Raw genomic sequence first — 144,179 nt, 5'->3', positions numbered from 1 at the left:
GAAATTGGCGTATGCAAATTTATTTAAATTTATTTAAATTTATTTAAATTTATTTAAATTTATTTAAATTCAATAAATGACCCATTTTTAATCCACAACATGTCTCAGCGTCGTTACTCGGCTTCCGGGGGTAAATGCACGGCTGGCATTTTAGCGCCAGCCGAAATTACCAGCGGGGCCGGAGAGACGCTGCCGGCAGCTCCATGAAGTCCGGACTTCCGGGTTCTTCGTAACCCGGAAGTTCGGCTTTTGGCAGTGCGCCAGGGCGGCACGCTGCCTGTTGGGTAGGGGGAGGTCTCAGATCGCCCTATTTAAGGGCGATCTGGACAAGACCTCCCCCTTGCTTGGCTTTAAAGCGAACACCCGCCCACCCTCCGCTATCACCAGTGTGTCCTCCTGAGGTCGCCTCGGGGCCGAATAGGAATTTTTTGCGGCCTCCCCTTTAGAGGCGGCCGTTTTTTCACCTATTCCACACTGAGGGTACGGACTGGATTGGTTAGGGGGTGCAGCGCACTTAGTGGTATAGGCCTCCCTTTGGTCATTGGGGTTTGGCAGGTTAGGGGCGGAAATGGGCAATTAGAAGCAACTGCGCATGCTCCTTTTGGGCATCCTAAAGGGTGATGGACCGCCTCTCTCCAGGAACTAGAGGTTTAAACAACGTCGGGGATTGGAGAGAGGATGTCCATGGGAATCACCGGATCCAATTCCCACGGGGATTGGAGGGTGGACTCCTGCCACACAACGAAGAGGCGTGGCCTGGACCCAGGTGAAGGTGGTACCTTCACCTGGGTCAGCAGGGAGTTTTTGCCCAAGGTTGCCAAGGAATGTTATGGCAGGAATTTCCGCCCCGTTAGTTTTGGCCTCTGCAGGTCCTTAGTTTGTTCTGAATTTAAATATTGAAATTGGCATATGCAAATATAGGCAAATTTAGGCAAATTTATTTAAATTTATTTAAATTCAATAAATGACCCATTTTTAATCCACAACATGTCTCAGCGTCGTTACTCGGCTTCCGGGGGTAATTGCCCACGCTCCATAGTGATGAAGTTCACCTTACCGGGATCTCAATCTGCTGCTGATATCTGCCAAAGTGAGGTGGCACAACCACTCTGCCATAGAGAAGAGAAGCAGGATGCTGCTCAGAGCTTCATTTCAAAGTGTCCCTTAAATCAAAGTCCCAACAAAGCAAAAGCCTCCCTTTGAACAGCTGCCCAGCCTTATTTCAAGTAAATTGCTGATCGAGATTAAGAACACCAAAGCTCCTGCACAAAAGGCAGGCTTAAAAGAAGTGTTGGGGACTCACTTAAGGTCAGTGTTTCTCCACTGTGGACATCTGGCTGGGGAATTCTAGGAGATGAAGTCCACACATCTCGAAGTTGCTAAGGTTGTGAAACACTTCCATCCCCTCCTCTTTAACATTGAAAAAAAAAGGAGAACCGTTGTAAAATAGCACTTCCCACTCTGACGTACCTCATGACTCAGATCTTTCACCCCTCTTCTTTAACAAGCCCTTCACGGCACCGGACCAGATTACTTCAGGGACCGCCTTCTGCTGCACGAATCCCAGCGACCAGTTAGGTCCCACAGAGTGGGTCTTCTCCAGGTCCCGTCAACCAAACAATGTCGCTTGGCGGGACCCAGGGGAAGAGCCTTCTCTGTGGCAGCCCCGGCCTTCTGGAACCAACTCCCCCCAGAGATTAGAATTGCCCCCACCCTCCTTGCCTTTCGTAAGCTGCTTAAAACCCACCTCGGCCGCTAGGCATGGGGGAATTGAGATACACTTTCCCCTCTTCCCTGTCACTCACGCTTCCTTGGTCATAGGAGGCTTCGTCGGCAGATTCCATCGGGAGCAAAACAGGCCTGCGGCATGTGGATGTTTCCCCCACATCCACCTGCACATTCCTTGGGGCAGGAGCTGAGCCAGAGCTAACCACAACAGGTATGGGCACACATTCACTTTTGGCACCTGAAGAAAAAAGGCATAGAATCTCCTCTTGTGGTTGCGGGTTGGACTTGAAGACCTACAAGGTCCCTTCCAACTCTGTTAGTCTGTTAAATATCTGGTGGATAGTTGTTTGTCAAAGGTTAATACAGAGAATAAAACCATATTAAAATTAAGCTTCTAGTCAAAATTCTGAGATGGTGACACACATGTACAGTAGCTTTTAACTTCAAAGGTTACGCTTAACATACAACTCAGCCATTCATAATGTTAATGAAAAATGGAAGAATGCTGATAAATTATCTGGATCAAGGGTATGGTGATTGATATAATTAGAATATAGTGTGTGCACACTAATTCTTTTCTAAGCTGGATAAATATTTGCTTGATTAAATATCAACTTTTGGAAATCTATAATCAGAACATCATTCTTTTGAAAGTAAAAATGAATTCCTTCTGAGGAAAGTCAAATATACAAAGTTAGTAAGAAAAGCCAGGAAGAATTGGGAGGAGAAACTAGCTAAACGATATTAAAATAATGTTAAAATTAGTCTTAATAAAGCTATATATACATTTTCAATTGTATAATCGCAGCAAGAAAAAATGAGTAAAGTTGTAATAAAAAAGTGGCTGGCATTATGTTATGAATTGCTGTTGTTTTTACTGTATGCTTTATGGCTTTTATGAGATGTAAACTACCTGTAATCTTTGGGCAGATAAGTATATGAATAGGAAATAAACAGTAGCAGTAATTGTATTAGTTGTAATAGTAGTAGAAATAAATTTGAAGGATGGTCAGAAACAAAAATAAAGTACTATTTCATATATTACATTATTCATGAACGAATCTTTTTTTCCCCCCTGAGAAACAATTGCAGGATTTCATTTCTAGGTGCAGTAATTTGACTTGGCAACTCTTTATCCCAAGTTAAGCACTGCTGTAATTTAACTCAGTGTTTTTCAACCAGTGTGCTGTGGCACACTAGTGTGCCGTGAGACATGGTCAGGTGTGCCGCGAAGCTCAGAGAGAGAAAGAAAACGAGAGAGAGAAAGAAAGAGCAAGAGAGGGAAAGCAAGCAAGAGAGAGAGAGAAAGAACAAGAGAGAAAGAAAGAAAGAGAGAGCAAGAGAGAGAGAAAGAAAGAAAGAGAGAAAGAGAGGGAGGGAATGTGGGAGAGAAAGACATAGAGGGAGGGAGGGAGAGAGAAAGAGCAAAAAAGAGGAAATAAGGAAGAGAGAAAGAAAGGGATGGAGAGAGAGAGAAAAAAAGGAAGGGAGAGAAAGAGGGAGGAAGAGGGAAAGAGAGCAAAAGGGAGGGAGGAAGAGAGAGAGATATTTTTTTGTCCAAACTTTTTTTAGCCCCCCCCCCCAATATGCCCCATGGTTTTGTAAATGTAAAAAAATGTGCCGTGGCTCAAAAAAGGTTGAAAATCACTGGTTTAACTTACTGCAAAGCTGGGAGTGACATCCTGAGGCCCCAAAGAGCCAATTGGCTACATAATAGGAAAGTCAATTTTTTTGCTGAATTGGGAAGCAGCTGCAAGGAGAAAGGGCCAAACTACAGAAAATCCTTCAGTCCTGTTTGTGGCTGCAACCTATATGTGATACTATGATAAGCAGCAACAATAATCCTCTTAATGGCTGGAGTTGCTGTTTTTCTCTCAATCCTTCCTATAGTGCCACTAGCATTTCACACAGGAAGCTTCCAAGAGGGAATAAGGAAGAGAAAAGGTGCTGTCATAGAGGACCAATGTGTTTGCATGCTTGTTTGTTTGTTTTCCCTTGGAATACTCCCTACAGCAATGTATTACAGTCTTTGGAAGAGCTTTTCATATGGAAATGCTGGCTTCCAAATAGAGTGCAAGTTCCAATATCAAGCTCACCAATTCCTCAAATTTGTTCCACCTCCTTTTAGCCACTTGCAAATGGGGAAACTGAATGGGGTAGAGGACTGAATACTGGCTTCTGCTAGTGAGGCTAATAGACCAATGATGCGACACATATAAGACAGATTTGTTTCACAGTATTGATATCCACAGCATGGACACTCATTTAGATTAGCCACCAAAGCCACAGCCTGTGAGAATTACAATTGCTTTGGCCTCAGATGTTCTTTCCCCAAGGACTATTCAAATGTGCATTTTTAGAAAAACAAAAAAGCGGCAGTAGAATATTAATGCAGTGGGTTAAAACAAACGTGGTTAACCCCCCCCCCCATTAAACATTCTAAACAATTTAAGGAAAAGCAATCAATGTATATATTCTTGGAATCTCCTTTAAATCTGTCCACACTCCTTCATTTTTCTTTCCTTAAACAAAAGAAGAGCGTAATTGCTAGCAAACCAAAAATATTTTTCCTCCGTTCAACAAACCCTTTTGTGTCCTGAGGATCCCGTTTATCATGCCAACAGCCTCACTGCTTGTGATTTGTATATTAAAAAGATTTTAATTGCTCAGGTAAGTATCTGCACCTGTTAGGACATTGTATATTAGAGCACTTTATTTTAATCTTTTACATTATAGGGCGCAATTCACCCATAAAATTATTCTCTATACAATTATAGCACAGTTTTGCTGAGGTAGAAAGTGCAACTTAACAGTTTGGTTGGTCTCATTATTATTAAAATCATGGAAATTAGGATCATTACATAGCAGTTGTGTAGTTAACTCCTGGTCATGCCTTTCCTTTTACAGTACAAACACTGACAGGGATATAAATGAATTGTTACATTGGCAATATTCAGAATTAGATCTGCTATATCAGGCAGTAAGAAAACAGATGATTTCCGCCAGCTAGGGAATATCTTCTTAAAGCCAAGGCTTTGTTCTTCACGCAGAAGCTGTCATGGCAGATTTCCATGTGACCTAAACAAAGTGCATCTCTCATCTTGTATTGCAACCCCACTAGGTGCATGAAAATCCTTCTTGTTTCTGGGGGACCAAAAAACAACAACACATTCACAAGTTGTTAGTAATACATGGATCAGTGTACTGTTGCTTCAGGGCATGAAAGCATAGTGTTTGAATTTATCAATCTGTCTAATTTATGGAATTTGTCCTTTCATTCCTTGTTCTACCGTCATTTGATGTTCAGTACCTAAACACCAGGTTCTAGTCTATAGTGATATCTCACCATGACAAAGTGACGGGCTGCTGCCAGTGCTGGCCACTCTATAGAGTGGTAGTAAAGAGCTGGGGTGGCGCAGCAGGTAGAGTGCTGTACTGCAGGCCAGCAGTTCAAATCTCATCACCGGCTCAGGGCTGACTCAGCCTTCCATCCTTCCATCTCCGGGACTGCCTTCTGCCGCATGAATCCCAGCAACCAGTTAGGTCCCACAGAGTTGGCCTTCTCCGGGTCCCGTCGACTAAACAATGTCATCTGGCGGGACCCAGGGGAAGAGCCTTCTCTGTGGTGGCCCCAACTCTCTGGAACCAACTCCCCCCAGATATCAGAGTTGCCCCCACCCTCCTTGCCTTTCGCAAGCTCCTTAAAACCCACCTCTGTCGTCAGGCATGGGGGAATTGAAATTTTCCCTCCCCCACTAGACTTATAGAATTTATACATGGTATGTTTGTATGTATGATTGGTTCTATTGGGTTTTTTTAGATTATTTTTAATATTAGATTTGTTTACATTGTCATTTTTATTGTTGTTAGCCACCCTGAGTCTTTGGAGAGGTGCGGCATACAAATCTAATAAATAAAATAAATAAATAAATAAATCCTTACGAGGTGGGTAAAATGAGGACCCGGATTGTGGGGGCAATATGCTGGCTCTGTTAAAAAGTGAGTATGATTACTGTCTTGGTATTGTTTTATGTATTTATATTTGTAAATAAAAATTTATTATAAATTTTTTTAAAAAGTGCTATTGCTAACATGTTGTAAGCTGCCCTGAGTCTAAGGAGAAGGGCAGCATAAAAATCAAGTAAGTAAGTAAGTAAGTAAGTAAGTAAGTAAGTAAGTAAGTAAGTAAGTAAGTAAGTAAGTAAGTAAATAAATTCGAGGATGATGAATGTGACCAGTGCGTGCACGCATGCCCCTGCACATGTGCAGAAAGCCAAATCTCACATAAGGATGCTCATCCGCATGAGATTTCATCAAGTTTCACCATTTTTTGCTCCCGCACATGCTGTGGACCTCACCCCATCTATCTCACCCCATTCTAAGAGGTCTGTAACAGGGCATGCATAAGTGCACCAGTGTAGCTATTGTCCCTGTTCTTTCTACTGTCCCCATTTATTTGTACTCATTTTCCTGTGTGAATGTCAATGTTTATACTTATACCTCTTATGTTGTATGTGATTGACAAACTAAATGAAATAGACAGACAGACAGACAGACAGACAGACAGACAGACAGACAGACAGACAGACAGACAGACAGATAGATAGATAGATAGATAGATAGACAGATGACCTCCAAGGTCTGTTATTCTGTTATTCTCCTGTTTATTCATGGTGACCAATAGAAGTGATGCAAATCACACAATTTGCATCCATGATAACATTTGCCGCCTCCTCTTATGGATGCCACTGATTCCCCTGACAGCAGTATTGTTCCACCACTAGTATGTGTGTTCTTTGCAGATTGTTGCAGAAAAGTAGTTATGTTGGCACATGCAGAAAGAGAGGATTCAGGAAAATCCCGGAGGCAACTTCATTAAGTCTTCCATAAGACAAGGCTTTCACAATGCTCCATGTTACGTTATTTGACAACTTTGAGTGATGTTTTGATAGTTTGTATCTGAACATTTTATGTAAGAAGAGGAGACTTGAAAGGAAGTTTAAGAAGAAATATTAAAAGTTATGAATATGAACCCCCTGAAGAGTTTGAGCATCTTTCAACCATCAGGAATTTTATTAAATGGTAAAAATGTCCATTCAAATAGAACTGTCTAGATAACTACATCCCAGTCAAGACTTTGGAATAAGACAAAGAAGATCAATAACGTTATTGGTTCAATCCAATCCCTGGAGTTATACCTTTAGTTCCCAGCATTCCTCCTTTGGGGTGGATTTGAATCTCTGTTTTAGTAAGAAACATGTGTGCACAAGAAGGCGAATCAGAAACGTCAGGCAAAATGATAAATCTTTTTCTTACAAAGCTGCTGAACCCTCTGAAGCATATTGCTTTAATTATAACTATCGTTTGTGTTTTGAGTTTTGAAAAAAGAAAAGAAATGAAAAGGTTCTTTTTCTTTCTATGTATGTATTTTAGTAAACATGTTCTTTTCCTCAAGCATTGCATGAATTAATGAACAGAAGTAGGAGGGGGAAAAAAACCCTGAGCTTTTCTTTGAAGCTCCATAGTCAAACAAAGAAGGAAAAAACACAGGAGGGTGAATTTAAGGAGAATAACCTTTTGTGTATTGTATATTACAACAGACTTTTTATTTTTATTTTTCAGGAGGTTGATTGAAATGTACCATGCCCCTTCTTTGAATTAATATTTATATTCTACTGGACAGAACATGAATGGAAAAAAAATGTTAAAGCATTACAAAAATCCAGAAAACATGAAAACACCTCCTGAGGCTAACAAGAAAACTTGTCGTAAGTCTTGTAACTCACAATGCAGTTATCAAAACAATACTCAGGGACACTCCAATTCTTTATAGAGGCTCATGTGGGAATAACATTTGCTCAGGGAATAAAAGCAGGACCAATTTTAGACTCAGGTTGAGGAGATACAAGCATAGGGAGGCCAAACATGACCCTTCTTCCAAATCATTCTAAAAATTCAATTTTTTTTTCATCTTTTTCACCCATCATTCCACATGGCTAGAAGCAGCTTATATCTTTGAGCTTTTACTGAGTAAAGTGACATGTGAAATTGAATAATAATTCTTCCAATAATTCAATACTTTTTGCATAGTATAATATTGGGGTCATCCCTGAGGAGCTAAAGGAGATGAAACCAATATAAATATATCCCATCTCATGGTGATGGTTGGTAGCCCACTTCAGGTTTTTTTGTTTATCAGGCCATCTTCTTTTTATTTTAAACATTTTAAGCCCAATCTAAGAATTCCTACAGTGGTGAGAAAGTTGTAACTAACCTTATCAATTATCTCCAAATTAGAATGTTTCATGCAACCCTTGGGTCTCAGCAGCACTCTAAAGCTCCATGTACTTTGGAGTGATCAGTTTAGAACAGGGGTCTCTAACCTTGGCAACTTTAAGCCTGGTGGACTTCAAATTCCAGAATTCCCCAGCCAGCTTTGTTAGCTTAAAGTTGCCAAGGTTGGAGACCCCTAATTTAGAACACCATTTTCTCCCTCAGGGACAAATACAATTATTTGGTTCTTTTCTACAGCCCAGCAAATACGGGTGATTTTCTGGAGTGGAGGAAAGTAACTAAATATTACATGGGACCGGATTTCACATTTTGTCCCTCTAAATTTGTCTGCCCAGTAATGTTTACTAAGGTGTGATGGGACATGACTTCATTTTAATTCTATAAAATTGATCAAAATGACATATGTGGCACCTTTGGGGCAAAAAAACCAAAACAAGATATGTGTAAACCGCAATCAGGTACTCCATTTTCCTGTCAAAAATGACTACCTTGATCTTTGATGCATTAATTTTCAGATCAATGCTTCTTGTTGCATTATGCAATCTGTCTAACATTCACTTCAAATAATTCATATATTCAGACGAAAACATGGCTTTGTCTGCTTGCAGAAGTGTATGTATTTTCTCATCCCCAACTCACACAACACAACATACTTCACTATAAGCACACTTTAGGTATGTCTACATATAAGCATTCAGGGGTGGGCTGCTGCCCAGATGGGGGGGAACGCAGTGGGGTAGCGAAAATGGAGCTCCACCTCAGAGTATCCAATTTGCACTGAAAGATGTTGAAAGAAAATGTCAGCCGTCCTGCATAAACCACACCTGCAGTGTGGTGGTAAATGTTTTGGTAGTCCTTCACTGTAAGCATTATATACGTATGGGGGATACATACATCTCCTCAGACATGGACATTTTATATGTTTAAATGTATTATTTTCTTCCATATTAACGTTCTTGTCCTGCCTTTAACAGTCTGTCTTCAATTTCATATTTGCTTAAAAACATTTTTATAATTCAAGCTGATTCATTTTATCATACATTCTTTCTTTCTTTCTCACATTGATACACTTTTCATTGAACTTCTGAATAGCAAAATCTGATGTAAATTTCCTCTATCTCACATAAACTTTCTAAACTTGGCTCACTATCACTTCTTTGCAATTAAAATTCCCAGGCACTTTTGAGAGACTTATCATCCTATAGAATTTGTATTTATTTGTGTTAGTTTTGCTTACAACTCTTCCAGTTTCATCATACCTAGTTACACCTTTTATACCTGTACCATTTTTCAAGTTTCTCATACCATTTATGATTTCCTTTTCATTTTTTTTCTGGCAATAACATTTACAACACAATTCTATCTTTCAATAGACAAATCTCTAAAAGATTTCTTCCAGCATTTCCTCACTTCAATTTCATCCCAAATTATTTAATCATTTTTATTTTAGAAGTCATCATTTCTGCTGCTGAAGATATAGGTTTAGCTTTCTGTACCCACTTCCAAAACATTTTTATTTCTATCAAAATTGTATTAAAACTGCATATCTTCCTTTTATAAATCCTAAGCATTCCTTGGTCTGTTTGATTATACTTTTTGCAAGTATATTTTGATTAAAAGAATCAGAGAGACCTTTTGGAAAATGGACTCACTTAAATAGGGAAAAAAGATTATTTTGCTAGGTGGCATGAATGGGTTGGTGAGAATGAGATATGAGATTACAGGAAAATTATTGAGCTATGTGAAGATCAAAGAACAAATGAGAGTGACAATGGTATATACCTACTTAAAGAGGGGGTGTTTGTTCTGAATACATAAGGCTATTCATATTAAATAAACAAAGAAATAAAAGTAAATATAAATTAATTATTGATTTTATTATTTAATCAAAAATTGAGAATATTAGAACAAGTTATAAGGCTGATGAAATATTCTCATGATGATGTTGATAATGTTGATGTTCTTATAACAACCCAACATATGTTGTTAAGACACCTTTTTTTAGTGTTAAGAAAAATAAATGTGAAATAAAAAAATAGAGTGAACATTGGAAAGAAAAATATGAGTTTTCTTTGAAGAAATGTTAGAATAATATGATAACAAATGAAGGGAAAATTGATATAAAGGAAGAGTCTGCAAAAGTTGCCTGGGACACAATGAAAAATATAATCCTAAATGCTATAGAAGATGTGGAGTTAATTAGGAAGTATGAAAAGGGACACTTGGTGAAATAAAGTAATGAATGAGGGGAAAATTAAAATAAAATCATGATTACTAAAAAAAAGGGGGTGAATGAAAAGATTCCTACCTTGATATGCATTCACTACTTAGATGACATCAATTCATGTTTTCCAAATAGTATCTTCATAATTAAACTTACAGCTCAAATCCTACATTAATCAGTTTTACTGCAAAAGATTCAATTACTTTCACATCCTTTTTCTTTGTTAGTTTGGAGATACAACTTTTTACTTGTTGATTTGCTCTTTACTAGGCACTCTTCTTAGTTTGCTTGCATTTTTCCACATACAGTATTATTAATGGGCACATGTGTATTATCTTTCATCTAAATCAGGGGTGTCAAACTCATGTCATGTTGGCATCTCATGACATATCGGGACTTTTTTCCTTTTGCTAAACTGGGCAGGGGTGTGGCCAATATATGATGCATCTGGCCAATAGACATGAGTTTGACAACCTAAAGTAGTTTGACTACTTTAGCCATCATAACTTTCATCAATTGATACATGCTTTTTAGTAAAACAAAGAAGATACAGAATAAGTTCTGTCCCAATAATTCTGAGTTGTACCCTCTAGCTGTAAGGCCATTACTACTTGACTTTGGCACATTTTAGCCAATAAATAATAACAATATGCACATCAAAAGGGAAACCAAAACCCAATTTTAGCCCATACATTCTTATGCTATTCTATGCAAGTTAAAATATTTAATCTAGAATCTACCTTGCTTGCCAATTCACTCTTGCCTCTATAAAGAGAAGAATGAGGTATATTACTCAGAATGCAAACTGACTACTGCCAAATATTATTAAAAGGACATGATGAATAATGTGTGGGTATATGTGTCTGTAATTGTCTGATTGGCCAAATTAACTTGCAGCTGCATTTTGTATAATACATCTTTGCCATAAGGGCGGCATATACAAAACAACATTTCAAAGTTTATTGTGCACTTTGCTATTCATTTAAAGAGGAATTAATTTAATTCCCTTCTTTCTCAATTCCGCCTCCCCTAAATTTTCCCTTTAAAATGTGGGATAGGGAGGAAGAGATGAAAACCTAATTCCTTCTCCCCCTTGCCATATCTTTAAGACTCTAAAATTCAATAAGGATTTGGATATCAAGAGACAAACTGTTTTATAGAAGGAGTTTATTAGTGAACACTTAACTACAGGGATCTTAACTACAGATCCTTGGACATGCATGCAGGGTTTTAAAAGTGTAGAGTACTTTTATTTCAGATTGTAGAGCAAGTTTTGTAGGGTACCAGATTAAGGATGGCAGATGCAAATAGCAAATAGCCCCGAGTCTACGGAGAGGGGCGGCATACAAATCAAGTCAAGTCAAGTCAAGTCAAGTCAAGTCAAGTCAAGTCAAGTCAAGTCAAACAAACAAACAAACAAACAAACAAACAAACAAACAAACAAATAAATAAATAAATTTACCCTATTGTTGCTGTTCTTGTAGAAGTTAATTATTTGAGAGCGTAGGACATCTTTCCTGTGTAGGACAATTTCCTACCTGGAAATTGGGTTGCAACAAGTATGCTGGATAATATACTCAACACATCTGGAAGGTCACAAAAGGCTAGGCTAATTCATCTTTGCAGATCTCCCAGTGGGAATAAGAATATACATTTGTTCCCATTTCCATGAGAGTTGGCCCCTTGCCAAACCATTATTTTTCCCAGTCAAAATGGAACCATCCAGGATTGAATATGAGCAATGATCATATATAAAAATGAATTAGTTCCTGAATTGTGAAAGGCATGTTGTTAATGATGTGTCATTAAAAATAGAAAAATATAAACACAATTAATATAGACTTAAGAATATCATCTAGGATGGAAGAATGAGTGCAGCTGACCTGTTTTTCAGGAACATATGGCTGTTGCTCTGAGCCACCACATTCCATGCCTATTATAAGTGTTCAAAAAGTGCAACAAATATTTGTGAATCCACTGCTTGCTTGCATTTAAGTTCAACTAAATAATAAAGAAGGAAGCATCTAATATATTCCTTCACAGTGTTAATTAAAAGAACATAGTCTATTAATACTAGAGCCAAGCATTTGAATTACTAAAGAGAAAAAGGCTTCAAAGAATTCAGTATTATTTATTATTATTATTATTAATTGGATTTGTATGCCGCCCCTCTCCGCAGACTCGGGGCGGCTAACAACAGTGGTAAAACAACATGAACAATCCAATTAATAAAAACAACTAAAAAAACCTTATTATAAAAAAAACCAAACATACACACAAACATACCATGCATAACTTGTAATAGCCTAGGGGGGAAAGGATAACTTAACTTCTCCATGCCTGGCGACAAAGGTGGGTCTTAAGTAATTTGGAAAAGACAAGGAGGGTGGGGGCCATTCTAATATCTGCGGGGAGTTGGTTCCAGAGGGCTGGGGCCGCCACAGAGAAGGCTCTTCCCCTGGGGCCCGCCAAACGACATTGTTTGGTCAATGGGACCGGGAGAAGGCCAACTCTGTGGGACCTTATCGGCCGCTGGAATTCATGCGGTAGAAGGCGGTTCCAGATGTATTCTGGCCCAATGCCATGTAGGGCATGTAGTATCCCCCAGAATAGCAGAATCTCCAAAATATTGTGACTTGCCATGTGGGAAAAAAGACACTGTGATTAATCATAAAGGTTGAGCCTAAGTATAGTCAAAATCATCATCTTTTATCTGTTCTAGAAATGACCTCACAGGAGCTGCATTGCTGTTGCAGTTTCTAGCCGGTGTGGCTGAGGCTGGGAATTGTGGGAATTGTAGTCCCAACACAATTGGATCATGCAAGGTTGGGAACCATTGTTTTAAAAGGACGACAGCAGACGGTACCTTCCCTGGAGGTAACACGGATTTACCATTGTGCAATTGCAAAAGAGACTATAATGTGTGTCCAGTTGCCCAGAGGAAAGGAAAACCATTGACAACTTGCTGCTGCTTCCTTTTTGAACTGCAACACAGTGGCTTAATTGATTTTCTCTTTGTTCTGTGCCAGAGACAGCTGAATGTCAAAGGTCTTTCTTTTGTGAAGTACTAGAAAACCTGTTGTCAGACAACCTCTTCCCATTTAATAATTCATCCCATTTTTAGACGACATTCACTAAATCCAGACTATGTTGAAATGACAGTGTTGAACAAGACTAAGGAGAATAAATAATCTAGCACACTTATTGGGCATTAAACTTATATGAACCTTGTTCTCTGCCACAGCCTTTTCCTTAAAAAATAAAATCACCAAAGGCTATAGTTTCAAAGGCAAGATGGATACATTAAAGCGAATGAGAACACAGAATGGGCTTTTCCAAATGGCAGACAAATTATTTATATTATTTCTTCTATATGCAAGGAATCAAACTAAATGAACAATGGTTAAGTATGTCAGGGTTTCATCAATTTTGTACAAGCCTTCACAAATATCCTGGTGGGGGTAATTGCTTGCAAATACATTTAAACTAATGATATGTTATATCCTTCCTTGATATAAAACTATTAAAAGATACCTTATTGCATCTTACAATGCCATGCAGCTGGGTCAACTCCTAATGACATATTTCAGCATTTGTAAATTAAGATACACACTGCGGGAAGCAAATATTTTGTAAAAACAAAAGCTATACACTACACATGCAGAACCATTTATCTAATGTTTCTATGCAGAGCATATAAGGAATGAACGTATATCGAAAATTGAAATGAAGTGATAAGGATTCACCGATTAGCTTATGAGCCTGCAATATAAGAGGTATAGATTTTATACTACCTTCCATTGATTTAAAATAAAGCAATTGGTTTGGTATATTGTCTCGAAGATCTATCCAAATCAACAAGAGTATTGCTGTAGAAGGTAAACTGGAGAACATAAATAGAGAGTAATGGAGAGTAATTCTTGCTCAGAGAAAGGGCATTTTAAACCAACTAGATTAAAGATAGTGGAAAAATCAGATCATTTGTAAAATGTAGTTATAGAGATGTCCTCATACCTGGAAATAAATTTATTTATTTCTCTTTGTGCTGTGTTTACGAACAACTTTTTCCAAATCTGCTCAGTGACATTTTAAATTCTATTCATTAATGTCCCCTCATTTCTGAATTATAAATAGTAATAATTTTCAGTTATGTTATCTAAACTATTGTTTCTTTTTGTTTGTCATCACTAGTGCTCTCATTCAGTTAGGGAAAATAATGTGAGAAAATATTATTTTACTGAAAGAGTAGTAGATGCTTGGAAAAAACTTCCAGCAGACATGATTGGTAAATCCACAGTAACTGAATTTAAACATGCCTGGGATAAACATATATCCATCCTAAGATAAAATACAGGAAATAATACAAGGGCAGACTAGATGGACCATGAGGTCTTTTTCTGTCATCAATTCTCTATGTTCCTATGTTTCTAATAGCTTTGCTAAGATTACACTGCAGAAGAATTTCATCATAACCGCGTGAGTCATCGGGGGAATGCCTGTAATAAAGTAATATGTGACATCTCGTGCTGAGCTAATACTCTGGTAGAGCTTCTTGGCTCAAACACCTAGACTGTCTACAGTCGACCTCTCCCCATTTCTAAGAGGTCTGTAAAGAGCGTGCATAAGTGCATCACTGTGCATACAGTCCCTGTCCAACTGTTCTCTTGTCCCCTTTTATCATTCCTTTTTATTTATGTTAGGTTTATACAAACTACTACTATCCTATACAAGTTTGACAAATACGTAAATAAATAAATGAACAATGAATGAATGAATGAATGAATGAATGAATAACATACAGTAATCTCTAACAAATTGTCCATGTCATTATATGTGAAAAAGGGTGGAGATGAAATAGTTCTGTATATTTGATTTTCACATGAAAAAGGATCACAATAGATCAGGGTTTTGTACACACGGAAACTGATACTTGCCCAAATCTTATGTGAAAAATTATTCTCCATATAGATATTTATGTTCTCTAGAAGTGGATTTATTTGAGAGTGACCTTGAAGTTCTAGTGGACAATCACTTAGATATTAGCCATTAATGTGCTGCAGCTGTCAAAAACAACAACACAGTTCTTGGCTTTAAAACACAGTTCTAGGCTTTAGCCAGCACAGTTCTAGAGGATAGAATCAAGATCATATGAAGTGTTGATACCACTTTATATGCCTTGGTAAGACCACATTGGAATATTGCATCCAGCTTTGTTTGCCATGACATAAAAAAGGTGTTAAGTCTCTAGAAAGAGTGCATAAAGAGCAACAAAGATGAGTAGGGAATCAGAGACTAAAACATCTGACCATGTGGAAGTAGCTTGACGATCATGTGACCAGGAGGTGGCTTAAAGCTCATGTGACTGGGTTAAAGGTGGCCAACTTTATGTCACTCATGTCAAGGGTTAGGGTTAGGTTGCCTGGCCTTGCCTCGCCTCAAAGAAATACTATCTATTTACTATTACTGAACATCCAAAATATACTGGCTGCAGTGGAGGCTCTCTACTGGATTGTGCTGTTGTGACTTCTCCGCAGCACTAGGCCCCGTAGAGCTCCATGGTTCAACAAGGAGCTCTGGGAGTTGAAACCCCAGAAGAGACGTCTAGAGAAATGATGGAGGAAGAGTAAGTCCGAATCCAATCGAACACTTGTAAGAGCTCACACACACACAGCTCTTCTAAAATTATACACATTCAACCTAATTTACTGTGATAGGAAAAACATATCCAGAGCCCAGAAGGGAAAAAAGGGAAAAGATTCAATTTTTTTCTACCGGTACTGCATACCTGACCATACCTGTAGGAGCCCATCACTATGTATGTGTTTATTTTACCTATTTCTGGATGATAACATTCAATTCACGAAAGAATATCTTTATGAAATGAACCATGGATGGATGGCTTTATTATTGCTAATTTGTATAATAAGGAATCTAAAATTCACATATGATTTCAAGGAAATAATGTTTGGCTTTTTCATTATTATGGTTCATTGCACGGTCAGCCAGATGTTCAGACTGGGTTTGGTGTTTTTGTCTATCTATTGAGTCCTTTCCAAGGATCTAGGATAGGCAGATCTGGATATCACCACAGGATGGAAGTTGTTCCAAGTAAAGCTACCTTTTGCGCCTGACAGTCGTGAATTTGTCAATGCCGATGGTGTTCAAGTGGTGCTCTAGTTGTTTTGGGACTGCACCCAAGTCCCCTATTACTATTGGTACTACTTTTGCTTGCTTTTGCCACAGTCATTCTAGGTCTTTGCATTTTGTTATCTTCTCCAGTTCTTTCTCTTCTATTCTGCTGTCTCAAAGAACTGTCACATCCATCATCCAGACTTTTTTTTCTTTCTTAATGACAATTGTTAAATTTGGGGTGTTATGTGCTTTTACAATTATATCAAGCATCTTCGATATGTTTCTTTTATCTATTTCTGCATGATAAAATTCATTACACAAAAGAACACCTTTATGAAATGAATAAGTTAGGATTGTTATATTATTGATATTATTGATCATTTGTACACTGATGCACATACATACATACACATGCATATGCATATGCATATGGTATACATACACACACACACACACACACGTATATACAGTAATACCTCATCTTACGAACCTAATTGGTTCCCAGGGGAGGTTCGTAAGGCGAAAAGTTTGTAAGGCAAAACATTGTTTCCCATAGGAAACAATGAAAAATGAATTAATGCGTGCAATGAAAAAAAAACTCAAAAAAATGCCGCCGCCCGGCTATTTCAATTGAAACAGCCCGGCGCTTCTCAGCGTTCTCCCAATGCTGAACCTGGACGTTCGGCAAAAGTTCAGGTTCGGGTGGCCGCCTAGAAGCCCTGCCGCCCGACTGTCACCTTTTAAAACAGCTGGGGGGCTTCTCGGCAGCCTCCCGAATGCCAAACCCAGAAGTTCAGGTTTGGCGTTCGGGTTCAGGAGGATGCTGGGAAGCCCCCCGGCTGTTTCAAAAAGTGACAGCTGGGCGGCGGGGCTTCTCGGCAGCCTCCTGAACTCGAACTTTTGCCAAACTTCCGGGTTTGGCATTTGGGAGGCTGCCGAGAAGCCCCGCTGCCCGGCTGTCATCTTTTGAAACAGCCGGGGGGCTTCTCGGCGGCCTCCCGAACACCGAACCCGGAAGTTCGGGTTTGGCGTTCGGGTTCAGGAGGATGCTGGGAAGCACCCCCAGCTGTTTCAAAAGGTGACAGCCGGGGGGGGGGGTGCGGGTTTGTAAGACGGAAAACGTTCGTAAGAAGAGGCAAAAAATATCCAAAGCCCGGGTTCGTATCTTGGGTTGTTCGTATGGCGAGGGGTTCGTATCATGAGGTACCACTGTATATGAAAAGTTACATGTTTAGAAACATTTTCAGAGAAGAGATATTAAAATGATTAATAATATTTGTCTGAATTATTTTTTTAAACATGGAGAAATGGAATAACATATCAAGAAAAATACTAAGGAAATATTCAGAGCCATTCATTTTCAGTTGGCATCTGTGTCAGTTGGCAATGGTTAGGTTGACATATGAAATCTGATTTTCTTTTTTCTTTTAAAGCATTCTTCCACTTTGAAAAGAACAGTAGGTAAGACAAAACTTCAAAGTCCAAGTAGGAAGTGGAATGAGGAAATTTCAATAGGTTCTATAAGCAATAACATTGACAGTCTTCCCACACTCAAATTTTGTGATTTATGCAAGCAATCCTGTTGATGCCTTCTTTTGCAGACATGGTTGCTAATGAGTTTATGAGTTTCCTTTTTTTTTGTCTTCCAAGAGAAGCTTACCCTTTATGAAGGAAGTGCCAAATCCCATCAGAGTTCATTGGAGCAAAGGGTTCAATTATGACCTTGTGAAGGTCTTTAAGGAGGAAAAGTCTTGTCGTGCCTTTTCCCAATCTCATTATGACCTGGTTTGAAAGTGTGAAAAAGAAAGTCTGTGATACTGTTCTCATTTTGGTGCCATACAGTCTCTTAATTGCACTTTTAAACAGAGTGTAATTTTTGTAATTAACACAGTGGTTGCAAAGGGCAGAGGTAGCTTGCTCTATGCTAATTGCAATCCCAAGTTGTGATTGTAGAAATCCAAGGCTTTCTGTGACTGGGCCACGATGTCATCTTTATGAAAGGTTTCAAAGCTTTTTTTTTTCCATGGGTTTTCCAGTTCATTAGTGTTTGGTAGCATGTATGGGTGTATATAACAGATTTCTATGTGAATATTTTTTAACTGGATAACTGGGGGGAGAAATTTTACAAAGGGCTATCATTAGCTCTCTCTTCACATTATTGCCAACAGAAGGACTGCGGCATATTGGACATATTGCTTCCATACAAGCCAATGCTTTGGAGCCAAGAAAATATGCACTTTGTATATATAGATAAAAGCATATAGTCTACGATGAAGGGATTTCACAATAACCTTCAAACAACAAGAAAAGAGATAACGGGGAGGGGATATTGGGAATCCAAATGGTCACATATGAAAGCCATATTTAATTTCAGTCTTTCTTTAAGGGGGTTCAAAGCAGCATCCATTGTTTTCTTCCAGACATATATTTACATGGAACTTGAGATAGAGGTTGCAAGAAGAGATAGAAACAGCATCTTCCAGTAAACTTCATAACTGAGTAGAGTTTTAATTAAGTTACATTTAGAATATTTCGGATTTGGAGCATAAAAAAATAAAAAGTGAAAATGGTTGCAAGCAGCTGGGGGGGGGGGGGGGGCTTATTTCTGATTTTAAAAAAACAATAAGAATCATTTCTTTCAGTTCATTTATATTTTTCTTATATTCAGAAATGTTCAAACTACCAATCCCACACCAACTTTAGTAAAATTGAACACATGTTGCAAGCTAAACTATCTATAAATTGAAAAAAATTCAGAAAAATGGGGGTCTGCCTTTTATAACCAAATTAAAGCAATATGCATAATTTTTTTCAGTTCAATTTTCATATCATTGTGTGCAGAAATGTTCAGACTACTTTCCAAGTGAAAAAAGTTTTCAAATTGACCAAACATAAGCACTTCAAATGAAGAGTTTTTGGTCCGGGTCAGGGTGACCCAGGAACAGAAGAAGTGTGACTTTTTGTTTTTCAGCAAGAAAGAAACCCCCCACCCCCCAAAAAAATTCTCATAGAGAGAACCCCTGAAATGATGAAAAGTCATGAAATTTCAAGTTTCAGATATGCAGGGAAAATTTTTTACAGGGACTCAAACTTGGCTTCGGGTCACATACGACCCGAACAGAACAGCAGGGTTAAAATTGTAAATTTATCACCTAAAAGGATATAAGGAAGGATGGATTCAGCAACAAAAAAAACCAAATGGCATAACAAAACAGAGAGCATAAAGCAGCAATGGTATAATAAATCTAAACTCTTAACTTGAAATGGCAGAAGGAGAAGGAAATTGCTGTCCAGGTCATAAATTTGCCACTTTGTGCCATTTCTATCACTATCATCAAATTCAGTTTGAAAATGATCCACAAATGCCCTCTTCTGTGATGCTGGCAATGATCAGAGAAGCAGTGTCCACAACAACAGCAAGACTTTTATATGCACAACAATGAAAATATTTGATATTACTTACTATGAAGTTGATGGAGTTGGTTGAGATGGCAAAATTGATGGCTTTGATTAAAAGAGAGACATTGATTAATTTTAATGCTGATTGGAAACTCCTTTTGGACTTTTCGTGTGAAACAGAAAATAAATGAAATTGTGATATATGGCTTTGAGAATTTTTAAAAAATAGTAGATATAGAAAAAATGAAAGTAAATCTAAGCCGCCCCGAGTTTGTGGAGAGGGGCGGCATATAAATCCAATAAATCTAATCTAATCTAATCTAATGAAGCTATCTTAAAAAAAGAAAGAAAACCATTGATGAATTGTTTCTGGACCCAAAGAAACTCCTCATAAAGGAGATTTCTTGACAACATTCTCATTTACACATTCATGTTTTTATTTCATATTAAGTCATATCTTTTAAAACAACAATACTGAGTGGTTTCTATGAGAGGAGGCAGAGATCCAACAATCCATCTATTTGGTAAGAGATAGAGTCAGCAGCATAGTTCCCTCTAAGCTGAGCAGTGAGCAATCGCTCACTTAAAAATCATCATCAACTCAGAGTTTTCCGAACCTGCCCAGAAGCCGAGAGGGAAAGAGTGAGAGGGAAGGAGAGAGAGAGGAAGAGAGAGAAACAGATAGAAAAAAGAGAGGAAGGAAAACAGAAAGAAAAAGAATGGAAGTAAGGAAGAGAGAAAGAAAATCAAAATCTAGTTTGAAACTAGCTCAACTATTTAAGTGGCATTTTGATATTGATAGAGTTGCCCTATTATGAGCTCACTGTTATAGACACACAGTACAGTATTTTATTTTGAAATTCTCTGAGCAAAACAGGGTGGGGTTTTTATTTGTTTGTTTTTTTGTTTGTTTATTTATTTAATATTTCTGTGCCGCTCAGTCCCAAAGGGACTGCCGCTCAGACACTATACTTTTCCGCCCACCCCCCAAAAAAATTTGAGGGAACACTGGTCAGCGGTGGGTTGCTTTCGGTTCAGCCCAGTTCTGTGAACCAGTAGTTCCAGCAGTGGGAGGCTCCTCCCACCTGCACATGCATAGAAGCATGCTTGTGAACTGACAGCACCAGGTTTTAGAATCCACTATTGCAGTGTTTTTCAACCAGGGCTCTATGGAACCCAAGGGTTCCGCAAGGGCCAGCCAGGGGTTCCGCGACTTAATTTGAAGGCAAGGCAAGGCAGTTTCCCCCTTCAATCCCACCCGCTTCTGCAGTGGGGCAGCCTCTTCCTCCATCTCATGTCTGGAAGATCAATTATGCTCAGCAGCAGCCGCAGCCGGAAACCAGGAGGAGGAGTAGCAGCAGCAGTGATGTTGGCGCCGACAGCAGCAGCAACCCTCTAGCCCAGTGTTTTTCAACCAGGGTTCCGCAAGGGCCAGCAAAGGGTTCTGCAACTTAATAAGAAGGCAAGGCAAAGCAAGGCAGTTTCCTCCTTCAATCCTGCCTGCTTCTGCAGCGGGGCAGCCTCTTCCTCCATCTTGTGTCTGGCAGATTAATTATGCTCAGCAGCAGCAGCCGCCAAGCAGGAGGAGGAATGGCAGTGGTGGCGGCATTGGTGCCGACAGCAGCAGCAACCCTCTAGCCCCTTGCTGCAGCAGTGGGGTCAAAGCACAGGCTGCAGCGCCAGGAGGAGGAGGAGGAGGGAGTGGTTGCCTCTCCAGCACCTCTGACATGGAGCTTCCCAGTCCAGGGCCGAGGTGCACTAGGAGGCTCAAGGTTCTCTTCATACTTCCTTCATGCACCTGCATACATGCCGCCACTCTCGGACAAGTGATCAACTCGTTATCTCCCTTTTCCCTGTGCAAGGCACTGTAAGAGAGTATGCCCTACTACTCCCTTTAAGCTCGGGGCCTGAGAGGGCAGGAGGAACAGAAGATGGAGCAGAAGGTGTCCACTCAAGCTTTGCCTTCACTTTGACTGTCCCACCAGCCCCCACAGCCACCAAAAAATGGGGAGAGACAGCGGGTGGAATGGAGCGAACTTATTGCCCTGCTCAGGCCCAGGATTCCCAGCGAGGGTACGCGATGGAGCCTCTCTCTCTCTCTCTCTCTCCCCCTCTCTTTGCTACTCCGCAGCCACAGACCCCCACGTGGTAGCAGCACTTGCTGATTCTGCTCCATCCTCTAAGGCTGCATTATTATTACTATTAGTCTTCTCATCATTCCTATCACCGATCTCCCAGTTATGATTATGACTGTAACTTGTTGCTTGTATCCTTATGATTTATAGTGATTGTTTCTTGATTGCTTATTTGACCCCTATGACAATCATTAAGTGTTGTACCTCATGATTCTTGACAAATGTATCTTTTTATGTTCACTGAGAGCCTATGTACCAAAGACAAATTCCTTGTGTGTCCAATCACACTTGGCCAATAAAAGAATTATATTTCAGCTTCAGAATGTACAGCTTAATGCAGTATTTTTCAACCAGGGTTCCGCCAAAAATCTGACGACACCAAAGATTGAAAAACACTGCACTACTGGGTAGAACATAGCACATAGAGCATCGTCCAGCTAGGACATCAGGAGACAAGGAACCAGGAGGAACTATGAGGAAACTGTCTTTCAAGAGGTGAAATATCCTGGCCATAAGTTCCACAATGCTACAGCTTTGTGTGTCTGTGTATACAAATAATCTTTATATACAAGGACCTATTTTCTGTAGCAAGATGGAACAACTATGAAGTAAAAATTTCACATTCATTTAACATAAAACCAGTTAGAGCTTCAATCACACAGATGGAGTTGCTATCTTGAAATTTTTGACCTTGCCTCTCTGGGGATATCTCGGAATGGTGTATACTTTAATCATCAATGTTCCTCTTGTTAAAGTATGGGCTCACCCAAAATGCTAAAGCATGGTTAATTCCTATCTCAATTTCACATGCTTTGCCATCTTGTGGCTTCATTTCGTGACCAAGTTCATATAACATGCTGTGTTCCCAGAACCCATTGAACCGCAAACAAATTGACTGCATTTTAATCTGGTCTCTCATGCTGTGTGAACAAAGCCAAATACTAATACTGTAGTGTAACCCTTTGATTGGGAAAGTTTAGGGAAATGATAGATCAGTGTTTCTCAACCATAGCAACTTTAAGATATGTGGACTTGGATGGGAATTCCTGGTAGATGAATTTCTTGCTTCTTCCTCAAGTTGCCAAAATTAAAAAAAAAACACTGTGTTAGATGATGCAAATACATGACATAACCAACTACAGCATTTTTATAAAAGACATAATAAAAATGTCTAGTAAAAGACGTGTGAGGAAGAACCTTCTTCCGTTTCGTCTTTCTCCGAGACAACATCTTTCTTTTCCACCTGCCCAATTGGTTATGCAACCAGACAGTTTACATATGTGATCCTTCGCATTTAAAAATTAATAGTGTTTTCTGGCTCCAAATCACAGCTTGTGGCACTCTGCAGGCGACAGAAAACTTGGCCAGCATCAACGGCAAACAGCCATTAGAAAATTAACCCTTGGTGGCAGAGGAGCCAAAGGTACTGAAGCAAGGGCCTTGAAAAGCAGCCGCCTGTAGCTTTCAGGTGCACCTACATATGTTAAGCAGTGAAACAGAGAAGATGGGCTTCCCCCTTGAGAGGCTGTATCAGGCATGTTTGTACTTGGATCCTGTGGATAGGGCATGACCATCTCACTTGGCAGCCGGAGCTACCAATATGCCAGCATTTTCATTATAGCAGAAGAGAAATGCTGACAAGTAATTATGAAGCAAAGCAGTTTGGATCTTAACTCTACCTGATTAGGATGCATGTTAGTTGCTCATTTTTTTTGCTTCATTTTTTAAAAAAATATCAGTGACACCTTGCTATTTTATACACACACATCTTTGGCTTACAATTTATTTATTGTTAGAGTTGAAAGGGACCATGAAGGCCATCGAGTTCAACCCCCTGCCCAAGCAGGAACCCTATAGTACACCAGTCAAGTGGCAGTTCAATATTCTCTTAAAAATGTCCAGAGTGTTGGAGTTCACAACGTCCGCTGGTAGGTTGTTCCATTGGTTAATCGCTCTGACCATCAGGAAGTTCCTCCTTATCTCCATGTTGAATCTCTCCTTGGTCAGCTTCCAGCCATTGTTCCTCGTCCGGCCCTCTGGTGCCCTGAAGAATAAAGTGATCCCCTCCTCTCTGTGACATCCCCTCGTATACTTGTAGACTGCTATCATGTCTGCTCTGGCCCTCCTTTTCTCTAGGCTATACATGCCCAGTTCCCTCAGTCTCTCTTCGTAAGTCTTGGTTTCCAATCCCTTATTCATCTTGGTTGCTCTTTTTTGCACCTTCTCCAGAGTTTCAATGTCTCTTTTGAAGTGTGGTGACCAGAACTGAATACAGTACTCCAGGTGTGGTGGGACCAGGGCGTAGTAGAGTGGTATTAAGACTTCCCTGGTCTTGGAGTGTATTCCCCTGTTGATGCAGCTTAGGATTGTGTTGGCTTTTTAAGCTGCTACTGCACATGGTTGGCTCATGTTTAGTTGATTGTCCACCAAGACTCCAAGGTCTCTTTCGCAGTCGCTACTGCTAAGAGGGGTTTCTCCCAGGTTGTATGTGTGTCCAGGGTTTTTTCTGCCTAGGTGAAGGACTTTGCTCTTGCTCTTTCACTTTCATGAAAATATTAAGACAAATATTTCTAAAGTTTCCTATGTGACTATTTACAAAGGTGGGCTTCACATAATGTAACAACCAGTTCACCTAGGACTGAACCAAAAATGTGAGTGTGCACCAGCTCTGACTTCATCCAGTTAGTGCCTTGCCTCTGCCCCTGTTTGCCCATCCAGGATGTGTCACTAGTCACATTCTCCAATGAAGCAATTCTGCGGGTTGTAAAAGTAATTTCCTCTGGCCATTGTGGGTCTCCATGGAGATTGCCTTGACTTCGGGCAGCTAGAACATGTTTTGTTTTGACTGGAGTGTGAATTCCTCAATGCTGCTACAAGGTGCGATTTCCTATCCTCCTGCCTATGACAACTCAAGAACAGGTCAGGAAAGCTTCAGGAGTTGACAATTATCTTATTTTAATACATTTCTATTGTTGAGACGAACCGTTGTACCTACCTGAATGGTCTTCTCAGTGCACTGGAAGGAGAGTCCAACATGGGTATTTCACTAATCCTATTGGTAGAGACTGAGTTAAATTTACATATTAATTGAGCACCGTCCCCTCTGCTCTCCCCATGAGCCAGTTTTAAAAATGAAAAACCATAGTAAGAGGATAACCAAGTTTTATTTAACAACAGGTAATAATGATAACTTCCACTCCGGCGTCCCTGAACTTATAACAATGCCGGGCGGGTTTGGACTCTCCTTCCAGTGTACTGAGAAGACCGTTCAGGTAGGTACAATGGTTCTTCTCCACTGCATCTGGAAGGAGAGTCCAACATGGGATATACCAAAGATTCAAGGCCCATGGGAGGGAAAGGAACTCGCCAGGGACGTTGGGGGAGAGCAAACTCGTTGTAAAACACGTCTCCCAAAGGCAGCGTCTGCGGAAGCAAAGGAATCCAACTTGTAATGTCGTATGAAGGTCGAAGGCGTCGACCACGTTGCAGCCTTGCAAATGTCCTCTATGGACGCCTGCGTAGTCCAGGCCGCTGAAGTGGCCGCGCTCCTAGTCGAATGAGCCGTCAATCCAGCTGGCACAGCTTGGTGACGAGCCTTGTATGCTTCCGTAATACAGTCCCTGATCCAACTACTAATAGAGGTAGATGATATGCCAAGTCCCTTTCTATCCTGTGCAAAGGAAATAAACAGTTGTTCCGTTTTCCTGAAGCTCTCTGTCTGTCTGATGTATATCTTGACCGCACGGCGCACATCAATCTTGTGCCAGCGCAACTCTGACGTGTGTGCAAAAATCAGGAAGAATCAATTCCTGTCATCTGTGAAAGTCCGTATTCACCTTCGGTATAAAGGAAGGGTCTAGTCTCAGCACTACCCTGTCGGGATAGAAGATGCAAAGATCAGGTGTCACCGACAAGGCAGACAACTCCGACACTCTCCTAGCTGACGTAATAGCCACTAGGAAGGCTGTCTTGATGGAAAGTAGTCTCAATGGTATGGACCTCAATGGTTCAAACGGTGGTTTTGTTAATGCTCTGAGGACCAGCGCAAGGTCCCATGACGGAAATCTCCGAACTGGTGGCGAATGCTTATTCGATGCTCCCTTAATAAAATCCTTTATCCAAGGTTGATAGGCCAATGAACGTACTTCGGCCACTTGTATCATGGTCGAAAGAGCCGCCACATGTCTCTTTAAAGTGTTGGGCACCATTCCCCACTCCAGTCCTGCTTGCAGGAATTCCAAGACGGTAATTACTGACGCCCCTCTAGGATTTATTTGTTGCTTATCGCAGAAGCTGCAAAAGGCTGCCCACGTTGTCTGGTAGATCTGAGACGTCGATGGACGCCTTGCCTCCTGCATGGTGTCTATGACCGTTTCTGGTAGTTTCAGGTGTCGTAGCCTGTGCCGCTCAAGTGCCAGATGGTCAGTTGAAGCCACTGGGGATCTGGATGTTGCAAGATCCCCTGGCTGAGCGACACTATCTGGTCTGGGATCCTCCATGGTGGTGACACCGATAGTTCCACCAGGTCGGAGAACCACGGGCGGCATGGCCAATGTGGAGCCAGCATCAATACCTCCGCTCTCTCCTTCAGGATCTTTTCCACCACCCTCGGTAGGAGACTCATCGGTGGGAACGCATAGAGTAGTCCTGGGGGCCAGGAAACTAGGAGGGCGTTGACCTGCTCCGCTCCCGGCTCTGGAAACCTTGAGTAGAACCTCGGGAGCTGGGCATTTTGGGAACTTGCAAAAAGATCCACTAACGGGGACCCAAATCTGGTTACCATCTGCTGGAATAAGGCCGGGTCCAATCTCCATTCTGATGGGTTCAGGGTGGACCGGCTCAACCAGTCCGCCTGTGTATTGCTGACCCCTGCAATATGTTCCGCTGCCAAGGACTTTAGATGCCGTTCGGCCCAATGGAACAGGTTGTTCGTCTCCACCATGAGACGGTGCGACCTCGTACCCCCTTGATGGTTTAAGTGAGCTCTGGTCGCGACATTGTCTGTTAGCACCAACACGTGCCTTCCCTGAACCAGGAGTGCAAATGTCTGTAAGGCCAGGAACACAGCTCTTAGCTCTAGGAAATTTATGTTGACCTCCGCCAGGTCTGTCGTTGTCCAGAGACCTTGAGCCATGTGGGTTCCAATGTGGGCCTCCCATCCGGTAAGGCTGGCATCGGTGGTCAGAATGATCTGCTCCTGTGCTCGAAAGGAGGAGCCTTTGTGTAGTGCCGGAGAAGCCCACCACTTCAGTGACTCTCTGACTTCGTGAGGTAAGCGCACCTGCTTGTGGGAATGGCTTGTCTTGGTTCTCTGAGCCGGAAACAAGAACCACTGCAGTGTCCTGATGTGGTGTCTGGCCCAGGGAACGATTCCAATGGTCGACACTAGGGTTCCCAGTGTCTTTGATAACAGTGACAATGGTACTGGCCTGCTGCGATGTATGCTGGCTACCAGCTGGCGTATGTTGTCCTGTCGTTCCGTGGAAAGGGACACTGAGCCTGCCTGGGTGTCTATAATGGCTCCTAGGTGTAGAAGTCTGGTGGTGGGGGAGAGTTGGCTCTTCTCCACATTGATGGTGAAGCCATGATCCTCTAGCGTGCAAATGGTCATGTGTAAGTCCTTTCTGGCCTTCGTCGGGGACCTGGACAGTATGACTATGTCGTCCAGGTAAGCCATCAGTCTGATGGAACGAGCCCGTAAGCTGGCGGTAAGCACATCCAGGAGTTTTGTAAACATCCGTGGGGCGGACGAAAGACCGAATGGCATGGCCTTGTACTGGTAATGTCTCCCCTCAGTACAAAAGCGGAGAAACCTGCGGTGTGCCAGATGAATGGGGACATGCAAGTATGCCTCTTTCAGGTCTATGGAAGTTAAATAGTCCTGAGCTCGGATGGAAGCCAAAATAGTCTGCAGGGAATGCATCTTGAACCTTCGGTATTTGACAAAAAGGTTCAGTTGCTTCAGGTTGAGGATCAACCTGCATCCCCAGGAGGCCTTGGGAACTATGAAAATCGTTGAATAGAACCCTTTTCCCTCCTCCTGTTGGGGGACTCGCTCTATGGCTTGTATGTCTAATAGGTGCGTGATTTCCCTGCGTAACTGAGATTTCTTTTGAGAATCCCTTATAATAGGGCAGTGTAGAAACCGGTTGGGAGGAGACTGGATGAACTCCAGCTTGAGTCCTTGAGCCACCATGGCCAGAGCCCATTTGTCGGAGGAAGTTGTACGCCAGGCGCTGTGGAAGCCCTGCAACTTCCCTCCCAAGGGTTGTGGTGCCGTCGAGTCATTTCGTACGTTTGAAACCCCTCTGGTTGCCACCACGAAAGGGCCTTCTGGACTGTTGGTAGCCCCTTGGTCTGTCCTGAAAGGAGCCGCGATCACTCCTATAGGGCTATTGACTGTACTGGCCCTGGGAAAAGGGCCGCTGGGTCTGGGTGGATCCGGATGATGAGTCCCAACGAAAGGACTGGCGTCTCGAGTACGGATTGGACCTGCGGTCCTGTCGTCTGTTGGACCTGACGAGCACCTTTCTCTTATCTTTGTCTTCCACAAGGACTTTCTCCAACAAGTCGCCGAAAAGTGATGAGCCCTGGAAGGGGCCGGAGGCCAATCGCCATTTAGATTTGAGGTCCGCCTGCCAGTTTCTTAACCACAAGAGGCGGCGAGAGGACAGCGTGGTCGCCATGCTCCTGGCGGAAAACTTAGCTGCGGTTAGTGTGGCGTCTGCAGAAAATTCTGCCACTGCCAACAGCTTACTCAGGTCCTGGCGAAGACGGCCGTCCTCAGGTCCCAGGCGGGATTGCATTTCTTGAATCCACAACATTGATGCTCTGTTCAGGAATGATGCCGCAGCAGTCGCCCTGAACCCCCAGCCAGACATCTGGTGCGTTTTGCACAGTAAGATCTCCGCCTTCCTATCTTCAGGTTTCAGGCTGTCACCTGTCTCTGAAGGCACCAATGCACTGGAAACCAGTGTTACAACTGGCTGATCGATGGGAGGGAATTCGAGAAGTTTCTCCACCTCCTCATCAAATGTATAAAACTTTCTCTCCAGGTTGGAAGGGCCCTGTGCTGCCGCTGGGTACAGCCAGGGTCTCTTGATCCCTTCCACGAAGATTGATGAGGCAGGAAAATGGTCGATGGATCTGCGCATGCGTCACCCTAGATAGACGCACCGAGAGAAGGCTCCCTCATGTGAAGAAGGAAAAGTAAAAGTTAACCCCTGACAACCCTCTCTAGCTTGGTGAAAATGGATTGAGAGGAAGCGAATTGAACAAAGCTGTTGAAAACCTTATGAGAAGGAGTTAAAAGTTAAAGCAAGCAATAGTTTTTAACGTGTGTAAGTGAAGAAGCGAGAACAAAGGAAAGATGGCGTCTACTACGGAGTTGAAAGGAAAGATGGATTCATTGCTTAAAGCATTTGCTGACATGGGACAGCTGCTCCAAGATATGAAGAAGGAATTATTGATCGTTGGGGCTGGAATGGCAGACTTGAAAGAACAATCCAAAACACAAGATCAAAGAATTGGGAAACTGGAGGTGGGGAAGTCTCGCCAGGAACTCCGCGTCATTAACTTGGAGGACAGACAACGTAGGTCTAATCTTCGTCTGAGGGGTTTTCCTAAAGACTTTGTGGAGAGCAAACATCTTATTCAAGAAATTCTTCAGTGGTTCAATGAAAACAAGGTTAAATGTGATCTACAAGAATTTGAAAGAGCCCATTGGGCTTTTGGATCCCGAAACTGAGGGGATTCAAAAGACATTATCGTAAGGTTTGCCTCAGAAAGGAGAGCGGCAGAAATATTCAAAGAGTTGAAGCAGATTTTAAACTTACGTTACAAAGCTATTCCAATACGCGTTTTAAAAGATCTGTCTGCTGAGACCCTCAGGATGAGAAACCAGATGAGAGAAGTGACCTCCCAACTTTATGAAAATGGAATTAAATTTTCATGGCGTTATCCAGCTACAATATTTGTTTTTAAAGATTCCAAGTCTTTCCAGGCGAGATCGTTGGAAGAGGGAAGAAAGTTACTTTATCAGTTGGGGTTAAATCCGGATGGAGAGTCCCAGGCACAGACGTCGAAAAGCCGGCCAGAAGCAGCAGAGAGTGAGCTGTTTATGCTCCAACCGATCCGGGTAGCAGAACAAAGCAGGGCGGAAAAGATCGCAGCACTCCAGAAGGAACTGGACTCTCTCCAAGAGAAAGAGAAAGAGAAGAGGGACGAGCCAAGGGTCACCCGCCAGAAGAAAAAATAATAAACTGAACTGAGCTGACTTGCTAATATGGTATTATGATTTTCAACTAATTAATCTTTTTTTTGTGTATTTTTTTCTTGGTTTTATTCGCTAACTAATAAAGGGAGAGGAGGGAAGGAGGGGGGAATCTTTTGATACGTTGCAAAATGGGGAGGAAGGGGGGAGCTTTCTGGTGGAATGCAGATCCAGGAGTGCCTCTCGATAACGAAAGTTTTTTTCGTTGCCTCCCCCTGGGGGGGGGGGTTCGGGGGAAGGCACTAGGGTGGGGATTCATGGTAACTAAAAAACATTTTTCCAGTAGGCTCTGTTTTGCAGGAGGGGGAAATGTATTTAAAATTATGTAAATGGGTGATATAGGGTTATTATCGTTGAATGTAAATGGTCCTTCATCACAGAAAAAGCGTTTTAGAATCATGAAGCTAGGTAGGGACAGTAAAGTTGATATTTTACTTTTATCAGAAACTCATAAAGGAAGGGAAAAAACAGATAGATTAGTTACAAATAGTGAGTGGCAGAAAGTTTATGAGTCGAGAGGGACAACCAGTTCAAGAGGAGTCGCCATCTTGTTTAATCGAAGGGTTTATTTTCAATTAATTAATATTAAAAGGGACAAAGATGGCAGAATGTTATTTATTAAGGGGAAAATAAAAAATAAGTTAGTAACCTTAGCGGTAATTTATGATCCTAATGTAAATGCAAAACAATTTATAATAAATGTAAAACGGAAACTAGACAATTTTGCTGAAGGTATAGTGATTTTAGCAGGCGATTTCAACTTGGAATTAACAACAGGGAGGGGGAAAAGAAAAAGTTACACTTAAATAAAATCAATATGACGGATTTACATGGAGACATTGTAAACAGAGATACCTTTTATTCTGCAAGACACAATAAATTTAGTTGTATTGATTATATGTTAATTAATAAGACAGATGAGGCAAAGCTTAAGAAAGTGGAAGTGAAAAGTATCTGGTTATCAGATCACGCACCTCTCCTGGCAGTGATTGAGATAGAGACCTGTAGGAAACAATGGATATGGAGATACAACCCTCTGGTTTCAGCTAATGAGGAGAATAGAATTAAATTACAAAGGGAACTGAATGGATTCTTTTGTACTAATGCAACAGGTGAGATTAAATGAACAATAGTCTGGGATACACATAAGGCTGTTATGAGGGGTAATTGCATTAGTACTGAAGCTTTTATTAGGCAATCCTGGGAAGCTGAGAGGAACAATTTATTAAGAGAAATAGATTTAATCCAAGAAACTTTAAAAATTACAAGAAATAGAGAATGGAATTCATTATTATTACTTAAGAAAAAGAAATTACAATTACTTGACGAAGAAAGATGGAATAAAATGAAGATGATTATAAAACATAGAATTAGGGGATGGGGTAATAAATCAATGAAGCAAATGGTACATTATCTGAAAAAAAGAAAAGAGAAATCCCACATCTCTGCTTTAAAAGATAAGGAAGGCCTAATTAAACGTAGTAATCTAGAAATGGAAAAAATAATGAGAGATTTTTATGGGAATTTATACAAAAAAGAGTATGTTATTTCGCAAACTATAGAGGTTAAAAAGAAATTAAAGGAAGAGGATAGACAAATGCTAAATGCAAAAATTACAAATGATGAGATATCTAGAGTTATTAAAGGGTTGAAACCTGCTAAAGCCCCAGGTCCAGATGGTTTTACTGCTGAATATTATAAAATGTATATGAATCAACTATTACCGCATATGGAAAAATTGTTTAACAATGTAATGGAGACTTTTGAAACTCCACAGACGTGGAAAATGTCAGAAATTATAACGGTCCCAAAACCAGATCATGATTTAACTGACCCAGGTTCTTATCGCCCTATCAGCTTATTAAATCAGGATTATAAAATATTTATGAAAATATTGGCAAACAGGGTGGAAAATATCTTACCGAAAGTAATTAGAGAAGATCAATATGGATTTGTTAAAGGAAGGAAGATTTATGAACCAATAAGGAATGTGGTCAATGTTTTACACCATGCTACCAATACCAAAAGAAAACTAAGTATTCTAAAATTAGATGTCTATAAAGCTTTTGATAAAGTTAACCACGATTACCTATTTCAACTATGTAAAGATTTAAATATGGGAGATTCATTCTGTAGAATTATAGAAGCAATATATAAGGATAATATAGCTCAAATTAGAGTAAATGGTAACAGAACAGAAATTATTAAAATTCAGAATGGAACTAAGCAGGGTTGCCCACTATCCCCAATGTTATTTGCATTAGCAATTGAGACTTTAGCAAACAAAATTAGAAACGAAAAGGAATGGAGAGGTTATCAAATAGGGAAATTTGAATTGAAATTAAATTTGTTTGCAGATGATGCTATAGTGATGTCCGAAACCCCAATAGAAATGATGAAAAGAATAATGATATTGCTCCAGGAATTTAAAGATCAATCTGGACTTAAGGTTAATATAGAGAAATCAGAGATAATATGTTTAAATACTGGCCCTAAAGAGCAAATCGAGATACAAAAAATATCAGGATTGAAATTAGGTTGCAAAAAAATGAAATATTTGGGAATTTGGTTGTTTAAGAATCCAATAAAAATAGTGACGGCTAATTATAATCTAATATGGAAAAAAATCCAGAAGCAGATAAAAAATTGGAAGGGTAAAAAGTTAGGAAGAATTGCTAAGATTAGGGCCCTTAAGATGATGATAATACCAAAAATGATGTATTTGTTTCAGGTTCTACCGGGTAGTTTTCCTGAGGCAAAACTAAGAGAATGGGATAACAAATTAAGTTATTGGATTGAAGGAGACAAAAAACCCAGAATAAGGAAGCATTGGCAGTTTGCACAAGAGAAAGAGGGAGGTTGGGGCAGCCCGTGCCTAGTATTATATAGAAATGTGTTTCAAATGGAAAGGTTAATGGAACTACAGTTATGGGGGGGAAAGAAATGGGTAGAGTTAGAAAAAGAAATCAATAATATAAACAATAAAGAATTATTATTTAAAAATTGGAGTAGAATAGAAACCAGTAAATTAAGTGATCCTTTTAAAGCATGTTTAGAAATATGGTATAAATGGCAGAGGAAAAGTGGAATAAGGGTATCCAGGCTATCAACGTTATATGTATTGAATATAGGGGATGATGTTAACTTAAGTAGAATCATTAAAGTATTAAATAGTAAAGGGATAATGAGAATTGAACAATTATATGAGAAAGATGGAAGAGTCAGCAGAACTCGATTGGAATGGTGGATTGGTAAACAGAAATGGTTGCAGATTAATGCAATAAGTACATATTTAAATAAAAGTGAGAATAAAGAAGCTTTCTTACGAGAAGAAAATTGCTTAGAAAAAATAATAAGAGAAAAGATAAATGAGAGCAAAGCACAAGCCGGCAACATATACAGAATGCTATTGCAGACGGAAGAGGAAGTAACAAAAACTTTGACAAGATGCTGGCAAGATGATTTACAAATAGATGAAAGGGAAATGAAAGAAATAATAGAAAATATATATAAGATTAAAAATACGAGAGTTAGAGAGATGAGAAGGAAAATTTTACATAAATGGTACTATACACCAGTACAAATTGCACACTTCCAGGGGAAAGAGAAGGGTAAATGTTGGCATGGGTGCCAGGAAAAGGGAATTTTTATGCATATGCTCTAGGAGTGTGCAGAAATTCAGAAATTTTGGAATGTAGTGCAGAACGAAATTAACAAAATGTTAAACATTAACTGGATAATCACAAAAGAAATAGCAATTTTAATTAAATATAGGGAACTAGGAGAATTTAAGGAAATCAAAGCCGCAGCATTGGAAAGTGCCCAAGCGGTAATGGTATTAGGTTGGAAAGATTCTACAAAATGGACATTACAAAATTGGTACTGGTACATGGTGGACCACATACATTTTGAAATCATGGAAATAAGATTAAATAATTTCGATGAGAACAAATTGGAGAAGTTGATGGTGCGATGGAATAAGGTAAAAGATTATATGTTAAGTAGAATCTGTGATGTAAATATGAAAAATAAATTGCAATCACTCTTTTAGTAATACTTGATGCAAGGTAGAGCCAAGGAATAACAGATAAATAATTAAATTTTCTTGAATCCTCTTGTATGGGTGGTGGGGGTGATGGGGGGAGTGTTATTGTTAGGTGATGGGCACATGCACTGTGCACTGTTATATGTTTGTTCTATGTAAACTTTTAAAAATCAATAAAACTTTATTAAAAAAAAGAGAAGGAAAATATTAAAAAAAAAAAAGAGGCAGGAAAATGGTCAGACTTGGGCTGAGGTTCTTTGAGCAGTGTGTCAGAGGTCCTGCCCGTCTCTGCAGTCTCCGTAGCCTTTGATGAACCTGGCAGATTCATCACCTGCTTGGCCTTGTACAATAAGGTCCGAAAGAGCGCCGGTTTAAACAAGCCAACAGTAGGAGTCTGTTCTTGCGCCCTCTCACCCTCTGAGAGGTCGTATTCCCGGTCACTGTCTTCAAACTGGGCCGGTTCCTCTGTCAAGGACCCCAAACCCGAGGGGGGCGGTGCCGACCATGAGCCCCTAATTTGGTGTTGCCTGCCATGTTGCTGCATCCCCGTTGCAATGCTCTGCGAGTACGCATTGGCTATCATGTCCTGCAGGTCTGGAGGCAAGTTTTGCCACGCCCCGGGCTGCGATCTTAGGCCAGCCGCCGTGGGAGTAAACGTGGCTGATGGCCCCTGGGTCTCTCTTCCTGAGTATCCCGACCCGGGTCTAGCCCAAGATGTGCTAGGCGAGGCCATGACTTGAGGGGGGGCAGGAATTGCCTGTCCGGGGACCAGTCCCCTTCAGCAGCGACCCCACTGAACCCAAAGGTGGCTGGGGGTGTCGTGGGGTCTGATGGCAGTCTCTGGGTCATAGGCAACCCTGCTGGGGAGGCCTGCAGAGCTGCTTCCAGCTTCCTCTCAAGCGCTTTAATGCGCTTTTCAGCTTCCTTCATGGAAGAGGAGGAGGAGGCAGAAGAGTGGGAGGCCTTTGCTTTCTCCTTGCCCTTCCCCTTAGACTTATCTTTGGGTGGCGCAGGGGATGCAGGCTTGTCTTCCTGTGTTGCCTCCATGCTACTCACGGCACTCAAGGGTTTTTTTATCACTCTTTGATGACCCGGTGAGTATTGATCCTCCAACTGCCTCGTCAGTGCCTTCAAAATGGCGCCACCGTCCTCCCGGCATTGTGCGCCTGCGCACTAGGGCCATCTGGTCCCTTCGCGCCCATTCTCCTCCAAGGGTCGCTCTTCGCGCCCAAACAGGAGGGTTCGCCACGCCCACAATATGGCGGCATCCGCTCTCGCCGTTCCCGGGTCTTTCACCCATGTCCCGCCAGCACCGGGCAATTGCAGCCCGTTCCTCCTCGCCCCGATTGCCTTCCAAGCGCCAGCAGTCGTGGCCGCAGCGGCGATTCCGGCGGCAGTCTTGGCGGCGGCTTCAGCAGCAACTAGCGCTGATCCCCGATCAGCTGTAAGGCGCTCCGCTTCGGCTTGCCAGAGCCGCCTTCGAGCCTCCCGGTGGGGGAGGGCCTCACCGTCAGCTCGCAGCCCTAGTGTGGCCTCAGAGGCCAGGGACCCCGGGCTGGGTGCTCCTCTATGGGGTGTTCCCTCGGAGGGAATACAAGACCCCTAAGGAGAATGGTTGGGGGTGGTGCCCGCAGAGGGCAGAGACCCCATGTCTTCTGTTTCCTCTTCCTTCTGCTCCATCTGAAAGACATAAGGAAAAAATGAGATTAAACAGGTAAAACAAATACATTTTATTCTTAAACTCAAACTCAGTGTGTCTCTACTCTGGGACTGAGTTTTTAAAACTGGCTCATGGGGAGAGCAGAGGGGGCGGTGCTCAATTAATATGTAAATTTAACTCAGTCTCTACCAATAGGATTGGTGAAATACCCATGTTGGACTCTCCTTCCAGATGCAGTGGAGAATTAATGTAGTACAGAGTTAGTTTGAATGATTTCTAGGACAAGTCAGATTATGGAATCCACATTCCCACCGCTTCCAATTGCTATAACTGTTGTCTATCCCATTCTACCACTCTTACTCTCACTCTTCTTCTTATCAACTTTGGCTGCCTTGTCTGAAGGAGCAATTGGGTAAAGGAAGATATAGTGGTTCTATCTATCTATCTATCTATCTATCTATCTATCTATCTATCTATCTATCTATCTATCTATCTATCATCTATTTTTTTGTTGTTTGCCTGTTTATTATTTCCTTCCTCCCTTCCTCCCTTCCTCCCTTCCTCCCTTCCTCCCTTCCTTTCTTCCTCCCTCCCTTCCCTCCCTCCCTCCCTTTTAGATCAGCTCAAGGTAATATATAAAATAGAGAATGAAAAATATTTGAAATTGTAAATTAAAATCATTTCAAATATTAATGAACAGCTAAAAGTCCCACAAAGACCAGGCTACAGCTTCCCAAGAACATTTCACAACTGAAAGCAATGCAGAAGAAAATATTTTGCATACCAGATTGCTAAATCCCTGATAATAGAGATATCTTTGGTAAAGTCTCTTCTGCTGATCTCCATAATCAAACTATTATGTAATGAAAGATACAGCTCTTCAGAGAGCCGGGTTCTGAAAATTAACACCAACTCCCTAACTCTGTATGAAAAGTGATCATCAGCCAGTGAAAAATCTTCCATTACAAACTTCAACAATATTCCTTACACCTTGCATAGGTGAGCAACTTTGCTTCATTTTTCAAAGCTGCCTTTTAAGGACATTTTTGAAGAAAAATATTTGTTGCTATAGTCAAAAGGAATATAATCATGATTAACTCATGCCGGATCCAATACATTCAAGAATAACTGTAAGTTATTTGAGTTTTTGGGTAAAACAACAACTTGTCTTCAAAATGACCAGATCATTTGAGGAAAAATCTGATCCACAATCTCTAGTTTGTAGCCATATTCAGGTAGTCCTAGACTTACAGCCATCCATCTAGTGACCATTCAAAGTTATGTGGGGCAATGCCAAAAAAGTGACTTATGATTGATCCTCACATTTATGGTCATGTGAGCAAAATTCAAGTACTTGGCAACTTACAATGAGAGAATGGAATGATTGTTATGGTTTTGGGTTTTTTTTTTAGATTTTTAATTAGTTAATTGGATTAAGATATTTTGTATTGTATATTTTATATGTTGTGAGCCGCCCCGAGTCCTTGGAGATGGGTGGCATAATAAATGAATAATAACAAAATAAATAAACTAACAAGTATTTACAACAGTTGCAGTGACCTTCATGTGACCCTCCCAGGTGGTTTCTGACCAACCAGGTAAATGTGGGAAGCCGGATTCCCTTAAAAATTACATGATTCCCTTAACAATCACAGTGACTTGCTTAACAGCCATGGAAAAAATTGTAAAATTGGGCATGACTGCTTAACAAAGGTCTTGCTTAGCAACAAACTTGAGCTCATATCTCACATCAATGGCAAACATCTTTGTACCTACAACATAGGGGCTAACATTGCTAATACAATGAACCCTTGAGAATGTCTTAGCCATGCTGGCCTTAGTTTCAAATCCTTAGTTACAGTTTGAAGATAGGAATTATAATAATTACCCAATTTTGGAAAGTCAATTATGATTATTTTAGAGAAATGTATGTTTAAGTACAATAGAAATAGTGCTAGTATATTGAAAAGAAATCCTGTTAAGATCCAAAAAAAGAAGAAGAGAGAAATGAAAAACCAATGGTTATAAATGGGAAGCAATGTGTTGTGTCTGGATCCCGGAAATAATGCTGAGTTGTTTCTAACAAATCAGTGGCTGCAGTGGCAGCTAGAAATGTCCTGAAGGGACATAACACAATGTATTACCAGTTTCTAAGAATAGCAGTATTCAAGCTGAAGTTTCCCCAGCTGTAGTCACCAGTAATCATAAAGGACTTTACTTCACAAATCTCATGCACCCATGTTGCTAACTCCTTAAACAATTATGCATCACATGCTGTACAACTGCAAAATATGAAAGCATACAACACAGGCAGCTCTTGGAATCAAGTGTCACACTACCCCATTATCGGGCAATAAATTAGCACACAATAGTAGCTATTTTTACATGTGTGTTCCTCCAGCAAGGTGTTTGTTTCTTTACAGTTTTTGTTGAGTTCTGATACTGAAGAGACAAGAGACTGGTGGAATGACTTCAGCTCTTTATTATGTTACAAGGGGTAACTTTATTAGGTTAGAGGGAATATGCAAAAGGCAGGGGTTTTAATAAGGACTTGTCCTTGGGAGGCAAAACCCACAGCCACTCCATCTTATCAGGGTTGGGTTTGAGTCTGTTGATACCCATCCAGGCCCCAACAGCCTCCAGACACCGGCACATCACTTCCACTGCTTTGTTGACTGGACATGGGGTGGAGATGTACAGCTGGGTATCATCAGCATACTGATGATACCTCACCTCATGCCCTTGGATGATCTCACCCAGCGGTTTCATGTAGATATTGAATAGCAGGGGGGACAGGACTGACCCCTGAGGCATCCCACAAGGGAGTAACCTTGAAGTCGACCTCTGACCCCCACTAACACTGACTGCGGCTGACCAGAGAGGTAGGAGAAGAACCACTGAAGAACAGTGCCTCCCACTCCCAACCCCTCCAGCCGGCACAGAAGGATACCATGGTCGATGGTATCGAAAGCTGCTGAGAGGTCAAGAAGCACCAGGGCAGAGAATAAACCCCTGTTTATCATGGGCTGTATACACTTGATGTGACACTTGATGCTGTGATAAATACATATGTCTGCTTTTTACTAGTAAAAGAAACAAAAAGTTAAATCTGGACATCCTCTACACTTTACTAATGTTGTGGCTGTGCGTACGTGTGTATGTGTATGTATATTAGTACAAGGATCTCCAACCTTGGCAACCCAAAAACTTTGGCTTTGCTGGCTGAGGAATTCTGGGAGTCCTAAGTCTTAAAGTTGCCAAGGTTGGAGAGCTATTAGAAAACTGTGGAACACTACAACATATGAAGATTCCATACCCACTTTTATTATAGATAACCGAACAGTTGAAAATAAATAAAAATGTGATTCTCATGCATTTAAATGGGCAAAATTCTGGGCTGATTTCCTCCCTCCAGGGTTATAAGCATAATATAGAACTGAACTTGATCCCTGCCTCAAACTGAAGCAAACTATTCATAAAAAACAATAGTGATGAAATATCATGCAATTGCTAAACTCATGCTAGTTCAGTCTCTCTTGTCCTAACATTGCAAGATGATGAGGTCAATTAGCAACATTTTCTATGAGTTTGAATTTTGTGACATATTGAACAAGGGAGGATCCTTCAATCCCTTCTATGAGATCAAATATCAAACATTGTCTAATACAGGCACCGTCAAAGTTGACTGTAGAATTCTGAGAGTTGAAGTCTTAAAGTTGTCAAGTTTAAAGACCTCTGGATTAATCTGATACAGAATTCAATGTCTCAGCAAAGTTGTCTAATTTTTGCTGACTAAATTGCATGTAAAGATTAAATGATTATTAGTAACTTATTATTGTTATCCAGATAATGAAGAAGTAAATAACACAATTTCCTGTCTGTATTACCTTCACATCTCTTCACATCTCTTCATATCTAAATCTTTTGCATTTTATTTTCAAATTCATCTGGTTTAAAAAATTGCAAAAAATTTTTTTGCAGTTAAACGTTTGTAACCATATTTTCTTATAATTATTAATTTATTTTCAAAACACTTCTATAGCATGTGTCATACATTTTGGATCTTTTTTGGTAAGCTGAGTATAGTTAAGAATATTTGTATCATCATTTCAATAATGCTAAGTGTGGTCATTTATTTTCAAGAAAAATATTCAAAAATAACACATTAAACCAAGAATTTAAGATAAGGTCATTTCAAATTATACTTCCCGTACATTCCTCAATTCTGCTTGCCTTTAATTTTTTTGTGTATGTTTTGTATATTCAAAGACAGTCCTGACAATTTAAAAGGTGGCAGAGTATCCAACATCTCATGGTTGGAAACAATCCACCAGAGTTAGGAGCATCTTAGTTTAAATTCATGGATGCAAGATCACTTACCTTTTTCCTATGGAAAATTTTGAACAGAAGATGAATGGAAATTTTATTTTTGCTTTAAACATTTAAACAATGCCTTTTAATTACTGGTAGCTAAACTTTTTTATGACATTGACAAATGAGGGGTCTTTGGTACTCCCTGAGTTTCGTTGTTTTATTGCAGAGGTTTTATTACTCAAACTAGATAACATTTGTCAGTGTTAGAAGGGAATGGGATTTGTTCTCAGATTATCATCTAGTGGCTTGCTACTAGATTACTTGATTGTTGATCAGATGTTAATCTTGGAGTTAATTTATGCTCATCTGGGTTCTGATTGCTGGTGGGGAAGTGTTTTAGGTTTGTTCTTGTTGCCTTTTTTGGCAACAAATGTATACAACAATATATGTATGTAACATATTCCAACAAAATGGATATCCACACAACTTTATCCAAAAGTGCCTGATGACTCTACCCAAACAGCACAAATGGCACAAGTTCTAAAAAGAATAACATTGCCATATGTTAAGAACATCTCAGAAACCATCAACAGACTATGATAACTAAGTAGACCAAAAGACCCAGCATCCCAAACAGAAAAAAACCCAAGAGACATCTACAAAATCAGAGAGATATTCAAAGAAATAGTTTACAATTGATTTGTGATTCTTAATCTATAGAACAGATTATCTTAAAAAGTTGTTAGTCTTGCATTAAGGCAATAATCATTAACCTTGACAACTTTGAGATCTGTGAACTTCAGTTCCCAGAATTCTTCAGCTAATGTATCCTAACTAGGGAATTCTGGGAGCTGAAGTCCATAAAATTCAAAATTGCTAAGGTTGAGAAAATTTACATTGAAGGTTGGTAGTCAATCTGTTTCCTAAACTAATGTTGCTCAGATGTGTTCAAACTAAAATGGTCAGCACCAGCAGTGGATTGCTCCTGGTTCATCTGGTTCTAAGAATTAGTACCGCCAGTAGTGGGAAGCTCCACCCACCCACCCAGGATGCTCCGCCCACCCACCTGGGATGCTTTTCATTTATTTATTATCACTATCACTATCACTATCACTATCACTATCACTATCACTATCATTATCATAAATTAGATTTGTATGCCGCCCTTCTCCGAGGACTCGGAGTGGCACACTTTTGCACAGAAGCATGCGAACCAGTAGCAAATGGGTTTAGAACCAACTACTGGTCAGCACCTCCACACACTGGGATTGCTTCCCATGAAGTGGGCCATTTTGGAATTTCCAACACATTAGGAAAACACTAGATTTGCAAAGGCTGGAGAATGAAAATATGAATGAGATGGAGCAGGTTTCATCATCTGTATCACATACATTTGCATACATTTACAGAGTACCGTTTCAAGCATATTTAAATAAACTAAAATAAATGTGAGACTAAGGAAGAAAAGAGGATATTCTATCTGTGATTGTCTTTAATGTGCAGTACTAATGAAAAGCATTTTTTGCCTGATCATGCTCGCCCCTCCTCCACTGCAGACTTAATAATAAAAAATAAAAGGGAGCTAATAACAGCCAAGTCTTAATTACTCCTTTCTGGTTTACTTTGACAAATACAAAATGTACTGAAATGATGACTAGGGTAATTATAGGTGAAACGTTTTCAATTAGCCTTTGTTAATGCTATTAATGCGATTAATAATGTATAGTTTTTTTAAAAGTCAATGCATTTATCTAAATAACTTTTATGATACCCATTCAAATGGCAACACTCAAGCAGTTAGAAAATGTGGTCTGGAAGATGTGACTTGGGTGAGATTAAAGAAAAATAGCAGTTTATGCTTTCTTTTACCTTGAGGCCTTGGAATATATTTCTTTGGCACTGGGAAAAAAACACATTAACTCAAATTCAGATATTCATACTATAAATCCCACTGTAGTCAAAATGATATTTTAAAAAAACATAAAACAGAGGCATCAAAAGACCTGGAGATACCAAGATTTGCCAAGAACAAAAACATCCTAAGAGAACATTTTACTCCCAGTTTACTAAACATGTTGACAAATACAGGAGAGGAGAGAAGAGGGGAGGAGAGGGGAGGGAGAGGAGGGGGAGGGAGAGGAGAGGAGACTCAGGTGGAGTCTCCAAGAGTTCTTTTGAGCAGATGGTTCCGCACCCAGTTTTGGCCATTGCTCTGTCAACATCTGAACTCTATTATGGGCAGTCTGAGTCTTTCTCAACTGTATTTGTGCTGAACAAAGTTGCTTCAGATTATTTTACTACACCTTATAGCAGTTATCTGAACCCATGTTGTTTGTCTTCTGAAAAAATGGTCTTCATGCTTCTTCATGTTTGATCCTTCCACGAGATGCTTTATACTTAGCTATATACCTCTCGATGATACCTTTCTTTTGTAAAGTTTCTGGCTATTTGCTATTTTGGGAAGTCTCACATTATCCTCTTGTTGAAATAGTTTTACTGGTTGCACATTTTACTCTTTGAAAACATTTTGCTTCTCATTCAAGAAGTTCTGACTGAATGGTGGAGAATGAGAGAATTTATATTATTGCAGAAGAATAACTCTTTTCATTCCCTACAATTCAGTCAGAAATGAAGAACCTTCTTGGAGGAGAAATAAAATGCATTCAGGGAAAAAGACCCACTTTTGGGACATAGACATTTCCCAAATAGTGTAATGCATACTTATACAGTGGTCCCTCGATTTTTGCAGGTTCGAACTTTGCGAAACGGCTATACCACGGTTTTTCAAAAATATTAATTAAAAAATATTTTGCTGATTTTCTCCCTATACCATGGTTTTTCCCGCCCGATGATGTCATACGTCATCGCCAAACTTTCGTCTGCCTTTAATAAATATTTTTTTAATAAACTTTAATAAATAAACATGGTGAGTAGTAATCTAAATGGTTGCTCAGGGAATAAGAAATTGCAGTTTAGGGGTTTAAAGTGTTAAGGGAAGGCTTGTGATACTGTTCATAGCCAAAAATAGTGTATTTACTTCCGCATCTCTACTTCGCGGAAATTCGACTTTCGCAGGCGGTCTTGGAACGCATCCCCCGCGAAAATCGAGGGAACACTGTATGTAACAAAAGGAGCATTTGTATGAGTCTCAACACTGATATGTTATCATTGATTATCAATCATGTTTTCACCATGGTGGGATTGGTGGGATCATGAATAAGCTATTTCCTTATTAGAGTCTAGAAGAGGATTCAAGTTGTGATCTTTCTAGCCCTTTTGCCTTTCATAACACTCATTATGTTTTCAAGGTTGGTTTTACAGATTTCTTTTTTTAAAATGTATCACTGTAAGCCCAGGAATGGATGGCATACAAATCTCCCAAATAAATAAAGCTCTAATATAGACATAAAACTTCACCATATAGTATCTCCAATTTCTGCTTTTTTCTTTATTGGAGAACTCCTTGGTGTTTCTCTTAAGTAACTTAGAAACAAAGATGACTATCTTGAGTTTCAATGAACATAATTAAAAGGAGCAGGATAACTCTCTTTAATGACATGAGAATTTTTTCCATTGAGTTTAGATTTCTATCTTGTTCGTCACTCAGGTGAAGCAGACACAATTTAGAAAAAGATTAAGTTGTGTGTGTGTTTGGCTGGATTTTTTTTTTTTTTAAAAAATCCATTTTCATTAGGAAAAGGGAGAATTTATAAATGCAGCTACGATAGTATTCTGGGTCATTAATATGCTGTGTGGTGTTTTCTTTTCCTTGTGCTTTTCATGGGAATTTCACTGTGAAAACTTTATAGCAGCTTTCCATTCTTCATACACTGTCTCATCCATGCAGCAAATCGAGTGCTCCCACTGTGCTGCATTCACAGTCAGATTAGTGCCTTGTGAACAGGTTATCAAAATGGTGATATAGCTTCTGACTTGCAAAATCAGACCTGATTTTGAATAGAGATTGGAAAGAGGGTGGGACAATTTTACAAAGAGCAGTACAGGCAAATTCCCAATATTGAAATCCAACTGAAAATGAAATAAATAATGAGAAATAGGAGAAACAGTATTTATACGGATTCTGTCCCAGGCCAAATTGTCACAGAGTTAAGAGTAATTTGTTTTTCATGTTCTCCCTTTTCAGTGATGATGTAATAATCTGTATATCTGAGAAAAAAAATCCTTCCATATAGAAAGCTATGTCAGAGGTGAGCGGAAAGGACTTGCAAGAAATGCTGTTCCTGCATCCAGTGTTTTGTATGAAGGGAATGTAATAGGGATGGGTTCTACTTATCTTCCCTACCAGTTCATATCATGACAGAAGTGCATATTTTGTGTGCATGTGTCATTTCCCAGAAATGACCCTCTGTGCATGTGCTATAGAAAACTGGCTCTGGAGCATGGCAGGCCTGGGTTGCTGCTGGTTCCAGTGACCCAGGCCACTGTGTTACTACTGCTTCTGTAGAACCAGTCCAAACTGGGAGGAACCCACCTCTGGAATTTACATTTGTTTTGAATGAAGAACATTCTGCCTAGCAGTTTCCAAAACATCTTATTTCAAAATGACAACATGCACACAACTGTAAGTGTCTGGTGCAAATTGTAAGTTGTGTGTTTCTGCTTTGGGCCTGAATGAATTGGAATAACGAACCACCCAATGCAAAAGTTCAAACCAGAACAAAAGTGTATTTTAGAAAACAAAAGTTACAAAGCATAGTCCTTCTTTTTTTTCTGCTGTTCATGGTCAAGAGTCAAGATATAACGGAGCAGGTTACAGGCCTGCAGCCCTGTCTAATTAGAGCATTTCACAGTGATTACACACATTGTCAAAAACATATCCCATTAAACTTCTGAGCTTTGCAAACACTCTCTGTGCAATGATCTTAAAGGAAAAGTCACAGTTTGCCAGCAAAGCATTTCTGGAACTCCGTTTCTAGCAATGGTACCAAAATGACATGTTGTCAGACCACAGCTCTATTTCCCCAGAAATCCTCCTTTTTATACTGCATGGGTCTGGTCATTGTTTCCCAGAGCTAAAAATGACTAGACCTCTCTCATAGACTTACTATCTGAACTTTTTCCCATAAAGCTTTTCCCATCTGTTTCTAAACCTTCTGACCAAGGCATCTAATAGTGGTCCTGATCCCATGGGTCCTCATTCCCCTCTGAGTCAAGGGAGACCATCATTTCTATAATCTCTGGAGGTTCCTCAGGTTCCAGCTCTCTCTCACTCTCACTCTCTGATTCAGCTGGCAAGAATGCTACCTAGTAGTGATGGGCGAACCGAACCCGCACAATTTGGGTCCGTACCGAATTTTGCGATGTTCGTTATGCTGAACATGAACTCGAAATTTTTTGAAACTTCAGGCAAAGTTCAGGGTTGCGTTCAGCGTTCGGAGCTTTGATGTCATCGGCAGGTTGCTAAGGACGCCAAGGTGATCACTTCCTGGATTCCATGGAATCCAGGAAGTGATCACCTTGGTGTCCTTAGCAACCTGCCGGTGACGTCAAAGCTCCACCCCTGGAATCTCTTCGGGAGGGATTCCCCAGCTCCTTCAAAGGGAGGTCTTCACGTAAAAATAAACATTGTTATTTTTACAAAAAAGGACATCGCAGCGGCGCTGCAAGCAAAGGGCGGTCCTTTCACATAAAAATAAACATGTTTATTTTTACGTGAAAGGACCAGCCTTTGCTTGCAGCGCCACTGCGGCGCCCTTTATTTTATGTGAAAGGACACTGCAGCAGCTCTTTATAAAAACTCAATTCATGTTGAGTCACTAGTGCTACATGACACTAGGCCCTAATGTAGCATTGGCTGAGGTTTGGGTTAGCCTAGTTGGTGACTGCAGCCACTGAGGTTTGTAAACTATGGGTTTTATTTATTTATTTTTTTGTTCCTCTATATTGCTCCTGGAAATACACAAATCAATGTACAAAAATACCATTAAGAAAGCTTCTTCCAAATAACCAATTTATTACATCATTATAATGAATAAATTCCCACTAAAAAATAATAAGCAATGAAAGTGCAATTATTTAAAACTCAGCTCATTGTCAAGGCAATCTGATGCTGGAGCAGTGGTTAGTCTGTAGATTCCTGGGTAAAGTGGCTCGTGTTCAACTGGCATCCGAAATGAGAGAGGAAGGGGGACCAGGGGACTTTACTCCTGGCTACAGTGCAATGAGTCAAATCACGGAGGGGTTCCAAGCAAACCAGTCCTATCAGCGGATTTATCTTTTTTTTTTAAATGTACACCAAGAGCATATGAACCAAGACAAATTCCTTGTGTGTCCAATCACACTTGGCCAATAAAAATTCTATTCTATTCTATTCTATTCTATTCATGACTTATTCTAATGTATGTTCTTAGACAATCGATGTTTATTAAACAAACTAGATTTAGTGCCACATGAGAACTCCAAATGATCTTCGTTATGTGTCTGTACCACCACTAATCTTGCTTCAATGCTTCTAAAATTTATTGTTCTGCCCTCCACTATTACAATAGTCAATGGACAGCAAAAAGAAACAATGGGGGAAACTCATAATTATAGGACAGGGATTTAAGAGATTTATAGAACAACAGTATATTTTCTTTTTTTAAAGCTAACTGTATGTGACTTTAACCAATCCTGCTATGACTGACAGGCTTCCTAGTTATTCTGTTGAATGAATCTGAGGCATCTTCTCCAAACTCTGTACAAATGCTGCTAAACACCAACATTTTTAATTGATCAAAAGCAGTTTAATCTCATCTCGGCAGGTGGTAACACCTGAGTTGATCTTATCTGCCTGTAAAGTTCAAGTTGGACAGGGTTAGAAATTGGATGTGAGACCACCCTGGAAAACCATATTTTGGCCTTATTTTGGCCTCATCAGCTAGCCATACCCACTGGGACTTGAACCTGCAACCTTTGCCTTGTAAGGCAGAGAATTATCCTCTAGGCTACAGTATCCATTCCCTTCAGCTCTGCACCAGGGAAGGGTTACATATTTTTGTGTCGAATCACCCTGGTGTATTGAAGGAACATCACAGCTCCTTATTTGCCTCTCGGCCCAACCCAGGGCCATTTCCAAGGCAGTTAATTTTTTTTTTATTGATAGCCGACAATTCTATCTGTATGTGTCAAATGTTTTTTTGCTGAATTTGAAAATTAAGGGAGACTAGGATAGATCTATTTCGGCCTTATTTTGGCCTCATCAGCTAGCCATACCCACTGGGACTTGAACCTGCAACCTTTGCCTTGTAAGGCAGAGAATTATCCTCTAGGCTACAGTATCCAATCCCTTCAGCTCTGCACCAGGGAAGGGTTACATATTTTTGTGTCGAATCACCCTGGTGTATTGAAGGAACATCACATGTATATATGTTTTCGTAGATTTTCACGGGTACAGGTATGACGGTCTTGGTATATTCGGGTTTCTTCCCGTGTAGGATTTGGAAATTTCTGGCGACGTTTCGACGAGGTCTCACTCGTCATCTTCAGGCTGGTGTTTCTGTCCTTGTTCTCAGGCGAACACGGCGAGACCTGAGCTGCATTCCTTCTATAAATACTGATGGCTGGGTGTGGTTTGATGGCTCAGCAATTGCCTGCTGTGTAGAAACTTCCTGGTGAGTCAGTGGGGTAACAATTATGTAGGTAGGTAAGTAGGTAGGTAGGTAGGTAGATAGATAGATAGATAGATAGATAGATAGATAGGACGGAAGGAAGGAAGGAAGGAAGATGGATAGACAGACAGACAGACAGACAGACAGACAGATAGCTAGAGAGATATGGTAGATAGATGAAAGATAATCTATGAGGAAAGTGGTAACAAATTATTTCTACAATGTTGCTAACAGTGCATGGCAGTCTCTTGTCTCTGAGCTTGATTTAAAAGCATTTTTTTCTTTTAAAGACAAATTAATATTTCTCAAACTATGATTGGTTGCTGTTTTTAAATGGGTGGTTATTTAATTTGGAATAACAATGTATGAACTTGATCTTTGATTGTCTGTAGTTGGACCAAAACAGAGGTTCATGCTCTAGATCTCTACGGTGCTCATTTTTGCGATTAAGTTTCTGTGGTGCTGTGAAGAAGATACCCTTCATGTTTTCATATGGCTGCCATCCTCTGAGAAAGGGTTTTTATTTTCTGTTTTGGTAAAGGCGTGGCCCTTAACACAGGACAGCTGGGGAACAACAACAGAAGGCCAAGAAGGAAAAGAAAAAAAAAGGGGGGGGGAAGGAGCAAGTGAAGGAGGAGGAAGGGAACAGAGGGCGTCAGCAGTGAGAGAGTTGTCCCACTAGCAGATAAAAGCTACATTACATGAAATTAATGGAAGCTGTCTGAGACATACATGAATCAATGTTTCAGCACTGAGAAACCAGCACAAAAGAATAAAGAAATCTGAGCACTAACTATATCTTCAAAGGTCTCCTATTTACCCTGCTATCTTGGGTAGGGAGACAACGGAGGGGAGACATAAAGGAGAGGGGAACAACTGCTGTGACTGAATGAATGAGACCATATGAGCGATATTGGTGCCGTATGCATTCTATTTAGCTGATATCAAACACAGTTTAATGAAAGTTAAATAGTTTCTGAGGAGTGCATGAGCTGGAACGGATTAGATTCCACAGAGGGGTCTGTCAGCATATTGCCGCTCACACATATTCCCTGCTCTGAACTGCCACAATTCCAGCACTCCATTAGCAATACACAAAAGGCTTCGGCAGATAGCGGCCAGAGGCAAGTACCGCCATGTTGGGAAGAAATAATGAAATAAAAAGATGGCACAGGATGAAGATGTACTCATCTGAAACCAGATTTCTGCCATTCGAATGGTGATAAGACCCATGGGAGGTGGGGAGATATAATAATAATTATAATAATCTCTGATTTTATTAGCTAAAAGCAAGTGTTCAGGCTATCCTTTCTGTGATTAATTGTACAGCACCTTTTTTCCTACATTACAGTCTGTAGGATTAATGCCATCACTTGCAATATTCTGGATAATAGTAAATTAAAAAAAAAACTTTTGCATATTTTAGAGGCACTGTTTGATGCTTTTCAGCCACTGTTAAAAGTAAGCAAAGTTAGATATGTTCATCAAAATTAAGGAGGTTTAATTGCAATAAATCACAACCTCTTTGCTGTTATATTCTAAAAGTACAAGAAGATGGGATTCATTTTTATGCAGCAGAGATCATGATTTATTGCCTATCGAAGTCCTCTTCTCCATGACTGTGTCAGGCCGAAGCCATTTAATTATTTTAGTTGAGGTCTTTGGCCTGCCACACTTTATGCTATTTTAAAATATATTCCTAGCTGTGGGAATTTGGGAGGGGTAATCTGCACGAGGGATGCATGTAGCCATAACAAATTCCTTCTAGATTGTCAAGGTCATTATTTGTCTTTGTATCCTTATATATCTATTTTCTGTTATTTCTTGTTTACTGATGCTTATGTGTTAAGAATTTGCAATTATGAACTATTGCAATCTTTCTCTGGACTATATTTTAACCCATTAATTTTATTACCTTAAGTTAAAAGCATTGATGCCTTTGATCATTTCAATGTTGAATCCTATTTCAGAAGGGTATTGGTGGACCTAGGACAGTTGGACCTATTTCCTTGATCAAAGAATTAAAGCAAGCATCATAATATGATGCTTTGGTATGCATAGCCTAAGACAGAGGTCCCCAAACATGGCAACTTTAAGAGTTGTGGACTCTTAAGCTTGGCTGAATAATTCTGGGAATTGAAGTCCACAACTCTTAAAGTTGCAAAATTTGGGGACACCTAAGAACTGGCTAGGGAGAGATAAGGGATGGAATTTGTCTTCAGCTTTGTTCCTTTCTTTTGATTAGATCTCCTTTCTATTGAAATCTCTCCCTCTCTTTTCTTTGATCTTTTCCAAATGCCATAAATGACTACTAGTATATTCCATTATCTAATCTAATTAGAAGACAAAAGTAAACTTCAATTAGTTCAGAATACAGCCGCATGAGCTGTTATGGGTATACCCAGATACGCCCATATAACTCCATCATTCCATGAGCTGCACTGGGTTCTGGTCAGTCTCCAAATGCAATTTGAGGTGTTGCTTATCATCTATAAAGCCCTGCATGGCTTAGTGCCAGATGACTTATGGGGCTGTCTTCTGCCTCAAATGTCCCAATGACCAATTATATTGTACAGAATTGGCCTTCTCTGGGTCCTGTCAGCCAAGCAATGTCGACTGGTGGGACCATGGGAAAGGGCCTTCTCTGTGGCAACTCCGGTCCTCTGGAATCATCTCCCTCCAGAGATTCGCACTGCCCCCACCTTCCTGGCTTTAAAAAATTGGCTTTGCTGGCAGGCCTGGGTCCGTTGAATGACAACACTCGGTTCTGGCCAGTAGATGGATGAATGTTTTTTAATGTTGGGGTTTTAAATTTTATATTGATTTTTATTGTTGTACGCTACCCTGAGTCTGTCAGGAGAAGAGCGGCTTATAAATTTGAATAAATAAATAAATAAATGAATGAATGAATGAATGAATGAATGAACGAACGAACGAACGAACGAACGAACGAATGAGTGAATAAATAAGTAAACAGGTAGGTAGGTAGGCAGGCAGGTAATGAATAAATAAATAAACTGACTTTAAATAAATAATATGCTGTTTCTCTTGATCTTGATTTTTCTCCTTTCATTGGATAAATTTTCAATTATACTGGATTTGAAGAATTATAATCTCAATACTAGAATAGAATAGAATAGAATAGAATAGAATAGAATAGATTTATTGGCCAAGTGTGTTTGGACACACAAGGAGTTTGTCTTTATTTATTATTTATTTATTTATTTATTTGTTTTGTCAAGTGAAAATATTATAATATTAAGATACATGATACTAGAAAAAGTTAAAAAAATGAAAAACAGTATTAGAAATAATAATATTCAAACACACGCAACTAGTAAAAATGAAGAACAGGGATGGAAGGCATGCTGGTGCACTTATGTATGCCCCTTACAGAACCAACAAGTCATAGAGGTGCATATGACAGACTCAACGATTCCTCTGTAGAACTATATCAGCAGTTCCTTGGGCAGTTTTAGCTTCCTTAGTTGGTGCAGAAAAAAACATACTTTGTTGTACTTTTTTGATGATGTTTTTGATGTTAGGTGTCCATTTTAGATTTTGCAATATGGTAGGACCTAGAAATTTGAAGGTCTCTACTGTTGATACCAAGTTGTGTAGTATTGTAAGACATGGAAGTATGGGCAGGTTTTTCCTAAGCTCTACCACCATTTCTATGTTTTTGAGTGTATTCACTTCCAGATTGTTCTGGTTGCACCACAACCTGGTCATTCAACCTCCCATCTGTATGCAGATTCATCATTATCTTGAATGAGTCCGATCTCTGTTGTGTCTTCTGTGAACTTCAATAGTTTAACAGATGGATCGTTAGAGATGCAGTCATTGGTATATAGAGAGAAGACAAGTAGAGAGAACAAACAGCCTGGGGGTGCTAATTGTACAGGTATCTGATGTCAGGGCCGCCATCAGGAATTTTGGGGCCCCATACAGCCTAAGTGTCTGGGGCCCCCCTCCCTTCTTCCTTCCTTCCCTTTTTCTTTTTTTTTTCTCTTTTGGTTTTTTTCCCCTTCCTTCCTTCCTTCCTCTTTCTTTCTTTCTTCTTTTTCTTTCTTTCCTTTTTTCTCTTCTTTTTCTTTTCCCTCCCTCCTTCCTTCCCTCCCTCCCTCCGTCCCTCCTTCCTTCCTTCCCTTTTAAATTTTCAAACTGTCTTCTTCATATTCCTGGCTGAGGAATTCTGAAAGCTGCAGTCAACTGTCTTCAGCCATTGTCCAGCCCTGTGCTATGGACCCCTCCCTCCACCCCCTGAAGAGGCCGGGGGCTTCTTTCCAAAGCCAGTGGCAGTGATGCCAGAACCCCCTTCCCTGGGGATGGGAGCGGGGGGGGGCTCCACTGGTCTCCCTCAACAAGACCTTCCGCAACACATCAGCCCTGCTGGGCAGGCCTCTTAGCCCCACCAAAGAAATGGGGGTTAAGGAAGACCCCCACCCCCCACCTTACCCCAAACACTGGCACTCTGCATAACCCATGCGGGGGCTTTGGCTTCCCCTCTGCAGAACAGAAGCTGGGGACCTCTCCCTCCACATACACTGGATCCCTATGGCCCATCCGAGGGCTGGCAAAATAGGTGTGCCCCCCCACCTGCTTTTCTCTCTCTCTCTCTCTCTCTTTCTCTCCCTCTCTTTCTCTTTTTGTCTCTATTTCTCTCTCTACTTTTCTTTCTTTTTCTCTTTTTCTCTCCCTTTCTCTCTCTTTTTCTCTTTTTCTCTACCTTTCTCTCTCTTTCTCTTTATATCTCTTTCTCTCTTTTTTCTCTCTCCCAACCTCTCTCTTTCTCTTTCTATCTCTTTCTCTCCCTCCCTCTCTCTTTCACTTTCTCTACCTCTTTCTCTCCCTCTCTCCCCTTCTCTCTTTCTTTCTCTTTCTCTTTATCTCCCTCTCCCTCCCCCTCTCTTTCTCTTCCTCTTTTTATCTCTCTTTCTCTCTTTTTTCTCTTTTTTCTCCCTTTCTCTCTCTCTTTCTCTCCCCCTCTCTTTGTTTCTTTCTATCTCTTTCTCTCCCTCCCTCTCTCTTTCTCTTTTTATCTCTCTCTTTCTCTTTCTCTCTCTCTCTTTCTCCCCCCTCTCTCTGAAGTGGGGAGGGCCGGGTTGACACCAAGGGAGCTCGAGACGGGGTGCAAAAGCAAACTACTCTGCCGGCCCGGGCCCACATCGGAAGGAAGGAAGGAATTGTAAAAGGGGCGATCAAGAGAGGAATGGGTGAATGAATGGACGGAGGGTGGGAAGGAAGGAGGGAGGGAAGGGACAGGAACAGAGGGAGGGTGCAAAGTAAGCAAGGAAAGGTGTGAAAGGGGAGAGTAAGAGAGGAAGGAGTGAAAGAAGGGAGTGAGGGAGGAAAGAAGGGAGAAAGGAGAAGGAAAGCAAGAAATGGAGGGAAGGAAAGAAAGAAAGAAAGAAAGGGGGAAAGGACAGGAACAGAGGAAGGAAGGAAGGAAGGAAACTTATGAAAGGGGAGAGTAAGAGAGGAAGGACTGAAGGAAGGGAGGGAGGGAAGAAGGTAGGAAGGAGAAAGAAAAGAAGAAATAGAGGAAGGGAAGGTAAAAGAGAGAAAGAAAAAGAGCAAGAAAGAGAAAGAAAGAAAAAGAAAGAGAATGAAAGAGAAATAAAAAGAGAGGGGGAATGAAAGAAATGGAAGGAGGGAAGGAAGGAAGGAGAGAAAGAAAGAGGGAGAAAGAAAGCAAGAGAAAGAAAAAAGAATGAAAGAGCAAGAGAGAAAGAGAGAAAGAAAGAAAAAGCAACGCAAGAAATTGTGATTTTTACAATTCCCTCCCCCGCTCCCCACAAACCAACTACCCCTCTACCTCAAGGCGCCGTTTCCCCTTTCTCCATCGTCCGCATCCTTGCGGCGGGGACTCACCAGGAGAAGTCTGGAGACCCACGCGGCTCCTCTGGGGGCCTTGCGGAAGGCGCCGGCGGAAGCCCCCATGGCCGGCGCTGGGTGTGAGGGAGGATGCTTTCTGCGCGGGCGGAGGCCCACCCTCGCCGGAAGAGCTGGGCAAGGGACGCCTCGGGGAAGGAGGGCAGGAGGGGGCTGGCGGGGGTTTAGGGAATGGGAGCCGAGGCCAGCTTTGCAGTAGTCGAAAGCCACCAGGAGAAGACTGGGCTCAGCAGCAGAAGCGCCGGGCCCGGCCCCCCCCATTATTCAGGCTCTCTTCAGGGCTGGGGAGTTTTGGGGGGGGCGCCGGGGCCCCCCAATTTTCCAATTTTCCCCGGGCCCGGGACAGCAGTCCCAGTAATACCCATCTATCGGCGGCCCTGTCTGATGTGATTCTGCTTAGCTTCACCTGCTGTGTCCTGCTTATTAGGAAATGTATGATCCACTTACAAGTATATTCAGGTACTGCTAGCTGGTTCTGCTTAGTTAGTAGAGTGTCTGGAATGATGTTATTGAATGCTGAACTAAAGTCTACAAATAGGATCCTTGTGTAGTTCTTTGGAGATGTTGTAGGATGTAGTCCAGAGCCATATTAACAACATCATCTGTTGATCTGTTTGCTTGGTACACAAATTGTGGATCTGTGATGGTTTTAAAGTGGGACAGCACTAGCCTTTCAAAGGTTTTCATAACTACAGGTGTTAGAGCGACTGGTCTCTAGTCATTCAGTTCCTTGATAGTGGGCTTCTTTGGCACTGGGATGATAGTAGACTGTGTGAAGGGAATCAGATTAAGGAAAGTTATTCTAGAAATGCCCGACTGGTGACTTAAACCACCGGCCGAAATGGCCCCCGGAGCAGGGGGACGCTGCATTCGGCTCCACGGAGCCCTGAACTTCCGGTTTCCGGTGAAACTGGAAGTTCGGCTTTTGGCAGCACGCCAAAGAGGCGCGCTGCTTTCTGGAGGCAAGGGGAGGTCCTTGATCGCCCTACTTAAGGGAGATCCAAACAGGACCTCCCCCTTGCTGGAACTGACACCGAAGCAAACACCCGCCCGCCCTCCGCTATCAACAGTGTGTCTTTAGGAGGTCGCTTCGGGGCTGAATAGGAATTTTTTGCAGTCTCCCCTTTAGAGGCGGCCGTTTTTTTGCCTATTCTACACTGACGGTACGGATGGAATGGTTAGGGGTGTGGCGCACTTAGATTTTAGACCTAGGCTTCCCTTTGGTCACTGGGATTTGGCAGGTTAGGGGCAGAAATGGGCAGTAGAAGCGACTGCCCATGCTCCTTTGGGCATCTTTTAAAAGGGTGATGGACCGCCTCTCTCCAGGAACTAGAGGTTAGAACAATGTCGGGGATTGGAGAGAGGATGCCCATGGGACTCACCAGATCCAATTTCCCTTGGGGATTGGAGGGTGAGCTCCTCCCACACGCCAAAGGGGCGTGGCTCCAATCCAGGTGAAGGTGGCTACCTTCACCTGGTTCAGCAAGGAGTTATGCCCAATGTTGCCAAGGAAGGTTCTGGCAGGAATTTCCGCCCCGTTAGTTTTGGCCTCTGCAGGTCCTTAATTATAGTTGAATTTAAATATTTAAATTGATGTATTTAAAGTTAATTTAATAAAGTGACCCTTTATTTAATCCATACAATGTCTCAGCATCTTTACTCCGCTTCCGGGGCAATTAACACTAAATATGAACTGCATTCATGCAAACAAAAATGCCCCTTGCTCAATACTGGACAAGTAATTCTGCAAAGAAACAATTATAAAGGCTTTCCCAAGTTACTTTTTATCAATATCATCACCACACCCACATACACAAAAGCAGAAACTTAGAAACCTGATAGCTTTTTTAAAAACAACAACAACAACAACCTTTCTTCTTTCTTCTGTCTGACTTACAATCATGATATTGGTAATTATAATTATTTTTTTCTGCTTTGTCTGGGTTTCTTTCCTTCTTCTTGCCTTCTCTGAAAGGGTGGTAACTGTTGTAGAAAGTGGTTGGCTACGGTTATAATTATTTCTAGGTTTTTGATTTAATCTGACAGAACTAAGCTTGCACCATGAAATCAGCACTTTCAGTGGATAATAGAAATTGCCACACTGGAACAAAAAAGTTTCTCCATTTAGGGTCATAGTTTTGTTTCTGGCAGAAGGCCATTTAGGTACATATAGTCTCTCTCTCTATAGTCAGATCTATAGCATATGTTGAAAAACAGCTTTTCCTTCAACATGGGGAAAACCCACTTTTATTCCCAAATGGAAAACTCAATATATACCAAGCTAATATGTACTTAGCATAAGTAGGGAGACTACTTTTCCTGTTAAATTTCTTTAGGAAGCAAATTTCAAAGCTCAAGCGGCAATACAGAAAAGACTTCCCCCTTTTTGTTGTTAGCCTAATCTCTAGTATTTGGTTTCCTAAATCCTGGATTCCAGGATACAACAGATAACATAAAAAGTGAAAATGATGACTTCAGATCATGAAATGTTCTATACTTTTTTCCTGTATATTATAAAAAAAATGGGACATAGCCTCATTCATGTAGCCCCCACATTGACTTCTCTTAGCTTGCTCCATCATAATACTGATTCTCTTGAGCTTTTTATATGCCATAACTCACTTAATTCCCCTTCCCTTCCCTTCCCTTTCAAAACTGAGATACTTCAAAAACAGATTACTAACATCAAGCATTTCCAAAATGTTTTGGGAACAAACTGTAGAAGCACACATATAAATTAAAATAATAGTTATATGTAGCCCAGTGTTTTGTTTGGAAGTGTGCCCAGGTGCCGCCCCTCTGAAAAGACAAAGGCAAATGAAAATGGGAAAGAAGAAAACTGGCTGGTTGGGGGAAAATAAGAAACAATTTAATCCATTCTGCTATTATAAATGGAAAGTTTGTGATTGGCCACAACCATCTCAGAAATCATTTTGTTTAAATGAACAAGATTGTTTCATCATTTCGAAAGTTCCAATTGACCTGGAAAGGCTGGCACTCTGCCTTTAACTGACTGAAATCAGAATATCTAATGCATGTAAAGCACATAAAAGTAGAATGTTAAACCATAGCACACACTATGCAACTCTACAGTGCAGCACAGGGAATGAGATGTAATTTGCCAATTGGCTCTCAAACAGATGATTTCACCTAAAGCAAAATTTCAGTGTGAATTTCAGCTGCTTAAAAGGAATATTTAAGTATTTATTAAGATTAATGATCAACAAATCTGTCACTCTGGGTTTCTTTTGGGTTTATATTTTCAAAACTTAAGTGCAGTTTGCCCTGTAGTGTCTCTATTTAAAGGCTGATTGCTGAAAAAGTTGTATAGATTTCTGTACATTTGCATAGCATCTAACAATTCCTTATCTCGCATATATTTGTAGATCATTTTGACTAATATAATTGTTTCTTAACTGGTTACTGGGTGGTGTAAATGGAAAGAGAGAGAGAATGAGGACTGCATTTCAAAGTTTGTACTATAGCATGTTTCAAAGTAATGATAGTACTTAAGCATGAAAAAAGAAATCTACTACTAAATCACTCTATAAACAAATAATTCCCTCAACACTGTCAGACTTTCTACTAAATCTGCACTTCTATTCTACTAGTTTTTCTCATCATTCCCATCACCCATTTCCTCCCATGTTGACTGTATGACTGTAACTTGTTGCTTATATCCTAAGATTTTTATTAATATTGCTTCTTCATTGCTTATTTGACCCCTATTACAATCATTAAGTGTTGTACCAAATGATTCTTGACAAATGTATATTTTATTTTATGTACGCTGAGAGCATATGCACCAAGACAAATTCCTTGTGTGTCCAATCACACTTGGCCAATAAAATTCTATTCTATTCTATTCTATTCTATTCTATTCTATTCTATTCTTTTGTTGTCTATCCTATAAAATAGATGATCTCATATAATACCACTATAAAAAAGAAAGACTTGGAAAACTTATTTAATGTCACCCCCAGAGTTTTAGTGGAAATTCCAATTTTCTTCATGGTCAATTTTTGTTTTCCCTAAGTTAGAAAATTATCTTCCAGGTGATTAGATTATTAAAACAAGAGCATTTAATATTGTATTTTTTTTTCAATTAGTTGGAGGAGAATGAGAGTTGCCATGCAGGCAGCTTCCAAGGGAACACCCATTATGCCACTGGATACCGTGGCAAGAAGTCTGTTCTGGCAAAGGGTCAAACACATCAGTAAGGGCTAGTGGAAGGTTAATCCAAAGTGTAAAAATATGCAGGCAAGGGGGGCAGAATTTTAATGGTCGAGATAACAAATGGGGGAAACTCAAATTAACGATGTCTGCAGCATACTTATTTATTTATTTGTTTGTTATTTATTGTCTTTGGGGAGGGGAAGCATACAAATCTAATAAATTATTATTATTATTATTATTATTATTATTATTATTATTATTATTATTATTATTACTACTACTATTATGTCAGTACAACACAGCAAACGAGATCACTATGCTGGATTTCGTATTTCATCACCAGTCAGGCGCTTCCCAAGCACCTAGGACTGCGTGATGTAGCGGCGAATTATGTTTGCCGATCCAAGTAAAGTGGCCTTTTGCAATTGACAGATGGAGATTTTGTCAATTCCGATGGTTTTCAAATGTCCGCTGAGATCCTTTGGTACTGCGCCCAGCATGCCAAGTACCACTGGGACCACTTTCACTGGCTTATGCCAGAATCGTTGCAGCTCGATTTTTAGATATTATTATTATTATTATTATTATTATTATTATTATTATTATTATTTGTTTATTTATTTAGATTTATAAGCTGCTCCTCTCTTGGCGGACTCAGGACAGTGTGCAACAATAAAATCAAATGCAAAGTTAAAAGCCCAATATTAAGAACATGCAATCATCTATCATTCATACTACTGTCCGGAGCAGAATATTATCGCTCAATGGCTCCAGGCCTGCTGGCACAACCATGTTTTTAAATCCTTCCAGAAGCCCAGGGGGGTGGGGGTGATGCAAATCTCTGGGGGGAGTTGATTTCAGAGGACTGGAACCACTGCAGAGAAGACCTTTCCCCGTGGTCCCGCCAGCTGACATTGCTGGGCCGACGGGACCTGGAGAAGGCCAACTCTGTGCGATCTGATCAGTTACTGGGACATGTGAGGCAGAAGAAGGTCCCATAAATAATCTGGTCCTAAGCCATGTAGGGCTTTATAGGTGATAACCAATACCTTAAATGGTGTTCAGAAACCAGTTGGAAGCCAGTGCAGCTTGCGGAGTGATGAACTTATATGGGTGTATCTGGGTATACCTGTAATGGCTCGCACGGCTGCGTTCTGGACTAATTGAAGTCCCCAAACATTCTTTAAGGATAGCCCCAAGTAGAGCACAAAGAGAACATTTATAAAATGTTTTATCATTGGCATCTCTCTCCAACAAGGTTAGCAAAAATCTCCCCTAAATTATCTGTAAAGTATTAGCAATAGCAATAGCATTTAGACTTATATACAGGTTCATAGTGTTTTTACAGCCCTCTCTAAGCAGTTTACAGAATCAGCATATTGCCCCCAAAAATCCAGTGATGAGATTTGAACTGCTGAACTACAGCTAGCAGTTATCTGAAGTAACCTGCAATGCTGCACTCTAATCACTGCACCACCCCATCTCTGTTGGAAATGTAAAATAGAACTGGGCACATATTACCACATGTGGTGGACATGTCCGGTAGCCAGGACCTATTGAAAGTGAATACAAAGATAGCTAAGCAAAATTACATTAGTTAAATTAGTCCTAAAACCTGAAATGTTCCTCCTAGGCATCATGAACCAAAGCATAAATAAAAATAATCAATATTTGATTATACATATAATGACGGCGGCAAGTATTTCATATGTGCAACTACGGAAAAAAGGAACCGCCCCAACTAACTTAATGGTTATAAACAAGGTATTGGAATCAGCAAAGATGAATAGGTTAACTATGTGAATAAAGGAAAAGGAAGAAACAGATTTCTACAAAATCTGGAAGAAACTCCATGATTGGTTTGAGAAAATAAAATAAAACAGGACAAGTAATATAGAGGTAATCTAAATGAGAATTTATAGACAATGGTAATATATTGGATAAAAGATTGAGCAATAAGAAGTGAAGGGAGGATAATTGACATTGTTTTGCAGCAGAGGCGGAGTAACAACACGGACACAGAGAGCTGGATTTAAAATTGGGTCATTTTATTAATTAATTAAATTTGCATAATTTATTCATTAAATTAGCATAATTTAAATAAACCTAACAAGGACCTGCAGGGTCAAACAATTACTTCCGGGTCAGAAATGATGTCAGAAAAACTTCCGGGGCAACTATGGGCGTAGCTCCATGCTGATCTAGGTGACGGGCCCCGCCCTCACCTGGATCCCAGCCATGCACCTGCATGTGGGAGGTCTCGCCATCTAACCCCTACCAGGGGATAGAAATGGACGGACCCCAAGTACAGGTTGCTCCCAATTGCTCAGGTCGGACTATGCACCATGAGCCTTTGGAGAGAACCTGTCAATCATCCCCAAAGATGCCCAACGGAGAACACACAGTTGCTAAACACCACCCAATTTCCGCCCCTAACCTGCCTACCCAAATGACCAAAGGTAAGCCAATTTTAGCTAATCGGGGAGCGAAGCACCCCCTAACCATCCATCCGTCACCGCAGTGTGGAATAGGCAAAAAAAACGGTCGCAGAAAAATACCGAGACCACCAAAAATTCCTATTCGGCCCCAAAAGGGCGACCCACAATGGCACACTGAAAGATAGGGAGGGCGGGCGGGTGTTCGCTTACTCGTCATCGGGGCAAAAAAGGAGGCCCCACGCCTGCGTAGCCTCTTTTATAGGGCTGGCAGGCCCCACCCCCGATGATGTCATCGGCCTGGGCCGATGACATCAGATGGCCAGGATCTCACAAAATCTCGTGAGATCCCAGCATTCAAGATGGCAGCTGCTCCGAGGGCCGTGTCTCCCTGGCCCAGCAGCAAATCCAGGCCGGGGGGTGAGTCACCGGCCGCGCATTTCAGATATATTACTACTACTATTATTATTACTATGATGAATGAGACGTTACATTTTTGAAGTACAAAAAGAAAACAATACTTATAACTGCATAAATTAGACAATGAGTATTGATGTATGAAAGGAAGATATGATAGAACTGTGATGTTTTTCTCTTTCTGGTTTAAGTATGCAGGGTTGTAAGATGCTTTAGTTATAGATGAATATATGTTTGTGGGGGTTTTTGTTCTAGTTTTTTTCCTATATATTGTTTTCTTTCTTTTTTTACGTGATAAGCTTCGGCTTTTTAAAAACTCTCAATAAAAATCTTTTTAAAAAATTGAACAACACTTTGAATTACACCTGTAAGGAAACTTGGAAGCTAGTTTTATTTTTTTAAAGAATAAACTTTATTAATTTACAAAAAAAGTATATATTAAAAAACAAAGTGTAAGAATGGATCCTATTGGTTGGAGGCTGTACTGCTACCCATGACCCTCACTGGCAGTGGTCTGCAGAACTCCTAAACTCTATTTATGTTCTTCTTCTCATAAGGGGCCATGGAAAATAAAGAACCTAACCCATGACACAAGATGTCTGTGAAAAAGTTGGCAGTTTATTCGTCCCAAGATATTTTCTGGGATGTTCACCTATATACAGTTCATACATTGCAGATCCCACTTTCCGTCTAATACATGAGCTGTCAGAGTCATAGGTTGTCCCCGGCAGTTCATTTCCTCTCAGCTTGTTATCAAGACAGGAAACCTGGACTTCTGTAATTCAGTCAAGACGTAAAGGGACAAATGTGGAAATGGCCCAATTTTCTCAGGCCCTATTTTATTCTGCTTTGAATCCTCCCCTATTAATTTTATCCAGACTGAGGATAAGAATTTCCTCAGGCATCACTTCTGAGTCATTTTTCATCCTTATTCATAGCTTCTTCTTTTCTCTCTCTCTCTTTTTTAAGAAGTGGACCCAAACGGAGCAAACTGGAGATACATTTAAGGTTGCCTGTCACATCCACTAAGGTAATTGGCTCCATATCTTCATCCTTTTTTCTAAATGAAGATAATTTTATTAAGTGGTGCAGAAGGTGTTCTGCTCATGTCACCAGCTGCCTATTAGAGGCAGAGAGAGGGGATTTGCTGTATTATTTCCATCTGTTCTCATGACTTTATGTCATCATCATCAATGGTTACATTGTGTCAAAGGTCACAAGTCTTGTGCATTGGAGCCTATGCTCCCCCCTCCCCCCTTTTTTACTTTAAAGACATGTCCAAGATGTCCTTTTCGGGGCGGAGAAATAGGTCAAAATGAAAGGAGGGGAAAATGACAAATGCACATTGGTTCAAATAGCTTTTCATTTCAACAATTTAGATGCAAATCTTTATCATATCATGCCCTGTGTGGAGAAAAAGGCAATTTCACCAGTCATTCATTTTTTTTCCCAGTGTACATTTATTGGGAATAAATCCCACAATATTCATCTGGACTCCCCTGGCTGTAATAATGCATAGAATTTGCACAATAACATTGCATGTATATACACTGCTCAAAAAATAAAGGGAACACTTAAAAAACACAATGTAAATCAAACTTCTATGAAATCAAACTGTCCACTTAGGAAGCAACACTGGTTGACAATCAATTTCACATGCTGTTGTGCACATTCAACTTTGCACAGAAAAAAAGGATTCAATGAGAATATTTCGTTCATTCAGGTCTAGGATGTGTTACTTGAACTTCCCTTTATTTTTTTTTGAGCAGTTTATAACATGTGATGTGGAACTTAGGGTTTTCTGGACTTATTTTATTCCAGTTGCCAACCACCCCAGTCAATAGGAAAGGAATTTCACTCTTGTAATCCTTGCTGAGCACAGTTGTTACATACCCCGGTAGTTACCTGCTATAAGGAAGAATGCTGAACTGGCCACTAATGTTTGCTTTCCCCTTTGTTTTTAGGAACACCACAAGTAACTTGCTGGATAAATTAGGCTGGGAGATGATAATTAACAGAATAACAGAGTTTGAAGGGACCTTGGAGGTTTTCTAAATCCCCTGTCTAAGTCCAAGGTCATCCAAATGCAGGCTTGAACTCAGATGCCCATTCATTTTTGTTTTTTTGTAATGTGCTATGTAGTTTCTTATATAATGCTTATGTGTAAGAGGTGCATGTCACTGAAAATTGCCCACAAAATGTGTTTCTGCCACCTTTTTTAAAATCTATGAAGTTTCAGCATGCATCTTGTTCTGTCTGGGTCACTCCGGAAGCTATGACCAACCCAAAAAGATAAGCCAGACACACCGGTTGAATCCAAACACAGTTTTATAATGATAAAGAGAAAAGAAGCCAACAGAAAATGTCCTTATAGATCAGGAAAACAGTGGAACTCCAAATAGATACATGAAGGCAATTGTTCATACAGAAACACAGGATCCTCAATGCCAAACGAGGCTGTTGCTAACAGACACCAACCTCCCACGGGTCTTCAAGACTGCTGGGCCACGAGCCAGGAATAAAAACGCTGAGAGAAAATGCAGATAACAGCAACTCCACTTTGATAACACTCCACGCTGCCGAAAGGGTTTGCATGCCTTATAAACCCTTCCCTGCTAATGAGGACCACACCCAACCCCTAGGTGTTCCTCATTCAGCGCTGATAATATCTACGCAATTGATTTCTCCTTTGATCTATGCGTCTCTGTCGCATACTAATGATAGCTTGTGCATCATCATCCAGAGACTCCAGGGACTCCAAAGAATCCAAGCTACTTGCTCAAGATAGCCCTTCCCCAGGGCTCCCAGGCCTTTCTTCCTTGTCACTTTCCTGACTGCTATCTCCCCTGTCTGTCTGCAAAGAACTCTCCCCTCCGCTCTCAGACTCCCCCGGGCATGGGGCCAGCAGAGACGCAGCTGGTCTTTGATCTGGCTCAGGCTGAACCACAACACATCTGATTGGCCATTGTGACAGAAGGCTTCTGGACTTATGGGCTTCTAGACTTATATAGCAAGGCTGTTCTGAAATTCCTATCTTTATTAGAGAATGATGTATGCTGACGAAATCTGATTTATGTTTTATATTTACAAATAAATCATATAAATTTAAATGAATAGAGTTTAAATTTATTGGACAGATGAACATATGTATGGCTGAAGAGGTGCATAACTAACTAAGCTTAGTTGTATACCTCTAGTCTTAAACTATGCAATTCACCCACACCACCCATTTCTTTATTTGCCATTTCTCAGCTTCCTTAGAAATTCAGGCTTATTAAGAGACTTTTTAACCTTTGTTCCAGAATGGAGGATATGCAATCTACCACAGTTCCTCAAATTATTTTTATCTCTCCTGATCCATCTACACATAATGGATGGATGTGAGCTGCATTGTTAAAACATTGAACTGGTTTTAAAATGAAATGATACATTTAATTGCATAAAAATTTATGGTGCATTACTGAAAGAAGAACGGTGCACTCATATTCACAATTGAGATCTGGTTTGTTTTTTGTAAGATTAATCTGTGCACATTTTGGCAATATTGGTTATTATCTAAGGGGTGGGGGAAAAAATCAAGGAACCAAGGAGCTGGAAAATTATTTCATTTTTAAATTCCCAAATGTCTGTGCCGAATGCTAAGCATAAGAGGCTTGAAAATTCACCAACATCCTGGGCAAAATTCAGAAACAAAAATTTCTCAAACAATGAAGGATACCTAGCACATGGTTTCACTTGGGAAACAAGGTCAAATTATTCAAAATGAAAGACTCTGGAGAGAAATTCAAATGTGAAGAACTCTGAGTGAGAAAAGTACATAATATAACTATGCAAGGTTTACTAAAACACACCTCTGTTATTACAGTTGGCATAAAAGACATTTTCAAAAACACAATAAAGATGCTTGAATATTCCATACAGAAACACAAAGACATTTATTTCAGCAATTTTGGGAGGACAGGACTGGCAACTGTTTTTCTCGTAACCGCAGGTGGCATTAGCTGTAAAAATGGATTTTTCTTTCTTGAAAAATGCTTAGCAGTGGAATGAAGGAAGCTGGGAGTGGATCTATTACATGGCTGCATGCTTGAAGTTAGCTACACTAAGCGCAGATGGCATTTTGCATATTTGTAAGGTATGGAAATGAAACTGTTCTGCTGAATTGGTTCATATATAAACTTTTCAACTGTTACAAACAAATCCAGCCTTTCTGTTCTTTCCATTTTATTTTACATGATTGAAGAAGAGTCCAAAGGTGTTTGAGAAAGACAACATGACTGTATGCAGTGGAAATGAAATGAATAATCATGACTGCTAGATTTCCCAGTGGCAGAATTCAGATTATGAGAGTCAGATTATGGAAGACTGCTTTAAAATGAGAATATTAAGGACATTTTCAAAAAGAGCTGGGTAGAGACCTCCCTCCCTCCCTTTTGGATCTTCCTGGAAATGTTCTGAGATGGGATCTTATTTGAGATGGAAATATTATCTACTCTGATTGAAAGTGAAAAATCCTAGAATGAGAGCTGTCATATTGTCTACATTTTGCCTACTACTGAGATCAAGCAGTTCAGCGGTTGGTTGCTCCCGGTTCGGACCAGTTCTTAGAACCAATAGCAGTGGCAGAAGGCTCCAGCCACCCATCCAGGACACTCTACCCATCCGCCCGGGATGCTTCTGTGCATACGCAGAGGCATTATGCACGTGTGCAAGCGCACACATGAACTGGTAGCAAACTAATTCAGAATCCACTCCTGAAGCAGTTGCTCATCATCATTGAACTACGAGAATATTGTAATTCTATGTATTTCCTGAAAGGTCCTAAAATATCTTGCCTGAATGGAATTTTTTCTAAATAAAAGTATTCAAAACTATGCTATTCTAATAAACTCAACCATGAAAAGTGAAAGGGTATCGCTAACCTCTAGCAAGGTTATTTAAAATAGTTCATTTGGAAATAAGGATGAAGTAGGGGCACTCCAAGTTCCTTCAGTTAAGCAATGTCACCTGAAAATTCACATGACCAATGTCACCTTACAAAGATTTACAGTGGATGGTTTTGTTTCTTAAATTTGGGCAATAATGAGATTCTCTCCTTTTTTAGTGCTTCGCTCTTTCTTTTTTAAGTAAGTAAGATGGCCAGATTGGGAGCTGGGATTCAAAATCTAATTATAATCTAATCCTAATCCTCAGATTCTGGTACTTCTGATTTGGTACCACCGCTACTCAAAGAATTAGTTATGGTTTGTACAGCAGTTATAATTTTTTAAATCAAGACATCCATGTTTTAAAAATACAGAGCAGGTTTTTGGAGTTTACAGAAATTTGAATTTGTAAGACAAAAATTACTGTGCGAATGCAAACTCTAATCTAGCATAGCTAAATTTTAAACTCTAGTTAATGACTCATGTGTGATTATGTGATAAAAGGATAATATTGTTAGCACTTTCCTTGGGTTCAATGTGTTATAGCAACATAACTTCCATCTGTAGATAGTCCAATCCTCCCCATTTTGGTCACGTAAAACACATTTTGACTTCAAATCTTAGAATTCCTTTTTTGGGGGTACAATTTACATATTTAAAAAAAACAAAGAAAAAACTAATATAAAGTGAGGAAGACGATAAAAACAAATTGTGGGCAGCTGACAGTCAACAAGTAGCCTGCAGTATTGCTGTCTAATCACTGCACCACCGCTGCTCAAAGAAATAGTTTATGGTTTGTACAGTAGTTGTAAGTACAATTACTGTATAAATTTTGAACCTAGCTCTACAGATTGGCCTGGGGACCAAATAGGGATTTCCATGGTGGAAGTGATTGCTAGACTGATAGCAAACTCAACATCCCTCCCATACTCTCACCTGTCTGTATTTTTGGTTATCATATTGATATATTCTTGTTGTGTTCTTTTTCATTGTTTATCTTATTGTTCTATTATTTTACTTCTTTTCTGTTTACACTCTTTTCATTTCACCTAGAGTAGGCCCATAGCAAGACAGGTGACAAATAAACTTAACAAACAAACAAAATAAATCAATATAGACTTACCTTTAATTTTGGTTAGTCTTCCATTGTATGTATTGCCAAATCTTTCACTGCAGGTATCATGTACAAAAATAAAGTTCCATTACTTTTTCTCAACTGAAAAGATTGAAATTTATATATTATAATCTTAAGGAGAATTTTCATAAAATGATATGCTATTAGTATATATCGAGAATGTACAAAGAGACTTCAAATTTATATTGCCAATGTTAAACAACATAAAGGGACATTTTTTAATGTTTGGTATCATGTTTGGACATATAAAAAACTATAACATTATGGATTCAAATACATATACAAACTGTTGTAAAACATTAGCTGGACACAGATTATCAGAAGATCCAAGGGGCGGGGTTGGAGGGAGGAGAATGAGAGAGAAAGAGAAAAAGACACAGAGAGAAAGAGAAATGTTGTTTTGTATACATTTGATAAGGTAATATTTCAGTTCACTTTGGGTCAGATATATTTGTAATGTTTCCTCAAATACCCTCCAGTATCCCCTTAGGCAAAATCTGTTGACAGCCTGATACATTTTGGTTTTCTTTAACATGTCTTACCTTTCCCCAGCAAAAAGGGACTGCTGAATATGGGGGTATTTTTTGGCTGGTGGTATACATTTTTTAAGTCTTTCTATTCTATTCCTCCTTTCTGTTTGATCTCTTTGTCAATACTGACTGGCACCAGCAATGCAGCTGCAAGAGTAATCATGGGCTTTCCCAAATATGCCCATGTTACACCAACACTCCGCAGTCTGCATTGGTTGCCGATCAGTTTCCGGTCACAATTCAAAGTGTTGGTTATGACCTATAAAGCCCTCCATGGCACCGGACCAGATTACCTCAGGGACCGCCTTCTGCTGCACGAATCCGAGCGACCAGTTAGGTCCCACAGAGTGGATCTTCTCCGGGTCCCGTCAACTAAGCAATGTTGCCTGGCGGGACCCAGGGGAAGAGCCTTCTCTGTGGTGGCCCCGCCCTCTGGAACCAACTCCCCTCAGAGATTAGAACTGCCCCCACCCTCTTTGCCTTTCGTAAGTAACTTAAAACCCACCTCTGCTGCCAGGCATGGGGGAATTGAGATCCTATTTCCCACTAGGCCTTTACAATTCTATGCATGGTATGTATGTATGTTTGGTTTTTATATTAATGGATTTTTAATCATTTCTAATATCAGATTACTATTGTACACTGTTTTATTGTCGCTGTTAGCCGCCCCGAGTCTCCGGAGAGGGGCGGCATACAAATCCAATAAATAAATAAATAAATAATAAATGGAGGAGGGAGAACCAACATAAAACATTGCCCCCCACTTTACTAATCTCCTAAATTGGTCCAGAAACATACTATGGTTAATGGTATTGAAAAGTGTCAAGAAATCCAGCAGACTGAATAAATGCATCTCCTCTTTTAAATCCCTCAAAAGAATGAACAATGCTCTCTTAGAATTGTGACCTGGCCAGAACCATGGCTGTAAAGGGTCCAGGTGAACTATGTTCCTCCAGCAGCAATTGAGGCTGAGTGCTCTCTATCCTCTCAACTGAATAACTGTGAAATGATATTAGTGCTGAAGATATATTTCTTTATTGTCCCTTACCTAATAAAGAGTGAGGAAGAAGAGCTGTGGGAGAAAATTGTGGGTGGTTTGACATTGGCTGAGGCACTCTTTATTTTGGGTTTCAGACTCTACTCAAAACATTCATGCTCTAAATAGACAAACATCTTATCTGCATTTTTCTGTTTTATGCAATGCCTATGGGGGAAAGTAATCTACAAAGTGGGTGAGGCCTGTTACAAATCTAGATTTTGTCTTTATTCTCTTTCTGCCAACCAAATAGCTGTTATTATGACCTACTAACTATCATGTCTTCCATACCAATTGTTCTCTGTCAAGCAAAAAAACAATCTATCAAATGGGTATATGCTTATGATGACACTTGTCTTTCGTGACCTTGTAAGTTTCTGTTGTTGGTTAGTTGTCCAAACTCTTGCATCTGCTAACTTAATGTTAGTTAATGTGCAACATCTTGTCCATCATTGAAGAGCTATGTGCTAACGCTATGAAGAACCACTTCTGTCACTGTTTGAGCATTGAAATATTATCCGTGAAGAAAGAAAGGAAAAAATTACTCCTGAGCATAAAGTGAAAGTATGATATTTATCTGAGCAACTGCTTTTTCTTGGTGGAAGTGAATTGAAGTAGTATATTTTTAGGTTAAGGGATTGCAACAAACTGTAGAAAATAAACAAACAAAAGAGCATAAGAAAAATATCCAGGAATTTATTTCTAGCCAAGAAATTCAGCATTCTTGTCATGGACACTACAGAGCAAAAATCTGGAAAAGTCCCCACCCACCTCCCATCCCAAGATTTTGGTTTCACATATCCTTTAAATTAGGTATCATTATTGTAGGTGGATGCATTGCATCCCTTTATTTATGTACTTTGCTTAACTTAGATACCGCCTGACTTCATATGACTCTGGGTAGCTTCTTTATGTAACAAAATAAACACTAGGCTAGATTAGCCAGGACAGAACAGAACAAGGGATAGTAATGGAATCACATGCAGTATTTATTTATTTTTCTATGTTAGGGATAGGTAAAACCAATCCCTTTCAATATGGGAATGGAATGTTTCCTTACTTTGCATGGCCTTCAAAAAAGATTATTAATATTTATCTAAAAATGTTTGTCATTGGTGATTAGCCAAGATGCATTGATTTAGTAGAACTTCCAGATCATGTCACAGTTTACCACTGATTTAAAGAATTTGATGTCTGAAGCTATTTTCCCCCCAAGTCCTAGTTGGGACCTTCTTGAAAGTAATTGAATAATAGTGCCAAAACAACAAGTTGGTCAGATAAAATGTTATTTCTATACATTGACAGAGCAACATAATGATCTTCTTCCTAATACAGTCTTTCCATGTCCTGCCTGATATTTTCCACCTTGATTCATCTAGCAATACAAATCTCAGGAATAATGGGATCTAAACTGGGAAAGGCAATTGCCTTTTGCTAAACAGCAGCATCTGCCCTAATCAAGAATGCTTAGGGGAATTAATATACGCATACTCTTATGCATACAGATCTCGTCCACACCTGTCAAATTATAGTAGCGAGGAAATGTAACTATCTAATGAATTTTGTATTTTTTTTTAAACACACATTCTGAAATAATTTACATTTAGAAATACTATTTTGAGATAATATATAGAATATTCAGGAAATATTCTAAAAATGCTATTTAGAAACATTTGAATGTGATAGTTTAATCTACTTTTAACATGACAATTACTGCAGAAACATCAAATACGCTTATGAGCTCAAAGTAAAGAATAATGAAAGAGAAATAAACTGATCTACTCTTTTTAAAAGCCAAAAAGTCTTGGTCAGCAGGGAGACAGAGTAGTCTTTGTTTCACCTATTAAGAATGACTGGTGAGGTTCACTTACTTATTCCTCATTGATAATTGGTGGCCTTTTGTCTGTAACAAAATGATCACGGAGACATGTGGAGGGGGCAGGGATGAGGATCTTCCTAACATTCCTTGGAAAGATGCTATCAGTTACAGTTGGCAATTCTCACTATAATTATAGAGAAAATTCTGATGATTATGTGTATGTTGCTTTAAAAAGAAAAAAAAATAAATGCACCAAAGAATAAACTTTTTAAAGCTTTATGTTGTTTGTATGAAAGTCATGTAGGGGTCCAGAGATGCCATAGGATTTCAGTTTCAGAAGCAGTTTATCATGAACCACTGAGCCGAAGGCTTTACAGAAGTCTATATAAATTGTATCTATGTTTTGCCCTGGTCAGGTTTTGAGGTTCATATATTTTTGCAGTGTAGTAGTTGTAGATTGCATGATAATTTTTTTCCTGAAACTGAATTGCTTGTTTGACAGTAGGTTTCTAGTTTCTAAGTAGAGGGTAATGGATCGGTTTATGATTGATTCCATGACTTTGCATGTGACGCAGCATAGAGAGATTGGTCTGTAGTTTTCTACTAGACTGGGATCTCCCTTTTTGAAGATGGGGATAACCACGGCTAATGACCGACAACAAGTGGTCAAAATAGGGAGAGCCCTATCTAATCCTATTCCTGTTAACAGTGGTATACCCCAAAACAGTGTACTAGGATCAACACTCGTTATACTCTATATAAATAACCTTTGCAACCACATTACAAGTGAGTGCATTCTCTTTGCCAATGATGTAAGACTTTTCAACATCACCAATAACACTTCTACTCTCCAAAAAGACCTTGACTCTGTATCAGAATGGTCAAACATCTGGCAAATCCAAATCTCAATCAACAAATGCTCATATCAATGTGCTGATCCTGATGATCTTGCACATCAGCAAAAACAATCAGAACACCAAATACAATCTGAATAAACAAGACCTTGCAGATGACCCTCACTCAGTCAAAGATCTTGGAATACTCAAATCAAATTACCTAAGTGCCAAAGCCCACTGCAACAACATCCCTCAAAAGGCTTCAAGGATTGTTTGTTTGTTTGTTTGTTTATCAAATTTATACGCTGCCCTTCTCCTAGTGGACTCAGGGTGGCTTACAACAATAAAATAGTACAAAGTTAAAATACTCCAATAAAAAGATAAAACAAGTAAGAATTTAAAAACCCCATATAAACAACATGCAGTCATCACTCATTCATGCTACTGGCCAGAGCAGGAATTACCGCTCAATGCTCCCAGGACTGCTGACATAAATGAGTATTCAATGCCTTTTGAAAGGCGAGGAGAGTGGGGGCGGTACAAATCTCTGGGAGAAGTTGGTTCCAGAGGACCAGGGCAGCAACAGAGAAGGCTCTTCCCCATGGTCCCGCCAGCTGGCATTGTTTGGCCAACAGGACCAAGCAGACAAAGACAACTCTGTGCAACCTAATTGGTCACTGGGACGTGTGAGGCAGAAGACAATCCCGTAAATAATCTGGTCCTAAGCCATGTAAGGCTTTATAGGTAATAACCAACACCTTGAATTGTGTTCAGAGACCAATTGGAAGCTAGTGCAGCTCATGGGGTGTGGGATTGATATGAGGCTGCATGCTGGACTAGTTGCAGTCTCTGAGCATTCTTCAAGGGTAGCCCCAAGTAGAGCATATTGCAGTAATTGAACCTTGAGATGATGAGGGCATGTGTGACTGTGAGAAGAGGCTCCCTATCCAAATAGGGCTGCAACTGGCACACCTGCAAACCTGTGCAAAAGACCCCCTAGCTACAGCCATGAGATGTTGCTTTAGCCTCAGCTGTGGATCTAGGAGAGCTCACAAGCTGCAGACCCACTCTTAGGGGGTCAGGTGCCCCCCCACACCAAGTAATGAATGGACAGATGAAGGCAAAACCCACAGCCACTCAGTTTTGTCAGGGTTGAGCTTGAGTTTGTTGATGCCCATCCAGACCCTCACAGCCTCCAGGACATCACTTCAATTGCTTGTTAACCTAATCTTACGTAGCTTCTTCTCCGGTAATATCACACTACTAACCAGAACATACAAAACATTTGCCAGACCAATCCTTGAATACAGCTCATCTGTCTGAAACCTACACTGCATATCGAACATAAATACATTAGAAAGTGTCCAGAGATACTTTACTAGAAGAGCCTTCCATTCCTCTACTTGCAACAGAATACCTTACACAACCAGACTTGAAATCCTGGGCTTAGAAAGCTTAGTACTATGTTGCCTTCGGCACGACCTAAATATAGTTCATAAAATTATCTGCTACAACAACCTACCTATTAATAACTACTTCAACTTCAACAACAACAATACACAAGAACACAACACATACAAACTCAAAGTGAACCACCCAAACTGGACTGTAGAAAATACAACTTTAGGAACAGAGTGATTAATGCCTGGAACGCACTACCTGGTTTCATCACCAAATCCCCAAATCCCCACTACCTGGTTTCATCACCAAATCCCCAAAACTTTACCCTTAGACTGTCCACTGTTGACCTCACCCAATTCCTAACAGGTCAGTAAGGGGCATGCATAAGTGCATCGGCGTTCCTACTGTCCCTGTCCAATTGTTCCCTCTTATCAGTACCCATCTTATATAGAGAGACAATGTTATATCTATAATAATAATTTAATAATAATTTATTAGATTTGTATGCCGCCCCTCTCCGAAGACTCGGGACATATATTTGTAATATGTACATTACAAATAGGTATTTGACAAAATAAATAAATAAAATAAAACAAATAAAAAGTAAAAACAATACTGGGGCTAATAATGTTGAGGATAACTGAAGGTAAATATATTTGTTTTTTTGCTGAATTTGAAAATTAAGGGAGACTAGGATAGATCTATTTCGGCCTTATTTTGGCCTCATCAGCTAGCCATACCCACTGGGACTTGAACCTGCAACCTTTGCCTTGTAAGGCAGAGAATTAACCTCTAGGCTACAGTATCCAATCCCTTCAGCTCTGCACCAGGGAAGGGTTACATATTTTGGTGGTCTCCAATTCAAGTATTAATAAACTCTGATAATTAATGACAAACAATCCAGGTAAAGTGATGTCCCATGTCATAAAGTGTTTCAAGCAGCAAAAGACCAGGTAGATGCTGACACCTGCTGTGGGAAGATAATTTGCCATAGTACAAAATTCTGCACCTTAAACAGTTTAAATTCTGTGTCTAGAAAATCTAGGACATATAACTGGTATAAGTTATACAAATTGATTTCATGAACATGATGTATAGATTTTTGCATAATCGTTTGCATGTATTTTGTCCATAATCTATTGTTGCTGGATTAGCAATTAGGGAGTGGAAGATAGAGAGCAGAAAAGCTCTGTGGCTCTATGCAGAATGGCTGTTTTGTGGAGAGATAACTTATTTAGTTACATTTTTGGCTCCCGCTTGCATTATCATGGGAGTGGTGGCAAGAAGTATATTTGTACAATTATTTCTGAGCTGTCAAGCCTGGCAATAATTGTGTCCTAACTTGACTGCTACAGTGTTTTCTAAATGGGTTGCCCTTGAGGAATGTTCAGAATTTGAGCTGGTGCAATGCATGGCAACCAGGCTGTTAATTTATTGAGAAGTAGAATGCATACATATAGCTCCAATTTGGAGGTTTTCATCACTTCAAAAAATTTCATCGATCTGCTCCAGGCTCATGCAATTCCTTATAGGCAAGACAACCAATCCAAAAAGATAGCAAATGCATTAATCAACTTTACCATTCCCTTCACATTTGAAATCCCATTTTTATCATTAATTGTTATTTACTTTATCATTAATACTTGCCTTTCCCTTGCAAATAACTTTCTTTTTTAATAGTATAGTTTGATTTGGCAAACATAAGTCTGTGCACACCCACAATGTGCCTTCATTAAGTAATAAATATGTTATGCAGGTAATCGTCGACTTACAACAGTTCATTTAGTGACCATTCTAAGTTACAATGACACTAAAAATGACTTATGGCCATTTTCCACACTTACAACCTTTGTAACATCCCATGATCATGTGATCAAAATTCAGATGCTTTGCAACCAGTTTATACTTATGACTGTTGCTGTGTCCCAAGTTCCTTTTGACAAGCAAAGTCACTGGGGAAGCCAAATTCACTTAACAACCATGTTGCCAATTTATCAACTGCAGCAATTCACTTAGCAACTGTGGCAAGAAAAGTTGTAAAATGGGGCAAAATTCACTTAACAAATGTCTCACCTAATAACAAAAAAAAAATTGGGCTCAATTCTGGTCGTAAGTCAAGGACTATCTATATTATTGTTCAAGTAGTATAGCATAGTCACATTAACATCTTTTAATCCCAGAGTTCTCTACAACTATCATCCATCACCACAGGGAGGTAGATCTGCTCCAGGTGCCTAATGAACACACTCAGATTCAGAAGAAACCTGTTTTTTTCATGAAGCTGTTATAAGGTTAAACCAAAGGTCTTGATGATGGGGCTCATGGACTGAATTGCATGCTGAGTACATGGATCTCATAGAATCCCATAGATTTCTGAATGACTCAGAAAGATGATGTGACATGACGGATGCTTAAAGTGCTGATGAAGGAAAGCAATGAGCATGGACAAGAACTTATATTGGGCCTTGTCTTATGGTGGTAAAATCAGTGAAGCATTATTACTTCCACGTCTTTATTGCATCTGTGGGTTGTCAACTAGTGCCTCCATTTCAAATAAACAAGTCCTTCCTGGATAAAAAAGAGATGGAGGAGCCCTTGCTCCTATGAAATAATCTCAGCATCCTTCAGAAAAAGTTGTTCATCTTCCCTTGAAATTCCACTCTGGGTAAGCAGATCTTTTGGAGATGATGAATACAATATGAACATTGCTAACTGTGGTATGTTTGAGCCAAATGCTTTTTAAAAAGGTTGACTGGAGTCCTTGGGGATGTGAACTCAGCCACCTTTGGTCTGGACTCATGCCCTTCTGTTTGGCTAAGGGCTCCTGGAAGGTGGCACATGGTTGGGTTCAAGTGGTGATCAATGCTTCTTTGCAGGAGGGGGTGGTACTGCCCTTCCCAAGAGATTATCCTTGGCCCCATAGCATTAGACAACTTTCATCCAGTCTCCAATATTCCCTGTTTAAGGAAGGTTGTTGAGAGGGTGGTTGTCACACAGTTCCAAAGTGCAACGAAGGAACACATTATCTAGACCTTCTCAGTCTGGATTGGGCCAGGGCAAAGCATTAAAACAACATTGGTTGCACTTGTCAATGACAAGGGCTCAGGGTGGACGTAGCACAGCCCATTCTGAACCTTTTGGACCTCTTAGTGGCCTTTGATATCCTCTAGCTGGACAGGTGATGCTATGACATGCTGGCCAAGAGTCTTTGTGTCTTACTCATGGTCAGTCATGCCTTGGTTACTTCCCATTAGGATTACTGCAATGCATTCTATGCAGAAACTTCAACTAGTCAAGAATACATCAGTACAGTGATACCTCATCTTACGAACTTAATTGGTTCCGGGATGAGGTTTGTAAGGTGAAAAGTTTGTAAGACAAAATAATGTTTCCCATAGGAATCAATGGAAAAGCAATTACTGCATGCAAGTCCAAAATTCACCCCTTTTGACAGCCAAAGCGCCCGTTTTTGTGCTGCTGGGATTCCCCTGAGGCTCCCCTCCATGGGAAACCCCACCTCCGGACTTCTGTGTTTTTGTGATGCTGCAGGGGAATTCCAGCAGCGCAAAAACAGGTGCTTTGCTGGTAACGGAAGTCCAGAGGTGGGGTTTCCCAGCGAGGGGCGCCTCAGCGAAATTGCAGCATCACAAAAACACTGAAGTCCTCGAAACACCACCTCCGGACTTCTGTGTTTTTGTGATGCTGCGATTTCGCTGAGGCTCCCCTCGCTGGGAAACCCCACCTCTGGACTTCCGTTGCCAGCGAAGTGCCCATTTTTATGCTGTTGGGATTCCCCTGCAGCATCACAAAAACACGGAAGTCCAGAGGTAATGTTTCCCATGGAGAGGAGCCTCAGGGGAATCCCAGCAGCGCAAAAACGGGCGCTTCGCTGGCAACAGAAGTCCGGATGTGGGGCATTCCAGTGGCGGTGGCTTGGGTTTATAAGGTGAAAATAGTTTGGAAGAAGAGGCAAAAAAATCTTAAATCCTGGGTTTGTATCTCAAAAAGTTTGTATGACGAGGGGTTTGTAAGACAAGGTATCACTGTATACACTACAATGGGTGCTCTTAGTTTTATTCATGAAGTGTTTGTTGCTGAAGCTGCACTGGCTTCCAATTTTCTTCTGGGTGCAATTCAAGATTTTGATTATCATCTTTAAGAGCTCTATATAATAATAATAATAATAATAATAATAATAATAATAATAATAATAATAATAATAATTTATTAGATTTGTATATCGCCCCTCTCCAAAGACTCAGAATGGCTCACAACAAGCAATACATATACAAATCCAATATTAAAACAGTTTTTAAGAACCCTTATAAAAAACAATCATACAATCCAGACAAACGATGCGTAAATCGAAACAGCTAGGGGTATGTCAATTTCCCCATGCTTAGCACCATATATGGGTTTTCAGGAGTTTGCAAAAAGCAGTCCTAATCTCCAGATGGAGTTGATTCCAGAGGGCCAGGGCCACCACAGAGAAGGCTCTTCCCCAGGTCTCACCAGATGACATTTTTTTGTAGATGGGACCTGGAGAAGGCCAACTCTGTGGGACCTAATTGGTTGCTGGGATTCGTGTGGCAGAAGGTGGTCCCAGAGGTATTCGGGTCCGATGCCATGTAGGGCTTTATAGGTCATAACCAACACACTATATAGCACATGGCCAAGTTATTTGCAGGATCAAAGCTCCCTAAGGACATCTATTGGGTTTTTAGATTATTAATTATTGATTGGATTCAGGATTATCTATCTATCTATCTATCTATCTATCTATCTATCTATCTATCTATCTATCTATCCATCTATCTATCTATTGGATTTGTATGCCGCCCCTCTCCTTGGATTCGGGACAGCTCACAACATGTCAACAGTAAAACAGTGTACAAAATACAATTGATCCAATTAATTAAATAGTTAATCTAAACCATTATAAAAGTTAAATATCAAATGTAAAAACAACATTTATATGTTTTAAGCTGCCCCAAGTCCTCAGAGAGGGGTGGCATAAAAGTCCAATAAATAAATATCTTTCCTACCAAACCAAATATGGTGGGTATGCTCCTAGATCATTCCTACCTTGTGGGAACTAGGATATGTGCCTTTCCCACCACCCCTGCCCTATGGGATACCCCTTCTCCTCAGGTTCAGCAGACTGGTAGCCTCCTATAGCCTGAAAAGCACTGAATATCTAAAAAGTGTATACAGTAGTCCCTCACCTATCGCTGGTGTTACGTTCCAGACCCGGCCACGATACGTGAAATCCGCGATGGGGAATTTATCGACTGATAGTACTTATTTAAGTATTTATATTGTAATTGTTTGGTAAGTTTTCATTGTTTTAAGTGTTTATAAACCCTTCCTACACAGTATTTATTTTAGATACAGTATTTAAATACAGTATTTACAATTTTACATATATTTTTTTTAAAAACCTGCCGATCGAGTTCAGCGGGCTATTTAAATCTGCCGATCGACTTCCTCAGAAACCCGCGAACCAGCGAAGATCCGTGAATTATTTTTCTCATTAATATTTCTTGAAAACCCGCGATGAAGTGAAGCCGCAGTAGCTGAAGCGTGGTATAGCGAGGGACTACTGTATCACCTTTCTCTCAAGTGCTGAGATAGGATAAGGTGGATGAGAAGGTTTAGGAGGGACTGCATGTCCTATGTTTAATTTTGGTGTCAGATTTTTTTAATGTTTATGGTTTAAAATATATTTCTGTTATGCTGTTGTATTTGTAATAATTGTTTTAATTGATTGGGAACTGCCCAGAGTTTGATATGAGTGGCTATATAAATGTTTTAAATAAATGAAATCAATCAATCAATCAATACAAGCAAATGCAGAGCCATTACTACCACCTTGAAGATATCACAATATGTACTCCAGAAACCAAAGTTAATGAGTCTAAAGTGAGTAGTTATTGGTTACTTATGTGATTTAATGGTTCCCATATGAGCCATCCTAATGGATTCCTGTGTTAGAGCAACAAGAGTATAGTTGCAGAGGGAACAATGAATGTACGCGCAAACTTTCCAAATCAGATTTGACTTTGTAATAATCTGATATATCATTTTATTTGGGACTATATTAATATGAATCAGTTATTTCAACCATAATAGCATGTAGCAACATTCCTCCCTCCCTCCCTCCTCTCTCCATATCAGTAGTTTGATTCTGCTGTTTATGGTCCTTTAACTTGAATGGGCTTAAAAAAAAAAACTCCTTATCTGATAACATGTGGACAAACCCAACCATGCTTTGAACTGTAAAACTCTGAGCATCCTAGACCAAACTAAATAAAAAAAGAAAAGTTCTGAAAGCTTGGTTTTCAGACAAATCAGTCATTAATAGACACATGAGATAAACAATGTTTACATACAATTTAGAGACAATAATAAAGCTAAGAAGAAAACAAAAAGGCTAGAAAACATTTTCTCCAGCAGTCAACATCCATATAGATAGGGATTAATACTAGGCAACTAATCAAGTACAAAATAATATTATAGCTAAGGAACAACCAAGGAAAAATTGCATCCCCATCAAAACTGATAAAGCAAGCTACTGTATAAATAGGGAGCATGTTTATCCAGATGGGTAATGAAACTTCTGCACCAAAGATTCCACATATGCCTACATCTGATGAGCAGATCAGCATTATGAAATCATCATGTGCAATGCATGATATGCAGCTGCCAGAGCAATGGCCAGGGAATGGTTTTGAGCATGAAATAAAGTAAATGTTCTGGGCTAAGAGTTAATGTTAAATAAACCATATTTTGGTGTATAGTGATGAACTGAAATTATTTTGAGGATGAAAGAGACAGTTTGGTCTCACTTTTCTTAAGATCCAATACAGCTCCATTTCAACCAGAGTTCACTCATATTATCAGAGAAGTGAACTTAGTGCAAGTTGACCCATAACATTACTTACCTTGAAGCAGAAAATCCACAAAGGGATCCTCCAAGTAGCAGATTTTATTTCCTCTCCATTAAATTGTATCTGATTTTCAGAGATATGCTTGACTCTCACTCTCCAAATATTTGGGAAGCCTCTTAAGACCTTGTTCTGTTTCCAGGCCTGGCTGGTTAAGGTGGCTGTGAAGTCTTGGAAGAATTTTTTATTTGAATGTTGGAAATATTTTTTTGATTTTTGTCCAGTCAGATTGTTTTAATCTGCCCTTTTAACTTACGTACCACATATATTGTAAACTACCTAGAGTCTTTTTGGAACGGGCAGCATGAACACCCAACTAACTTGATCTGAAGTCATAATCTGCCTTCCTTGAAAAGTCAGAGCAGTCTTGTCATGTACAGGCCCGAGGCAAAGCAGCAAATGCCACCACATTCTCCAAGATAAAGTATCCCTACATTAAAGCCAGCCAATTTATTTTGGCTTTGAAGGGACAAATAGAAAAACAAAACAAAAAATATTTCTCCTCCTTCATGGAAAATATATATATCAACAATAAGTTAAATATCTACCCATTTTCTTTCTTTTTTTAATTGAATTTTTAAAAAAACAAATAACAAACAAACACATACAAAAATAGACACATCAAACAATACATACAAGCAGTTTACGGAAACTTGTGCATTTTGAATTAAAGTTGTTTTTACATTGCCTTTTCTACATTGTCCTCTTTTATTTTGTTTGGTGTTTTTCATTTCTGTTTTTTTCTCTATCCAATTGCATAATTTTTCTCATATGGTATAATAGTCATTTCCCTGTTTATTTTGCAATTCCATTGTCATTTTACTCATTTTTACACATTCTAATATATTTCTGATTTCCATTTGTTTTATTGGTACATTTTCTTTTTTTCAATTTTGTGCAAAGCTCAATCTTGCCGCTGTAAGTACATGGATTATAAGATATAAATTTCCCTTTTTATGATGCCCACTAATAATAGCTCATAGGTATATTTCTGGTTTTAATTCTAGTTCATAATTTAGAATTTCTTTCAATATTCATGAAATCTGAAATCACATTTTTAACCCATGATAGAGCTAAATCTCTTGGAGCAAGATTAAATCCAATGGCCCTTTTGCTCAAGATACAACTCTTAACCTCTAAACTGGAAAAGCAGTTTGATTCATCCTTGTTTAGAAGCTCTACCAAATATTATCAAGTAAAAAATAAAACTGGTAAAAAAGTTGGACATCTCTGCTCAAACAAAATAAATTCTGCCAGGATCTATTAAAATTTGTATGTTTGTAGTTTGAAATCTCTAGTTTGTTAGCAAACCTTTAATAAATAGTCAAATTTGAGGTTCCTAAACCAGATAAATAAGTTGATGGAGGTTAAAAAAAAAGTTTTCCAGTTAGTTTTACTTAGATCAAGATTTCTACCAAAATGTCCATGAATGTTGAAATATACGATGGCTTTCCTGTTCAAGTATGGGAAGGATTTCCTTTTTAAAAAATGGAATATGTTTCTTATATGGCTAGTAACAACTCAGAAAAGGAGGTCCCTGAAAGCAGTTCAGAGTGCTTTATCAGTGAACTGTGTGATCATCTAAGCTTTATGTAGTTTTCTTCCTCTCACTCAGCAGTGGATGAACAAGAAAATGTAAAACAATAAAATAAAAGGCAAGGAAAGGGTTACCCCTTTCTTCTTCTTCTTCTTCTTCTTCTTCTTCTTCTTCTTCTTCTTCTTCTTCTTCTTCTTCTTCTTCTTCTATTTTATTTTATTTTATTTCATTATTCATTTGTCCAATACACAAATACATAGGAAGAAAAGTAGACATGTGGTAATATATATAAGGGTAAAAGTGAACTTAGAGGAGAGGATATATGAAAGGAAGAGAATATATATGATAGGTGAAAGAAAGGAAAGACAATTGGACAGGGGACAAAAGGCACACCAGTGCACTTATGTACACCCCTTACTGGCCTCTTAGGAACCTGGAGAGGTCAATCACGGAGAGTCTAAGGGAGAAATGTTGGGGGTTAGGGGTTGACACAATTGAGTCCGGCAATGAGTTCCACGCTTCGATAACTCGATTGTTGAAATCATATTTTTTACAGTCAAGTTTGGAGCGGTTCGTATTAAGTTTGAATCTGTTGCGTGCTCTTGTGTTATTGCGGTTGAAGCTGAAGTAGTCATTGACCGGTAGGACGTTGCAGCATATGATCTTGTGGGAAATAATCAAATCGTGTTTTAGGCGCCGTAGTTCTAGGCTTTCTAGGCCTAGGATTGTTAGTCTATTTTCGTAGGATATTCTGTTTCGAGTGGAGGAGTGAAGGGCTCTTCTGGTGAAATATCTTTGGACATTTTCAAGGGTGTTGATGTCTGAGATGTGGTATGGGTTCCAGACAGATGAGCAGTAGTCTAGGATGGGTCTGGCAAAAGTTTTGTAGGCTCTTGTGAGTAGTGTGAGATTGCCTGAGCAGAAGCTGCGTAGGATCAGGTTAACAACTCTAGAAGCTTTTTTGGCGATATTGTTGCAGTGGGCTTTAGCACTTAAGTCATTCGATATTAGTATTCCAAGGTCTTTTACTGAGTGTGGGTTAGCAGTGAGAGATTGTTTATTCAGTTCATATGAACTGAATAAACTTCTTCTTCTTCTTCTTCTTCTTCTTCTTCTTCTTCTTCTTCTTCTTCTTCTTCGTCTTCTTCTTCTTCTTCTTCTTCTTCTTCTCTTCCTTCTCCTCCTCCTCCTCCTCCTCCTCCTCCTCCCTCCTCCTTCTGAGTGAAATGTTTATCGACTTACAGGGAAGGTTTCCTTTCTTTCAGTGAGTTAAGTCACCCTCTGCTTTGTTTGACGCTGCCCATTTGATGAAAGCTTATCCCTGACCTTCTGCCAGAGAGACTGATGACAAGGACAGTTTGCACTAACCTTGACATTCATGAGGGTAAATGACTTTCTCCCCCCCCCTCCTTCCCTCCACACAAGTAGTTGGCAAACAAGCAAGAGCCAGTCAAGTGCTAATGAATCTGTACCTGAAAAAAACTGAACAACCACTGTGCTTTTAAAGAAGAAGACAGCACAGCTCCTAAAGGGCCTTAAGAATCAAGCCAAATTCTTCTTTTGCTTATTATAATCTTCAGTGGTTGGGAGGCTCAGTCTGGAGAGCCAGATTTAGTTCCGGTATGAATCTGTTGTTTTGTCAAGGAGCTGCAAGTTTATGAACATAAGTTTCAAGTAGCTAGACAATTGAGAGCGGTTAGGGGAAAATATATAAATAATTCTGCTATACTTTGTAGGATAATTGAAATTGGGTATATAAAGGTTTGGTGACAAAAATGCTTACATATAAAATGTTAAAGTGGATTTTCTTCTCTGTCTTTTATTTCAACCTGATTTTTAGTTCACTTCTCAAAAAAACAATTTTTATATATTTTAATTTTACTCTTCTGCATAGTTTTAAGAGATGTCTGCTGGATAAGAAAGTCCAGATTCTTCTTTCTTTAAAGTGGCCAAAGAGATGTCTCTGAAAAGTCCACATCAAGAGAATGGCTTTCCTGTGCAACCAATATTCAGTAACAACTGGTCTTTGAAAACTGAGTTTCTTTATAATGATGGATTATTAAAAAAAACTTTTTTATGGAAAAAGAAGTCTGGAATCAAATTGAAATCAGAGGAGATGACAGAAAGAAGAATTCAGGTAGCCGTGCTTACAAAATCCCAATCTAGGTAATGCCCCACCCTACAGAGAAAGTATTCATATATAAGAATGGTGGAAGGTGGAAGGTCTTAAGCATAAAACGTATCAGGAAAGACTTAATGAACTCAATCTGTATAGTCTGGAGGACAGAAGGAAAAGGGGGGACATGATCGAAACATTTAGATATGTTAAAGGGTTAAATAAGGTCCAGGAGGGAAGTGTTTTTAATAGGAAAGTGAACACAAGAACAAGGGGACACAATCTGAAGTTAGTTGGGGGAAAGATCAAAAGCAACATGAGAAAATATAATTTTACTGAAAGAGTAATAGATCCTTGGAACAAACTTCCAGTAGACGCGGTTGGTAAATCCACAGTAACTGAATTTAAACATGCCTGGGATAAACATATATCCATCCTAAGATAAAATACAGAAAATAGTATAAGGGTAGATGGATCATGAGGTCTTTTTCTGCCATCAGTCTTCTATGTTTCATATTGGGATAACCTCCACAACTAGTCTAAATGAAACGAAATGACATCTAGGGCAGCTTGCTATATAATCTAGAATTCCCACCTTTCTTCCTAAAGATCCCATAGAAAATCAGAGCCAAGAGGTCCTAAATTTTGTTTCAGCAGATGGTATATTTGGGTAAATGCAAAGGTGCCACCAATATCCCTACTCAGAAGCAGGGTAACAGGAGTAATTAAATCCCACCATGAATACTGTCATTCTTGCAACTTCCATTTTTTAAAAGCAGCATTCCCTTAAAGACATAGCTCCACCTATAGATGTAGTGGTTAAAGTGCTTGTCTGAAGATGGTGAGTTCTAGGCCTGCCTTAGGCATGAAAGCTGGCTGGATGACTTTGGCCCGGTCACTGTCTTTCAGCCCAACTCAACTGACAGCAGTGATGGGCTCCTACGGGTACGGTCAGGAGCACAGTACTGGTAGCAAAATTTGGAGCTCGATCCAAGAGCACCCAATTTGCACTGAAAGATGTTGAAACAAAATGCATAAGCCACGCCCACATTTTGGTAGCCCATCACTGCCTGTTGCTGTGGGGAAAATAGAAGGCAAAAGAATGTTTCATGACTTGAGTTTTATATATATGGAAAAGACATCATCATCATCATCATCATCATTGAAACATAGAAACATAGATGATTGACGGCAGAAAAAGACCTCATGGTCCACCTAGTCTGCCCCTATACTATTTAGGATGGATATATGTTTATCCCAGGCATGTTTAAATTCAGTTACTGTGGATTTACCAACCACATCTGCTGGAAGTTTGTTCCAAGCATCAACTACTCTTTCAGTAAACTAATATTTTCTCATGTTGCTTCCAATCTTTTCCCAACTAACCTCAGATTGTGCCCCCTTGTTCTTGTGTCCACCTTCCTATTAAAAACACTTCACTCCTGAACCATATTTAACTATTTAACATATTTAACCCTGCTGTTCTGTTCGAAAAAACTCCCTAATCTTATGTTCCCGGGTCTATTTGACCCGGACTGCAAATTGATCATTTTAGGTACTTATATTTGGTCTTTTTGAAAGCTTTTTTCACCTGGAAACATGTTTGAACATTTCTGCACACAATGGAATGAAAATTGAACTGAAAAAATTAATCCTTATTGGTTTATTTTGCACATAAATGTGCCTACCCCCCGTTTTTGTGAATTTTTTTTAGGTTTATTGATAATTTTGCCTGCAAAATGCATTCTATTTTACTAAAGTTGGTGTGGGATTAGTAGCTTGAACCTTTCTGAACATAATGATATGAAAATTGAACTGAAAAAATGATCCTTATTGGTTTATTTTGCTCATAAATGGGCCCCCATGCTTATACTCAAATAGGCTTATACTCGAGTAGGCTTATACTCGAGTATAAAACAATATGGTTTTATATTCAAAAATAAACCAATAAGAATCATTTTTTTCAGTTCATTTCTATTTTTCTTATGTTTAGGATTGTTCAATTTAGTATATCAAAACTTTTGGGTTTATTGATAATTTTGCCTGCAAAATGCATTCTATTTTACTAAAGTTGGTGTGGGATTAGTAGCTTGAACCTTTCTGAATATAATGATATGAAAATTGAACTGAAAAAATGATCCTTATTGGTTTATTTTGCTCATAAATGGGCCCCCATGCTTATACTCAAATAGGCTTATACTCGAGTAGGCTTATACTCGAGTATAAAACAATATGGTTTTATATTCAAAAATAAACCAATAAGAATCATTTTTTTCAGTTCATTTCTATTTTTCTTATGTTTAGGATTGTTCAATTTAGTATATCAAAACTTTTGGGGGAATATTCCTTAGAGATTTGTAGCCTAAAAAAATATAAATTGACAAAAAATTCAGAAAGCATGGGGGAGGGGCTTTTTGATAAAAATAAAAATATAAGCCTCAATTTTTTCAGTTCAATTTTCATATCATTATGTTCATAAATGTTCAAACTAGTTTTCCAGTGGAAAAAGTTTTCAAAAAGACCAAATTCAAGTACCTAAAAAAAATCATTTTGGTCCGGGTCTATATGACCCAAAACAGTCAACGTGATTTTTTTTTGCCCAGAATAAAATTTCCCCCCACCCCCACAAATATTTTTGTGATGATCAGCCATGTTAAAATGAGTAAATGAATGCATAAGATATTAAAAATATTTTGGATTTGAAGCCTGCGTAAATATAAAGTGAAAATGGTTGCAAGCAGCCGAGGGGGGGGGGCTTATTTCTGATAAGAATAATAATAATAATAATAATAATAATAATAATAATAATAATAATAATAATAATAATAATTTATTAGATTTGTATGCCGCCCCTCTCCGAAGACTCGGGGCGGCTCACAACAAGCAATAAAACAATATTGTACAGGCACAAATCTAATATTAAGAAAAAACTAAAAACCCTATCAATTTAAAAAACCAAACAACACATACATGCTGTTCTGTCTGGGTTCCCCCAGACCTCAACACCAACTGGAAAAAACAGCCAGACACTCTGGTAAAAGCAAAAGTACTTTATAGCTGGAAAAAATAAACACAGAGGAAAACCTGTTCTTCCCAACAGTCAGGCTATAATACTTTACAGCAGAGTCCTGATGTCCAGACAATACAGCAAGCTTCTTGCTGGCACACCCACCCCAAGGTTTCAGTAGTCAAAGGCACAAACCAGGATTCCAAGACGCCAAAGTTCACAGCCAGGTCCCAAGACTCTCAAAGATAAAACTCCACAAGCCAGGAAGGGTGGGTCTGCCTTTTAGCCTTTCCAAAGAGCACCACACCCAAACCCAGCTGTTGCCTCTTTAATGCTGAAAGTACCTAGCCAATTGGTCCCTTCGCTGTGTAGCTCTTCTCTGTCGCAGATCAATTATGGCTTGTGCATTTTCCTCTAAGGAATCCAGGCTGCTTGCTGGGGAGAGCTCCCTCTGGGGGGACTCTGGCTGTCCTCCCTCTTCTTCAGCCTGGGATTCCTCCTCCTCGTCTGCCTGCACCTCCTTTTCCTCATCCTCTCCCTCTGAGCTGGAAACCGACAGAAGATCAGCCGTTCCCTGAGGGGCCTCAGACGGAACCACAACACATACCAAACATAAATTATAATAAGCCTGGGGGAAAGGTGTCTCAAATCCCCCATGCCTGGCGGTATAGATGGGTCTTAAGTAGTTTACGGAAGACAATGAGGGTGGGAGCAGTTCTAATCTCCGGGGGGAGTTGATTCCAGAGGGCCGGGGCTGCCACAGAGAAGGCTTTTCCCCTGGGGCCCGCCAGACAACATTGTTTAGTCGACGGGACCCGGAGAAGACCGACTCTGTGGGACCTTATTGGCCGCTGGGATTCGTGCGGTAGTAGGCGATTCCGGAGGTATTCTGGTCCAATGCCATGTAGGGCTTTAAAGGTCATGACCAACACTTTGAATTGTGACCGGAAACTGATCGGCAGCCAATGCAGGCCACGGAGTGTTGTAGAAATGTGGGCGAATCTGGGAAGCCCCACGATGGCTCTCGCGGCTGCGTTCTGCATGATCTGAAGTTTCCGAACACTTTTCAAAGGTAGCCCCATGTAGAGAGCGTTGCAGTAATCAAACCTCGAGGTGATAAGGGCATGAGTGACTGTGAGTAATGACTCCCTGTCCAAATAGTAAGTAAGAATCATTTTTTTCAGTTCCTTTATATTTTTCTTATATTCAGAAATGTTCAAGCTACCAATCCCACACCAACTTCAGTAAAATAGAATGCATTTTGCAAGCAAAACTATCCATAAATTGAAAAAGAATTCACAAAAACGGGGGGGATGCATTTATATCAGCAAAATAAACCAATAAGATTTACTTTTTTCATTTCAATTTTCATATCATTGTGTGCAGAAATATTCAGACTACTTTCCAAGTGAAAAAAGCTTTCAAAAAGACCAAACATAAGCACTGCAAATGAAGAGTTTTCGGTCCGGGTCAGGGTGACCCGGGAACAGAAGAAGTGTGACTTTTTTTGCCCAGCAAAAACTAAGCCCCCCACCCCCCAAAAGAAATTCTCACAGAGAGAACCCCTGAAATGATGAAAAGTCATGAAATTTCAAGTTTCAGGGAAAAATTTTTACAGGGACTCAAACATGGCTTTCGGGTCACATACGACCTGAACAGAACAGCGGGGTTAAATGTTTTGATCATGTCCCCCCTTTCCCTTCTGTCCTCCAGACTGTATAGATTGAGTTCATTAAGTCTTTCCTGATAAGTTTTATTCTTAAGACCTTCCACCATTTTTGTAGCCCGTCTTTGGACCCGTTAAATTTTATCAATATATTTCTGTAGGTGAGGTTTCCAGAACTGAACACAGTATTCCAAATGTGGTCTCACCAGCGCTCTACACAGCGGGATCACAATTAGTGATGGGCAAACTGAACCCTCACAATTCGGGTCCGTACCGAATTTTGTGGTGTTCAGTATGCTGAACAAGAACCCAAAATTTTTCCAAAGTTCGGGCAAAGTTTATGGTCGTGTTCGGTGTTTGGAGCTTTGACGTCACTGGAAGGTTGCTAAGGATGCCAAGGTGATCACTTCCTGGATTCCATGGAATCCAGGAAGTGATCACCTTGGCATCCTTAGCAACCTGCCGGTGACGTCAAAGCTCCGTCCCCGGAATCTCTTCATGGGAGGGATACCCCATTCGGGTTCGAGTTCGGGTTCGGTTCGGGTTCGGCCAAATTTTGTGTAAAATTCGGCCGAACTTGCCGAACCCGAACACCGTTGGGTTCGCGCATCACTAATCACAATCTCCCTCTTCCTGCGTGTTATACCTCTAGCTATGCAGCCAAACATTCCACTTGCTTTCCCTACCACCTGACCGCACTGTTCACCTATTTTGAGACTTAGAAATCACTACTCCTAAATCCTTTTCTTCTGAGGTTTTTGCTAACACAGAACTGCCAATACAATACTTAGATTGAGGATTCCTTTTCCTCAAGTTACATTTGGAAACATTAAACTGCAGTTTCCATTGCTTTAACAACTTATCTAGTAAAGCTAAAACATTTGCCATATTACAGACGCTTCCAGGAATATGAACCCTATTGCACACTTTAAAATCATCGGCAAATAGGCAAACCTTCCCTACCAAACCTTCCCGTATGTCATCATCATCACTTTTTTTTCCAGTTAGAATAATGAAGTGGCAGACAGCCTTTCTCAAAATGAAGGTGGATAAAGAAGACCGAGACCTAATGTTTACTTAATTTAATTTAAATTCAGTGTAATTGATTAAATACCGTTAATACAATTACTCAATGCATTTCATAATTCACATCATGTACATTAACATTAGAAGACAACAACAGTTTTGAAGAGTTCTGGGAAGATTCTGAATCCAGTCTTGAGCCTAAGGATTATCACTTTTGCTTTACAGGGTTGGTCCATCTAGTGTACTCAAATCCCTTCAGCCTGTCTGAGAAGAAAATGAGATGCTGAATGCAAGTCCCCTCTGTGACTGATCATAGTCATGATCCATGGGATAAATTATTCAAATAAAGGTTTGGCTAAATCTGGCCACTATGTCTTTTAAAATTCAAAATATTTTATCCAGTTTGAAAGATATCTCTGAATTTTGACAACTTATTAAAATTAATTGAACAAATTATCAATATTTATATGAATCAAGTTCAATAGATAATCTACTTCAGAATGGAGAAGCTCAAGATATTATTACCATGTATCTGTAAAAATGAGGAGTCTTTAAGGACAAAGTATAGAAAGTAATTCTAATTCAGTACCATGAACAGGTTTTTTTTAAAGGATTTAAAATTAGATTTTTAGGAACAACATACAGAAGACTTATGCCTGCAGGGAGAAATCTATCTATCCCTCAATTTATTTCATTTTTAAATCTTCTATTCTTTCCATCTAGTCATCAAGCAATTTAGAGACGCTGATAATGTACATTGTTTTCAAACACACACAACCCTTAGGAAATTCTGGTCCATTCCTATTCAAATACCTTGAGCTTTTCTTTCAAAACAAGTAAGAAACTGTTCATAGGGAGGAGCTTAATATTTTAAAAAATGTTCATTCTAAACTGTTATTAGATGTTTACTTAAACAAAAAAAGTTTACAACTAAACTGCTGAAGCAGATAAAAGATTCCATGACCTTCCAGTAACTGGCTCCAGATTCCACCGAGACCTTGCATGGTGCACTTAGGTATCACCCGTGAATGAGAAACAGCCCAGTGACTGTAAGGATAAACAGGGATATGCAGCGTTGTCTGTCATTGGGGCTTGGGCTGTTTTTTGCATTTAGTGATCAAATACATAGGCATCCCTTGAACTGTCAGAACATGAAATGGGGAAGTAGCTCAAAGAAAAGGGACAAACTGCTTTGCACCAAGAACAGTGGGCACCCCTGGGTGAAACCTGTCAGGAATGAGTTGAAGGCAAATAAGTCTGTAACCTTGTGAAAGTTTAGCTGTATGGGAACTGTGGTAGTAGGTAGATGCCTGGAGAGAGGAAAAGAGATGTTGTATGCAATGGAGAGGGTAATATTTCATCTTCCTCCGGGTCAGGTGGCCTTTTTAGAAGAATGCTACATGTTTAAGATTTGAGTCTTTTTAGGCAGATAACCCCCACAATTTAGCAAAGGTCAGTCTAAATCTTTCTGCTCTCATATATTGATAAATGTCTGTAATCTTCATGCTTCCCTATCTTCCTCTCTCCAATTTCTCTCACCTGTCTCTTTTGCTCTCTCTCAAGTTACATGGCTCTTTGCCCCTGTCCATTGTTCTTGGGGCCACTTTGACTTTCTTATTTTATCCCATTCTTTCTTAAATATCACTTTTCAGTGACACCTTTGGTATAATTTTTTAAACCACAAAACCTTTGGCTACTGAGCAAAAAATATATACAGTACCGTAGAAAACACATGTTTACACGTTTTTCAGCCTTCAGCCTTCCTTGCAATCTTTAGTTTTCAACGCCTCTGTGACAGGAATTCTTTTCTTTCTCTTTTTTCTTGCTTTGTAAATAGCCCTTAAGTAGAGGGATATTGTTGAGGATGATAATGGCAAGAATGCAAAAAATGAAATGCTTTACCCATTGGTGGATTTCGGCTGTGCAACACTCTGGGTGTAGAGGCAAAAAGGTGTTTTAGAAAGTTCACAGCAGCTGCTGATTTTTTTAATGCAGCTGTGGATTTGTACAGCTGCCCTCTGTTGTTGCAATATTTTTGATTTATTAAGGAGTTGCAGACAAGAGTTAAACATATTCTGTATATTTTCTATGCTGTGTGTTATCTAGTCTAGAGTACTTTTTCAAAATTGTAATGTATTAGTTACTTATGAAGCGTAAACTGCTCTTATGTTTACACCAATGATTCCCAAACTTTTTTTTGGCCATGCCCACCTAAGCGTCTCTAAAATCCTGAGGCCTCCCCCCCACCAGACATATAATTCTTATTATTCAAAAAGTGAACTACTCATATGGAGGAAGACTAAAAGACCATTAACTAGGTGTAAACCAATTTGCCCCCATTAAAAATGAAATTGCCCCCTTATGGGGGTTGGGCCCCATGTTGGGAACTAGGGTTTATACACTTGGAAGGTGCCTTCTCTTAATGGAATGACAGACATCCAACCATTTGGTCTGCTCTAGTTCTCCACAGAAGCTTGAGAATCTTCTCCATTTTAAGTCATAAACATTAATCTGATTACGCTGTTTTTGGTTTATTCATAGCCCAACTCCCGAACAATTACCTGGGCCGCTCACAATAAAACAGACAATATAAAACACAATATAGTAAAACCTCTGGTCATGACCATAATTCATTCCATAACTTTGGTCGCAACCCAATTTAGTCATGATGCAAATTTAATTTTGAAAATTTGGTGCTTACAAACCAAAATGGCGCAGAAGAGAAAATCGGCTGCAGAAAAAATATATGAATTTTTTGGTCAGAACCTGATTTGGTCATGATCAGAAGTGTTTCTGACCAGACACTCTACCATATGAATAAAAAAAATGAACAAGGTAACTAAGAACAAGTAGAAATTAAAAACAAAAACCCAAGTTGGAGAACCTAACCATCACTGAAAACATATACAAACACATTCCACAAAGTCCTCCACCCATTATAGCCAGGATCTTTAAGGAACTCCAGAATACCATCTGGATCTCATGGAGAACCTCATTCCAGAGTCTGTGTCTGCAACTCCATCCAACTTTAAAAACAGAATAAACTCTATCTAAGTGGTCTAATATCCACAGCTCCTATGTCTAGCTGTTAGATCTGGATAGGATTGACCTGAAAACAATTCCTGCTATCCGGACCTGCATAAGCCCCTAGTACATGTGCGTTTGTTTCTATGTGTCTACTAAAATGTACTGATCTTCCTTCCTCTGGTTTTTGAAATTTAACCTGCTCCCAACTTTATATACAATAGGCAAAGTGCATTTATTGTTGGGCTTTATGAACAGTGGAAATTTATTGCATCACACTTAAATCTCATTTAACCTTTTCTGCAGAAGCAGCAGTACTTTAACCTACAATGGCAACAGTTTGTTGAATTCTAAATAAGCAGGGTATTCTTTGAGTTAGGCTCTATATTTACAAAGATTCTCTAATAGGATTTTTGGAGGTATGGTATTTTACTTCAGCCACACCCGCTCTTTGGTGGGATATCTATATGTGCAGTAACTATAATAACTCTGGGCAGCAACATGTTGTTTCCAGAGAGCCATGTGTGATGAAACATGTGTTTAAAACAGTAGAAAGCCCACATTGCTTTAGCATCATCTCTCTATTTCAATTGATCAGGTATTTATAAAAAGGTCATTAAAATTTCAGCCTGCACGAAGAGAAATATGACATGTGTAAGAGACATACATGTCAGAGATGGGTTCCAACTTAACTCACTGCTGGTTTGCTCCCTCCCTTGCTGTGTGGGTGCACCTCATGGGCATGTGCACACTTTGTGTGAGTGCGCGTGTGCAGTCACAAAAAATCTCTCCCCAAAAAACAAAGCCAAAAAAAGATGGCGACCACTTGCACAGCACTGGAACTTGACTTCTGCTCATGCTCAAAAGGAAAAGAAAAATTTGAAAAAATTAAAAAGATGTTAGCACCCACAAACTGTCATTGACCAATCTGGTTCAGTGATGTCATCGTGACATCACCAGCGAATTGCTACCAGTTCAGGCAAACCAGTCTGAACTGTGAGGAACCCATCCCTGATACATGTGTGTTGATATTTGAATTCAGCTGCAATCTTTGTTATAAGATGTTCTCCTGATTATATGCAGAGCGCTGAAAGAAAGAAAGAATGAATAATTAAGTAGCAGAACACCCCATAAAAATGTTCATAAAGTATAATAGCTCTCTTGGATTCAGACTACATGTTTAGGCCAGCTATCAATGTAGTCTAACAGATATTCAGTATATTTGAAATAAAAGCTAGATTTATTGAGAAATGTGTTTTCAGAGAAAAGCCTCTAAATTACACCTTGAAGAACAGAAACAGAAAAGAAAAGAAAGGAGAGACAGAAAATTCTGTCTCCTAAACAAAAAAATATTCATTTAACTAACAATAGACCAGGTGTGAAGACCTTTCCTGTCTTCTGTTTCTCTCTATTTGCCATAATAATCCAGGAGGCTTATAAATGCTAAGAGTACAGTAGTCTCTTAGCTACTAAGAACGCCTCTACTTTTCTAAATAAGAACCAGGTGTTCAAGATTTTTTTGCCTCTTTTCAAGAACAATTTTCCACCTCTGAAACTGTAACCAAAAAAGGCAGGGAGAAGCCTCCGTGGGGCCTCTCTAGGAATCTCCTGGGAGGAAAGAGAGTCTGGATAGGGTGGGGAGAAACCTCCATGGGGCCTCTCTAGGAATCTCCTGGGAGGAAAGAGGGCCGGAAAAGGCAGGGAGAAGCCTCCGTGGGGCCTCTCTAGGAATCTCCTGGGAGGAAACAGGGCCTGAAAAGGCAGGGAGAAGGCTCCATGGGGCATCTCTAGGAATTTCCCGGGAGGAAACAGGGCCTCCACCCTCCCTGTGGTTTCCCCAATCACACACATTATTTGCTTTTACATTGATTCCTATGGGAAAAAATGCTTCTTCTTACAAACTTTTCTACTTAAGAACCTGGTCACAGAACAAATTAAGTTCATAAGTAAAGGTACCACTGTATTTTCTTCAGACTAAGATCTTAAAACTCCAAATTTCCGTGTAGTTATTTTTTACTATAAAGGTTTCTTTTTAAAGGAGAGGCTATTAAAAATAATCCAAAAATATTTTTATCCAGAACTTAATTCTTTCAATGGTTTTGCCTCTAAACAAGAATCTAATTTCAGGAGGATTCAATAGCCCTGCTGAGGCTGTCCTGGAGTGTTCTTTTGACTTGACCTTGATTTGAATAGACATCCAAGACTCTTCAGAAATCTAGTTGTGCTAACAGTAAATACTCCCCGGGGCATACACAGAAGCAAAAAACTGCACCAAAACACAGGCACATCTGCATCTTAACATGTGATTTTACTACAGGTACAGTAGCATAATTGTGAGCACACGTCAGCATTCCACCTTAGCAACCCACCTCTGGTTTGACTCCCTCTTCTTTGTGGAAACTTTGTGGCAAAAGTAAAATAATAATAATAATAATAATAATAATAATAATAATAATAATAATAATGGTTTATTTATAGTGCCCTTTTAACAAAGGGCATAACAGCATGTTAGCAATAGCACTTTTTAACAGAGCCAGCATATTGCCCCTACAATCCAGGTCCTCATTTTACACACCTTGGAAGGATGGAAGGCTGAGTCAACCTTGAGCCAGTGATGAGATTTGAACCGCTGTCCTATAGATCTACAGTTTTAGTGGCCTGCAATACTGCAGTACTGCACTCTATCCAGATTTATTTATTTGTTGTTATTTCTCCCTTATTATCTTTAGAAATAACTCAAAATGGTGAAAATAACTACTATTCCTTCCCCCTTCGATTTTTCCCATTACAACAACCCTGAGAGGTGGGTTGGGCTGAGAGAGAGTGACTGGCCAAAAGTCTCCCATCCAGCTTCCATGTCTATAACACACATTCTAGCCTGGTGCTTTGCCCACTAGACCAAACTGAGTGTCACCTGTGGCACATCTGGCTTATCACTGTAAACAGTAATATGCAATGGCATTGACAGACCTCCACCTAAGCCACACCTCCATTTGCTGGTATAAACTGCCTTTTATGAGTTTCTCTCAGTTTCGCTCAAACTGCCTAAGGAGCTGCTGATACAGTTCTACAGAGGAATCATTGAGTCTGTCATCTGCACCTCTATAACTGTCTGGTTTGGTGCTGCAACCCAACAGGACCGACACAAACTTCAGAGGATAATCAGAACTGCAGAAAAAACAATTGCTGCCAAACTGCCTTCCATTGAGGATCTGTATACTGCACAAATCAAAAAGAGGGCAGTGAAAATATTTACTGACCCCTCACATCCTGGACACAAATTGTTTCAACTCCTACCCTCAAAAAGTCGCTACAGAGCACTGCACACCAAGACAACTAGACACAAGAACAGTTTTTTTCCGAACGCCATCACTCTACTAAACAAATAATTCCCTCAACACTGTCAGACTTTCTACTAAATCTGCACTTCTATTCTACTAGTTTTTCTCATCATTCCTTTCACCCATTTCCTCCCATGTTGACTGTATGACTGTAACTTGTTGCTTATATCATAAGATTTTTATTAATATTGCTTCTTCATTGCTTATTTGACCCCTGTGACAATCATTGTTGTACCACATGATTCTAGACAAATGTATATTTTATGTTATGTACGCTGAGGGCATATGCACCAAGACAAATTCCTTGTGTGTCCAATCACACTTGGCCAATAAAAATTCTATTCTATTCTATTCTATTCTATTCTTGAGTTAAAAATATCCTTTAATTTCACAATCTGAGAATGGGTCACGAAGTTGGGAAAACTTTTTTGATATAGCTTTATAACACACACACACACACACACACACACACACACCAAAACGCACCTGACAAGCAGACTCTGTTGACATTTTCAGGCCAGTCTGTTTTCTGAGGGATAGCTCTGGATTAATTTAATTTTCTTTTAATGCAAAGTAGCTTCATTGCTAGACTCAAGTCACCATCTACTGTTTAATGTTGTTGGGTTTCGGGAGACGTGGATTCCTTGTATGACACAAAAGCTGACTGGAAATGGAAATGAAAAGAACCTCAAAAAAAAGGGGGGGAGAGAAAAAAGAAAACTGACTGAAGATTGCAAACAAGTGGCCCCTTCCTTTAAGCTTTCTGAAATATGCCCGTATGAAAGCCAGGAGTAAACAAAATGCTGTGTTTAACAATCTCCAGGCCCTTGTAGTTTTCCCACAGAGCTGACCCCTCTAACTATAAAGGAGGGATATGGGTAAAGAAGAGAGAGGCTGGGAGAAAAAAGAACAGGTTGACCCAGCTCTGACCTTCCTGCTGCCAGGTGTGCCAAGGGGAGGGCTGGGGAGGGTGACACTTCAGCCCTGTGCATTCCTGCTCTCCAATTATGTTTTTACTCCAAGGAGCAGATAAAGAGACTTGCAGAGGGCAGACAAGAAGGGGTGACTGGGAGAAACTTCTCCAGGAGGAAACCAAAAGATAAAGGAGACTGGTTACTAAATGATGGGTGAACTTCTGATACCAAGTGAGGGAGAGGCGCTGCCTCACCAGAGAGCGGGAGAAGATGTTTGCACAAGTCTGATCTTTGTAGATGTCAACACATCATAGCATTTGCTAATCTCAGAAAGCTAAGGGAGAATGTGATCATAGCTCAGTGATGGGCAACCTTTTGAGCTTGGTGTGTCAAAATTCGCCAAAAAACCAAGCATAACTCGGGTGGTGTGTCACCTTGAGAAAAAAACATAATTTTGTGATATTTATAGTTTAAATAACAAATATGTATTATTATTTAACTTATCTGCTTAGTGACTTCTTTGTTAATCTGTCAGTTGGTTTCTTTTGTTGGTCTTGCTGTTATTTAACTTGTGTGGGGTGCCATAAACTAAGATAAGTGAGGGGGAGGGGAAATTCTTCCAGTGATGGCGAACCTGTGGCACAGGCTGGACTGCCACAGGTTCGCCATCACTAATTTAATGACTTTTTTGTTGCTGAATTTAATTGGCTAAATCTTCAATTGAAGGTTGGTATTTTGTACACTTCAAGCCCAAGCAAGCGCTACTAAGTTCATCTGTCAATCTGTTTCTTTTGTTGGTTCTGATATTATTTAATGCTGAGAATAAGGTCTCACAAAAGTACGTAGAGGGAAAAATAGTAAGTAAAGCCATTGCTATATTTTTCAGGGTGCTAAAAGTGTCTGGTAACTGATTCCAGGCACTCCAAATTTCCTGTTCATAGTGGCACTCCTCTTGATTCTCCAAAGGAGGGGAGGTTGGAGTAGATTTCCTGGTGGAACGATATTTGTTTACGGGATGAACAGCTTAATGTAAGCAAAGTAGGACCCCCGGGTAAATAGCCCTGGGAGTGAAATTAAAATTGCAACCGGCGCAATTTTTTTTTAAATCAGTGCAAAACAGAATTAAGGGGAGAGGAAAAATAATAATAATAGGGAGTGGCCAAGATTTGCATCTTGGCCACTCCCTAAAGCTCCCCATACACCCATGCTTGTTTTCCCTATGCCATGAAACGTAACTCTCCGAAAGTTTCTCCGGCAGCCGCGTGTCACTGAAAATGGCTACGCGTATCTGTGCTGACACGCATGTCATAGGTTCGCCATCACTGTCATAGCTAGTACTGGAAATGGAAACCACCATGGAATACCGTGACATTGAAGTACTTTAAAAAACAATTATAAGAAAGTAGAACCAAGAATTTAGCAGAATTCAAGGGAGCCTTTACCTTTTTCCTCTGTAAGCAGTAGTGAACTAATTTGTTACTGAGAACACATATAGAAATCACTCTGCATCTTTGTAAGTTGGTTGTTTGATTACATGTCCAAGGATAATGCTCTAACGTCAAAGGCAAGCTAGAGAAAGAAATTCTGGCATACTCAGACAATAAGCCTTATTTCAGGGTCTTCAGTTGGGGAAGGGTGAAGGGATACCTTAGAACACATTAAAATTTGTTAAGATAGAATAGAATTTATTGATTAATTAATTAATTAATTTATTTATTGGATTTATATGCCACCCATCTCCAATGACTCGGGGCGGCTCAAAACATATCAAAAACAATATACAATATAAATATCTAAAATCCAATTAATATAACTAACTATTCTAAAAACCCTGGAACATTAAAAATCATTCATTCGCTTTCAAACAACTAGTATCCATCACACTCATTGGCCAGAGGCTAGGGTCTAGTGACCCCAAGCTTGGTGGCATAGATGGGTTTTCAGGTTCTTACAGAAGGCGAGGAAGGTGGGGGCAGTATGAATAGCTGATTCCAAAGGGCTGGAGCCCCCTCAGAGAAGGCTCTTCGCCTAGGCCCCGCCAAACCACTTTGTCTAGTTGACGGGACCTGCAGAAGGCCAACTCTGTGGGACCTGACTGGTCGCTGGGACTCATGCAGCAGGAGGCAGTCCTGCAAGTGAATAGAATAGAATAGAATAGAATTTTTATTGGCCAAGTGTGATTGGACACACAAGGAATTTGTCTTGGTGCATATGCTCTCAGTGTCCATAAAAGAAAAGATATGTTCATCAAGAATCATAAGGTACAACACTTAATGATAGTCTGAGTACAAACAAGCAATCCAAACCAGGCAATATAAATTGTAAGGATACAAGCAACAAAGTTACAGTCATACAGTCATTTGTGGGAGGAGATGGGAGATGGGAAGGTTGATGTTAATGTTGAGAAACACTGTCTTAGAAGAAGAAAATAGCGCCGGTGGTACTTACCCACCGGCGCCTTTTGCAGGAGGCTCGGGGAGACAACGGCCACATGGCGTAGCTGCCATCTTAGTTTCGGCCGAGATCTCGCGAGATTTCACAAGATCTCGGCCGATGATCAGGCCAGAGTGGCCTGATCGATGATGTGTCCGGGCAGGGCCTGCCTGCCCTATAAAAGGTCATGCAGGCCCGAGGCTCTCCCTTTTCGCCCAGACTCGTCAGTTAAAGCAGACACCCACCCGCCCTCCTTATCTTACAGTGTGCTAATATGGGTCGCCCTATGGGGCCGAATAGGAATTTTTGGCGGTCTGGCCCCTTAGCCATGACCGTTTTTTCGCCTATTCCTCACTGTGGAGACGGATAAAGCGGTTAGGGGGTGCTTGCACCCATTTAGGTTAATTGGCTTACCTTTGGTCATTTGGGTAGGCAGGTTAGGGGCGGAAAACTGGGTGGTGGTTTAACAACTGCGTGTTCTCCGTTGGGCATCTTTGGGGATGATTGACAGGTTATCTCCAAAGGCTTGTGGTTTTGACGACATGAGCAGTTGGGGGGAACCTGTCTTTGGGTCCCGCCCATTTAATTCCCCTTTTAGGGGTTAGCCAGCGGGACCTCCCACATGCAAGTGCATGGTATGGTCTCAGGTGAGGGAGGGATCCCTCACCTGGATTAGCATGGAGCTACGCCCATAAGTTGCCCCGGACGTTTATTCTACATCATTTTCCGCCACGGAAGCAATTGTTTGACCCTGCGGGTCCTTGTTAGGGTCATAGTTGATTATGTTAATTATGCTAATTTAATTAAATAAATTACGCAAATTTATTTTAATAAAAATGACCCAGTTTTAAATCCAGCTCTTGTGTCCGTGTCGTTACTCCGCCTCTCCTGCAATAAAACTAGGGGCCAGTAGGGAGACCAACCTGATTTGGGAGGTTACCCCGATGTCTTAATGCAAACCTCAATGGCATTTCAGTACCAAGAAAATGCTCACTGATGCAGTTCTGACGCTGAGAAAACACAGGCATGCAGAAAATTCAAGGTACATGACTTGAAGCCTACAGCCTCCTGGGTCTTACATATAAATGAAAAGATACTACAAGGCCTGTCCATAAGCATTGGAGTTTAAGGCAAGGGTTCAGTTGCTGAGTTCATTGACTGTATTTCGGGTTGCATTTGAAGTTTTTGGTTGATGCATGAGCTAATTCACATGTTGGCAGTTTGCAGACAAATATGAGTAAACAAGCTTCTTGCTGCATACCAAACATTAAACACTGATTAAAGGTAGTATTCCAGGGAAGTCCATTGAACAGAATGGAAAATAGGAGAACTTTCCCTAATTTACATTTGAATGGCTTAATAGAAGACATCTGTTGCTAGGTGAAATGCCAGATTTTACTTAAATCAGTGCTAACTAAATACAATCAAAAATGCATTTATTTATTTATTTCTCACCTCCCTAAGTTGCCTATACAGTATATGGCTGAAAAGAGAGAATGAAATCCAATTCTGGATTGGATTAAAATTCTTAACTTTCAGTGGCATCACTAAAAACATGTTACAAATTAAACTGTATGACTGAAAAGATATTAATCCTTTCCCCAGCTCATGACAGATTTATTATGATTACAATGCCCAAGGGGCAAGTGGACTAGGATCAAGGAGGCTGACAACTATCAACTTCCAGAAGGTCTGGAACCAGGCTTTAGAGCTGCAACAATATTCAGATAAAAATCTTTCTGACTTAAAAAAAAAAGCGCTATTGCACTGTGCTTGTCTCTGGTTGTACGTAAATGTTGCCTTAAAACTGTCTAACTGGCTGAGTGTATCTTAGAATAAAACCTGGCCTTAGTAAATGGTATTCTTAAGCAGCTGTCTGCAGTCCACTTTTCCTCATATCAGTGATAACTCCCTTTAATCTTCCAGCAGCCCTTTGTGGGTTGCTGATATAATATATACAATATATACTGTATACATACTGCAGAAGATTCTGTTACTATGCAGGCAGTGCCCTCCATCCAGAATATAGAAGCATTCCAGTCCATGATCCTCATATTCCTGTCATATTCCTTCTTTTTCAGTTGGAAATGAGGAAGAGAAGAAGAAGGCACATCTGCTGCCATTCAACAAAGCTTTGGGATAGCTCCTGTTAAGGTTCTTCTGTGGCTAAAATGTTCACAGTGTAAAACTACATCACAACTTTTTTCTCCTCTGACAGCCCCTAGTCAGGGGTCCCCAAACTTGGCAACTTTAAGACTCATGGACTTCAACTCCCAGAATTCTCCAGCCAGTCCATAAGTTTTAAAGTTGCCAAGTTTGAAGACCGCTGCCCTATGTGAAAACTGAAGCAGATAAGCGATTAAACATGGAACTCTATGGTTAATTTCACATCTTTTACAGAAACTGTTGGGCTTAGCAGACACTTTAGAACAAGGGTCTCCAACCTTGGCAACTTTAAAGCTTGTGGACTTCAACTTCCAGAATTCTGGGAGTTGAAGTCCACAAGTCTTAAAGTTGCCAAGGTTGGAGATGTTTTCTTTAGAAGTAGATTTTTCCTAGCTCCTCCTTTGCCTACACGGTATGGAGATGATAATGCTACAATATTGTCCTCTTTCACTGAAATGTTAGAGTGAAGGCTGTGATTTATTCTTAATCCTTGAAATAAACTCCACAAAGCTTTCTCTTCCATCTCCTTTTCCTGCTACAAAGCAGCATTTCAAACCTATCAATCACATGAGGAAACTGGAGAAGAAAGCCAAAAGAACACTGTAAAAAAAAGTCAATTCAAAACTTCACTGTTTTCTTTCTGAAAATGTAGCAGCTCTTTTTCATTAGCAAGACATCCCAGACAACTCCAGCAGATAATATATTTGAAGGGGGGGGGAATGGGGGAGTGGGTGGAGAATTGAAAGGGAGGAAGACAGAGGATAAGCAGGGTGGGGTTGGGGCAGACAGGAGATGCTCTGAGCCATTTCAACAGGAGCTCACCCTCCTATTTATCCCCATTGTAGCATGGGACATGCTCCATTCAGGGCCATTTCACCCTCCACCCCCCTTTACAGCAATGTCCCATACTGGTCTTGCTCTGTTTGTTGTTAAGAATGAGCCGCTCAGAGTAGGAATGTTTCCCAGACAGAAGGTCAAGAGGTCAGGCTCTGGACCTCTGGCCATTTGTGCCTCTTCATGTGCAGACATAGCTTTTGAAAAACAGTGTGATCCTTTGAGCAGCTGACAAGGAGGTTGTTTGTGGTTGCGCCACAAAGCATAACTTAGATCATAAGATTAACTGTCAGGTCATCTGCTTTGAAAACCATTATGAAAAACACTCAGAAAACCGAGGGTTGTCTGGGAAGTTGCTGCTTTTGCTAAAACTGTCAGAAATTATCCTGGGAGTGTTGTCAGATTTATACAGATCTGTGAAAGTGTGTGCGTGTATATATATATGTGTGTGTGTGTGCGCGCGCGCACAGTTCTGCATCCACCCATCTAAAGAAAATGTTTATTGTAATACTTTTATGCTTAGTTGGACTAAATCTGTCACCGAAACCTCCATCTCGGATTAGAACATCTGAACTTGGCTCTCGGAAATGAACATACATCTTGAGAAAGCCTGCTATGAACAGGAACCAAAGAACTTTTACCAAAGGCAGAAAGAGGAGAGAAAGGCAGACAATCCACTTTCCCTCACATTCCATCTTTTTCACAGAGGATGAAAACAGCTTGTGGTGCATATAAACACTGACTAACTTTGTTGATTGGGAGAAAAGTCATAATCTGAAACCTGAATTGGTTGGGTTGTTCCTGAAAACCTAAATAATCATAAAAAATGTCCTTAGAAAAGGGAAGGGGGTGGGGAAGAAATCATATTAGCAAGCTTTTAAAATGTGTTTTACATATACTTGAAAACAATTGTATGTATTTATACTGCTTTTTAATTTTTTTCCCTTATTTCTGGTCATTATGATGTTATAATATAGAGTTACTCACACTGATTGTGTTTGACTTTATTATAGCTGAAGCTTACTATAAAATCAAAATCTTTAGAGAGGAAACCTTGTATGCATACTGGTGTATGTGCATGAAAGAAAGCAAATATATTTGCATGTATTTTGTATGTCTGAAAAGGTGAAGTATACAAGATAAAAGAGGAAAATAGAAGGTACAAGATGTGAGAAAATGAAAACATTTGCATTTTGCTCTTAGTTGGCAGATTAGTAAAGCAAATTAGAGTTTTTTCTGTTTTCTCTTTCAAATAAAAATCCGACTAATGTTGAAATTATATAGCTGTTATTTAAAAATAATAAAAAAATAATGCAGTCATTTGTATAAGAAAAATATTTTGAAAAGGAATAAAGAGAGCATTTATTGAAAACATTTCATATTTTTCTCCAGATACATTGAGTTCCAGTTTGTTTATGGCTGCTTCCTCGCTAGCTTTTTCCGTTTTACATTTTACATATTTTGCATGTTAGCCCTAGTCAGTGTAAAAATTGTGAATTATCCATTCAAAAAAAGCCCTCTTTACATTCAACCATGTCATTATTAACACAACGCATATACAAAGAAAGCTGAAAACATCTAAATATTTTGTTGCCCATGAAAAATAATTACTGATTTTAGGCTGATGAAATATTGGCTTGAACTATGGTTTAATAAAGGTAGGAAAATGAATTTGCAAAAATGAAAAACCAAACAAAGCATTTAGTACTGTTTCGTGTCATATCCATCAGCAGTTTGTGAATTGTGTATTAGTGATCTGATCAGAAGACTAATTCTAGGTCTCTCCTTACAAAATGCAGCCCCTTATTTTAGTAGCAAGCAAGCACCGCTACACAAAGGGACATGATTTGGGATTCTCACCATTGGCTCTCTAATATAGATTCGATAGCATAAACCATGGATAAACATGTCACTATTGAATGTAGAAAAAAAATTTGCATAAAACAATTACCCCATGGACAGTGGCTTCAGAGTTGTCTAGACAACATCCTTTAGATGGTATCACTGACCTCAGACACACTAGGCTAGCTTTAAATTAGCAATGAGCAAGACTGGAGGGCTGTATTATGGTAGTTATAAACCATAAGAAGGTATTTAAATAGACAGATAAGACACATGCAAATCTGTCGATTGCCATGACAACCATCTTGATATAGGTTTTCCATATGTAGAAAGCAGGGCAGAGCAAAAGGCAACAGGAAAAAAATAGCATAGAACCTGTAAAGATAATGAACCCTGACAGTGTATTAGATGAGCTCTTGGTCACTTATTAACTCTTAATAGAATACAAACTTCTTTACTAGTACACTGCTCATTGGATCAGAGAGCAATTACTTCTAAACCTCCACTGGTAAGGATCTCAGCTATATGGTTGCACCTAATGTACCAATTCTTCACAAATTGATCTGACTGATTAAAAAACACTTTGTGATTAGATGCAAATTGCTTAGCTGCTCAAAAGCACTTGGCAGGGAAGCAGCAAAAAGATTTTAAAAAGCATCATTTTCCAGATGCCTTTTGCTATATATTGTTGCCATATATTATTTCTAGGTTGACTTTAAATGTATAGGCTGCAATGGTTATTATGGCTCCTTGGTTATTATAGGCAAATTTCGTAAATATGAAATTCCTCCTGATCATTAACCTTGATGTACAGGGCACGTGCTTTCCAACTGAAGGGAATGTTTCATTTCTTTTAAAAAGACAAATTATAAAATGGATAAAAAATGAAAGTTATACAATGTTTTAAAGTTAAATACTAAAAGAGAAGTTTCTTGGAATACTTGACAAACAAACTTTTTGCTGAGTTTGACGAAACTCTTGCCATGTATTTCTTAGGATGGAACCAGACTGGAGTGGAATAGATTCAGAGTAAAGATTATGGTAGCCAGTTCCCTTCCCCTCGAGAATCTGAACTGGAGACTGGGTTCCTGTGCTCAGGAGAAATGTTACCCAAAAACTTCCCAATGCAATATAATGAAAGGGAAAGGGAAAGAAAACAGAGTGAAACAAAAGTGTGGACACCTGTTGTGGTTAGCTCTGGCCCAGCTCCTGCCCCAAGGACTGTGGATGTGGGGGAGGCATCCACATGCTGCAGGTTTGTTTTGCTCCTGCTGGAATCTGATGGTGAAGGCTCCTCTGACCAAGAAGACACGAGTGACAGGGAGGAGGAGAGTGTGGCAGACAGCTCAGAAGGAGATCAAGTATCTAGCTCCTCCTTGGATTCGGAACAAGAGTTAATGATACAGCCACGCATGCGGAGAGCGATGCATAGGCAACAACAACTGAGAGATTATTATCAAAGAAAATGAGGCCACCTGTGGTTGGGCGGGGCTGTGGTAATTAGTGAGGCTGCTATAAATAGCAGCCTGTGGGTTTGGCCATTGTGGAGGATTATCTAATCATTGTGTTTCATGCCTGCTTTGCTGACTTTGACCTTTGTGTGCTGATTTTCCCCCATGTTGAAACTAAACTAGAGCAAAGTGTGTTTCACTTTGTGAAAGAAGAAGGACTGTGAATTGCCTCACAGCTGCAAGCTAAGTATCACAGAACTTATAAGGGACTTTTACAAATTACCAGTTTGTTTGGAGACGAGTGCTCTTTGCTATACAAAAAGAGTGCTTCGTTTATTTGCATTTTCGGTATGAAGAACATTATTTTGCATTTTCAAACGGGTGTGTGTCTGAAATTGTATCTGTGCCTTTTCGGGAGGATTCTACCAGAGAGCTCGACAGAACAACACCACTGTGGGAACCACTTGCTATTGCGATTCTGTCTGAAGAGCTGGGTACCATCCATTAAGAAAGGTTTAGACCAGGGATCTTCAAACTTGGCAACTTTAAGACCTGTGGACTTCAACTCCCACAATTCTCCAGCCAGCATAGAGAATTCTGGGAATTGAAGTCCACAAGTCTTAAAGTTGCCAAGTTTGAACACCTCTGGTTTAGACATAACACATCAAGTACAAGAAGCTGCAATGACAATGACAACAATGACAAGGAAACTGAAAAATCTTCCACAGAAGGGCAGTTTGTAGAATGGGATGTGGTGAGGATTGAGAAAACGCAATTTAGGAAATGCTATTCTTTTCTGATCTTATTTATTTACATAGAAACATAGAAACATAGAAACATAGAAGTCTGACGGCAGAAAAAGACCTCATGGTCCATCTAGTCTGCCCTTATACTATTTTCTGTATTTTATTTTAGGATGTTTGTTTGTTTGTTTGTTTGTTTGTTTGTTTGTTTGTTTGTTTGTTTGTTTGTTTGTTTGTTTATTTATTTATTTATTTATTTATTTATTTATTTATTTATTTATTTATTTATTTATTTATTTATTTATTTATTTATTTATTTATTTATTTATTTATTTATTTATTTATTTATTTATTTATTTATTTATTTATTTATTTATTTATTAGATTCGTATGCCGCCCCTCTCCGTAGACTCGGGGTGGCTAACAACAGTAAAAAGACAATATGAACAAATCTAATATTAAAAGTAATGTAAAAAAAACCCCAATTTAAGAAACCAATCATACATACAGACATACCATGCATACATTTTTTTAAGCCTAGGGGGAAGAGAATATCTCAGTTCCCCCATGCCTGATGACAGAGGTGGGTTTTAAGGAGCTTACGAAAGGCAAGGAGGGTGGGGGCAACTCTGATATCTGGGGGGAGTTGGTTCCCGAGGGTCGGAGCCGCCACAGAGAAGGCTCTTCCCCTGGGTCCCGCCAAACGACATTGTTTAGTCGACGCGACCCGGAGAAGGCCAACTCTGTGGAACCTAACTGGTCTCTGGGATTCGTGCGGCAGAAGACGGTCCCGGAGATATTCTGGTCCGATGCCATGAAGGGCTTAATAAATATCTTAATAAAGTTTCAGTTAATGTTTGGAAAGCAACCACTTGCACATTTTTCAGTTATCTGGGATGAGAGCAGCTTGCCTATTCGCAAAAATACTCCCAGACTGAAAGAACTTGCTCATGGCCGCTCATATCCTGGTTAATCCCTGACTGAATAATTCCAAAATATCCTATATGGGAATGGAGGAGAATCAAGTCTGCTTATTGCAACAATTCTTGAGTGTCTGTTTTATCAATTTATCAATAAAATTTATTTTCTCCTCTATAGGTAGTCCTCATTGGAGACTACAATAGTGATTGGCAACTCAGTCATTAAGTGAAACTGTTGCTAAACAAAACTGCAGCTATGATCTTACTTTACCATTACTTTGCTTTGCAGAACTGCAAAAGTAATAAATGTCAGGATTATTTTTAAAAAAAATTTCATCATCATCATGTCTGCAAACAATTACTGTACCAGGCAGTCACTAAATAAGGAATACCTGTAAACATATTTTCTATCCACCTCTCCTTTTTCTGTTTGGCACTTTCATTATTTTACTATTACTATTACTATTACTATTACTATTACTATTACTATTACTATTTCATTTCATTTTTTTACTGAAAGAGAAGTAGATGTTTGGAACAAACTTCCAGCAGACGTGGTTGGCAAATCCACAGTAACTGAATTTAAACATGTCTGGGATAAACATATATCCATCCTAAAATAAAATACAGGGAATAGTATAAGGGCAGACCAGATGGCATTTATATATGAAATGCACGTTACTACAAAGAAACTTTCCCATGGTCTCTGTGTCACATATTCTCTGTAGAAAAGTTGCTTTGGGACTAACTAATATCTTTAATAATGAATTCAAAATAAAGAATAGGTTAACCCTAACTCTTTCTTTCTTTCTTTCTTTCTTTCTTTCTTTCTTTCTTTCTTTCTTTCTTTCTGTCTATCTGTCTGTCTGTCTGTCTGTCTGTCTATCATCAATCACCAGAGAAGTTGATTTTAAGAGATAGATAGTGTTTTAAAGTTATTATGGAAGAGGAATAAGTATTCCCTAACATAATTTAAAGTGGATATTAGAATAATATAGGAAAAATAATTACAGTGATCCCCCGGTTATTGCATCCCCGACCATTGCGAACAGGGTAATTTGCGATTTTTCAACCCGGAAGTCAAAATACCATATACGCATGCGTGCCCGGGAGATCAGCTGCTGGGCGGCTTCCCTGGGTCTTCCCCCTCTTGCTGGCATCAGCGAGGAGTTTCCCCACCGCCCACGCAAACTCCTCACTGCCGCTCGCCCGCCCTTCGCCTGCCCACGCCATTCGCTCCCCCTCTTGCTGGCGGGAGGGCGAGAAGCCCTCCCCAGCACCTGCTCGCCCGCCCTTCGCCGCTCGCCCGCCCTTCGCCCTGGCGGAGAAATTCCAGCCCCCACCTGGTCCCGCCCGATCCTCCTCCCTGAGGCAGCTCGCCCTCCCATGGCCGCTTCCTCCACCCTCCATCGCAAGCCCTCGCCACCGCAGCCAACGCGCGCTGCGATCTTCAAGCCCGGCTCCTTTTGGCCCAGCATCCCGGGCCAAGCAGCTGCCTTCCGTGACTGAGCCTGGCTGGCCCGGAAGATCGTAGCGCGCGTTGGCTGCAGCGGCGAGCGAAGCCAAGCCGGCAGCAATGTCGCCGCCGCTGCAGCCAACGCGCGCTACGATCTTCCGGGCCAGCCAGGCTCAGTGACGGAAGGCAGCCGCTTGGCCTGGGATGCTGGGCCGAGAGGAGCCGGGCTTGATCCGCTGAGCCTGGCTGGCCCGGAAGATCGTAGCGCGCGTTGGCTGCAGCGGCGGCGACATTGCTGCCGGCTTGGCTTCGCTCGCCGCTGCAGCCAACGCGCGCTACGATCTTCCGGGCCAGCCAGGCTCAGCGGATCAAGCCCGGCTCCTCTCGGCCCAGCATCCCGGGCCAAGCGGCTGCCTTCCGTGACTGAGCCTGGCTGGCCCGGAAGATCGTAGCGCGTGTTGGCTGCAGTGGCGAGCGAAGCCAAGCCAGCAGCAATGTCGCCGCCACTGCAGCCAACGCGCGCTACAATCTTCCGGGCCATCCAGGCTCAGTGACGGAAGGCAGCCGCTTGGCCCGGGATGCTGGGCCGAGAGGAGCCGGGCTTGATCCGCTGAGCCTGGCTGGCCCGGAAGATCGTAGCGCGCGTTGGCTGCAGCGGCGGCGACATTGCTGCCAGCTTGGCTTCGCTCGCTCGCCGCTGAGGAGCCGAAGATTGGGGGCGGCGCGGCTCTTTTAAAACATCGCCGCCGACATGGGGGGCTTGCTAGCACCCCCCCAAACCCGGGTTACGGGTTCGGGGGGTGCTAGCGAGCCCCCCATGTCGGCGGCAATGTTTTAAAAGAGCCGCGCCGCCCCCCAATCTTCGGCTCCTCGCTAGCGCTGCGGAAGTTTAAAACACCATCTGCACATGCGCAGATGGTGTTTTTACTTCCGCAGCGCTACTTCGCGAAAACCCGCTCGTTGCGGGGGGTCCTGGAACGGAACCCTCGCAACGAGCGGGGGATCACTGTACATTAGACATACAAAAGAAACCAGTGGATGTCTTAATAATGAAAAGAGTTTAAAAATCACAAAAAATGAAAACACATCAAGCTCTAGGACAGTGATGGTGAACCTTTTACTTCTTGTGTGCCAAAAATGGGAATGTGCGTGTGAGCTAGGGTGCACACATGCCATCACACAATCCCTCACATACACATTACACTGTTCATGTGTGCATCCCTGTAAATGGAGTCCCCCCGCCCCCTATTTATTTTTCACCCTCTGGGGTATGAAAAGCAGCCTAATAGGCAAACCACAAGTATGCAAAAACCAACTTTTGGTTTGTCCATTGCCATTTTTCACACTCCAGAAGCTTCAGGGAAGCCCAGGGAGGGTGAAAACAGTATTCTCCAAGTTGAAAATCAGCTGGCCAGAACATGCATGTACACTGGAGCTGACATAGGGCAACGTGCCATAGGTTTGCTAGCTCTACAACATTTGAATTAACTAAAGATCAAAATTGTTAAAGTTAAGGGAATATAAAGTTGGTTTATTTGATTAACCTTTAAAAAGATATGTTGTTATCTATGGTAATGCTTAATGACCTTTTGATAATCAGGACTAAAACAATGAGACTTCAAGGATATTTCATAGATAAGAAATAGGATATGGGAAGAAGAGATCATTTATTTTATTTTAAGAGAAATTGATAAGTTATTAAATTATACCTGTGGCTGAAGTAATTTCTTTTATTTTTATTTATTATATTTCTATTTTTCTTTTATTTCTACTTTTATTTCTATTTTTTATTCTACATGTGTATGTTAGTTTTATCTTTGTAATTCTAATTATTAATAAAATTACTATTAAAACAAATATATCACCTTTGGAATAATTTAAATGTGTGCTTAATTTACCCTAGAAATCAATAGGAATTTAAATTTGGCTGGATTACAGAAATGAAGCAAATATATATATTTAACTCAATGTGACTTGTTTCAATGTTAGAAATATGTAGTATATAGTTTATCCTAAAATAAGCCAGAAGAAATGAAGTGTTTCTCTGTGTGAGTCTCTCTCTCTCTTTCTCTGTGTACTTTAGCTAATTGAAGAAAATATTTTTCTAGTTAAGATCTTATGTACATATATAGCTAAATGAGGTGAAACTAAAGTGCTAGGTTTTTGCTGAGTGGACTGCACCATTGTAGACATAATATAATATTTTGAAAACTCTTCTATTTATTTTTAATCTCTATAATTAAAATTAAAATGTATCAGGAAAGATTTCTCATTAGGCACTTTATGTTTTGCTATTTGTATCCAAAAGTAGTTGGCTTATGCTGTACATTATATTTGTTTTCAATAGATATATCCATATACAGTGATACCTTGTCTTACAAACTTAATTGGTTCCGGGATGAGGTTCTTAAGGTGAAAAGTTTGTAAGACGAAACAATGTTTCCCATAGGAATCAATGTAAAAGCGACTAATGCGTGCAAGCCCAAAACTCACCCCTTTTGCCAGGTGAAGCGCCCGTTTTTGCACTGCTGGGATTCCCCTGAGGCTCCCCTCCATGGGAAACCACACCTCTGGACTTCTATGTTTTTGCGATGCTGCAGGAGAATCCCAGCATCACAAAAATGAGCGCTTTACTGGCAACGGAAGTCCAGAGGTGGGGTTTCCCAGTGAAGGGAGCATCAGTGAAATCGCAGCATCACAAAAACACTGAAGTCCTCGAAACCCCACCTCCGGACCTCTGTGTTTTTGTGATGCTGCAATTTCACTGAGGCTCCCCTCGCTGGGAAACCCCACCTCTGGACTTCTGTTGCCAGCGAACTGTCCATTTTTGCGCTGCTGGGATTCCCCTGCAGCATCACAAAAACACAGAAGTCCGGAGGTGGTGTATCCCATGGAGGGAAGTCTCAGGGGAATCCCAACAGTGGAAAAACGGGTGCTTTGCTGGCAACGGAAGTCCAGAGGCGGGGCATCCCAGCAGCGGCGGTGGGTTTGTAAGGTGATAATAGTTTGTAAGAAGAGGCAAAAAAAATCTTAAACCCCGGGTTTGTATCTCGAAAAGTTTGTATGATGAGGCATTTGTAAGACGAGGTATCACTGTATAAAAGTGAAAAACACTCACACAGTATCACGAAATCTCCAATCTGTGTGAAGCCAACAAAGTTGAAATTTGGCACATATGTTCCTTTTGGCTTCTAGGTGCTCACTAAGAAAGGATCTTATATTATTATTAATACGCTCTGACGCTAAGGATTTAGACTTTAGAGACATAGAAACATAAGAAGATTGACGGCAGAAAAAGACCTCATGGTCCATCTGCCCTTATACTATTTCCTGTATTTTATCTTAGCATGGATATATGTTTATCCCAGGCATGTTTAAATTAAGTTACTGTGGATTTACCAACCATGTCTGCTGGAAGTTTGTTCCAAGCATCTACTACTCTTTCAGTAAAACAATTTTTTCTCACGTTGCTTCTGATATTTCTCCCAACTAATTTCATATTGTGCCCCCTTGTACTTGTGTTCACTTTCCTATTAAAAACACTTCCCTCCTGAACCTTATTTAAACCCTTTAACATATTTAAATGTTTCAAATATGCCCCCCCTTTCCCTTCTGTCCTCCAGACTATATAGATTGAGTTCATTAAGTCTTTCCTGATACGTTTTATGCTTAAGACTTTCCACAATTTTTGTAGCCTGTCTTTGGACCCGTTCAATTGTATCAATATCTTTCTGTAGGTGAGGTCTCCAGAACTTTGTACTCACTCTCCCCACTGAAAAGAATTATGTTCCAATTGCACTTGGGACATGGCCAGTCCATGACTCATCCAGCTCATGGGATGGGAGTTTGGAGACGATCAATGGGATCAGCCTGAGGGAGATAAGAAAAGAGAGGTTTCTGTGGGGCAAGCCTGAGGGAGAGAAGGGGAGAGGAGAATAGGGGCTTCTGTGCTGCAAGCTTGAGGAGAGGAGAAACTGATTCGTAACTACTCATTAATTTTCAAGTTGTAAGTGTCAATTTATCAAGCCCAATCACATAATTTTGGAGAGGAGTCCCCTAGTAGAGGGATAGAGTTTGGCTACAAAATGCAAATGACTTCTAGGAGATAATAGTGAAGGTTCAGTCATTTGCCTCCAAAGATAGGAGATAAGTCCACTTCTGAAACCCCTTCAAAGCCCCTTTGATGACTTGATGGAAATCTTAAAAGCATTTACTTCTCTGGACAGTAAGAGTCCTCATCTTTGTGCTCCCAAATTGTGTATGCGGGCATGTTTAAGGACAAATAAAAGTTAAAACAAGGGGGGAGAGAAAGAAGGAGATATTATTCTTCCTTCTATTCTTCCCTTTTTTTAAAAAAAGAATCTTTATTAAATATATACATTAAAAAGAGAACATCATCTTAATGCAAGTTAAGCAACAAAAAGACAATAAATATTCCTTCTGTTCTTTCTTTGCAGCACAAATCTGAACGAGATGGTTGGTCTGTCCACAGATCTTAGTGGTATTACTTTATTTTATTGCAGTTATTGCCTTACTCATATAGTGTACACATATAAGGAGAGTATGAGATGCAGTTGCTGGGGTTAGGGCAAGATGTTGGGTGATATTTTTTTAAATGCTAAATTAATTTTTAATTGATTTTATCTGCCAGCATTTTATTAGATGCTTTTCTTGTTAATTAAATATCTCAGTAGGAATATGACTGATAAAGAGATACATAACCACTCTCTATTTACATGTCTGTCTGTCTGTTATTTCTCTCTCTCAAATTAAATATAGATGATAGAGATAGAGATAGATAGATAGATATGCATTTTGATCTCTTTTCTCCTTTCTTTAAAATAAATTGAGTTTACAGAATGATTTAAAATTTTCCAAGCTGACTTCTTAAGAGTAAAATAAAAACCAAGCATTAAAGAAGCTATGTTGCCCAAAATGTTATGGTTGCTAACTATATCTTGGTTAAAACAGCAATAGCAACAACAAAACAACAAAAATAAATAAAATAAAGCAAAATCAAACTACATTTCTTGACTGCATGAATAAATGTGTAACAGAAAAGTCACAGGGTCTTAGAAGTGAATAGCTGGCATGCAGGATTGTAGCCTTTATCTATAAACAAACTGGCTTATCACAGCTGTTTATTGTATGGTTAGCTTTGATCACAACCTTTATGTCTTTATTGCTTACATACCATTCCCTTGTTTATGCGTCTGTACCAGTCGGTGCCCTTGAACTTGGCCCTGCTGAGTCCCGACCCTTCCTTGCTCGCTCACTCACTCTGATCACGTCTTCAATCAGTAAATCTGAGACAGGGTCTGGCTGATAGCCGAGCCTCTAGCCAGAGCAATTAACACAGGACTAAAGTGTCATTCATGGCATGGCTAAAAGAATAGCCATCTGGAGATGACAGTCCAGTTCTGCTATGAAATCCAAACCAGCCTAACGTTATAACAACAATAGAGGGGGGGAAGATACTGGGAATGTAAAGAAAAGGGCCAGCACAAAGATTTATTTCTTTATTACTCTAGTTAGTATTGCGGCTGGATGGACAGCTGAATACATTACCCACTGAGGCTGTTTAGGCTTACCATTGTGTGATAGCAAAGAAGCAGAAGTGTGCTTCTATCAGAAAGGCTAATTGCGCACAGCTCCATGGCTCTGGTGCGCAAGTGCAGGATCAAGCACAATATTGCTTCCTGCGCCTGTGCAGGTAGCAAAATCACACATGAAGGTGCATATTGCTTCCACACATGCAAAAAAACTTGCTGAAACACCCATGCATATGAGTCCCTGGGTGAGATTTTGCTACCTGTACATGTACGTTAAGCAAAATTGTGCTCAAACCCTCACTTGTGCGCCAGAGCTGCGGAGCTGCGCACAATTAGATGTTCCGGTTGGAGCCCACTACTGCTTCTTTGCTATCTTTGAAAGAAGGTAAGTTTTAAGGATATTGGGGCCACATTACCACCTTAATTTGGCCATCAGAGATGAAAATTTGAAAAAAAGGGTGAAATCTGTTGTAATGTTAAACACAGCACAGATTCTCCACAGAGACAAATTGGGATGGGTGGTGTACTATTAGTCTGTGCCTCAAGTTCAGTCTAGTCTAGTCTAGTCTATTTGATAATATAATTTAGTTCTGTTAAATATAAATTTTAAGCAATTAATTAAATCAAGAATTTAAGCTTAGTAAACGAGAATTTAAGCTTAGTAAACTATGCCATAATTCTTCTGCACATTGCGACTACTTAGTATATTCAATCTTCAGTTTTGTAACTTTTCTTTAACTCTGCTAAAGTAGTCATGGTTTACCAGTTTGCTTGTCCTCTGGTCCATGTGTTGATTCTCTTAAATATAGTTGTAGGCAGAAGAAATGAAGGAAAAGGTTGGTGTACAACAGAGAATGCAAAAATGAAGATGAAATAGTTGAAGGCAATGCATGTTTAACCATACAGTGTGCATATTTGAGGAAAATACTTACTCAGGAATAAACCTCTTCAATGTTTCAAATACTACCTCCACTGATTTTCTGAATTATTCAAGATACTACTAGATTTGGTCAAAATACAGGGTGCGTTCCAAAAATAATGCAATTAGATATCAAAAGGTTCTTCGGGGACCTCTCGCAAGGTCTTCTTCACGGCTTATTGGATCTCTTCTATGGACAAAAAACGCACCTTGCCACAATGTGCTATGAGTCCGTGAGTCCCTGGCCAAACACCAGATGCCAACGCTGCCCACCCCCCAACCCCCATAGTACTGACGTTGCCCTAGCAGACTTCTTTTGTTCCCAGCCCTGAAAGGAACCCGTTTTTCATCCATAGAAGAGATCCAATCAGCCGTGATGAAGACCTTGCGAGAGGTCCTCGAAGACATCTTCCAGGACGCATACCGGTCATGGCAGAGTTGCTGGAAAAAATGTGTAGAGGCCCAAGGACAGTACTTTGAAGAATTTTAAGTGTTTGTGCAAATCTGTTCAATAAATTACTTTAAAAAAATAATTGCATTACTTTTGGAACACATCCTGTAGATTTGGGTACTAATTTGTGGGAAACCAAGCAATTGTCATAGGATATGGCCATTGATACTAAGCCATTGTATGATCTATTTATTTCAACATACAGAATCATAAAATGGAAACTGTGGAAAAGGCCTTGGAATTTATCTAATCTAATCCCCCTGGCCAGTTGAATTATCTACTACTACATCATTCCTGGCAGATAGCCAAATAGATCTCTTTAAACACCTTTACAACCTCTTGATTAACCAGCTGCTTTGTAGAGCAACTCTGTGAAGAATTGTTTTGCTGATATACAACAAAAATCAACTTCCTTGTAATTTAAATTCACCTCCCCATTCTTGTCTTCTAGAATGACTTTAATAAGTTCTGCTATGTCTTCATAATGATAGCCATGGAAGACAATAATCATGCCTCCTGCAGTTTGTCTCCTCAGATCTCTTGATTTCATTTTGAATTTATCCTGAGAAATTTTTTATTCTACACTTTGATGTGCCATTGATGAGCACACTTTGAGTGAGGTCATTCAGACAACTAGGAATCCATCTTATGGTTCTAACATCTCGCTTACAGTTTAGATTTTTTTTAAATTAAAGAAAGGAAAGAAATAAGGCCTTTAGACAGCAAACACCCCCATCCCCATTACAAGACTTTTTAATAATTTCAAAGCCATTTTGGCGTGATTCTTAAAAATGTATGAAGTTTTTCTCATGACTTACCATATTACATTGTTGCTGCTGTCGCTCAGAAAATTCTAGGGCTTTTCTTTTCTTTTTGGAAAGGTTTTATTAGTTTTCAAATATATTTTAAAACAGACAAACAAGCAAACAACAACAACAACAAAATAAATAAAAAGGACAAACAAAAAACAAGAACAAAAAAGAAGTTGTAACAGCAGCAAACATTCCGTATTTCTGCATTGCTTCATAGGATATTTCATTAATTCCTATAATAATATACATATTAATTATTTACAGTAGTATTCATATTAATGCATAAAATCACAAAATCCCTATTGAAACCATTAATATTTACATGTTTATATTCTTTATTTTACTAGTTTTATGTATTTTTGTGATCTTTTTATTTCTATTTCTTAACTCAATCCAACTAGGCTATTACGCCCATATTTTGTAATACTCAGAATCTTTTTGGCCCCCTAATACCATTGACAGTTTGTCCATTTTGGAACAATTATATATTTTGTTAATTACTACTTTTTCCTGGGGGAGGGGGGGTTGTTGTATTTTTCAAATATTCGGCAAAGGTAATTCTGGCTGCTGTCGTGATATGTAATATTGAATATTTTTTTTGCTTTACTGTATTTCTTTTTAATTATTCCCAATAAGAACAATTCTTGTAAAAAATCTATCTTTGTTTGTGTAATCTCTTGCATCCATTTGTGGATTTTCTTCCAAAATTTTTTTGTCTCAGAACATGACCACCACATGTGGAAGAAGCTACCATTATTATTTTTTTACACTGCCAACAATTTGGGCTCAATTTTGGAGATGTCTGTCTGTCTGTCTGTCTGTCTGTCTGTCTGTCTGTCTGTCTGTCTGTCTGTCTGTCTGTCTATGTATGTATGTATGTATGTATGTATGTATGTATGTATGTATGTATATATGTATGTATGTATGTATGATTATCCATAATGAATATCTGAGAAAAATTAATTGATCCATCTTTGTAATTTAAATATAGCTTCTGGGATAACCAGGAGGGGAGAACTGGAGATAATCCCTTCAAATAGGAGCCTCATACTTTTTGATAGATATATTTTTTCCTTCCAGAACCTGCTTTTCCAGAAAGAACAAAATGACTTCTATGCAGGTTAACAGGACTCTGTAGTTGTTCCAAAACTGAGTTCAACTTGCCGAATATAAAAAGAATTTACATAAAAAGGCACTTGAAGTGGACCAAGCCTTTTAAGTATGAGCCAGAAGTGTGCTGCAGCTGCAAAAAAGCCTAAATGCAGCCTTAGGCTGTATCAACAGGGCAGGGGTGGGTTCCACTTACCTTTGCTATCGCTGCGCATTGTGATGTTTCACATGCACGTGCTTGATCAGCTTGCACGCATGCGCTCATGAAATTTCACTTCCATAGCAGGATTCAGTCTGAAACACAGCTCAGGAACTCATCAGCTGTGCTTTGGGTGAAGAAATAAAGTGAGTATTAGCCCGAGGATGGGTGGGTGAGCTTTTTTTCAAGCTGTGGAAGAGGAGAAGCTATCAAACCCCACCCCACCCCCAAGAAAAATTCGTGAAAAATTCATGAAAAAAAGAAGGCGGTGCCTACAGACCAGCACTGACCAAACCGGATCCGTGACACCATTTTTACATCACCAGCAAGTCGCTAACTGTTCGGGCGATCTGGAAGAAACACACACACGGAATAGGGGGATGGTATCAGAATCACATGAAGTGTTCATACCACTTTATGCTGCTTTGATAAGATCACACTTGGAATATTGAATTCGATTCAATTTAGTCACCTCAATACAAAAAATAACTTGGGACTCTAGAAAGAGTGCAGAGAAGAGCAACAAAGATGGTTAAAAAACTGGAGGCTAAAACATTTGTGAACAGTTGCAAGAACTGGGTTCAGTATCATATGCCTAGTCTAATAAAGAGAAGGACTAGGGTGGACACGATGGCAGTCTTCCAATATCTGATGGGTTGTCACCCAGAAAAGGGTGGTGGTGGCAACCTTTTCTTCAAAATAGTTGAGGATAGGACTAGAAGTAATAGATGGAAACTTAATAAGGAGAGATACAACTTAGAACTAAGGATAAGTTTCCTGATAGTGAGAACAGTTAGTCAGTGGAACAGTTTGAGTCCAAAATTTATGGGTGCTCCATCACTGAAGGGTGATGGAGAAATAGTAGCATTTACTGCTTGACCTATAAAGCCCTACATGGCATCAGAGCAGAGTACCTACAAGACCGCCTTCTGCTGCACAAATCCCAGCGGCCGATTAGGTCCCACAGGTGTTGGCCTTCTCTGGCTCCCGTCAACAAACAATGCTGTCTGGCGGGATCCAGGGGAAGAGCCTTCTCTGTGGCAGCCCTGTCCCTCTGGAATCAACTCCCCCTGGAGATTCGAACTGCCCCTACCCTCCTCACCTTCCATAATATGTTGAAGACTCACTTTTGCCAAACCCCCCCCTCTTTTTTGCTGACCTTTATTATGTTTATGTTCAGTTGGACTGAGTGTGTATGATTGTGTAACAGATAGGTTTTTATAGCAATGTATTTTAAATTAGTTGTTTAAAGTTTTTAACATTAGATTTGTATTTATATTGTATTGCTGTTATGTTGTGAGCTGCCCCGAGTCTTCAGAGAGGGGTAACATACAAATCTAATAAGTTATTGTTGTTGTTGTTGTTGTTGTTGTTGTTGTTGTTGTTATTATTATTATTATTATTATTATTATTATTATTATTATTATTATTATTATTAAGCAGGGGATTGTACTAGAAGACCTCCAAGGTTCTTCCCAACTCTATTATTCTGTCATTCTATTTGCAACAATGCATTTGTCTCCAAGTTACTTACATCAGTTCCTAGCAGGTCTGTAAGCAGCCATTTACAGGGTCATCTTTATGGAATAAAAGATTTTCCAAATAATCAGGAAACGGTCAACATCAGACTAAAAGAGAGTTTCTTTCCCTTCTCTGGGATCATCAGTATGCTACAAATAGAGGAATTTGGGGCAGCAATCAGAGATAATTGTGTTATTTGGTGAATCTGAAAGGGAGAGAGAGTGAAGCAAGCAAACACTGTGGAGCTATCAGCAGCACCTGGATGGGTGTGTGCTCAGCCTAAATAGCTGGTAAATCATCTCAGCATCTGAGGTTTTTCTTAACAGCATCAAGCCCAAAGCAAACAGCAGAATCTTGTACTGAATATATTTTGATTCTGTCTGCTGCTATAGATATATTTCTTTCCAAGCCACTCATCTTAAATCAATAATTTTTAGGAGGCATCTAAAACCTGGATCATATTGTCTTGCACAAAACTGTCACAGTGTTTATGTGAGTTTCTATGTTGAGCAATGCAATCAGCATCATTTTCATTTAAAATAGTGGCTGTCATTTAATGCAGAGATTATATGAAGTGTGCAAACCTGATTCCAATGCATGGTAATAAGTGGAATGGAAATCATGAGTGGAAACTCTCTTGAAAATGCAAAAACAGGTTTTCTTTTGCTAAATTACTTTCGCAACACTATTACCTTGTTCATCAGTCAAACTAGCTGAAAATAATGGGAACTGTATTATTGTTTTATTTAACATCTAGAGCAGGGCTGTCCAACGTGCTGCTAATGGGCCACACTCACATCTGGTTTAGCGAAGGGGGAAAAGTTGTGATACATATCATGGTGTTGCCGTGATGATGTGAGTTTGACACCCCTGATCAAGTGAATCAGATGGTGGATAGAATTGGGATAGTCTATCATTTTTGCATATAGACATCAAATGCTTCAAGTTTCAAGTTTCAAGTTTAATCAGATTTGTATGCCGCCCCTCTCCGCAGACTCGGGGCGGCTCACAGCAATAGCAATACAATGTAAGACAAATCCAATATTTAAATTACTTTAAAAAACACCACAAATTAAAACCAATCATACACACTAGCGTACCATGCATAAATTTTATAAGCCTAGGGGGAAGGAACATGTCAATTCCCCCATGCCTGACGACAGAGGTGGGTTTTAAGGAGCTTACGAAAGGCTAGGAGGGTGGGGGCAACTCTGATATCTGGGGAGAGTTGGTTCCAAAGGGTCGGGGCCGCCACAGAGAAGGCTCTTCCCCTGGGTCCTGCCAAACGACATTGTTTAGTTGACGGGACCCGGAGAAGGCCAACTCTGTGGGACCTAACTGGTCGCTGGGATTCGTGCGGCAGAAGGCGGTCCCAGAGATATTATGGTCCAGTGCCATGAAGGGCTTCGTTCAACATGGCCTCCTCTGAGCTTCCCAAAGAACTAATTCCAATTTTGTTAAGTACATTTCAAATCAAGGTAGTGTTCCTTTGTTTTTCACACTTAATATAAAAATCTTCACTTTCAAAATTTGTTTATTTAAAAGATAGCATTGATTAGCAGTTGGGTGTGCCATTGATTTGTTTTTGCTCCATGTCTGTTGTCATGTGTTTTATCATAAATGTATCTGGGGTCTCAACATAGCTCCTGAAGTTACCATTTGCCTGCACACACTTTTCACCCCTTTCCATTTGACTTTTATATTTTCAAAAAATAATTTTATCATTTAGAATTAATCATGCTTTAAAATGGCTGTCTTCAGCATGTGTATATTTTCAAGAGTGCATCTGTTTTTATTTTGAATGTGGTTGCTTAGCCCTCCCCACCAAGACATAGGTAATCAGGTTTAAATGGGAAGGGTTACTATCACAGCTGGTTGCTAACATTTCAGTAAGTCAGTGTTTTCTAACTCATTCAGCCCTTCTGGCAATTATTTTGTGAAAAGACAAGACATTTATTTTGAATAAATTAAACACCCATATTGTCTCAAACTTCCTGATCTTATTTTTAAGCATGAAACATTTGAATTCTATTTGTATTTCCTCCTGAAATGTGCATTTGGTATTCATTTTCCTCTAAATTAAACATTTTCCAACATTATGTTTGTACATTATGTATTATGTTTTCAAAGTAAAAAAAAGTATTTGCTTTTGAGGGAAGAAAGGAAGAAAGGGGGAATGGAGAAGGATGAGAAAGAGGTAAAAAGAGTAAAGATCATAAAGCCTAGTGGACATAATACTACAGATCAGACAAATTCCTATTTGTCTTTATTCCAGATTCCAGATTCCTAAGAGGTCAGTAAGGGGTGTGCATAAGTGTACTAGAGTGCCTTCCGTCCCCTGTCCTATTGCTCTCCTATATCTCCTATACCATTCTTCTTCCCTATATTTATTCTATTCTTTCACTGATATATTTTATTCCTATTTCTTCTCTTCTATTCTTTCTTAGATATATTTTACTATGAGTATATCCTCTATAAGCTTCATTATATATTTACTATATGTATACCCAATATAACTCTCATTGTGCAATGGACAAAATCAATGAATAAAATAAATAGATTGAGAGTTAATAAAGCTAAGGATAAAAAGATGATTTGTGGGGGGGAAAGAGAGAATCAGACAAGAAATAGCAAATCATAATTTTTAAAAAGCATAAAACAAATCTGAATTTTCTTTCTTTTCTTTCTAGCAAACCTGTTTTAAACAAATTCAAACAGAAAAAGAAAGAGCTAACCAATGGAACAGAATTCCCCAAACACTCAAAAAGGCAAAGTTTGTGAAGATGATAAGACTCCTGTACTGACTGCTCATTCTATATTATCCACACCTCCCATCGTTGTTCATATATTGAGGGAAAGCTCCAGCAACACTTACAGTTTGGAGGTACTTGATTTGACCTTTGAATCAATTCCAACATTGTTTTAACAGAGTAATTAATCAGATCAAATACTCCTTAGACGCTTTACAAACTCTTTCAGGCTATGGTTTGTGTCATGATAGTCAAATAAGCTTCCTCACCCAGTCAACTCCATTGGGTGGTCTCAGAATTATGATACTTATATGGGACTCAAACGAATTTGCAATTGGTAACTTCTTTAGGGTGTGCTCTTGTTAGCATCTTCCCACAATTTACAATCATAATATTTCATTTTGGGCGAGGAAACCTGATAACCAATGAAACCTACATTTTTAAAAAAATATAATGCCCTTTCATTCTAGAGAGGTTCTAGGTTTTGTTGTGGTTAGCTCTGGCCCAGCTCCTGCCCCAAGGACTGTGGATGTGGGGGAGACATCCACTTGCTGGAGGCCTGTTTTGCTCCCGGTGGAATCTGCTGATGAAGGCTCCTCTGGCCAAGAAGACATGAGTGACAGGGAAGAGGAGAGTGTGGCAGACAGCTCAGAAGGAGATCAATTATCTAGCTCCTCCTTGGATTCAGAACAAGAGTTAATGATACAGCCACGCATGAGGAGAGCGATGCATAGGCAGCAACAACTGAGAGATTATTATCAAAGAAAATGAGGCCACCTGTGGTTGGGTGGGGCTGTGGTAATTAGTGAGGCTGCTATAAATAGCAGCCTGTGGGTTTGGCCATTGTGGAGGATTATCTAATCGTTGTGTTTCGTGCCTGCTTTGCTGACTTTGACCTTTGTGTGCTGATTTCCCCCCCGCTTTGAAACTAAACCAGAGCAAAGTGTGTTTCACTTTGTGAAAGAAGAAGGACTGTGAATTGCCTCACAGCTGCAAGCAAAGTATCAAAGAACTGATAAGGGACTTGTACAAATTACCAGTTTGTTTGGAGACAAGTGCTCTTTGCGATACAAAAAGAGGGCTTTGTTTATTTGCATTTTCGGTATAAAGAACATTGTTTTGAATTTTCAAACGTGTGTGTGTGTGAAATTGTATCTGTGCATTTTCGGGAGGATTCTACCAGAGAGCTCGACAGAACAGGTTTGCATTACACCACTGTGAGAAATAGGTGTAGGAAACAACCAGAAGACCAGCTGTCAAGATTACAGGCTGTACAAGTTCCCTTGCACAAATACCGGGACTCAGCTTTTGCCAATGTGATAGGAGCGAATGCTTTATTGCTGTCTGGAAGTGTTTATTTTCTGGACATAAATTCAATGGACAGAGTCAAGGCATGTGTAGAAATAAAGCATACCATCATTTGAGCTAAGCTGACAAGGACAATTTACCGTACCAAGCATTCGTTTTGGGTTGGTCAGGAGAAGCCAGGCTATTAACATGCAAAAATTCCTGCTGTTCCTTCTTTAGTGTCTCTTCTCGGAACTTTGGGAATGGCATGTATTAACCCCTAGAGAGCCTTTGAGGCACAGCAGGCAGCTGGGGAGGAGACACTTGTGTAGGGCACGGTAGGCATATGTACTATGTCCAGATATTATTGACGGTTGCAGTTCTCTGCCTGCATGAAAAGCCATGGCCTCTGAGTGTTTGCTGTCAAGAGGCCCAGCGGAGGGCTTAAAATATTTCCCCAAAGCAGTCTCTCTCTCTCTCTGTCTCTCTCAGTCCTGCACATCAACTGAAACTTGCTTCAGTAACAAAGTTTGTCTATGGTCCTGACCTTGTTTTCCATAGGGGGTGGTGGGGGTGAAAAGCAGAACAGGAAAACAAGCTGTCAACTTTCTTCTAGACTAGTTTACAACTTTGAGCTTACATGAGTGTGTGTGTGGGGGTGTTTAAAAATGTGGATTTATGTGAATTAGAATGTTTCTGTATATTCATATGACCTGCATGACTGAGAACCTCCAAAGACATGTATGTATATATGCACAGAGAGGGTGAAAGAGAACAATCATAGACAATGACACATGAACATACACACACACACACACAGAGAGAGAGAGAGAGAGAGACCCATAGAGTTCATCAGTAAATTTCTACAGATAGAAGACTTATTTTTCAATGAATCTAGTATTAGCCATTATTTTTAATATTTAATTGGGAAATTTTAAACAAAAGTATTTGAAAACTCCCCACCCTTTCTGAATGGAAATTTCAACCATGTGTGTCCTACATCAGCAAAGTCTGAGATGGCATTGTCTATCAAGAGGCTGCCACTCAACTGAGTTCAATTAATACTACTAATAGGCTTGGCTGACATAAACATGTTAAAACCCTTACAACGTAATAAAAATTTACTCCATTATGATTTAATTACACCAGACTTATCTTAAACAGACAATCATGAGATAATCTTAAGGCATTCTCTCTTGACCATGATTTATTTATTTTTTAAAAGAGCAACAGTAGGAGCGTGGGGAACATTTGGAATAGGGCGATTTCCTCTTTTCACGCTGCTTATTCAGTTGAAAATGCTGTGTTGATGTTGATATATACACCATAGTTAAATCAGGGGCTCTCCTAACTATACCTCATCCAACATATCCCAGCAATTTAGTAATCCTGGAGGGACGTGCTTAATTGAATCTGCTTGGCTGCCATTGGCAAAACTATAATAGACAACAAGCATTGTTTTTCATCCTGCCTAATAAGGTCCTTTGTTTTTAATTAAAGTTTATTTATTTGTTTGTTTGTTTGTTTGTCATATACATATAGAATTATAATTTGTATTAACATAACAATTTATAAAGAGTTGATAAAGAGGATAATAGGACAGAAGGACAGGGACGGTAGACATAATAGTGCACTTATGCACTAACTGTAATAGCCTTTTGAGATTGGGTGAGCAATTTCAGTGTACTGATTCAGAAGATATTTACGATATTTCCTGAAGTTCTGGTGGTGAAGCACCAGGGGAAGAATCATAACCTTCAGGGCTGTGTGAATCCATAGCCTCCTTTTTCAGACTGATGCCTCACCCTTGCCCCCACAAGATTTATTTATTATTAGAGCTGAAAGGGACCTTGCAGGTCATCAAGTCCAACCCCCTGCTCAAGCAGGAAATCCTACACTACCCCAACCAGATGGCAGTCCAATTTTACTGTTTTTGGAAATCTGTGCTGCACAAGTCCTATGCTGTCCCAGTAGGCAATGATAGCACCTGTGAAAGACTGTTGAGCAAGGTGAGTTAGATACACTTGGTCTGATCCAAACATAGATAGACAGACAGGCAGACAGGAGGAGAACCTGTGGCCTAGAGGTTAAAGCTGCTGCCTTATAGGCAGACCACCCAGATTCAAATCCTGGTAAGGGTATGGCTAGCTGATGAGAGCAAAATAGCTTGAAATAGATCTATACTAGTCTCCCTTCCTTTTCATTATCAGCAAAAATATATTTACAAATACATACATACATATGTACGTACATATATACATACCTGTGTGTGTGTATATGTATGTGTGTGTACTGTACATGAGCATATACTGTACTCACCATGTCCCCACTTTATAGGAAATATTTACTGTTTCAGAGGCCTCAGTTGCCATCCTGTGTTTTCTCTCTGAAGTGGAAGGCAGCCAAATATTTGACTTGCTATTTACAAATGACTAAATATAGATTTCAACAGGCGAAACAGACAGGTCTTGTTACTAAACCATGAATAAGCATCTGCCTATACCCTGACCTAATGGTTTGTTGTAAATTGCCCTTTATGTCCTGAGGAGAAATTTCAAATAGTGAAATATATACACAAAAACAGAGCCTACTCTTTTTTATTGGAAGGTATATAAAGAAGAAAGCATTTTTTTTATTGTAGATAAAGCACAAATGCCCTTTTGAGAGCAGAGATAAGAAGATATCTATTTTATAGGAGAACAATATATATAGACCAGGGTTGTCCAATGCAAGGCCCGGGGGCCAGATCTGTCCCACGGGATACTTAGATCTGACGCAGAGAGCCACTGTAGAATCAGCCCAGCGTGCTTCTGCCAGCAAAAACGGGCTCCTCTGCTCCATTTTTAACTTCCACAGCCTCCTGCAAACCCCTGCCAGTAAAAAAGGAACTTGGGAGCGCAGAGCGTTCGGGCCACCACAGGCCCTCCCAACAGAAGTGATGTCAAGCTGGCCCTGCCCACCCTGGCCACACCCACCTTGGCCTCCTGAGATCAACCACAATCCCGATGTGGCCCTCAATGAAATCGCGTTTGATTGTCTGATATACACAATGACATAAACAAATAATTCCCTCAACACTGTCAGACTTTCTACTAAATCTGCACTTCTATTCTACTAGTTTTTCTCATCATTCCTATCACCCATTTCCTCCCATGTTGACTGCATGACTGTAACTTGTTGCTTATATCCTAAGATTTTTATTAATATTGCTTCTTCATTGCTTATTTGACTCCTATGACAATCATTAAGTGTTGTACCACATGATTCTTGACAAATGTATATTTTATTTTATGTACGCTGAGAGCATATGCACAAAGACAAATTCCTAAAAATTTACTCATCAAGAATATCGCCGGCTGACTTACCGGCCCCACGGCGCTTTTGCGGAAGGGCCGGGCAGACTCGGACCCTTCCATGGCGGCCGCCATTTTGTTTTCGGCCGAAATCTCGCGAGGCGAGATTTCGGCCGGGAATGCCTTGCCCACGTGGCTGGGCATGACGTGTGGTCCGGGCGGGGCTTGCTGGCCCTATTTAAGGGCAGCAGGCCTCGAAGCAGGCCTTTTCGCCCGGACCCATGCACTGGAGCAGACACCCACCCGCCCTTCCCTATTTTGCAGTGTGCCTGGTGGGTCGCCTTCGGGGGCCGAATGGGAATTTTTTGCAGCCTCGCCCATTAGGCTGGGCTGTTTTTTCGCCCATTCCACACTGGGGAGATGGACGTGCGGTTAGGGGGTGCTTGCATTTAATAGGTTAATTGGCTTACCTCTGGTCATTTGGGTAGGCAGGTTAGGGGCGGAAATCTGGGTGGTGGTTCAGCAACTGCGCGTTCTCCCTTGGGCATCTTTGGGGATGATTGACAGGTTCTCTCCAAGCCCATGGTGGGTGCTACCTGCGCACTTGGGGGGAACCTGTCTTTGGGTCCCGCTATTGAAGTCCCAGGGTAGGGGTGAGCCGGCGGGACCCCCCTCATGCGAGTGCATGGCAGGGTCTCAGGTGAGGGAGAGGTCCCTCACCTGGACCAGCATCGACTACGCCCTTAGTTGCCCAGGAATGTTGACCTTTTACGTCATTTCCGCCCCGGAAGTGTTTGTTTGACCCTGCAGGTCCACTGTTTCCGGGTCATAGTTGAATATGTTGATTTATGCAAATTTATGCTAATTCATGCTAATTTAATTAATAAATTATGCAAATTTATTATAATAAAAATGACCCAAGTTTAAATCCAGCTCTGGTGTCCGAGTCGTTACTCCGTCTCTTCTGCAAAAATATCCAACAAAAACAACTTGAAAAAATAGCAATTTACATCACAAATCATAACATCAAACTGAAACAACAAACTGTAAACATCGATCGACACGAACTCCAACTTTACAAAGAAAATAAACCCCTATATGAATTATATATATTGGCACTAAAAACTACATTCAAAACATATCGATAAAGCCTTAGGGTAAAACACACCAACTACGAGATCAAACTACAGGCCGCAAATCATGAAAGACCCAGCTCTAACGCTGGTTTTCGCCTCTCTATCCCCCCCTCCTTCTTTTCCCTATCCCCCTTCCTTCTATATCTACTTCCCTCGCTTCACAACCCCCTTTTCCCACTCCCCAATTACTACATAAGTAGAGTGTAAAAAATGTACAATATGCATATCTCTTTTGTCTTTCTGTATTTGGTTTTTATTGTATATATTTAATAAATTTATTTTTTTTTTTAAAAAAAAGACAAATTCCTTGTGTGTCAAATCACACTTGGCCAATAAAATTCTATTCTATTCTATTCTATTCTATTCTATTATATTCTATAAGCAACAGTTAATTACATACTCACCAGTAATTTTAACTCTTCTTCATACAACCTGGACATCTTGTAACTGAGTCGGGCATTGTCATCTCTTTCAAGTGTCCCACCTGAGAAGGATAGCCGTGCCCACGGGAAATGTCACTGTTTGAAGAAGGTCACATGATTTCATTAATAAACAATATGTCCCAGGGCATTGGAGGAGGCATAATGCCATGAATGGCTGCCTGGTGGACTAGCAGTGTTCAGGGCATACTCGAATATCCTTTCAGTGCAATTCAGGAGAGGATGTTAATATTTATAAGAATGTATTCCATTACTGACTTGGCTTTTCATCTACAATTGTCAGGCCACAATTTGCTTTCAAATTCTCGCAGCTAGCATGGTGACCCTGAACTAACAGCCTTCACATCTCCTGCGCAGACTTGGCATTCATTTTAGTTGGAACCTCTTGCTAGCTGTCAGGAGTCACTGCTTTAAACCTTTTAGCAAATCTTTCCCAACTTGATTCCTCAAGGTGTTGGACCCTGAATACCATTATTCCCAATCAGAATGACTTTTGGAATTCTAGAATTTGATAGTCAACACAATTGGAGGGCATTAGAAAAGGTTACTTTTGTCAGAATGGATTGAAATATTAGTGTAGTCTTCTGGTTGAGAGATTGCATTTTGATCAGCTTCAATCTCATCCTTGTTATGAATTCAGCTTGGTGGCCTTAAGTGCAAGATACACTCACTATTTTCTGACTTGCTTCCTCAGATCTGACTTACACATCTTGTGTCAGTTTTGTTGCAGCAAGAACAACAGAACATGACATGACAAAACAAAACTTAAAGTGCACTATATATATATATATATATATATATATATATATATATATATATATATATATATATATATATATATATATATATATATATTATATGAATGCTATGTATGTATGCTGATTATTTAGTTTATTATGAGTTTTAATATTTAGTTTATTTATGAGTTTTAATCTGGGTTTTATTGTTAGATTATACACTTGACTTCTTTTTTATTTTATTTTTTTGTATTTTTAATTGTTGTAATCCACCCTGAGTCCTTCGGGATTGGGCTGCACTCGTAGCTTCCTCAGAAACACCCAAAATTATTATTATTATTAATAATAATAATAATAATAATAATAATAATAATAATAATTTATTAGATTTGTATGCCCCTCTCTGAAGACTTGGGGCAGCTCACTACATAACAGCAATACAATATAAATACAAATCTAATGTTAAAAACTTTTAAAAACTAATTTTAAAATACATTGTTATAAAAACTTGTCTGTTACACAATCATACACACTCAGTCTGACTAACCAGACTGACTAACATAATAAAGGGCAGCGAAAAAAGGAGGGGGAGATTAATTCCCCCACGCCTGGCGGCAAAGGTGAGTCTTCAACATTTTACGGAAGGCGAGGAGGGTAGGAGCAGTTCAAATCTCCAGGGGGAGTTGATTCCAGAGGGTTGGGGCTGCCACAGAGAAGGCTCTTCCCCTGGGTCCCGCCAGATGGCATTGTTTTGTTGACGGGACTCGGAGAAGGCCAACTCTGCAGGACCTAATCGGCTGCTGGGATTCGTGCGGCAGAAGACAGTCCCAGAGATATTCTGGCCCGATGCCATGTAGGACTTTATAGGCCATTATCAACACTTTGAATTGTGACCGGAAATTGATCAACAGCCAGTGCAAGCCGTGGAGTGTTGATGAAACATGGGCATATCTGGGAAAGCCCATGATAGCTCTCGCAGCCGCATTCTGCATGATCTGAAGTTTCCGAACACTTTTCAAAGGTAGCTCCATGTAGAGAGCGTTGCAGCAGTCAAAACTCAAGGTGATGAGGGCATGAGCCCACTTTGACTATAGACTCCCTACCCAAATAGGGCCACAACTGGTGCACCAGGTGAACCTAGGCAAATGTCCTCCTTGCCACAGCTGAAAGATGGTGCTCTAATGTTAGCTGTGGATCAAGGAGGACACCCAAGTTGTGACCCCTCTCGGAGAGGGTCAATAATACCACCCCCCGGGTAATGGAAGGACAGATGGAATTGTCCTTGGGAGGCAAACCCCACAGCTACTTCATCTTGTCAGGGTTGAGTTTGAGCCTGTTGACACCCATCCAGATCCCAACAGCCTCCAGGCACTGGCACATCACTTCCACTGCTTCGCTGACTGGACATGGGGTGGAGATGTATAGCTGGGTATCATAAGCATACTGATTATACCTCACCCCATGCCCTTGGATGATCTCACCCAGTGGTTTCATGTAGATATTAAACAGCAGTGGGAGAGGACTGACCCCTGAGGCACCTCACAAGGGAGAGACCTAGAGGTCAACCTCTGACCCCCCACTAACACCGACTGCGACCGACTGGAGAAGTAGGAGGAGAACCACTTTAGCACAGTGCCTCCAACTCCCAACCCCTCCAGTCAGCACAGAAGGATACCATGGTCGATGGTATCGAAATCCACTAAGAGGCCAAGAAGCACCAGGGCAGAGGATAAACCCCTGTCCTGGGCATGCCAGAGATCATCCATCAGCATGACCAAAGCAGTTTCCATGTTGTAGACAGGCCTGAATCCTGACTGTTGAGGGCCTAGATAATCGGCTTCTTCCAAGGACCGCTGGAGCTGGAGTGACACCATTTTCTCAACAACCTTCCCCGTGAAGGGAAGGTTGGAGACTGGATGATAGTTATTAAGAACAGCTGGGTCCAGGGAAGGCTTCTTGAGGAGGGGGTGCACAAGTGGCTCCTTGTAGGGAACCAAGAAGGACCCCCTCCTCAAAGAAGCATGGACAATCTCCTGGACTCAACTCTGTGTCACCTCCCTGCTCGCTGAAACCAGCCAAGAAGGACACAGATCCAGTAGACAGGTGGCGGAACTCACAGCTCCAATGGTCTTGTCCACTTCACTATATACAAATATTGTATACAGAACTAAAGAAAATAAACACACAATTCCACATACTAAACGTAAATACCTAATATCAGGTCGCTCGATAGTGATAGTCAACAATATGGTTGACAAACTATGCCTTTGCTATTGAAACTGAACGGTTTACATGCTCTTGGTTTTTTTTTTGTTTTTTTATTAAGTTTTTATCACAACAAACAAACAAACGTTTTACATGCTCTAAGCTGATTTGTCTGTCTATTTTTCCTCATTTCTTTTTTTTTCTTTGTATGTTTTGCTTGTTTTGGCTGTTTTTATATGTAGAAATTTAATAAAGATTATTTAAATAAATTAATACATTTTAATAAATTAAATAAATAAATAAAAATTTTCTTTACATAAAATGGGAGGGATATTGAAGATAATTATCCTGAATGTGTAGCATACACATAGAATTGTTTATTCTAATACTATGTTAACTTTTTAACTCAGGGTTATTCTTAACTACAGTGTTACCTCTACTTATGAACTTAATTCATTCCGTGGTCAGGAATTTTTACCATAGGAATCAAGGTAGAAGCAAATAATGCGTGCAACTGGGGAAACCATAGGCAGGGTGGAGGCCCTGTTTCCTCCCAGGAGATTCCTAGAGAGGCCCCATGGAGGCTTCTCCCTGTCTTTTCTGGTTACAGTTTCAGAGGCTCGGGTTTGTAAATGGAAAATGGTTCTTGAGAAAAGGCAAAAAAATCTTGAACACCTGGTTCTTATCTAGAAAAGTTCGTTAAGTAGAGGCGTTCATAGGTAGAGGTACCACTGTATATCTTTGTCAAATTACATAACTGAATGCTAAACTAGTGAAGGGATTAAGCAGAACTTGCCTCTGTTCTATTGGCAGGACTCATGTGAGAACTCTTAGAGTATCTTCAAAGCTTCTATTCAATATAGCTCCCTTTTGGCTTGTAAACTGCACTAGATGTTCCTTACACATTTATGTCAAAATAGTGATTTATTAAGGGAACCTCTTCCTTCATTTCACTCCTTACACTACTGATGCCAACCTGTTTTCTGCTCACCTCAAAATCTTGGGAATATGCATCAATAGTTCCTCCAGCTGACTAATAGAAAAAGGGGACAAAGCTTTAAATTATTGCTGCCATATTTCCCCGGGTAATAAATATCCATCCCGCTCTGTATATACAAAAGAAGGAGAAAATAAATTTGTTAGTGCCTCAGTACAACAAAAAGGAACAGTTGCTGCAAGAAGAGCTGAGTGTAAAACAAAGATGCCTCCCCTTCTGCTTCTCTTTCGAAGAGAAAGCAAACAATGAAACTGAAAGGATAACATGTTAGAATTTTGCAACCAGCTCTTGCCACGCTGGTTTGTTGCTATATTAATAAGACTAGGGCAGTGATGGTGAACTTTTTTCCCTCAGGTGCCAAATGTGCACACACATGTGCTATCTCTCCGAGTTTGCGGAGAGGGGCCGCATACAAATAAATAAATGAATGAATGAATGAATGAATGAATGAATGAATAAATAAATAAATAAATGTGAGTGCCCACATGCATAATTCAGTGTCTCAGGAGGGCGAAAATGGCTTCCCTCGTTCCCCACAGAGGCCCTGTGGAGGCCGGAAATGGCTCATTTCCTGATTTCCAGTGGGCACAGTAGGCCCATTTTTCACCCTCCCCAAGCTCCAGAGGCTTCCCTAGAGCCTTGGGAGAGCGGAAATGCTCTCTCTCATGCCCCCAAGGATTTCCAGAAGCTAAAAAATGCCCTCCTAGAGCCTCCACATGAGGTGAAAATGAGCTGGCTGGCACACACATGTACGCTGGAGCTAAGAGAGGGCAATGGCTCATGTGCCGGCAGATATGACTCTGCATGCCACCTGTGGCACACATGCCATAGGTTCACCATCACTGGACTAGGGCAATGTAGTTCTGTTTTAATCCAGGCTGTATTGGCTACTAATCTTGCTGTTTATCCTGGAAGTATAATGGCCCGGGCATGTGAACATGAGTGGAGTAGGCAAGAATTGCACCCTGTTATGCACCTAGGTGGTTCTACAGATGTGTTTGCCAAACCTCATAACTTTAAGATACATGGATTTCATACCCCAGCATTCCCCAGCCAACATCAAATAGAGAATATTAAATGGAGAAATTAGACATTAAATTGAGAAAATTCCTGACAGATCCATTAATCAATAGAATGATATGCTTCCAGAAGTTGTGGGTACATTCCAACACTGGAAGTTTTAAAGAAGAAATTAGACAACCATTTGTCTAAAATGGTATAGTATTTCCTGCCTGAGCAGGGAGTTGGACTAAAAAAACCTTCAAGGTGCCTTTCAACTCTGTTATTCTGCTTATGTTATGCAAATATGCCAAGTTTGAAAAAGACTGTTGTAAAATAATGTAAAATGAGGCTACCCTTGAAGCTCGATTTGGTTTAGGATAGAGTAGTATGAGCATTTTTGGACATGTCTATCTTTTCCATTTATAATCTTTGCTTTATTAGGTTCTAAATTCAACTAACCTACAATACATTCATTGGCCAGGGAGCTAGAGTCCAGTGGCCCCAAGCCTGGTGGTATAGATGAATCTTTAGACTCCTGTGGAAGGTGAGGAGGGTGGGGGCAGTATGAATCTCTGGGAGGAGCTGATTCCAGAGGGCCAGGGCCCCCACAGCGAAGGCTCTTCTCCTAGGTCCCACCAAACAACATTGTCTAGTTGACAGGACTTGGAGAAGGCCGACTCTGTGGGACCTAACTGGTCGCTGGGACTCATGTTGTAGAAGGCAGTCCCGCAAGTATTCTGGTCTGATGCCATAAACATATTTTGTTTATGCATCAGCCAGGACCTGTTACTTACAAAGAAAAAAAAAGCAGTTTATGGGACTGCTGTACCTAGCATCTATTTAAGTCCAGGAGAAAACCAGGACTCGTTTAACCATATGTACCATCCATTTCCAAATGGCATTAATTTGTTCTAAAAAACAGAGTATCTGAAGAGAAATTAAGAAACAGTTAAAGGGGACAGGGAAGAGAGAAAAGGACTGACAAAATCCTTACAACATGTACCATATGGTTTGACATTTACCAGATTAGTTAAACATTTCTACTGGGGATAAATATGCCCAGATATCTATGTGGGGGAAAAAATGCATGAGGCAAATACATAGAAGGTCCAGAAAGTATAAACTCAAATTAACCCTTATATTTTTCCACAGGTCTGTGGTATCCAATGCAAAGACTGATGTTTAATTTTTTTTTTTTTTTTTTAAGGAAGGAGCCAGAAAGCATTTTCTTCAGAGTTTCAGTTGAGCTGGTATTGTTTTTGCTTTAGAGCAAACCTCCCAATCTCATCCAGAAGCTGCTCTTTTGGACCGTCAAAAAAAGCATGGAAAGTTTGTCAGAATCTATTTTCAGGGTTCCCTGTTGCCCGTGGAGAGAAGATGTTGATGGCTGCCAAATTGATTCCAGGCCGGCTGATGCAGAGGAGGTGACTGTTGGTGCCCAGCTTCTGGTGCAAGGCATGCTGCTCTGTGGTGAACAGCCCTAAAGCCATAGATTTCATTTGATCTTTGCAAAGGCTAACATCTGTCTGCTGTCATTTTAGGAAGATTGATGACAGGCTAAGAAAAAAGGGAAAAAGAAAAGCTGGTTGGTGGGGAAGAAAGGAAGCTATATAGGTGGATGGCAGATCTTAGCAGTCCCAGTGACAGTAGCAGAGATTGGCAAGGGTCACCAATGCAGGTCCAGCAATTCTCTGTAGCAATGGTAAAAAGTAGCTTGGGTATCCCTAGTAATTGCACCAGGTTGTTAGAAGCAACTGCTGAGAGTCTCTCTCCCACACAGGTAACAGTCCTCCCTCCTTCTCTCTCTCTTTCTCTTTTGCACCTTGCTTATCTTGGTCAATTACTCGCACAACAAAAATTACAGAGCTAAATGCTATGACAGCCATAAGAATGTGGTTCACTGTTATCTTAATGTATCTGGGCAATGCAAGGTAAAGCTATCAAACTTCATTATTATTCTTTTTTTTAGAGCATCTTGAAAGAAATGAACTGACATGGAGCTCAAATGGGTGTTAGTGATGTCCTCTTGAATAATCAGGAGGGAAGCCTAAGGAGAAAATGTTCTTAAATTGGGTGGGTGGGGGGCATGATTCCCCTATTATCCAGAAGGGTTCTGACTTGGATGCTTTGCTTTCATTCCCAGAGATACCACATGAAACCCACCCACCCCTTGCACTCAAAGAGCGAGGCAGATGCTTTAGCATATTACCATGAAAGAGGAACAAGGTCTAAGTAAATTAATTTATTAGTTCTGCATTTTTAACTGCCAAAGAAGAAGTATATTTCTGTTAGAGAATAGCAACTAGCATAGGGGAAAAATGTACAAGATTATTGAATTGTAATCTTAGACAAATCTATCAACCACTATCATTTTCTTCCTCCATTTTATTTTTCAAATCAAATGTTTTTAGTATCCTGTGATGTTTGACTAAAACAAAAAGCAGACCAACAAAAGTCATTAGCATACCAAGATTAAAAAAGGCACACAAATTCAGTTTTAGCCACTTGTATGATTATGATATCATTCAATTTCCAAAGAAATAAATTGTTTGTCTTTGGGCTAGGTAGATAGGTAGATAGGTAGATAGGTGGGTAGGTGGGTAGGTGGGTAGGTGGGTAGGTGGGTAGGTGGGTAGATAGGTAGATAGATAGATAGATAGATAGATAGATAGATAGATAGATAGATAGATAATAGGTAGGTAGATAGATAGATAGATAGATAGATAGATAGATAGATAGATAGATAGATAATAGATAGATAGATAGATAGATAGATAGATAGATAGATAGATAGATAGATAGATAGATAGATAGATAGCAACACTGTAAAGAAACCTAGTTATACATTGAATGGAATTGAAAGTGTATTCTTTGCTGTTACTTTTCAATATGTTTAGACAAAAGAATGATTGAAACTTGTTTTCTTTCTTACCACCTGACCAGCATGATAGCAAGGAACCTGAATACAAATCACTTGGAACAAGGCAATGCAAATGTAGCCAGAAAAGCAGGATAAGATTGGTAACTCATATTTCAGTTGGTGATGATCAAAGAGCTGGACACAGAATATATAACAATGTTGGGTTCAAAATTCTATTTCTACAAATGTTGCTACACATATGCCACAAACTTGCCACCAAAACCTAAGAAATGTTTCGTGCTAACATGGATAAATGGTGGAGAAATGAAAGAAGAAAGTCAGAGGAGCAGATGATAGAAAAGGTATTTGTAAGATCCTGGGAAGAACAAAGTAACAAGGTCATTACATTATATAAATGGATGTATGTAATGGGTATGTTCTTCTTTTATAAGTATTGGTGTTTTTTTCCCCTTATTCCTATGCTGTAAGGGCCATTAGGCCGATTCAAAGACTTAATAAATTTTACATTGTTTTGCTTCCAAAGGGGAAAAAAACAGCAGGAAACTATATTCATTGCTACTGAACATTGGTACTTCATTAGTAGGACACTTTGTGAGTTGCAAAAATAAAGGGCTGCAGAGAGCCCACATTCTACTCTTTATCACTTTGAGTTATGGAACAGTTAAGTCAATGGTGACTAACATTCTCACCGATAAGGAATTGTCTTATGGTGGGAACTTTACTGAACATAGGGTTCTCTGGAGTCCAACTGGCGGTTTATTCACTATTTATATTGGTCACTGATGTGATACACTGTCTCTAGCTGTTGTTCTGTGCAAACAGAAAATGCTCTTTAGAAAAGCTACACTTTGCAGTTAATAAGTAGTGATGAACAAGTAGTCTTTTGAGGCAGCTTAACTCTTCATTACTGGTGTTTTCCTAGTAGAACCCTTGAGAAGCAGCTGTAGAATTTGAAGATTCTGTAGATAACTGTTTGAAGAACCAAAGGGACAATGTTATTGACCGAGTCACTCAGTATCAACACTGATTAAAAAAGGGGAAGTGACTGAGGAAGAGAAAAATGAGGTTAGGTCTTAAATGAGATGTGCATTTCTCTGGTATCAGCTGGGCTGATAACAAGGCTGAGATGGAGAGATAAATTTACACACAGGAAAATAAGAAGAGATAACAGATTGCCTTGCCGTGCATAATATTTCCCACAAGTGATGAAAGACATAAGAATGGACTTCAGATTCTTGTAAAGATGATGAGATACTGCTTTCTAAATCATATATCTAGAAAGTTGACCTGGGTTGGCTTCTGAGTAATGAGCTGGAATTTCTTAATAACACTGCTTTGTGGCAGAATGTCATACCCCAGTTTTAACAGTTTTATTTCAGCTTTGCAGTTCTTGGACAGATAAGCACACACATACACCCAACTCTCAGGCAGTTATTTGCTGCATCATCTAATGCACTGGGGTCAAGCTAGGCTCAAGGACAATTTTGAAACAGGAAGGCAATGATAAAGTAGCCTCCAACATTTCACTGATAAAAATAGAGATGCCCTTGTGTTTGTGCAAGACTCTCATTTCCACAGAAAGATGAGGATTGGCTGTTCATTCTTCCTCCAGAATCCCCACTCACACTTTTACCCATCTTACTTCCTGGAGGACAGACTGTTAGCCAAGCAGCAGATCCCCCCTCTCCATGTCTCTGATATATTCCAATGGAATGGCAAAGGCCAATATGATTAGTTCCAGCTATGTTGCAGGAGTTATCACAGTCACGAACTGCTTCCGGGGCTCCGGCTTTGGATTTTCCCTCAAGGTTTACTCCTGAAGCCTTTTCCAATGATGGATATAATCACAAGGCAGTGGAGGTTTTAAGTCAGAGTTTCCCTTCTCCTAGTAGTTGACCAGGTGCCTTTCATGTCTTTCCATGCTTTTAGCATACCACATCGCTTGCAGAGACCACCTTCATGACCATTGACCTATTCTAGTAGGTTTTATCCACTCAGTCCACCAGAATCTGCCTTCACATGCTCAGAATAGACAGGTTCCTATCTCACCAAAGCTCAATGACCCATCGGCTACTTTCAGCCTGGTTTGGCCAGCCTGTCCAAGCTGTTGCCCAGGGTGTGGCTGCTGTGCATGCTACAGCTATTAGGAGCCACAGGTGAAAAAATAGACAAACACAGACTTGGGAAAATAAAAGCTTTGGGAAACCAAAGATCACTTTATTTATTTGTGATCTAACAAAGATGCAAAGATCATTGTGGATCTTATGTGCTAACTGCTATGATGTTAGGTTACTAATTGCTAAAAGTAAGTTAAATAAAGTGTTAAATGGTCTGATGCTTTCTCTTTCTCCTTATCCTTCTCAATGTCTTTGCAAAAAGTCCCTTTTTGTTCTGAACTTCGTGGCTATTAAGGCTGTGCAGTTCTTGGAAGGGACACTTTGCTTTATTGATGATTGAAAGAAAACATTCCTTGGAAGTGTCTTGCAAATCAGCATGTGACTTCTAATCTGGTGTGTGAGTGCTTTGTTGCAAGTGCAGAAGCTGCTGCTTGCAAGATGGATCAGCTGATGAATGCACAACCTCAACTGTGGAACAGATATTTATGTGGCAAAGTGCTTCAATGAGGCCAAGTGCTTACAGTCTGCCCATCCCTAAGATTTGCATCTATTTGTAAGTAGTGAAGATTTGATTTGTATCTGTTGTGTTCTTGATGCCTGTCAAATTCAATCCTGAAATAAATTTTCTTCCATCGTAATTCTAAAACATATACAATCATGCACAGGGCACTTATATTAATCTGGATCTATCTTTGCTGCTTACATTTCCATCAGAGTCACTTTACTGGTTGAAGATGCTTTGCTGGGCCCCTGAAACATATCATTAAGCTTTTCATCCTTGGAGATGACGACTATATATAAGAATATACACTGCTCAAAAAAATAAAGGGAACACTTAAACAACAGAATATGACTCCAAGTAAATCAAACTTATGTGAAGTCAAACTGTCCACTTAGGAGGCAACACTGATTGACAATCAATTTCACATGCTGTAGTGTAAATGGAATAGTTGTGCAAATGAAATATTCAATGAGGATATTTCATTCATTCAGATCTAGGATGTGTTATTTGAGTGTTCCCTTTATTATTTTGAGCAGTATATTAAGCTTAGTACACAAAATCAACTATCTTAACAGCCTACCTTTTAATGACTACTTTAACTTCAACCGTAATAACACAAGGGCTATCAATAGATACAAACTAAATGTAATCCACTCTTATCTTAATTGCAGAAAATACAATTTCAGCAATAGAGTAGTAAATGTCTGGCACTCTACCTCGTCCTGTTGTTGGTTTCTCAAATCCCCATACCTTTTACCTTAAACAGTCCACTGTGGACCTTACACGTTTCTTAAGAAGTCCCTAAGGCTATTTTACTATCCCTCTCCTACTGTCCCCATTTTTATGTACTCATTTTATGTGTTTGTGGCTATGTCTTGCTTATTTATATCAATTTATTTGTGCCTTTTTTCATGTGTTCTGTTTCCTTGTACTTGTTGATAAATAAATAAATTAATAAATATTTTTATTGTGAGGAGCAGAGAAGAAGAGGATACAGCTATTCCTATGACAAGGATAAATATGATTCAGTTATTTCTATATTAGCAGAATTTAAATCTCATTCTGTTGAAGGATTTAGTGCATGAGAACCTGGTATTATACATGTTATCAAGAAATGTTTACTGCTTTGGGATATAATTAACTTTAAAAGGAGAGGTTTCCACGAAGAAAACAAACTTAACCTGATAGCTCTGATATCACCACATTCTCTCAAGTTTTCTCTGTGTATGGGAGCCTTTATTTCTGGCATGCCATGCATCCATGTTTAGTCTTTTTATCCACTCTTATAGAGCTTTGTGTTTACATGTCAGAAAGGTGCAATACACAAAGCTTCCTGGGGATCTGTACCAGCTGCTGGCTACAGAGTTTACATTTAAATATATTGAGAGCAGCTTGTGCACTGCACCCCAGATCCTACCCGGTCTCAATTAGTCTGCCACTTGACTGAGGGTTTTTTATTATTATTATTATTTCATGTACACAAAAAATATTACATAACATACAAACATACAAATGGAACGAATCCTAGGTATCCTTTGGATTGTAGCTCAAGACCAGTTCACAAAATTTTGTCTGCCTATAATAAAAATATTTTTGAATATATTTGCAATTTATATTTTATACTTGTTTCTTCCATGAATATCTATTTTCTGGTCAATTTTTTGTATAGATCATATATCTCTTTTAATGGATTTCTTTAATACCTATTGTCTTTTCTATTTCCTATACAGTGGTCCCTCGACTTGCGCGTTCTCGATTAGCGCGAAACGCTGCAACGCGGTTTTTCAAAAAATATTATTTAAAAAATAAAATATTAAAATATTATTTAAAAAAAAAAAATTAAAAAATAAATTTTTTTTAATTCTGTTCCCTGAATGGAGACCGCCGGCCGCTCAATCGGGCCGGCAGGGAACAGAATGGAGCCTTCCGCGGCGGGGCTGGTAAGGGGGGGAGCCGAGGGGGGAGCCGAGCCCAGCCCCGTGGCATTCGCTTTCCTCGCGCTGGCAGCCGACTGATCGTGGGCTCCTTCGCAACCTCGGAGAGCTTCCTGGTTTTCGTGAGCTTTCATGCCCCGGAAGCTCTCCGAGGTTGCGAAGGAGCCCACAATCAGTCTCGGCTGCGGGTGGGAGGAAGGCGAATCCCCCGTGGGCTCCGTTACATCTTCCGCTGCCAGCCAGGCCATGCTGGCGGCAGCGGAACAATCGCTGGGTGGAAGGCGTGCTCGGCTCTGCCGCTCCAGCCGCTTTCGGCCGAGCCTCCCCGGCCAAGCAGCCAGGAAAGTCGAGCCAGGCGTGGCGGCGGCAGCGCTGCTTCTCCGGTCGCCCGGTCCTCTCCTGCCTCCTGCGCCGATGTTCCCCGCTGCGACGGAAGGCAGTCGCTTGGCTAGGGAGGCTCGGCCGAAAGCGGCTGGAGCGGCAGAGCCGAGCACGCCTTCCACCCAGGGAGTCCTGCCCTTTCATCCCCGCCGACCACAGGGGCGAGGGGTGGGGATGAAGGGGCAGGACTTCCCGGGCGGAAGGCGTGCTCGGCTCTGCCGCTCCAGCCGCTTTCGGCCGAGCCTCCCTAGCCAAGCGACTGCCTTCCGTCGCAGCGGGGAACATCGGCGCAGGAGGCAGGAGAGGACCGGGCGACCGGAGAAGCAGCGCTGCCGCCGCCACGCCTGGCTCGACTTCCCTGGCTGCTTGGCCGGGGAGGCTCGGCCGAAAGCGGCTGGAGCGGCAGAGCCGAGCATGCCTTCCGCCCGGGAAGTCCTGCCCCTTCATCCCCACCCCTCGCCCCTGTGGCCGGCTCATCCAGGGGGGCGTGTGTGGACTGGCAAGCGGCAAGCGGCAAGACCAAGGGAAGGTTCCTTCAGCCGCCCAACACCTGATCCGCTCCGCAGCGCGGCAGCAGCGAGGAGCCGAAGATGGGGTTTCCCCTTTGCCTTTACCCCATCTTCAGCTCCTCGCTGCTTCCGCGCTGCGGAGCAGATCAGCTGTTGGGCGGCTGAAGGAATCTTCCCTTGGTCTTCCCCGCCGCCCACACGCAAACTCCACCATCTGCGCATGTGCGGCCATAAAAAAATGGCGCACATGCGCAGATGGTGGTTTTACTTCCGCATCCAATATAACGCGGAAATCGGTTAGCGCGGGAGGTCTTGGAACGTAACCCCCGCGCTAACCGAGAGATCACTGTATACATTCATATATACATACTTCTAAAAAATAATATTTACACTTTTTGTAAATTATATTCTAATACAGGTTCTGAAAACGGTTTTTGTAATGTGTTTTTTAAATTTCATTGTCCTTTTTAATATTTGCTATTATATTAAAATCCCCCAATTATGTGAAATTCTTAATTTTTGTAATTCTATTATTTATTTTTGTCTATTTTATTGTGAAATTCATATTAATTTAAATTTGGTGCGTCTGTATATTCCTATTTTTTTTATTTTCCAATAATTTGCTTTGCTCTTTTTTGGTGTGGACTTCTTATCATAATATTACATCTGTATCAAGTTTTTTTGAGTTTTATTTTAAAATGCTTCTCTTTTTTTGATGTATTGACTCTATTAATATTAATGGTGATCAATTTAACTTCTCCCTTTTCTATTTATATATTTTTTGTAGTTCTAGTTTCTTTTACTACCCTACTTGTTATTCCTTCTCATTCTACTATCTGTTTTCCTGTCTTCTTTTATCTATTCTTTCTTTTTCTCTTTCCTCTGTGACTTCTTCTTTACTTATACTATCCAATTCTTTCCTCCTTACTTTCTTCTTCCCTTCCATTATGAAGTATCTTTCAAAGAACTCCTGGGCCATTTCAATTGAATCTAGTTTCACTTTTTTTTCTTGCCAGGTTACTAAAATACCTTTTGGCACCAGCCATCTAAATGGCTCTTTGTGTTTTATAAGGTGGGATTGACTGATATTGTCTTCTTGTGTTGTGGATCCATCTTGGGGTCTGCTTTAAAACTATTATTTCTCTACTTTTGTTGGTGAATGTTTCTTCCCTTTTTAAAAATAGATATTGTTCCTAGTTCTTTTAGTAAATTTTATATGCATTTATTTAGTCAATCTGTGTCTCCTTGCATAATTCATGTAGACCCTGTAGGCCCCACCTATATCTCTCATCATGTCTTGCTTGCTAATTTTAACCATTTTGGCTAAAATTTCTGCCATATTTTTGCCTACATTTTCTTCTTTCTCTTCTTGAATGTTTTGGAATCTTAGGTGGTAGGAAGCCTGCTCTACATCTAAAAACATAATGGACTCTTCAAGTCCTTTGTTAACTGTTAATTTCTGCTCATAATTTCTACTTTCTTATCTCTCTGTTCTATTTTTGTTTCTGCTGTTTTTATTTTATGTACATTTTCTGTTATATTATTTTTAATTTTGTCATTTATATTTTTCATTTCTCCCATCTCTATTTTAATTTCTGCATGATGGACTTTGGTCTCTTTGTGATTATTTGTTATAGTTTCCTGTGTTTTAGTTATGGATTCTTGTATATTTGCTATAATTTCTTGTATGTTTTGCAGCATTAACTATATGCTCTGCATATTGATTATTGAACTAGCTTTATCAGTCTCTAACATTGTCTCGATCCATCTTTGTCTGGGGGTGAAGGTGAAGTTACAGCTATTTTTTTCTTTCCTATTTTTGTTATTGCACTTTAACCCTAACCCTTCTGCTTCCTGCTGTGTGGGTGTCTTAGCTCTGGACCTGTCAAATGAGGCAGGTTTTCTCCAACAGCTTTGAGGGAGAAGAGTGAGCTTCACACCCACTCACTCCTCAGAGTGTCCCTCACAGATTTGCAGATCTCTTTGGGACCTGTGATGGCCACCCGATTGCATAAATTCATGCTGTGGTTCCAGAGTCCATTCCCACAGCACACACCACTAGAACAATCAACACCAGAAGTCTTGACTGAGTTTTTATTATTAATCCAACTTGATTCATAAATAGGCATTAGGAATCACACATGGTACTCTGGATTTCAATGGAGTGGTAAAGAAATCAGGTTCACATTTCAATGAGAGCAAAATGCTACGTCCCATACAATGAACTTTGTTGTGGCTTGGACAAGAAACAACTAATGGGATCTTCTAGTGCCCTTTAATCCCACCCCCGATGTGTGTCTTTAAGAAAGTTGCATAGAAAAAGGGATGCTTATGGTAAAATAGCTTTTTTTACAGTTTTAAGATTGAGCATATTATTGTTTTAAGGAATTTTAATCATTTGAATTGGAAAAATAAATGTGTGCCAATCTGCACAGAAACATTTCACTGCATTAGGAAAACAGCACAATGGAAAAAGGTATTTTTTTTCCTCCCTGATGTTGTATTCTCAGCTAGATTGCATACTTCTTTGGCTACAACCTTTTTTTTAAAAAACAAAAAAACACCTCTTTAACCTTTCTTTGTCATGTCTAGTGAAACTCTCCAGAGATTGTAGCTAACAATTGAAATCCGACTCCATGCCAACCATTAAATGCAATCACACATGACATTCCAAATATTGGAATGATTAGTCCATGATGCAGATTTGGTACATTCAAAATACCATCTCAGAGAGTCCTTCTTTTCCCCCACCCCCACTTTTATCTTCCTGCTCTATTGCATCCTGAATTATGCTTTTGAGCAAACTGTACTCTTTCCTTTGTCTTTACCATAAAGTGCCCCTTAGTGCATCTACTATTGATTCTGCTCTCTCCTCCATGGTCCACAGTGTCATGTTAGTGAGGCTCCCAACATCCATTGACCTGGAAAACAGGAGAACCTCTGTCATTTTAACAAAACGTTGTGAGTCTCCCACGTGGTCACAGGGAAAGCAAAGTTGCCTTGAGTCACTGCCCTGTCCAATTTATTTAACTCTGTGATGTCACTCACTTTAAGTTACACTGTTTTCATCAAGAAACTGTGACCCTCTGATGCCCTGTGGGTTTGTATTAGTGCTGAAATTATAAAGGGTAAAGAAGAAATGGCATCTGAGATTATTCTATGTAACTTTTGCTTCTAGCTCCCTTTTGCAATATTGCTGAAAACCTGGCAGTTTTCATATTGTTTACATCAAGGATGGTGTTCCTACTTATATTATTCAGTAAACATTTGAACCCAGTTTTAGGGTCAAAAGGGCTTCTTCTATTTTAAGAAATCCCAGAGCTTTCATGTGTAAAAAGACTGATATTAGCAGGCAACAGAGCTGAGTGTCCATCCATTGAGAAGCAATGTCATGCAGTCCATGGGCCTTTCTTATTTCTCTGTCTGAAAGACTATCCAGTCAACTCCAGTTTCAAAGACTCATGAAAAAGAGAAAGCAGGCAGGTTTTGAAACTGCCCATCAACATCTGACTGAGTGAGTTTTTGGCAATGTTCTTCTAGATTCTGATGATATGAATTATCTTTCTGTTTAAATTATACCCTTATTTCTGAAAGAGGGCAAAG

Source organism: Erythrolamprus reginae, chromosome 1 (genome assembly GCF_031021105.1).
Source record: "Erythrolamprus reginae isolate rEryReg1 chromosome 1, rEryReg1.hap1, whole genome shotgun sequence".
NCBI classification, from domain to species: Eukaryota; Metazoa; Chordata; class Lepidosauria; order Squamata; family Dipsadidae; genus Erythrolamprus; species Erythrolamprus reginae.
Note: the sequence above shows the minus strand (reverse complement) of the source record.